A 118,708-nucleotide genomic window follows, 5' to 3' on the forward strand; every position below is an offset into this window, starting at 1 on the left:
GATTGTGGTGATAATTATCATTCAGAAGAGTGCTCCAAGCCAAAAAAATGTGTGCATTGCTATGGCCCTCATAGCAGTAACTCCAGGCAGTGTCCTGAATATATAAGGCAAAAACAAATAAAGGAGCGCATGAGCACTATGCGGGAGGATTACTTTACAGCTAGTAAGTACTTTCCGATTACTTATAAAAAAACTAAGTACGCTAGATTACAAACTTATGTCGATGTTACAAAATCTCACTTAGATTTCACAAACAAAGTAAGCTACCCAAACTTAAAAAACAACACACTAAGAAATTTAACCCCGACAGAGACAGGTAGTAAGTACAATATATCCACTACTAATAGCTTTAATAGCCTAAGAGAGATAGAGGAAATAGAAGAACATGAGGAAGGCCAGGATAACAGCTCATACATCAAAATAGGCAACTCCAGATCTAGAAAAATAAGTAACACAGGCGCTATTAAAAAAAATCCTATATCAGGTAAGCAGGGTGGTGTAGGTATAAATAAAAATCAAACAAATATGGCAACTAGTAAGGAACTCAGTTCCAAACTAATATTACAAGAAAAAATTAAATTGAAAGCAGCAATCAGTGAAAAAATTGCTGAAATTAGGAAGAAAATCTAAAGTTCAAATATTAAAACTAAAATACAGATAGATGAGGTATTACAATCATATTTAAATGAAGATGAGCCTAAAAAAATCCAGAGTATAGTTCCACCAGACAGACAGGGAAAACTCAACAGTACAACAGGTAATTTAAAAAAAACACACACATAGTACTTGAAGGAATATGGAAATAAATGAGTTAAACATTATTCAATTTAATGTGAGATCTCTAAAACCTAAATGGCCAGAGATCATACAACTTTTTAATACCAATAGAATACACATAGGTGTATTACAAGAAATATGGCTACAGAGTACAGACATTTTATTAGATAATAATTATAATATCGTTAGAACAGATAGGTCTGATGGCTATGGAGGAGTAGCTTTTATTATTCATAGAAATATCACCTTTAGCAAGAAAATAAGTTATAATACTGATAACATGCAACTATTAGCAATAACAATAAATAATTTTAGTGCCCCTATAACCATATACAATATTTATTGTACAAATAGGAAAGTACAAAAAAATTTTTGGCAAGACAACTTATTTTCTAAAAATATAGGCTTTTGCTTATTATGCGGAGATTGGAACGCACATCACCCCTACTGGGGTGCTGCCAAAGCAGACACGAGGGGTAATGATATTTTTAATGCTTACTCAAATTCTGAATTTATATTATTAAATAATAACCAGGGCACTACAGTTCCAACACTATACCATCAGTCATCTACTTTGGATTTAACTTTCACCACACCCAAATTACACTCTATATACTTAATTCTTGGGAGGTAAGTAATGATTGTTTAGGCAGTAATCATCTTCCAATACACATATCTTTTGATATTGTCAATTTAATTAAGAAGGAAGCCACTACTGTTAATTTTAATATAAGTAGTAGTAATGAAAGAAATTTTAAAAAAGCCAACTGGGGACAATATGCTACTTATATAGATAACTATCTCAAAAACTTAGAGATCCTAACAACAGAAAGTAAAATTGAGGAACTTTATAATACAATAAGCCTAGCAATAGATAAATCTGTTCCCAGACATAAGGAGCCGAGTGTAAATGCAAAAGGATTTAAACCCAAAATGTGGTGGAATGAAAACTGTTCAAGGGCGGTAGCCTACCGTAGATTGGCTTTCAAAAAATTTAAACAAAATATGACAGTGGAAAATTATCACACCTTTCAAATGGCTCAACTTAAAGCGAGAAATGAAATACAATTAGCAAAAACATATGGATGGGAGGATATTTGTAGTAAAATAGATGATAAGAAAAACACATCTTTTGCTTGGAGAATAATTAAAAAATTACACAATAATAATAGCCTAACTGAACAAAATGAAATACAAAACAACTATGAACTTTGTGAAAAATTTATAAAACACATTGTAGCTGATTATGTACCCCACTACAATGAATTGCATAGTCCAAATATCCCTTTGAAAAATAGCCCATTGGAAAAAAACTTTACAATAAATGAAATTAAGTTAGCCATTAAGTCTAAAACCAGAAATACATCTCCTGGAATGGATGGGGTAAGTTATACAATGATAAAGTATTTACCTGATAGTGCACTAGAACTTATGTTAAGTATTTTTAACGACATCTGGAATGGAATATCAAATATTCCTCAAGAATGGAAAAGAGTCAAAGTAATAGCCCTTCTTAAACCAACTAAAGATAAGCTACAAGAAACTTCATATAGGCCTATATCTTTAATTAGTTGTTTTGTTAAAATAATGAATACAATGATAAAAAATAGGCTAGAATGGATCTCTGAAAAATTAAGAGTGATCCCTCCAACCCAATATGGATTTAGGAGAAAACGAGGCTGTAATGATTACCTTGTAAATTTTATGTCTGATATTTTAACAGCTTTAACATATAATGAGACAACCATGTTAGCCTCATTTGATATCACTGGAGCATATGACAATGTATACATTCCTGAGCTATGCAATAAAATGATTAGACTTAATTTTCCCAGTAAATTTATAAGGTACCTACATAGCTGGCTAACTGACAGACAGGTAAATGTATCAAGTAATTATATATCTTTATCCAGGACTACAACAAGGGGCCTTCCGCAAGGTAGTGTGCTATCACCATTGTTATTCGCTATATATATTTCTCAAATTAATGTAAGTCTACCCAATGAAATAAAGTCCTTGCAGTATGCTGATGACATAGTCATATACTTTTCACACAAAAAAGGAGAATTGGTAAGTAAAAACTTACAGTGTGCACTAAACAAACTGATTACTGCATTTGATAGCCTACAATTATATTTTAATGAATCAAAATGCAACACTATATGTTTTTCAAGGAAAAGACAAGACAATATTGAACAAGTTACAATTAATGGTCACCTGGTTCCAATTAGAGATAACGTTAGGATCTTAGGGGTTATACTGGATCATAAATTAACCTTTAAACAACATATTATGGACCTGGTAAATAGAGGCTCTAAAGATCTTAATATTATTAAGTCTTATTATTTGTGGAACAAAGGGCTGCAACCCTAATTTCGCCATACAAGTATATAAAAGCCTAAAAAGATCAAAATTAGATTATTGTTGTGCATTGTTTGGTCATGTATCAAAAAGTAATTTGGGTAAACTAGATTTAATTCAAAATCAGGCACTCAGACTTGCCTTAGGCTCCTTTTGCTCCACACCAGTTATAGCCCTACAAGCTGAAGCCGCTGTGATGCCATTGGGAATCAGAAGAAGTATTCTTACAGATAACGTAGTATATAAGATACTATTAGAAAACAGTCATCCAGCATTTAGAAATATGTGTTACTTAAATATGTTAAGTCAAAATAATGATTATTGGCAAAAGAAAAAGTTACCCTTATTTATAAAGTCATTTAATAATGTAACTGAAATGATGCCTAACATCATGGAAACTGAAGGATTTAAAAATGACTGGGATTTTGAATTACCTTTATTTATGGAAGAAAATAGTATAAAAGGCGATACTAGATTAACAAATTTAGAAGTAAGTAAAAAGAATACGAGTAAAGAAACTCTAAAACAATTGTGGTTAGAAAAAATGTCACTATCATATTTAGGTTATGTTTATGTTTATACTGATGGATCCAAAACTGACGATGGTTGTGGCGCTGCCTTCCTGATTCCTCGGACCAATACCACTGCGTTGTATTCTCTTAGCAAATATATGTCTAGTTATAGTTCCGAATTAATAGCTATATATAAAGCAGTGCAATTTATCAATAAAACCCAATATGATAACGTAGTTATATGTACAGATTCTCAAGCTGCTGTTACAGCAATATCTAATTATAGCAAAGATAAGAGTAAAAACCAATTAATTATAAGCATAGTATATGAGTTGAAAGCCTTGAATAAAAATATAGTATTCGTATGGATTCCAGGACATGTCTCACTGGACTTTAATGAAAGAGTAGATAATTTAGCCAGGGATGCAATAACGACAGGTGTAAAAATTCCAGAAATTAATGTCCCTTTGGAGGACTTTAAAGTAGCAAGAAAAAGAAAGGGGATGGAACACTATCAGGTAATCTTTGAATTAACTCCAAAAGCTCACTGGTATAAAAATATTGTAAAAAAGGTAAGTTATGTCCCTTGGTTTAAAAATAGTAAACTATTAAGAAAGGAAATCGTCACAATATCTCGTTTGAGACTGGGCCATGCCAGAGTTAACAGTAAGTTGTTTGCAATAAAAAAATACTTTACTCCATTATGCTTAAACTGTTCTTTAGGTGTAGAAGAAACAATAAACCATGTAGTACTACAATGTCCACATTATGAATATGCTAGAAAAGAATGTTTTAAACTAATATCAGGTAAGTTCAAACATGTAAACTATGACATAAAGGATGTTCTTAAAACCAATGATTTGAATATATATAAGGAACTAGGAACATTTTTTGTTAAAATTAAAAAAGACATTTAAACATAAAAACAATCATCTCTTCCATTCTGTCACATAATTGTTACCCTACCTGGGAGTCTTAACAAAATAAAAAAAAAAAACCGAGGTCCAAATCTTTTCGGGTTAGGAAGCTGCCCTGATGGACCCCTGGCCATGAAGATTCCAAAAGAGCCCTGTCCTTTAAATTCAATCCTTTAATCATCACATTCCTCTTTTAAAACTAACAAATACACAACATTAATGTAAATCCCACTCCATTAACATTGAATAATTAACATATATTATGGAACTACGAGGCTGCATGTTTTTTACGAAGTTTTTTTACGAGTCTGGTTTGCATGTTGAGCAAACCAGAAGAAAAGAAAAAAAAAAAAAAAAATACTACTGACTGACGGATCTCAGAATTCATTACATGAGTCGCTTTGTCTACGGTCAGTCCGTCACTAAAATTGTCTCACTCTTGTTTTTTCTGCTACTGTTTTGGAACTCGTCTTTCAATCGCCAACAATTGATGTCAATTCTCACTTTAATTTTTGTACGGTAGTTTCCCTGTGAATATGATTTTGACACGAACTTTACTATTGGCAGTAAAAATTAAAAATAACTAGCCTATTGCTCAGGTTGTGCAATGTTTACATAGTTGGATATTAACGTTGCATAATATTGTAACTAATTTGGAAACTTAAATCGTGGTAAGTTTTTATTTGACTCATTTTCTGATAAATAGGTCTACATTATTTTATATAACATTTAAAAACTAATCAGTCTTCGGAAATTGAGTATACCCATTAGACTATTATATAAAGTGATGTCACTTTAAAAATTTTGATACTTTAGCCATTTTACCTTAGTTTAATTTAGAATTTGTAGGGGGTGGCTATATATATTTCAAAATAATTATTAAAGTGTTAAAATTTTTAGGTCATATCTCAATCAGTCCATCTATCTTGGAAACAGAAAGGAATTACGGTTTCTCTGTAGGGGTAAGATAATATACTAAGAGGGGTACGTATAAGAGGAGGGGATGACAGGGTTGTCAATAGTGATGGGATAACTGAACGGTTTTATACAACTGACTAACTAGCCAGTTGTTTCGATCTTTAATCGGTTATTTTAGTTGAATGAATAACCGATTAGGCTAATTTTAAAATTCAAACTAGATTGTTTGGTTCACTTAATTGTGTACACTTTACATTAATCAGATGAATTAGTGGTATTTATTTACAATACCGTGACCATGAAAAATGGACTTTTTTTCATGGGTTGGGCATTTATAGCCAAGTATTATTATCACAGGTACATATAAACTGGGGGGAAAGTATATCATTGTATTATATTGATGCCTTTCGGCCATTATTGCATTAAGGATGGAAAATAACCGACAAAATTTTGTCGAACAACACTTGGAGGGTTAAGGATCAGGGGCATCACGTGATCTGGGATTCGACTTTTGCAAGCTCGAGTTAATTTTTTTTCTAAAAGAGCAAGCAGTGCGCAGCACTGCGCAGCGGGCAGGCATCGTTGACTGGATTAACGTCATCATTTCAGTAAAATTGCCAGAGGTACTGTCAAAAACAGAGTTTTCAGAGGATTTCAAAAAATCGTAACTCCTTTGATTTTCGTTGCCGACGAATTTTTTCTTCACTATTGTTTTCAGGAAAAATTGTAGTTTTCAGGAAAAAAAAATTAACATACCTTTCCATGGTCACGATTTTGTAAATTGATACCTAAAATTCAAACTACCTTAATTGTGTACACTTTACATTAATCAGATGAATTAGTAAGTTATAAAGAAAATTGTAATATAAATATGTTGTGATTTAACTTGGGTAGGGTACGATAAGCGGACCCGGTTTTTTATATCGAAATTGGCAAATGATATTACTTAATCATAACTATCGATATAAACAATTGTTACTGATTAATTATTTTGAACAATTAACTTAATCTATATCAACAACTGTAAATACTAAAAAAATACATGTAATCGTATTATTTTATATATATATACTAGCTGTTTCCCGCGGCTTCGCACGCTTTTCGTAAGTTTTGCCCGCGTATGAGCATTTCTGGTTGAAGTAAATTATATTTCCAACCCCGATGTAGATTTTACCTTGATGTCACGATCAAGAAAATATGTCAAAAATGTATTGTACATGCATAATGTATTTTATTACAAAGTGGTCTACCACTCAACCTTTAAGTTCAACCAAAAATTTAGTTTAGACAATTATACATCATAACTTAGCGCCTTCAAATAGTGTTTCACTGTTTAATATACGTATCTATCTCGTAATTGCAGGTTATAATGTGCAGGCGCTTTGAAAACTTTGCTTCATTTTATTCGTTTATATTCACGACATAAGCGAATAATTCAGATAATAACTATCCTATCTTCTAAGTTAGACTAAATTACGGATACATGTGAAATTTGATTGAAATTGGTTCAGTCGTTTTGGAGTTTATTGGCAACATACATCGTGACTCAAGATTTTTATATATATAAGATATATATATATATATATATATATATACACGGTTACGTAAATGTAACAATAATAATTATTATTACACATACATGTAATAATATATAATTACATGTGTATAATTATACAAACTAGCTATTACACACGGCTTTGCATGCAATCTTTAGAACCGAAGTTCTTATATTACTTAGTAAAAGCAATTATTATGTAATATGATGGGAGTCCTATAAAAATTCTAAAACGTAGGCATACATCAGGTAGGTATTATTTAAGTTCATGGTAAATAATCAAAGTTTAACTTAATTATTATATCGTGTTTGGCACGTCTAGGAGCATTTCTGGTTCTAATTAATTATATACATAATGTCACAGCTGAATCTGCCTTGTCATTCCGATCAATAAAACACAAATCTCTGATCACACAAGTCTCGGAAACTTACTTTGGTCAAAAAGCGTATATTTCCAGTCATTATCATATATTTCAGGTCTAAGATATTTCTAGTACCGTAGTAGAGTTTGCCTTGTTGTTTTGACGAAGTAAAAATATATATACTTACGTAGGACCGAGATGCCTACTTCAGTTAAAAAGTGCCTACTTTAGACCGTTTACTTACACTTACCTACTATGTCACAGTTTAGCTTGCCATATTGCCTCGATCAAAATACTATATATATGTTCGATTATCTAGTTCTCAGAAATCTAATTTGGTCAAAATCGTGTTGACAGTTGACTTTGCCTTGTCCTGATGAAGAAAATACACACATAAGTAGGACTGAAAAGCCTATTACGACCTAGGGGGAAATCCTACCTGCTTCCTATGTACTTTCGGTATAAGGGGGAAATCCTTATTAAGGTTATGTAACATTCCAAAATAATCGTTATTAAAGTTTTGCCTTACACTTGTTTTTTGGACTGTAGCAAGGGAAAGAATGAATCGTTGAGGCATGTTAGTATTCATTTCTATGTTTTTCCATAAGCCATTGTTAAAATGTAATATTATAATGTCATGGAAGCCCACCAGTTTAAAGTAACTTATGTGAAAAAATTCATAACTTTGTTCATTAAGGTTAGTTTTATAACAGTATTTAATGCATTAGATGATTTTAATTCGTCACTGGAGCAATCTGGAGTAAAATTTATATATTAATGTTTTATTTACTATCTGCATTACACTACGGATCAATCACTGTTTACTCATTATTGATAAAATTTAAATGTAAACAGGTGTTTCAGAAAGTTTGTCGAACTATAGCTGTCAACAGCTATTTAGTGCCAGTTTAATTTGAATTATGAAACGTAAAAACTACAATTTTGTCTGAATTTCAAAATATTCCAGGTAACTTTTTTGATCTTTTTCTTCATATAAACTTTCCTCGGATTCCAATGGATATTTACAAAAAGAATTAACCGAATTGGTCCTGCCGTTATCTAAATTAGCGCTTACCAACACATTTCACCATTTATTTTTATTTATAAGATTCAATAATTATGACATAAACAATATAAATTGTGGCTCATTTATTTATAAGTTTTCCTATTTCATCGTTCTTGTTCTGGTTCATCTATTATTTATAAGTTTTCCTATATATTCATATTTTAATTTAAAACATGATTCTCATTTAGGACTATAGATAGTTTTATATCAATTGATAGTCTAGAATTCAAGATGGGAATATTAGGTATCGATGATTATATTCAATCACCGGGGTCCACTTATCGTACCCTACCTTTAAACATAAATAAAATTAGTAGGTAAGTCATAAATATAAAACTCATTATTTATATTAAAACACAATACAAGAGGTTAATTCATCGTTATTGAAATAAAATTACTTCTGACTTCAATTACAAACAATGTTTGGATTAGAAAAGAAAATATACACACAAAATGACAATTTAATTAATACTGGTATGTCGCATACACAGTGCACTAGGTTTGATTTTTTTACATTTTCTAAGGAACCTTACGAGAACAAAAACCCTAACGGAGAAATGAAAATTTAATCACTGTATTTACAGAGTAACAATGACTAGCTTAGTTAAAGCATATCAAATACACCAAGAAATTAAATTAAACTATTGTAACGAAATTGTTAGAAATGGTTTAAAATAAATGTTGAAAATTTAAAAACGAAATTCTGTAATCGTATTATTACTTATTTTCATTCATTTATTTTAATTTTAGTTATATAATTTTGAAATGTTATATTACCATATAATATCTAATAGGCTACAATATAATTACCATTAAAATGGTAATACTATAATTTATTTTAATTACGAATCACTACAGTTAACAGAAAGGTAATCGTTAAAGTACGAGATTGGCGTAGCTAAAATACTGATTAGAATAAATGACTAATTCAAGTATAGACTAAGTCTGCGCAATCAATTAAATGTAAAAAATGACCGACTAATTGATTAAATTAAAATAACCAAACTAACCAGTTATTTTCATTCAGTTATTCCCACCACTATTTGTCAACCGTCACATGATAGTTTCAGCAGAAAGATTAGTTCTCCAAACTGTATTTAAATTTAATTTAAGAGATTTCTGGTAATTTATTACCATTTTGGTCACAAGTTTCACCTCCTTGGAGAAGTTTATTCATTATTTCTCCTTTGTTATTTTGGTACTGTTAGCTATTGTGCAACTTCTTGGGCATATCAATGTTTATTTTTCCTGTTTATTTAGGTTTAGTTGTTTAGCATTTACGGATATAGTAATTATTTATTTCTTTTGTCGTGGTAGGTAGTAGATGGCGATTTTTGCATGTTTTATGTAAAAGTTAATGTCATGAGTGCACTTTATCATATACTACATGAATAGAAGAGACATTGTATTGTTTTATTTTACTTTGTACTTAATAACTGACTGGGAATTCAAATATTTAGTGTACTTCTAAGGTAGTGGTCATTTTCAGCCGCCGCCATGCTATGTAGAATAATATGGTTAGGTGAGTTTGCAAAATTGTTTAGCTAGTAAGCATTAGTTACCGAATTTTAGAGTTTTATATTTTATTTGTTGTTATTACCTTGAAGGATGTTTTTAGTTTGTTTACATCACCATTGGACGACACTGAAGGCAAAGAAAACTGCAAAAATATCTAACTTGCTAACTGTTACTGGTTCAAGTGAATCAAAAAAAGATGTACGCCCAAGATGTACGCCCAAGATGGAAATTGACGATGCGGTTTATGCTACATAACATTTTTCATGTAATTCAATTGTAAATATGTACTTAAAGGTTTTTGTTGCTAATAATATGCAGGCAACTTGGCTACAGTGTAATAAGCGGCTTATCGGACAATTAGATTATCGATTTTAAATATCAATACTATGAATACGACATTTGACATATAGATATTCATAAATAATCATTGCCACCTTTCTTTATTTAGACTAGTGACGTCATTACAGCTGGTGTTATTTCGATTATGTAGGAGAAGGCTAGTGACCACGACAAGAACAATGCCAATGAATATGCAGATATTGGCTCAAAATGTTTTTATTAACACTGAGCAATGTTCTAAATGGTTGCAAGATAATAACCTTGCTCCTTTAAATCTGAATTGTCCAGATTTTTATTGACGAGATGAAAACTAGAATTAAAAGTGGAAATCAAATTGTGTTTAGCTGCAAGAAAAGGAAGAACAAACACAACATATATAAAAGCGATCTTGAGAAGACTTGGTTTGAACATTCTGAATTTGGTATTATGAATATAATGAAAAATCGTGTACTATTTTAGTTCAAATGAAACAAACTGTTACTTCTTTTAATGAATGTACTTTTTACGGCATCAGTACCTGCAGAAATACCATTTGAGATTGGCTGAAGTAAGCATGAGTATTATGCTGCTCAAACGTCGATACATTTATTTTACATAAGTATAGCTTCACTATAATACGATTTTAAAAGCCTAAAACTTAGACTCAATTCGACATTATCACTCAAAATTAGTATAAAGTAGAATCGTGTTTGGAAATAAATTCAAAATTAAAATCATGTGTTTTGTTATTGACTAATGGTGGCAAGAACAGTGACGTACGTGTCTTCTTTGTTTCACAAGCAGTCATGTTTATCCTTGAAAATACATGAAGCAAGTAAATGTTGTATCGTTAATTAGTTAATTAAATTTTATATAATGTAAATTTCACAACCTAGTCAGCCAGTACAATTTAAGATTATTTTTTTTATTCAATGTTCCGGAACTAAATTATTAGCGGAGTAACTACCTAATTGGCACGCGTATGAATATTTTCTTCTAACCCTTTGTAGCAGCCCAACTACGTGACCGATTAGACCTCGCGCGCCTTGTCCGTAAGTAAAATTTATCTTTTCGTATTATTAAATTAGCCCTTTGATGCCAAACATATAAAATGAATGTAACGTAAAGTAAAGTTGTAAATAGTAAAGTAACTTACCCTTGAAGATCTTTTATTTGCTTGATTGAAATAGATACAAGTTGTGGCGTCGTCCTTCTGACGAGCACGTTGTTGTAATAAGTTTTTGTATCATTAAATGGCTAATACCGTTGCGAATTGGTTTTAGGCGAGCTCACGTATCTGACGTGTCTCACGTATATCACGTATCTCACGTATTATTTGAGGAGATGGCTACCACTTCCATAACTTGGACACCTCTTCTAGTAATCACCGACTAGAAATAACCATTCTTAGACTACAGCTTCAATGTCTCGTGCCAAGACGCCGACACCCGGGTTGTGAGTCTACACATTGCGAAGGGAAGTAAAATCTTAATGTTTTATAAAGTAAAACATCATAGGCATAATTCCATAGAACATTGGATATTTTAGGCCCACCTAGCAGATACACGTTTTTAGTTCTTGTACTCTAATTGGCAGCAACGTGGCAAGGCATACATTTAATTTAACAACTAAAAGTGGTGCTTGTAAGTTTCATAAATAAATTGAACTTATAAGTAAGCTTTGCAATTTGAGTATTTATTACTTCGACATCAGAAGTCACCACCCCCATGTGTTATCGTCATTCGGTACACATAATGATTGCGCCACTCTGCTTTCTCTAGGTTTGCTGTTAAGCCATGTTTGCTTAGTCTATTTACAATTTCTCTGACATGTATTAAATGCGAATTAAGGTCTTTACTGTACACTAAGATATCATCACAAAAATTTATCACATATTTAAATTTTATATTATTGTCTAGGACTTTGTCCAGATATGCGGACAATACAGCACTACCAACATGTAAACCAAAGGGGACTCTTTAAATTTATATTTACCAAATATAGTACTAAATGAGGTAAGATCTTGACTATCAGGTGATAATGGACATTGTAAAAAACTTTTTCTTAAATCTATTGCTGAAAAATATTTAGCTCCACTAAGATGTTGATAATAGTTATTTAAATCACCAATGGAAAAATCAATGTTCTGTAACTTTTTATTTAATTCTGTATAATTGACTACAAGTCTATCCTTTTTGGTTAAAAAGGCTGGACTGGAGTAGGCTGAAGTACTGGGTTCAATTATTCCTTGGTCCAACCAATCATGTATTATTGTTTTCATCTTATTTACAGTGGGAGGGCTCATAAAATAAGGTCTAATGTTTACAGGTGTGGGGTCATCTAGAATTAATTTAACTTCCAAATCTAGAGCCTCTCCTAATTTTGGAGTAAAAACATTTGGAAAATCCCTTATAAGGTTTTGTGTCTCAGCCTCAGCTCTAGTGCACCCTATTTTTACATCAATGTTGTTTAATTCATGTTCAAAAGGCTGTTGTCTGACAATAGTTACTTTCTCATTACAATTGAATTTAAAATAACACGAATCTCCATCAAGATCCAAAATTAGTTTACTATTAGTTATAAATGGGTTTCCTAATACAATGTCCCATTTTAAATTATCCAATACAATAAGTTTTACTTTCCAACAAAATTTAGAAATTTTTATCTTAGCATAACAGTAACCAAAACATTTTATTTCAGTGTTATTTGCAGCAAACATTCTATCATCTGACTTCATTAATTTAGAAACATTTTTATTCAACAATAGGCTATCATAAAATTCTTTACTAATTATATCTCTTGTAGCACCAGTGTCTAATAAGCAGTTTGTTTTTACATTTTTACCCACTATAGCTTCAATTAAAGGCATATTGTTACACTGTTTAACATTTAGTCTTAAATTAGGTTTTCTATAGTTTAATTCACTCCAATTTTTAATTAACTTAGCATAGACTCTCATAAAATAGTGTTTTTCTTTTCTTACTGCATTACTATTTATACAATTATTATTCTTAGACTTATGAAACCGGGGAGGGATATTTTTAGGTGTTGTGTGAAATACCACTCCCCTACCAACTAGTTTTTTGGCTTCCTAAAACAATTTTTTGCTAAGTGACCAGGCCTATTACAATTAAACATAACTTTGGGTTTTTTACAGTAGGCCAACTTTTTCTAGGTTCAACATGTGGTGGATACATGTTGTTAACATATGTCTTACTTAAATTGTTCCTTAAGTTATCATTAAAGGTTATGTTGTTACTAGCTATACACAATTTTTCTAAATCTATAAAACAAATGGGATTGTTTTCAAAAATTAACTTATTTCTATCTGTAGGCTTAATACCTCTTTTTATACAAGTTACCAAGTCCTGTTCACTTATGTTACACAATAAAACTTGACTGAGCGCTTTGATATCATAGATGTATTCATACAGTGGCTCATCAAACCTTTGTGGCCTATAAACTAAATTTAGTCTAAGTATTTCAATTAGGCCTACAGGGATAAAAGCACTAATTAATTCCCTATGTAGATAGTTGACATTTGGCATGACAGACTTACACTGTATTATTTTGGCTAAAAGTGGACCTTTTGCATAACAGGGTAACAATGCTAAAATTTCATTATCTGATAGGCTAGTTTCACATTTTAGTTTTAACAAAGTTTTCAAAAGGTTTATAAGCTCAGGTACTATTAAACCATTTGTTACTGTAAAATTTTGTAAATAATGTTCTACAGGGTTGTTTAACTTATTAAACATATTTAAAGTAGACATAGGTTGACTAATACAATCATTGTTTGCATTATAAATAGGCATTAAAGGCAAAGTGGGGGTACTGGCAGTATGCTGTGATATTGTTTGGGGTTGTACAGAAGTAGGGCCTATTTGTTCCATAGCCTCATCTTGTTCCAATGATCTATTTAAATTGGCTTCTAACACTTTAAGCTGTTCTAGGTTCACTTTAGGTAGCAAGTTTTTAGCTAACTGTTGTTCAACATTTAATAGCCTAAACTTTAAAGCTGATAAAGTTTCACTATGTACAGTAGTTAGTTCTAGCTGGTTGTCTAAAAATAAACGGTTTATTAAATGTTTACATTTTTCTTGAAATTTGGTGATTTCTAAAGGTGAACTATCACTGTTCAATTCACTGCACCCATGTTCTAATAAAATCACTTTTTCACTGAGAAGTTGTACTTCCTGATTGTGATCTATTTTTAATAGGCTACTTGCAGTAGGTAAAATATTGTCTCTCAAACACTGTCTTAAGGACTTTCTAAGTTCATTTACTGTACTGTCACTATTTAATTTAACACCTCTAGATATCAGTTCAAATACTAACTCATCTTTAGACAAATATTGTATTTTAATGGCAGGCATTGTGGCGTTTTCACTCAGTTTCACCCAGTTGATGGCAGAGTAGGCACATTAATAGATAAATGATTTGCCATTAGCATTTAAGGACTTAGAGAAATATCAACTTCAAGATAAAGGAACTCAGCAAATCATTCAATCTGTAAAAAGTAATAGTAATAATTTATGTTATTTTATAAAAAACAATTTACTTATGTACAAAAGGAATGTAAAAAGTAAGACTAAGATATTTTTGCCTGTACAGTTAATTGACTTAGTATATGAATTCTTTCACAGTTCTTTAATAGGAGGTCATTTAGGCATTGCTAGAATGCAAAGAAAAATTAACCAGTATTTTTATAGACCTGATTTAAACGAAATTATAAAGGCAAAAGTAAAAGAATGTAATGTTTGTAAAATGAGCAAAGTGCGCCAAAGAAAATATGAAGGCGAATTAGTGTCAATACCATTTAAGAACAATATGGATTGTTTATTCATAGATCTTTTGGGTCCCTTAGTGAGAACTAGAAACAGTAATGTATATTTACTTGTAGTTGTAGATACCGCTAGTAAATTTCTATGGCTCATCCCTTTGAGGGAATATAAGAGTGCTGAAATATGTAATAAATTAGACTTTTCTGTACCTAAAATAATAGTGTCAGACAATGCCGCATATTTTACATCACTGTATTTTAAAAAGTTCTTATTTAAGAATTTTATTGAACACCGTAGACTAGCGCCTTACAGGGCAAATGGAAATCAATCAGAAAGGCATATTAGAAATATATCAACATTATTACGTAGTTTCTATCACAACTGTCATAGTAATTGGGATAATGACCTAGGCTATATACGATTAAGTTTAAACACCGCCCACAATGAAAGCACAGGTTTTGCTACCTTTGATTTAATGTTTAATCATTGATGTAATAATGCTTTATCTCATTTATGGAAGCTAAATGATCTAATTGGTGAAAATTTATCCAAGGAAACTACAGGTATTGTAAACAATTTAAAGAGAGCTGTTGTGAATGTGAAAAGAAGCATAGCGCATAATAGTAATAGACAAAAGTACTCTGAGCAAAATGGAAAACATCCCTTTAAGTTGCATTCCTTAGTATGGATTAGAACCCACTATCTAAGCAATAAAGTAGAAAAGTTTTGTGCAAAATTAGCGCCAAAATATGTAGGAATTTATAGAATTTTATATTTTTTAAGCCCCGTAACTTGTATTGTACAACACACTGAAAATGTTTTGAATGTAAAAAAGGTTCATATTGTGGATTTAAAGTTAAATTAAGACATGTTCTGTATAAAAAAATGTTGTAGCATCCCTAGCGTAAGAAACCACTTGCTGCTAAATTTAAAAGATAAAATAAAATCCAGGAAGTTAATTGTTTGGTGAATCCTAAACGAATGTTTGAGTGGAAATAAAATATAGAAAACGAATTTGTAAATAGACTTTGTATAAAGAAATGAGACAGAGTTGATTCTGACTGTTTGTAATAAAGGAAACAAATATCAAAAAAATTGTGTCTGTCTTTTGTACGTATGTCGAAATACTGAAGTTTGAATTTTGTAGATATATTTCAAGTGTTATAATTCATGTAGATGTAAGATGTATATGATGTTGTATGTAAATATATATTAAGAGTAATGTAGTATTAATAAGAAATGTGAGACTTAGCTTCTCGTGAGGGGATGTTTCATTCCATCCGTATTCGATCAATATTGGTAACTTGTCCGCAAGTCTCAGGGTATTTAACGACAAAACACTATACATAAAACACTGGTATGAATGCAAAAAAAAAGAATGAATGCGGCACCTATCTAATAAAACACTACACTACACTTATTCACTATTTAATCGCCTTAAATGCCCTTTCTCGCAACGACCCGCAAATTCTAAAACACTGCAACATGCACTGCATGGAAATAGTTTGCCTAAATCAACTTTCTACTTTTGGTCCCCAAGCGAGCAGATAAAGAAATCAGATGCTGGGAGAACTGCATTGGTATGCGATCTAGCGGATTTCATAGGAAACTCTTGAAACCCCACGCTATCGTATTTTTATGGTTGAATTTGAATTTATGTAATGAATAAAAGGTTGAATTAAGTTTGTTATTTAGAATATGTTTAAAGTAAAGTAACTAACTAGGTTGTGAAATCAAGCAGGGGGGATATCTGTACCGTTAATTAGTTAATTAAATTTTATATAATGTAAATTTCACAACCTAGTCAGCCAGTACAATTTAAGATTTTTTTTTATCCAATGTTCCGGAACTAAATTATTGGCGGAGTAACTACCTAATTGGCACGCGTATGAATATTTTCTTCTAACCCTTTGTAGCAGCCCAACTACGTGACCGTTTAGACCTCGCGTGCCTTGTCCGTAAGTAAAATTTATCTTTTCGTATTATTAAATTAGCCCTTTGATGCCAAACATATAAAAATGAATGTAACGTAAAGTAAAGTTGTAAATAGTAAAGTAACTTACCCTTGAAGATCTTTTATTTGCTTGATTGAAATAGATACAAGTTGTGGCGTCGTCCTTCTGATGAGCACGTTGTTGTAATAAGTTTTTGTATCATTAAATGGCTAATACCGTTGCGAATTGGTTTTAGGCGAGCTCACGTATCTGACATGTCTCACGTATATCACGTATCTCACGTATTATTTGAGGAGATGGCTACCACTTCCATAACTTGGACACCTCTTCTAGTAATCACCGACTAGAAATAACCATTCTTAGACTACAGCTTCAATGTCTCGTGCCAAGACGCCGACACCCGGGTTGTGAGTCTACACATTGCGAAGGGAAGTAAAATCTTAATGTTTTATAAAGTAAAACATCATAGGCATAATTCCATAGAACATTGGATATTTTAGGCCCACCTAGCAGATACACGTTTTTAGTTCTTGTACTCTAATTGGCAGCAACGTGGCAAGGCATACATTTAATTTAACAACTAAAAGTGGTGCTTGTAAGTTTCATAAATAAATTGAACTTATAAGTAAGCTTTGCAATTTGAGTATTTATTACTTCGACATCAGAAGTCACCACCCCCATGTGTTATCGTCATTCGGTACACATAATGATTGCGCCACTCTGCTTTCTCTAGGTTTGCTGTTAAGCCATGTTTGCTTAGTCTATTTACAATTTCTCTGACATGTATTAAATGCGAATTAAGGTCTTTACTGTACACTAAGATATCATCACAAAAATTTATCACATATTTAAATTTTATATTATTGTCTAGGACTTTGTCCAGATATGCGGACAATACAGCACTACCAACATGTAAACCAAAGGGGACTCTTTAAATTTATATTTACCAAATATAGTACTAAATGAGGTAAGATCTTGACTATCAGGTGATAATGGACATTGTAAAAAACTTTTTCTTAAATCTATTGCTGAAAAATATTTAGCTCCACTAAGATGTTGATAATAGTTATTTAAATCACCAATGGAAAAATCAATGTTCTGTAACTTTTTATTTAATTCTGTATAATTGACTACAAGTCTATCCTTTTTGGTTAAAAAGGCTGGACTGGAGTAGGCTGAAGTACTGGGTTCAATTATTCCTTCCTTCCATTGCGAAGGGAAGTAAAATCTTAATGTTTTATAAAGTAAAACATCATAGGCATAATTCCATAGAACATTGGATATTTTAGGCCCACCTAGCAGATACACGTTTTTAGTTCTTGTACTCTAATTGGCAGCAACGTGACAAGGCATACATTTAATTTAACAACTAAAAGTGGTGCTTGTAAGTTTCATAAATAAATTGAACTTTTAAGTAAGCTTTGCAATTTGAGTATTTATTACTATGACCTCAGAAGTGACCACCCCCATGTGTTATCGTCATTCGGAACAATGTTATATTTTGTTGTAATTGTATATTGTGTTATAATTTGTAAATTATATTTATACATTAATTTCTAAGATTGAAAATTAGCAAAACCATATTGTTCTTTGAAATATCTATTACGTTATTTGTTCCAACACTCTGCTTTCAGTCTTGTTGGTCATGAATGTATTTGATTCAAATCATTCGATAATCATAATCCGATGGTGTTGGTGGCCGCTCATTATACTGCAGCCAACATTTTAGTTATTTAACATACATCTTTGTATTCCTAAATTTTTGTAGGTATCAGTGGGGCTAACGGCCGGAATAGCCAATCCAAATTTCAACATTATCAATTTAATTTATGAACAAACTCTCCAATAATTTTGAAATTTTATTTTTGTGAGGCCTTTCGTGTTCATTGGCACAAAAAAGGCCATCAAAGCAATATATAATAGAATTTATGATAATACAGTAAAATATTTATTTGTGATTTAAAAATATTAGTGTACTGTCTTTATTTTTTGTCTATTATATATTTCAGGAACAACAGTAGCAAATTCCTGGTGCACAGTCAAAATCATTAATGTGATGCTAGGAGAAAAAATAGTTTTATCACATCCCAACCTAGAATGTTTTAAAAAGCACACTTCTTATGCAGGAATAAAGTTTAATAGTCAAATTCCAAATTTTATTAAATATATACCTAGATGACAAGTAGTTTCAAAACACGTTAAAAGACTTTCTGACAGTGAATGCTCTTTACTCATTTAATGAATATTATGAGTTGACCAGCATTAAGGAACCTTAGATCACTTAGGTTATATTAGTTGTAAGGACTTGTATTACAGTGTGACACTACTCATTGTACAAAATGTATTAATTAAATAAAATGCCATGAATTGGCAGTGTAAAATATTGTACATGGAATTAAAATAATGGTTTTAAATTGTAGGCATATTCAAAATTATTTATTGAAATCTGATCTAAACTGATATTTATCAGTGGCTAGACTACTAACTGTCTACCTGATGCTGTACAATCCTCTACCCTATATTTTAAATAATTTCTCAAACAAGTCTTTGGCCTTTTAAGACGGGCAAAAGTATGCTGCAAATAAAGCCAAAGAATCTTGTTATTACAAAATTAAACGTCTTTTATTCTATAATATATTTGGATAACTGTAAGTTTTAAACATTGTAGTAATTGTAAAATGAGATATCTGCAATATAATAAAGATTAGAAAAAAGTGTATGTTAGGTGTTAAGTTTGACTCTCATAACACCTATCTGGATTTATGTATGCCAGCCATATTCAATTTAAAGTTTTAAAATCACAAGCTTTTACATTTTTGCAATATTTATACCTATTATGTGTCTCCATATATAGGAAAATAATGTTTTATAATCTTTTCTATAATATGATAGACTGATATAACAGAGTTTCAAAATTACTACATGGGCATTTGTCATCCGAATCAATGAATCCATCTCCAACTAGCCATGGGTTCTACTTTTTTATGGATTTTCTGAGACTATTAATTGTGAAAATACCATGCCCAAACTAGGATTCGAACCCAGGTTGCTGGGTGATGCTAACCACTCAGTTAGCAGGTAATGACCGCCATTGATATTTGATAGTGCTATAGGGATTGGGGATCAAATTGGAGTAGGCTTTGCCATCAAAAAAACTTGGCTAGAAGCTATGATAGACTATAAACCAATTAGTGACAGAATGTGTTACCTTAGGTTAAGAAGTAGATTTAACAATATATCCGTCATTAGTTTTTATGCCCCAACAGAACAAAGTGATGATGAAGATAAAGATATGTTCTATGCTCAACTAGAGGTAGTAACACTAGACATACCAAATTATGATACTAAAATTTTGATGGGAGATGTTAATGCAAAAATATGAAGAGAAGCGGTGTGGAAGAAGACGGCAGGATCGGAAAGTCTACATGAAAAATCCAATGACAACGGTGAACGGCTATTAAGCTTTGCAGATGCATTAAATTTTTCAATAGCCAGCACACGACTTCCCCGTAAAAACATACATAAGCAAACTTGGACCTCACCAGATGGACTGACAAAAAATCAGATTGACCATGTCTTGGTGGATGCAAGGCACGCTAGAGTTGTTACACAAGTTAGAACCTTAGAGGAGCAGAACTAGGATCAGATCACTATCTAGTCAAAACCAATATTAGTCAAAGAATAAAGATATAAAAGAGGGACAAAAATCAAGTGGAAGGAAAGATAATCTTTGAGAGACACAAAGTGGTAGAGTACCAAATAGAGGTGAGTAATAGGTTTGCTGCACTACAAACAAAAGAAGTAGAACCTGAATACAATGACCGGGAAGGACAAGTAGAAGAAGTAGAAGAAGTTTGGTCAAATTTCATAGTGGCTATAAAAGAAGCAGCAAAGAAAATCTTTACTCAGAAGAAAAATCCAAAGAAACCATGGTTTAAAGAAGAATGCAGATTGTTAGTGGAAGAAAGAAGGAACATAAAGAAGAAGATGCTGACAAATCCAACAATCGAAAACAAAGAAGAGTATCAGGAGATCAACAGATGTGTTAACCGTACATTAAGAACAGAAAAAAGAAAATATATAAATAACACCCTCCAGAAAGCGGAAGAAGACCTCACTAACAACAATACAAAAGATTTCTATAGAAGAATAAGATTCTTCCAAAAAGGTTTTAAACCAAAACCCCAGGGTGTTAAAGATGAAAGAGGAAGAATAATACATGAACCTAGAGAAGTACTCAAGGTCTGGGAAAACTATTTCAAAGATCTTTTAAATTCGGAAGAACGAGCAATATCAGAAACAGAAGAAGAGCAAGAGAAAGCGGAAACAGAAGAACAACAAGAAAGACCACCAGGTTATGACAAACAGATATCAGAACCTACATTAGAAGAAGTAAAGGATGTGCTAAAAAGCTTAAAACAGGGAAAAGCACCAGGAGATGATGCAATACCAATAGAGTTAATAAGACATGGAAGTGACTCACTTTTAGAATACCTCCACAAAATGATTATAAAAATATGGAGAACGCAATTAATCCCGAAAGAATGGAAAGAGGCAGTTATTGTACCTATTCACAAAAAAGGCGACAAACTGGACTGTAAAAACTATAGAGGTATATCTCTCCTCAACACAACCTACAAAATATTATCCAAGCTAATATTGAATAGACTCAAAGAGTATGCGGATAGAAACATTGAAGATCATCAAGCAGGATTCATGAAAGAAAGATCTACAATAGACCAGATATTTATAATAAGAGCTAGCTTCTAAATACTATGAATACAATAAGGATCTGTATATAATATTTATAGACTTTAAAAAAGCATATGATAGTATCTCTAGAGCTAGTCTATGGAACATTTTGAAAAGGTTTAGTATCCCAAATAAACTGATAAGTCTAGCAAGACTCTGTGTAAGCAGCTCCAAAGGAAAAGTACAGGTGGGAAAGGAGTACACAAACTTGTTTAATATAAATACAGGAGTGAGGCAAGGTGATGGAATATCACCAATTCTATTCAACTTTGCTCTGGAAGAAGCACTAAAAAAGATAAAGGGGATGCTAAATAGGGGATATGAAATTTTTACTACTGATTTTTATGAAGATTTGACTAATTTAGAAATTAAAAATTATTTTGATATGTCAGACTATCCGAAAGAACATAAATGTTTTTTTGAACACAACAAGAAAAAATTAGGTTGTTTTAAAGCCGAGTGCATGAGTGTTCCAATAGTTAAATTTCTAGGATTAAGAAGCAAATTGTACACGTATAGAACGATGAACGATAATTATTTAGAAAATTGTAAAAAAATGAATTTAAAAAAGCGAAAGGTGTAATTAAATCAGTAGTAAAAAACATATTAATTTCTATGACTACAAAAATTGTTTATTTATGTCTTGTAATTTAAGAAAAAAAATGAGAATATTTCAATCAAGAAAACATAATTTAAGAACAGTTACAATAAACAAAATAGCGTTAAATGGAAATGATGACAAAAGATTTATATCAGACGACTGTATTCACACATTAGCGTATGACCATAAATTACTAAAGATAAAAAATTGTTAACATTTGTTTTCTTGTCCATTACTGTATGTGTGTATATATATATATATATATATATATATATATATATATATATATATATTATTTATAATGTACTAACCTTATCATGTTATGTTTTTATTAAATAAATTATTTCTATGTAACCATTTATTATTGTTTTTTATTTGTATTCCTAATTGTAATCCAAGAATAAAATAACAACATCAATATTTATAAAAAAATTTCATTTATTTTTACATAATATATTTTACAATTCCTGATAATGGTGTGTATTGTACAATTGCATCATTTATAATTAAACAATAAACTGCAGTTCCAGTTGGAAAGTCTTCGTTCGCTTGCAATTCAATTCTTATATCCAATGCTCCAGTTTTTATTGTATCGACTTGCTTTGAACAATCAATAACAAAAAGTGGACATTTTTGTAAAAACTCATTTTTACTCAGACAAGGTTGGTTATCACTTCCTGCATAATATGAAGACTGGAATCTTGAACATACATCAGTGCGTTGCATCCATTGAAATTATCATAAGGATAATACTTGCTATTTAAATAAAGTTTTATATTTCCCAAATTACAAAAATCAAAATGTGATGAATTTTTATCATTTTTATCCTTTCTATTTGTTTGAAAGCCTATTATTACATATCGCGGCTTTTCCACCAAAGATGTAGTTTTAACAGTCCAAGTCTGAGCTTTAGAAACAGGAAGTGAGGGATATTCATGAATTTTCCATTTTCTAAACGCCATTGTTATTGGCGGATCAGAGTCAGTAATTTCTAGTAATGATAATCTTATATTATCATCAACACGAACATAAGGAACTTTCCAAACAATTTTATTTATTTGAAATGAACACGCATGAAGACTTGGTGTAGCTTGAACAATTGCATTCTTATCAGTTGAAGCGCGTATCAGCACTAATTCTTGTTTTACATTCAAAAGTATTTTTTTATAATCTGCAAAATCCAATAATAATTGGAGCGGTACACAAAATGAAAAATTAGTTTTATCTGCAAGAACGTCCATCGCAGGTAGATTCCAGCCTGCATTTTTAATCCAGTTTTCATCTCCCGGTTTCAGTGTAAGTATATTTTTCATAGTACTAGTTATACCAATATTCTTTACACGATCAATTTCCGTTCCACAAATTTCATATCTAATTTCATCAAATAAGAAAGCCATACAGTTATGAACTAGATTTGAAGTAGTATCATCTTTCGAATCAGCAGAGTTAATAATTTTCCCTTCAATCAGTAAAACACTTTTATTAGGAGATGTATATGCATCTTGTTGATGAACAGGAATACGAATTTCATCACTATTTTTAAAAGAATTAGATGTGTATGGATTGTGGGAATGCCATTCCCATTCTATAAGCGATTCATCAATTTCTATATTTTCTTTAACATTTAATATATTACTCATTTTTAATTCGTTTAAATTCCGGAATATTTTGTAGAAAAATTAACTTTTTTAATGTTAACGGTTTCAAAGTTCGAACATGACTAATATCTTTTTTTAATTTATTATTTCTTATACTAGAAACGCTAGTTGTAATACTATTATTATTTTCTCTAATCGGAAATACAATACCCATTATTTATTTCTGTTTTCTTCTTATATCAACTCTTAAATTAATTTCTTCGTTTCTAAAATTCACTAAGTTACCTTGTTGATCTTCTAATGTTATATAAAATTCATCTAATGTTGATTGTTTTGTAATTGGTAAATATTTAACAATATTTGGTTTTTCAACAATTTTATAACCGGGTGCTCTAGCAGGATAAAACTCATGAAGCACATGTCCTTCTATCCCGTTTCTATAAGATCCTTTAACAATATTACAAGTGATTCGAATGATATCCACTTTATTAATGGCGACCTGATTAGGTGACATATGCCATTTATTTGCTTCTAATTTTTGACTATTTGTAAATCCTATTAGATTCGCTATAGAATTTGGAACTGTAAAGTCTACCATTTGTGGTAGAAGATTTTTTTCTTCTAAATCTTTTGTAATATATTTCTTATTATCTTCTATCTCGTATGCACCAGTTGGTAAACGCAGTACGTCTGTACCAATCTTGATTTTATTATTTATATCTTCTTCAACAATTGGAATTGAATTATATGTCATTAAATCTAAAAATCCCATTTCCCACTCATCAGACGAACTCAAATCCAGAGGTGGAAAACGAGAACATTTTAAATTTGAATGTTTTCCAGTAACACAAATCATCTTCGTACAGCTAGAAAGTCTAAACACAAATGACCACAATTTACTGTGCCGGCTCGTTGTCTAGGAAAATAATTATATTTTATATTCACTTTGTTACCATCAACACTTTTTAAATATTTTTGAATTTCAATTGGTGGACGTAAATTCCCGAAACTATCGAAATATTCAACATTTAAACCTATTCTGTGAAAACATACCCAGTGTGTACCTTGTCCTGCATAACTGTCTAAATTTATAATTGCGGATTCTTTATTGCGTATTCTAATCGGTAATAAATCGCGCATAAATACCCCTCTGAAACGTGGTAATTTAAGTTTTTTTGCACATTTTAATATATCTTTATTCGTCAATGGTCTATTACCTAAGCGATCGGTTATTTTTGATGAGAACATTGTGATTTTTTTTGAATGACCAGAACCTTTATACGGTCTTAAATATAAACCTTTACCTTTTTTAACCGTTTTCTTTTTATTAACTTTCTTTTTTATTTTTTTCTTACATTTAGAGCAATTGTTCGACTGTTTCTTTTTTCCACCTCCTCCTCCAAGTTTGGTTTTGCTTTCATGATATTAGTAACTGTCCATGCGGCTGCTTTTTCACCTAAACTTGAATCAGATGCTCTAACTCTTTCCCAAGCGCCTTCAGCTAATATGCGATCCGCAATAGATCTCTGTTTATTATCACTATATTTTGCATACGCTATAGCGTGTTGACGACACAAAGAGTCAAGTTTATTAATTCCATTATAATAATCATTTTTTAAAGTTATAAATTCGTTTTTAGTAAAATTTTCGAATTCGTTTTTTAAATCTAGTGTTTATTTTTATTTCTCTATCTGTTTGCTCTATTTTTTCTCTAGTTGAGTTTAGTTCTTGTCTTATCACAAAATCGTTATTATTAATACTGGGACTAACATTAAAGATCCTCCTTTTTTAACCAGCGCAATGTAATAATTTTGTATATTAAAAATCGATTGCTCGCTATTTTTTATTTCATTTTTCAATTTAGTTTCAAGATGATTAATTAAAACGGTAACATTTCCCCGAAAATCAGTTTTTAATTCTTCAACTTTTTTATTTATTATTGTAAGACAATTTTGAATAGCATCGCTGAAAGTAATAATATTTATTGCATTATTAGGTTCTGCTGCATCACTTAGATTACAGATTCTCTTATTTAATACATCATAGTTTCCATCACCGTCGATATGGAATCCATCACCCTTAGTTCCTCTCAGACTACTAGAACTAATACCATTACCATTCGAAAAATGACCAAACTTATCAACACTCATAGCTACTATCAGATACAAAGGATGAAATAAAAATGAAAAATACAAGTATTGTAATCATTATTTATTAAAATAATTTATCTCTTAATTCATATAACTCTTCTAATATTGAATTTATTTCATTTGAATGTGCTGTATTCCCCGCTTTTTGAGAAGCCAGTAACATTCTCAACCTATCGACCAGTTCATTAGGATCATCATAGTAAATTACATCTGGTTTTAAATGAGATAATATTATTCCACTGTCTGACACTTCTTGGTGATTAATTTCATCTGTATAAGTGTTCATCATAGAGTTTTTTTTTAAGTATTGGAAAATTATTATCTTTGTTTGACTGTGATTTTTTTTTCTAAAGAAGAAAAATTAGATAGTACTATTCCACTACCTGAGGCTGCTTGTTGATTACCACTTTCATCGGTATTAGCGTTCTTCATAGATTTCGGTTTTCTTCTCTTTAATATTCGAGAAATAATATTTTTATACTTGAAGCCTCTATTTGATCTTACTTTTCCTGCACACGAATAATTAGATTTATGTACATTTTTTGAATTATAATTAAATAATAATTTTCTAAATCATCTTCAGAGTAAATATATGCATTAGGATTATTCATAAATATTAATTCACAAAGTCCTCATGTTCCTTCATATCGTATTCCATCAATAATTAAATCATCACCGTTGATATCTACAAGTTTATCACCGATTTTCCTAGAATCACCCTCAACATGTAACCCGTAATTATGATCAATATGTATACTGCCTGTTATTAATTTAGAAAAATAGTCTTTGGCTATTTTACCTGTGAAATCTTTTTCAGTATAATATTTAGCAAGTTGTTTTCCTTCAGGTGTTTTTAATAGTTCCTCGCCCGTAGGCCGGGTTTGATATATTTTTTCAAAAACATCTGATCTTGCTGGAGTAACAGCAGTTGTTGTTGTTGTTTCCATTTTTTCTTCCTCTTCATCCGTTCCAACTGTTTCCATATCACTGTTATTATCATTCGGAATTTGAATTACTCCTCTTTTAGATTTTGGAATGTCTAAAGTACCATCATCGTATTCATAATCACTTTCAAAATCATGTTTTGTTGGTAAATTAATTTTTTGTTTTCTTTTTAAACCCTGAGTAGGATCTACAACTCGGAATTTTAGAGGAACTGAATCGGATTCAATTTCGGTTTTAAATAATTTTAGTTTACGTACATTTATTCTATTGTTATTTTCTTCTTCTTCGTTTTCTTCTTGTTTTAACATTTTCTTTAACGGTTCCGACACGGGTTTCAGTTGTTTTTCCCACAATTCTTCTGTGTCAAACTGTTCTCGTTCAATCGATCTATGTTTATTTTTACATTTTTTTCTTAATTTATGTATTTCTTTAACCACATCGTCTTTTGTTTTGTTTCGAAACCAAGACTCATCAAATTTCTCCATGATGTTAACTCAACAAAATACTCACTATGAATGATAACATTTAAACTAGTTTTATATTTTAATTTAAAAATCTGAAATAAAAACATCAAAACCTAGTCGATAACGTCCATTATTTAAACTTCTATCCTTATCAATCACTACAAATTTATTTTTCCCACGATTCCATACTGTAATACACATTTCTTTAAACCGTTCAAAAGTCATATCCATGTTTACATGATCATTATATACATGGTGTAAATTTCTATCATCTTGTCTGAACAATATTATAAAGTTTGCATTATCTCGAACTAACTGTTTAGGTATAAAACTGTATGTTTGACATAAATAAAAAGTATCAATTTTACAATGACGTCCCATTGCAAAATAATTTTTTATATTTTTTTGACTCACATATTACATCATCAAAAATCATAATTGAATACGGTTTAATTTCACTAGGAAATGGAACCTCATCTTTATCGGAAAAAGAAAAATAACCAATTTCCTTTATATTTGCTAACACACATTCCAAAAATGTATATTTTTCTTAAAATAATGATTTAGAAAAAATATAAACATTGGAAAAGAATAAACCTTTTGGTGAGAATAGTAAATTTAAAACTAAACTAGTTTTACCGCAGTTAGAAGGGCCGCATACTATACATCTTATTGTGTCAGGTAACAAATCGCCATGCTTTTTGGTTTTATGCATATCAATTGACTTTCCGCTAACTAATCTATCCAAATTTATTATTGGTATTTGTACACTTTGTTTAGTAAATTTCATTTTAATAATTCTTTTTTATTAATCCAACTGTCGTGTGATTCATCGAATCCTAGCCAGCGTACTAAAACTTTATTACCTTTACGTCTTATTATCTTTTCTACTAAATAAATATCGTTAAATTTAGTTTTACTTAATTCTTGTTGATAAAATCCGCCTTGTACTATTTCTCCTCTATCAACTTCTAAAATGTAAGTAACAGGAAATGTAGATTGTACTTTCCATATTGTATAAATTTCATTGCTCCATTTTGGTAAATAACCTTTTGTAAAAATATGTTGAACTCTACTTATTCTAACACAATCACCAACCTTAAATGTTTGTTTTAAGTAAAATTATTTTCTTGCATTTATAATTCTAGTTAATATTTTTCTTTCATTTTTACTATTCACTTCAATCGGTCTCATTCCTATTGTACGATGAACTGTATTATTATATTGTTTTACCAAATTAGGTAAAATATTTAGCCAAGAGTAATTACCTTGCACAGTGAATGATATCCACATTTTATTTTTTTAATGTGCGATTCCAACGTTCTACGATACTTGCTTTTAAATCAGAGAAAGATTTATAATGATTAATATTATATTTATTGAATAAAGATTGAACATTCACATTAAACCATTCTTTTCCTGCATCAGTTTGAATATGCTTCATTGGAAATTTTGATAAAATTGGATCTAATGCTAGCGCAACATCAGTAGCGCTTTTTGATTTTAATGGAACAGCTATTGCAAATTTGGAAAAACAATTAATCATTGTCATTATATATTTATAACCTTTATTACATTTAGAATAAGGTATCATTTCAACTAAATCCGCTTGATATAAATCTTTTAATCCCTTCAATTCTACATATCGCCGAGGAAAATTTTTACGTGCTTGTCTGTGCAGTTCTTTTGCTATTTCCTCTTTTACACTCATAGCTGATATGAAAAAGTAAATAACACTAGTTTATATTTGTATGGTCTCTCAGTATTTATAAAGAATAAGTGCAGGGTAAATACAAAGAAAACATTTTTCAAAAACACACATATATTTATTTACTATACACAGTTTTCACCATAGTTACAAAAGTAACAGTCCTTTATTTTCGGTTGTGGACCATCATTTTTACAAATTCTTGGGAAAAATGCTCTTGACAACGTAGTGAGTTCAATATGTCCTTGTCATTTTTTCAAATAAACTGGTAACTTATCATAAATACAATCAATATTAATAATGTGATTTATTATATATTCTTTTGGTAGATATTCTAATTGATCTTTTGTCAAATTTGTGTAACCAATTATGGAACAAAGTTTAATTGCTGTATTTATTTTTTCAAAATTTTCTTTAACATATTTTGTATTCTTCCACCAATTTAAAATTGCATGTACATTTACATATGCGCAATTTGATGAATTATGATTAAATACACATGGCTTCAATATATCTACATTCATTTGTTTTCTTAAAATACATAAACTAGGACAATTTATATTTTCAAGATTAATTACTTCAACATTGAATTTGGATAGCAAATTTTTTATAAACTTTTCTTTTTCATGGCCTTTTACATAAATTTTACCTTGTATTTTTATATTTTTAAAAACGTCTTTCAATTCAGAATAATGTTTAATACCAGAACTCCATTGTAAACCGTGATGTTGTTTCTCTAACCAATTAACTTGTTTTTGTAAATGTGTAGGGAGTTTGTTAAAATTACACGGTGGTTGAAATAACTGTAGTTGATACACTTGTTCGTTCGTTGATATTAGAGCAAGCTCTTTTATGACAAAGTCGTTGATAATGTTTTTGAATTCTTAAAAATTCAGTATAAACTCCATCCTATAAAACAAAGAATTAAAATAATATATTTTAAGTACTATATTGGTAATTTAATCTCTTCCAAAATTCACCATCAATAGTATTAATTTGTTTTTTTAAATTCAGTCCATTTATCAAAATCCATATAAGCTAAATTATTTTTATTATCTTTATTTGCAATACAAATTTGAACTTGGGTTTGCCAACCACTAACAACTACTTTCATATCTCCTGTAACAATAAAAGTTTTACTGTAAGAATACTCCATTTTACCTGTTCAATTCAACAAGTAGAATGAATATGAACTAAATATTATCACTCAAGCACATTTAACCAATAACAATAGCAGTTCATTAAAACTAAAAAACCAACTACGTTTTGATTTTCTTTAAGTAACCATATTAAATCATTAAATTTTTGAAAAGATTTTTATATATTGATATATAACAATATTCACTGTGTTCTGAAAAATCTAAAATTATCGTAAAAATTAACTCTCAAAAAATCTATTGTAACACTTCGTAATATATTAATATCTAATAATTTAGAAACACTAAAGTTAGTATCACCTACAAATATTGCATAATTTGTAATACACCCATCCTCAACATAACAATTTCCTTTTTTATAAAAAATATGTAGCCATTTATATAAATGATTACCTACGTAAGCTACAAAATCTGAAGAAATTTGATGTGAATAAAATTGACCTAAATACAGTCTAGATGCATAAAAAGAAACTACATGCACAGAATCTTTATTTAAAGTTTTATTAAGAATAACATTACTTTTCCAAGAAAATATTGCATGCTTTTTTGAATACAGTGTTCTTTACAAAATAAATACAAAAAATAATCGTTTTATATAAATTACACATCTTCATATGAAAGATTAAGCAATATTTTAAATTTTAACTCAAGTGGAAGTGAAGAAATATAATGGTTTATTAAATCACTCATTACTATTCACAAGGTTGCCGACCTTGAGGCGGCATTAAATAAGTTTCACAACTCGTCTTTCAATAACACACATAAAAGTTTTCCACTCACGTTGCACTTGGCTTTTTCAAAGTTGATTTAAACACTTCTTCAAATTCAGCTATTCTTTTTCTAAAACGAACTCTGTCTCTTGCAATTTGTTCCCATTCGGATTTCCTATCTTCATACTCTTCTAATATAACACATAACATTCATATAACATTTACTAACCACAGGATTGGAAAATGATACTGTTCTATAGTCAAGTTAATCAGTTGTATCTTCATCATCAAAACTATTATGTCTCAATCTAAATTCAGTATCAATAACAGAAAAATATTTTTTTAAACTTTTTCCAATTATCAATATTTAATATGAAAGTTTGATTGTTTAATTCTAAAACAACTTTTGTTTAATTTAAATTTTCTCGCACAAAAACTTTAAAAACATTGGTAAGTTGAAATAGCCTTTCTTTAGGAAGTTCCCTATTTAATTACCTGTATTGACACACACACATACTAAATAATCACTATATGAGACGTTGTTCGTTACTAATGATTTCGTTCACAAATAACTCCGTTTTATACTAAAATTATGACGTCAATAAAAAAAGATTCTTATGAATCATGATTTATATTAATTTTAACCAATCATATCAATCCTATAATGTGCATTACGTGTACTTATATAATAACATATTTTTAATCACCTAATATCTCTGGCGGATGCAAAGTACACAATTATTAGTATGCTGATGCAAAAAACAACCTTGCACTGCGCGTGGCTTAATCACACTGGCATTTCCTAGTCATGTGCATTTACACTGCGCAATCACCTAAGTACTACATCGTTACGCTAACGTCACAGCTGTATGACGTAAATCATAAATAAACTACGTATAGTCATGTGTTGTCACAGTTGTATGACGATTCAAGTCTTATAACGAAATGTTCTTACAACTCAAGGTCAAGGTCATTGAGAGACCATGAAGGTCAAGTTCATCGGTTGACCTTGAAGTCCAAGGTCGTCATGGTCAACGACCGACCTTGCGGGGTGAATGACCTGAGTAGGTGGGAGGGAAAGGGGGAGGTTATTGACCTTGCATTCCTGAGTGATGACGTCTTGTGACCTTGAATTGGGTAGAACATACATTTCTTTACTACTTATTAATTTTTTTGTGAAAACACAGACAGACAGATGGGAAACTAAGCATCAGAGACCCATGTTCATATGGTAAAATGTGATTGCATTTACCTGAGCAATAACGTGGTATACCTTTTTCCAGAGAGATATGGGACACCATATATATATATATATATATATATATATATATATATATATATATATATATATATATATATATATATATATATATATATATATATATATACCGGGAGAGTCTAAAGAACTAAAAGGACACTTCTGAAGCCCACATACTTTTTTCATTATACTTAATACATTTAACGTTGAAGAAACAATTACGGTTTTCGGTCATTATTATTCAAAACTTCAACGGCACATTAACAGTCCAGATATTAGCCGTCGTCATGAACGTGTTGAATAGTATCAAAACTCAACTGAAGTAATAGTGCAAAGCACCTTCTATTATAAGTAGAACTATGACTGTAATATAGCAAGCCTTAAAAATACTTTAAGTAATATATAATACTGAATTTTTGACATATATAGGCCTACATAATACCGGGTGAGTCTAAAAGGACTTTACAACTTTGAAATTATATAGATATTTATTCACTTTACTTGCAGACTTGATATATGTGTCATTTTGTAGCAAATTACTTCAAGTTTTTTGTCATATTCTTATTTCGGTTCGATGTGACTTCCATTAGTGATACGGCAAACATCCCACCGGTAATCAATTTCTCGCCACACCCGTTCTAGCAAATCTGGTGTAACTTCAGCAACCGCAGCTGAGATTCTTCTTCTTACATCTTCAGGACTGGCTGGTAGAGGTGGAACATACACGTTATCTTTAATGAAACCGCATAGAAAAGAATCCATAGGAGTCAAATCGGGGGAACGAGGTGGCCATGCAATTGGTTCTGAACGCCCAATCCAGCGACCTGGAAAACGAACGTTTAGGAAATCCCTAACATCTGTTAGGTAGTAAGGTGGTGCTCCGTCTTGCTGGTAGTAGAAAGGAGCATCCTGTTGTTCATCTTCATCAATTTGAGGAATCAAAAAATTCTGCAACATATCAAGATAAATGATACCAGTGACAGTTTTCTCCATGAAGAAAAATGGCCCGTACACTTTAAATTTATTCATTGCACAAACCACATTCACTTTTGGACAGTCCCGAACTCGTTCAAGGGATTCTCTTTGGTTTTCGTTCCCCCAGATTTTGCAGTTAAGGGTGTTTACTTTACCACTGATATGAAAGGTACTCTCATCACTAAAGATTATTGAGTTCAGGAATGTCTCATCTTCCCCAATTCGATCCAACATTACAGCATAGAAGTTTCCACGAGCAGCTTTATCTAAATCAGTGATATGTTATACCATCGTAAGTCTGTATGGTTTTAAGTGCAAACGTCTCCGTAGCACTCGCCAAACTGTCTTTTGTGGAATTCCAATCTCCACAGCTGCACGCTGCGTTGATTTTTTAAGACTATGGTCAAAGATTTCCCTGACCTGTTCGACAGTATCATCACTAACCTGTGGGCGACCTGGCAATTTCTCATGACGGAACACAACAACCTGTCTCGACAAAATTCTTGTCCTAACTGTAAATAATAGAAGGCCTGCTTGGAGGGTCTCTTCCGTATTCCGTGCGAAATCTACGCAGAACACTTGTAGCAGAGTTTGTTTCATGAAACAATAACACACAGCGAGCACGCTCCGCACCAGTGAAGGTAACCATTTTAGTACAGACGAAGCTGGCGCTCGCAGTGGCGGAACTTGGTACTACAGCACTACGGAGTCAAACTTGAAGTAATTTGCTACAAAATGACACATATATACGAGGGGGTACCCAAAAAAACCGGAATTGTATTGCTGGCAGCCGGCAGCGTGTAGTACACATTCCTGCCGCTAGGCGTGTGTCGCGCAACCCATTGCGAGCTCAGTGACCCCAGTTCCGTTGTCCTAGTGCATTCTGTTCGTTCGTAGTGACTGTTTTCGCTAACCCTGTTTTGTTCTTGTTTCGTTTTTTGTCATGGCAAGTTTAAGTGAACAACGTGCAGCTGTGAAATTTTGTTTTTTACTTGGTAAAAATGCTGCAGAAACTATTTTAATGTTGAATACAGCTTACAAAGATGATGCTATGGGGAAAACTCAGGTCTACGAGTGGTTCGCTCGATTTAAAAATGGCGACATGTCGATTGAAGACAAACCTCGTTCTGGACGTCCATCAACCTCTCGAACGGACGAAAATGTTGAGAAAATTCGTGAACTTGTGCTCACCGACCGTCGACAGACAATTAATTGAGGAACTATCAGAGAGTAGTGGGTTAACTTGGAGCTCGGTTCAGCGAAAAGTTCGCCAGAAAAGACCCGATTTGTGGCAGACTGGAGACTGGTTCTTCCACCACGACAACGCACCGGCACACACAGCCATCTCAGTTAGGCAGTTTTTAGCCAAAAACGGCATGGTTCCGCTGCCCCACGCACCTTACTCGCCTGACCTCGCTCCATGCGACTTTTTTTTATTTTCACACGTGAAAAGAGGCTTGAAAGGTCAACGATTTGACAGCGTTGAAGAGGTTAAGAAAAAAACGAAGCTCGAGCTTGCAGCCATTTCTAAAGATGACTACGAAAAATGTTTTGATAAATGGAAATACCGTTGGGACAAGTGTATTAGTTGTAATGGAGATTATTTTGAAGGAGATAAGGTCGTATTGTAAAAAATTTGATAATATATAATTTTTATAAAATAATTCTAAATAAGTTTTTTTGGGTACCCCCTCGTAAACTCTGTAAGTAAAGTCAATAAATATCTATATAATTTCAAAGTTGTAAAGTCCTTTTAGACTCACCTATTTATAGAGTCTATATATTTAGACTCATATATATATATATATATATATATACATGTCGAAAATTCAGTATTATATATTACTGAAATTATTTTTAAACCTTGCTATATTACAGTCATAGTCCTACTTATAATAGAAGGTGCTTTGCACTATTATTTCAGTTGAGTTTTGATACTATTCAACACGTTCATGACGACGGCTAATACCTGGACTGTTAATGTGCCGTTGAAGTTTTGAATAATAATGACCAAAAACCATAATTGTTTCTTCAACGTTAAATGTATTAAGTATAATGAAAAAAGTATGTGGGCTTCAGAAGTGTTGCACAAAAAAATATTAAAATTTATTTTTTCAATGCTTATAAGTGTACTCCAAGGGGTACATAAAAAATTAATCGTCCTACAAAATTAAGAAATTGTGCACCAACAGTGTACATAGTAGTCTGGGGTATTTATATAAGCATAAGCTCATATTTCACAAAACACCGACACAGGCAAACAACAAAAACACTTATAAGAAAATGCTTGACGTGTACCCCATCGGATGTTCTACGCACTTTACGTAAGCCCGGCGTGTGCCCGATCAGGTACACTACAGCAGTTATGAAAATTTTTGTGAACATGTTAATATTTCCTTTATCGCCCATAAAATTGAATTTTGTTGAAGGATTTAATTTCATACAATGGATGGATGAGTAATGACAATGCTCTTATTAGTTTGTTTTGTTTCAGGCCCTGGAACAACATAATAACCTTTCTTATTGAAGCCAACACAGCTGTTATTTCATGAGTAAAATTCAGTTATATAATTTATTAACAAATAAAAAAGTGGTCTTGTTTATAATGAAACATGAAAATGGTCCCTGAAAAAGTACAGATCTCTTTGATGAAGAAAATGGAAACCTTACTAAATCAAGGTCAGGATGTAAACGCCCAAGATGAATACGGAAGAACACTTCTGGACAAAGCAGTTTGGAGGAGTTCAGAGCCTGCAGTTGATCTACTGCTGGAGAGGGGAGCAGACGTTAATATAGTAAACAACAGAAGAAGATCTCCTTTACATTTGGCTGTCTATAGAAACAATGCAACTATTTTTGAAAAATTATTTGAGAAAGGGGGCAATCTAAATCTACTAAATCATGAAGGGAAATCTCCTCTTGATTTAATAATTAAAAGAAGATGTTTAAAAATGATTGAAACTCTTATAGACAAAGGATTTTATTTGGAAAATGAAGTGCATGATTTTCCACCACTCCATCATTTTGTTTACATACATTTTGTATCGGGTGTGGAGTTATTGTTAAAGAAAGGAGCAGATTTGAACTACAAAGACAAACAAGGTAGAAGTCCTCTTCATATCGCCATTTGCAGACAGTACATTGATATTACACAAATGCTTCTCAACAAAGGTGCAATGGTGGATATCAGGAATAATGAAGGTGAGACACCTCTTCACTCTGCTATTAAAAGAGACTTTAAAGCTGGTGTTGAGTTATTACTTAGGCAAGGTGCTAACGTGAACTTAAAGTGTGACGAAACTACACCACTTCACCTGGCTGCTATAAATATGAATGAAGGTATATTTGATACATTGTTAAATCATGGTGCCAATATAAATGAGAGAGACGGGGAAGGTAATACAGTTTTACACACTGCAGTAAGAGTAAATTTTTTTTATGGTGTTAAAACAAGTTTAGCAAAATATGCCAAAGTAAATGAGAAAAACTGTGATGGCCAAACACCTCTTCATCTTGCTAAGTCAAAGAAGATATGTGAGATATTGCTGGATAATGGAGCTTTACTGGAGGTAAGAGACTGCAAATATGGGGCTACACCTTTCCTCAGAGCTGTCCAATGTGACATATGTACTGTTAACTTACTGTTGGAAAGAGGAGCAGAAGTTAATACGAAAAATTATAGAAGAGAGACTGCCCTTCATATGGTGGTGAATGATTTAGAAAAAGTAAAAACTATATTAGATCATGGTGGGAAAGTAAATATAAAAGACAATGAAGGAGACACTCCTCTCCATGTATTCATTTCTCAGCGGTTTTATTCTAAATGTATTGAGCTCCTACTTAAAAGGCAAGCAGGTGTAAACATAAAGAACAATGCAGGTCTTACTCCTCTACATATGGCAGTGTTGGGCCGAACATCATCTGTAATTGACTTGTTGTTAGATAATGGTGCCGACGTTTTCCTAAAAAATAAGGAAAACATGTCACCACTTCACCTTGCACTCTACAATTGTGGAGAAGAGTTTGGTTCAGAAGTAAGTGTTATGTTGGACATGGGAACTATGTTGAACTTTAAGGACAGAGACACAAACAGTCCTCTTCACTTTGCTGTTTCAAATGGGGATTATGATCTGGTCAAAGCATTGATAGATAATGGAGCTTGTTTGAACTCAAAAAACAGCAAATGTCACAGTCCTCTCCATATTGCTGTTTCAAGATCATTTCAACCAATAGTTCAACTACTGTTAGAGAAAGAAGCAAGTGTGAATGACAGGGATGTTGAAAACAGAACCCCCCTTCATTTGGCTGTCTTAGCAAACAATAAGACTTTGGTTGAAGCATTAATTAATAATGGGGCAGATGTAAATAATAAGGACAATCGAGGAAGTACCCCTCTCCATTATGCAATTTTAATGAAAAATGTTGAAGTAACAGAAATTCTTTTACTACATCGATCAAATGTAAACCTTAGAGATAAGTGGTACAGAACACCACTTCATTTAGCAATATTGTACAATTTTATTGCTGGAGTTGATCCTTTACTTACCTATGGAGCCAAAGTAAATTTGAGGGACAAGAGAAGAAACACATCTCTCCATTATGCAGCTAAGTGTGGATCAGAGTCATTGTCAAGAAAACTCTTAGAGAGAGGAGCTTTAGTTGATATTCAAGACTCAAAAGGAAGAACTCCTCTCCACGTGGTTATTCAATACTGTATGTGGACAGGAGATGACTGTGCTAAAGTATTGCTTGATTATGGGGCTACCATGGATATAAAAGATTATAGAGGGAAAACACCACTAGATTATGGGGAGAATTGTATTAATCTTCCAAATATTTTTTCAGAATTTATCATCAAAGCTGAATGTGCTAATTTAGAACTATATTTGAATAAAGAAGTTGTGTCAGACCTCCTAAAATCTTATGATAGACCACTTGATTCATTTCAAACCACGTGCTTAACAGAACTGAAGCACATGAAAACAAAGAAAATTGGTAGCAATAATCTCTATGATGTGTTTTCCCAATACAGGGATCCTAAATTTGTTATGAAACAATCCATGGAAGAAGCGATATATTCTTCTAATTTGGATTTAGAGTTTCCATTGTATGCTCAGCTTTTGAGAGTAACATTTGAGAGAGCAAAAGCTAGGCGTAAACTGTTAGATTTAGCAGTAGAAAATGTGAGTGCTAAAATTGATATAACATTGCCAAATGAGGTGAAAAGGCATATTATGTCTTATTTAAGTGACCGAGAATTGAAAACTTTATTGTACAAATAAGTGCATGTTAAAAATTCATATAACTACATGCTATTGTGGAAAAATGCTGAAAATTTTAAAATTCTTTGTATAGCAAGTAACTTTTGGACTACTTCTTAAAAATTAAACAGTGTCTTAACATATTAACAAGAATGGCACAACAACTGAAAAGTACAATGTACCTTTGAAATTCTACAGAATATGAGGTAAGCCAGTTTTGTGAAATGTTCAACTTTGTTAAAGGTGTTGATATTTAATTATATAAAGAAAAACATTTATTTATTTTTGATAGTAGTTGTTTTTACCATACTTATAACCAAGTCTAAGTTTAATCTGTTTGATAGCCATTGCCAATTTAAAACTGTCGTTTATGAGATTTGGTTAGAAAATAACCGGGCTAGTATTAGTGGAGCCATAGAACAAACGCACTAAAGCTGAATATCGTACGGCTAGTAACATGACTCACCCTCCCTCTCCTATTCGTGTTTCTTCTAGCTCCCGTACTTTTTCTGCCTTTGGCATTAGTTTAAATCACTTAACCTTTTGTCTCTAAATTGCCAAAACTTTTGAGTATCTATAAAACACTGTGTATGAATATTTGTGATGTTACAAGTGAAAGGTGACAACTGTTTATCACGAACACCAGTCTTTGAGTGACAAACTATTTAAAGATGGCCACAAAGACACAAGTAATGACACACATTTTGGCAGACCATCATCATCAAAAACTGTTGCTAACATTGAAAAGATCGGTAACCTTCTTTGACAAGATTCTCGATTAACTATCAGAGAGAGCTCTAAGCAAACAGGGATTATCAAAACGGAGAAAATCAGATGATTTGTGGAAAAATCAAGTCATCGATCCTCCACCAGGACAATGTCCCACCTAACAAATCTTTGTCAGTGAAGTCATTTTTGCCCAACACAACATTCCCATCTTAGATCATCCACCCGACTTGGCCCCCTGGGACTTTTTTGTTCCCCAAAATCAAGTGAGCTTTGATAGGAACAAGATTTGAGACTGTTAAGCCCATAAAAGAAAAAGTGACAGAAGTCATGAACAGAGTTATGGAAAATGATCTGCAGAATTGTTTAACACAGTGGAAAATTTACTTGGAGCTATGTAGAGATCATAGAGGGGAGTACATTGTAGGGGATAGTAAAAGTTGTAATTATCTGTAAGTAAAATTTGTTTTCAGCCTCAATTATTCTCTAGCCACACCTCATAGATATACAAATTATTCAATAGTTCTGAAAGCGTAAAGTAGTATACAGAGATAAATTTCAACTAAATTTGAACTTGGAATACTTACAACATTTTGTTATTTGATTTACTTTACTTTTATGTATAGTGCCAAACCCATTACATTTTTACAATACTAGTATATAAAATGTGAAAAACAATTACATTGCTGTCAGTTTTATAATGAAAAATAACATCATTCATAACATTGGCTTCCAGCAGTAGAATACATTGTGATAATTATGGTAGATTTGCTTATATGTGCATAAGAATAATTATGACAAAGTAGCTAAATACAACTTTCTGCCTTTACATATTAAAACAGCTTTACACACTCAAAGTTTTCTAAGTAGGCCTATTTAGTTTAGATGTTTGAGTTTTGTTTTCATATAAGTTCATTTTCAAAAGTTAATTATTGTTTTAGATGTAGTTTATTCTATTTTAAACTGTTTTAGATCAGTCTTTCTTTCAGAAAAATTAACTATGTACACTTAATAATACATATCTCTGAATCAAAGATTAATCTTAATTTTAAAGATTGATAAACTTTACCTACTCTATTTTTTCTATGTATTTTTTTTACAAAAGTTTAAATGTTTATGGAATAAGAATATTCCCTCTGGCTTTTATTTGGAAGAAAAGTAACTTTCACATGTGACTGTCATCTTCAAATGCACAAACTGTAGATAAGTTATTGCTCTAAAATTACAAACTTTGCAATTTAACCATAAATTAACCAATAGTTATAATAATGGAAATTACAGTATAATTTATTTTGTTTAATTCTCCTCATATATGTATAAAGAATATAATTTAGAAACAATGACTTTTTATAGACACCGGTTTTCGACAAGTAGTAGTCCAGTCAACGAATGGCCAAATACGGGTTCTAGAAGAAAAATCAATAAGCTGAAAAACTGACTATGGGACATGATTGGAGTCTTAGTAGTGTAACATACTAAAAGTTCTCAAGCCTATGGGTGGCAGAAGAGAGGAGAGGAGTTTCAAAGTTCCAATTTTGGTTGGCAGGACAATACACCTACACCTGTACAATAAGAACACCTCTTCATGTAGATTACACTATATTTTGTAGTCAGGAGTCTCTGTAATCAAAGCAATGTAGAGTTCATTTTGAACTTCTTCGTCATCGACATTTTTTTAGATCTCTTTAGATGAATATGACTCCATATTCTAGGAGTCAAGTATGAGACAGCTTTAGATTTCAGATGCTGCACTAAGAGGAAGATGGTCTGTAGCTTAACTCAACTTTCACATTGAATCAACTCTTCCCACCATAGCTACATTATGTAAAGAAAACTCATTGCTCCACTATACTTAGAGATTGTTTCTAAAACATTGTAGTGGACTCAGTTCTGCATCTGAAGAAACAGTGAATCCTTCTAGATTACACTAAATTTTGTAGTAAATGTGATGTTAAAACAATATAAAGAATTAATTTTGAGCTTCTTTTTCACTGACTTTTTTATCTCTTCAGACAAACATGACTCCAGATTCCAGCTGAGTCTTCTGTGACAGCATTACTAAGAGCAAGGTTGACTGGAGTTGAACTAGACATTCACATAATCTCTATATGCTCTGCACCGTAAAACTTCTGTTGCAGTTAACGTTTTAAAGATAAATCTACCTATTACTTGGGATCAAAACTAAGGTATTAAAACTGCTGGGTGCTGTGACTTTCACTGTGCCGAGAGGGACTCGCTCGAAGTCAGTTTTGTACTAATTCAGCCAACTAATTATACTCAAAACCACAGCATATCCAGACTCCTGAGGACTGGCAAAGCGGCTTCTTCCTCCGTCAATTTCTTCGGGAATTCTTCTTTCCGGACAGATGCTATTGGTTTCCTGAGAGACTGGAAGTGATGCGTGGTGCATGAGCTACGTAGTCTCTGTTTTACAATTAGTTCATATCTGTTAAAATACCTTGATATTGTTTTGTTTTATTGTATACTTATTATCTATTGTTGGTTTCATTCAGATCTACTAGTAATATTTGTGAAATTGGTGTTGTACCGTTGAAATAAATAAGGATGGAAGTTTACATCTAATCACAACATACACACTGTTGGACCCATTACTACTACAACCGTAGAACTCATGTTTCTAGTTTTGTCAATGTAAGTTAGCAGACGATAAGTTAGCAACTTTATAAGAAAAACTGGTACATGAGAGGTGGTAAAGTTATATTTGTATAAGATAACAATTTTAAACTAGTGGACTTAAGTAATATTTGTACAGATGCAGATATTGAAGATTGTGCAATACTACTAGTAGCGCTCAAGATGATAGTTATTTTATATATTGCACGCCAGATGTTGTTGAAGCAATTTTCTTGGATTCACTTGAGATTCTTTTAATCTACTTTAACCAACCCCAATGGTTTCCCTTTAATCTTATGTTTAGTGTTAGTTACATTAATTTAAAATTTGATATTACACAAGACTAAAACCAGTGATAATTTTATAAAATTGTTGAAACAATACAATTTGTATTGGCATAACAGAGCCAACCCGTGCTTATGCATGTTTAGATAATGTTTTTTTCTAATGCCAACAACGAAAACTGCCTTTCCTATGCTGAACCGTTCCATTGCTTTGACCATTCAACACTTGTTTTCGCCCAGTTTTTGAGAGCAGAGAGCCGAAAGAGACAGATGTGACAAAGACCGAGTTCTATTGAATCATTCAAAATTACTTTCCTGTTAGAAAAGTCAAAACTGTGTAAAACTATTAAAAATAAGCCCTAGTATATTGACAAGCGTGCTAATCTTAAGACTCAATGTACAACAAATCAGTAATCGCAGTATGATGTTTTAGATATCCACGAGGAGTGTTGCTGCCAACACCGGTAGAAGGTGTTGCAGGGAGGGAAGTCATTGAAACTGTGGAAGGGATCAGAACTAGGAAGCACTTCCGAAATTTGCCGAAAGGACCTGCAGTCAATAGCTTAAGGCTCGTAACAACAAACACATGCACCGGCGCAACATCTAGCTTAAAGATGGCTAGATCTGTAAGGACTTGTTACCACTGCTTCTTTTGATATTGATACTCAGTGTTACTGAGTACAAATACTGGTTACAAATACTTCTTTAGGTGCTAATTTACCGAATACCAGTTTCTGATAAGGAGACTCAGTATTTACATACTGCTAATATTTTAAATATTGTGTATTTAATTAGTAAACAATTTAGAAAGACTTTGGTGTAACTAAAATATTCTGAAGGACAAATACCTTTTTGTAAATCCTATATAAACAATATTAATTACTATGATCATGAATTTTTAAGTTATTTCAGATGTAGTTAATTGTAATACAATTTACTGCTTCTTTAAACACATTTATATGAGCACACTAGGCATATAATAATAATATTCTATTCTCTAAGTAATTTTAGTTTTCTTTGGTGTATTTTTGGTATGTTAACACAATTTTGTATCATAAAAGAACGGAAAACTCCTACTTGAAGTAAAATTTTAACAAATCGTTAAATTTTAGACAACTAAAGAGTTTAAACACAATATTTATCATACATTATTATTAAAAAATTTTGCATGTCATTTAAAAATATTTATAATGTCTATAATTTCATATTTTATATATGATCATATAAATTAAATTATGTAAACAAAATATTTGTAATAGTTCAAAAATGAGCTTGCAATATGGCAGATTCAAAAACCTTGTATCAAAATTCACTAGTGATAGAGCGCACTTTTAATTGCAATTGTAAAGTTTAAATGTACCATTGATGATGCTTCGTCCCTACAAAGGACGCATTAAAGAAGCCAAACTAGCTTATAATACTAGTTTAATAGAAAATTCAGGTAATACATACAAACTAGCCTTGTCAGTAATAAAATGGCTGAGTCGATCTCGAAGCAGTGACATTCCTATTGGTGTTGATAGCCTAAATGAATTTTTCATTGACTCTGTAGTAAAATTAGATCTAGTAACAATAAACCTAACATTCTGAATCATCAATATTTAATGAGTGCACTTACTTCTGTTAAACAAGATAGGTCACGGCTATTTCAAGTCGTACCTGAACCGGATGGGTAAGACCGGTTCACCGGATTGCATCTACTGCCCAACGACGTGGAACACACCTTCCGCTGTCCGTGATGGGAAAGGCCTCGCCTGGAGGCCACAAGAAAACTATTTTTTTTGGTGGACACTGTCTGTGAAAAGATTATAGAGGATGAGGGGAACTGGGATTGTTTGTCACAATTCGTCTGGGGCAACCTCCTGGAAAAGAAACCCGATCTGGACCGTGAAGTGGCCCAGATCCCTTGGCCGAGCGGCTGGAAAAGGAGAAAGCCCTATGGGCTTAAGCCAAATTTAGGCCTAGCCTGACGTAATGTGATAAACAATCCCAGGTTAGAATCCTAAAGAGTAGAGAAGGTTTTTTAGTGGGTAAACCCGTTTTTAGGGGAGTCCCACACTAAAGACTGGCCACCTGCGTGCGTAATTGCATGTTGGTGATATTATTGCAGCACCACTTTTCTTTATCATAAATACATGTTTGAGTCTAGGTATTTTTCCCAGTGATATTAAAATGTACAAAATCACTCCTACACACAAGAATGGAGACATGAGAAATTCGGGTAGTTATAGACCAGTCTCCTTGATCCCAACACTGTCAAAAGTCATAAAGAACATCATGTTTGATCAGGTAAGTTGTTATTTTGAAGCTTGCGGTTTCATTATCAACTCTCAGTTTGGTTTTAGAAAGTTGCAGTACCACTGACGCCATTGGTGCCTTAGTTGCCAACATTTTTGAAGACATGGGCTTTGCTTGGGTCACCTTGTGATATGTGGGGTACCTGAAGGCTCTGACTTTGGCCCTTATTTGTTTTTAATTTCAGTAAATTGTAGCATTGAAACTGATTCTTATGCTAACTACTCAAATTTTGTAATGCATGGTTTAGATATTAATGTATTGAAATTGAAAATTGAATTGTAAATAACACTTTTAAGTACTGTCTCAGACCTGTTTGCAGCCAACTGTTCCTTGTTAAATAATGAGAAGACTGAAAATAACATAAGGCTTTTAACACTATTTATTCATTTATTATTCTAGTCCCAAATGTTTGTCATATCACCCTTGATTACTACATTACATGTAATACTTATGCCCAGTCTCAGCTTGTGTATAGAGAGCATTATTATTGGACAATATACAACTATGTAGTATACAGGGTGATTCATGAAGTTCTCCCCCCACTTCTACAGCACATTGTACTAGTAAAAATAATGAAAAATGTTATATAAAACATAGGTCCGAAAACGCTTCGTTAGCGAGTTACAGCTAGCGAAAGATTTCGCCTGAATTCCTGGGTAAAGAGTAAAATAAAGCCATACTGAACTTTTGGAAAGGTTAATTAAGTAAGAAATATCGTGGATTTCTTATGTATTTTTACCTGATAAAGCTAATAAAAATTGGTTTCAGAACTGTACCTGTAGTAGTTTTGAGGGATTCAGGGTTAAATGCAAAAAATTGGGGCACGAAAACAATGTTTTTTTAAGTTTGATGTACAATAACTTTGTTAAATTGGTTATAAATACATAAAATCAACAAACATTAATTGTAGAGAATTTAATTCTGAGAAAATTGATATAATCAAAGTCTAAAATAAAACAGAAATAAGTATCAAAAAATCGATTTTATTCAATGTAATACATTACTAGTTTTAAGCAAAATTAATCAGGTTGGGCCAACCGTACGCACCTTTTTATAATAGATGTTCGAAAATGAGGCCATCATTATCAATACATTTGCAGCACGTTTGTGTATTGCTTTTGTTGCGTTTCTTAATTTTTCAGGACTTCCCTGTATCTGCACAGCCGAATCCATAATACGGGCAATTAATTCATCACGAGAATTCACTTTTGTCTTGTATACAATGTCTTTCATCCATCCCCAGATGCAATAATCCAATGGAGATAGATCTGGTGATCTTGGTGGCCAAGGGTGAGGCCCTCCACGACCAATCCAGTGTCCAGGAAATTGATGATTTAAGTAAGCAGAAACGGCACGTGAAAAGTGGGGAGGTGCTCCGTCCATGCTGGAAGTACAAATTTTGTCTGAGATGTAAAGGACATTCTCTAACAGCTGCGGCAACTCTTCTTGAAGGAAATGCAAATAGAACTCAGCATTTAGGCGTCCAGGTAATATGAAAGGTCCAATCAGCCGATTGTGCAAAAGGCCACACCAGACATTGACGCTAAATCGGTGTTGAAAGTTCTGTTCCACTACCTCATGTGGATTTTCTTCTGCCCATGAGTGTTCATTGTGCAAGTTATTGACACCATCCGAGTGATTTGTGCCTCATCCGTAAACAACATACGCTTGTAGAGTTGATTATTAATATTCAAAAAGTTGCAAAACTCCAAGCGAAGCGGACCATCCCCTAGCTGTAGATGTTGAACCTTTTGTTTATGAAACGGATAAAATTTGTTTCGATTAAGTGACCTCCACACCGTTAACTGCGAAACTCCTATCCGCCCTAAAAATGCGTCGTGTACTTACACCTGGACTGCGATGAACAGCATTAATAACAATATCATCATCAAGTTGGACAGCTCGTTCATAATTGGTTCTAGTACTTGGTAGTGATCCTGTTTCCCGAAGAGTACGAAAAGTTCCTGAAATTGTTTTGGTATCTGGAATCCTCTATTAGGGTAACGTAGTTCATATTCTTCTACAGCAGCTCTAGCATTACCATTACAGTAACCCAAAATAAAAACCCATATCAGCGTTATTCCTCTGATGTAAATAAGTAAGGCATTTTTCCGCTGAATAAATAATCGAATTATAACTCACAGAAAAATTGCATTTAATAACACGATTCACAGAACCCGATCTCCTTGCTGTAGCTTGCAAAACACCACTAATACACAGTTCTAACGTAACAGTACAGAATACCATTGTTGATAAGCTGTTATTCGTGCGTTACCAACTTAGAAATTAATAAAACAAAAAACTGCATTTCGATGATTAGTAAACAATAATGGGAAAATGTTTGCTTCATTTATTTTTCGAACATTTGATGTAAATTTTTATTAAAAAAAAAAAAAATACAACGTAATAAAACATGATATTTTTATTTACAAAACAAATTTATTTAACAGTTAATCTTGTTTTTCTCAATTTATCTCATCATTAAGGAACAAACATTTTGTTTTTGTTTTATTTTAACTAAATACCGTACGGTATTTCTTTACAGCTAGTAATATATTATACTGAATAAAATCGATTTTTTGGTACTTATTTCTGTTTTATTTTAGACTTTGATTATATCAATTTTCTTAGAATTAAATTCTCTACAATTAATGTTTGTTGATTTTATGTATTTATAACCAATTTAACAAAGTGTATTGTACATCAAACTTAAAAAAACATTGTTTCGTGCCCCAATTTTTTGCATTTAACCCTGAATCCCTCAAAAACTACTACAGGTACAGTTCTGAAACCTATTTTATTAGCTTTATCAGGTAAAAATACATAAGAATCCACGATATTTCTTACTTAATTAACCTTTGCAAAAGTTCAGTATGGCTTTATTTTACTTCTTTACCCGGGAATTCAGGCGAAATCTTTCGCTAGTTGTAACTCGCTATCGAAGCGTTTTCAGACCTATGTTTATATAAAATTTTTTCATTATTTTTTACTAGTACAATGTGCTGTAGAAGTGGGGGGGGAGAACTTCATGAATCACCCTGTATAAATTTTGTCAATGCATTTATTTATACGTTAAAATGACCAATAAATATCTTGTGTCTTTAAGTTGATGGTAAATCTGAATAAAATTAATTTTATAAAACCATAAATTATTGCTTTTTGTAAATGTATTTTGTGTATGTATCATTAGTTTCGGTCATGAATAATAATCACATTATATACTTCACTAAAGACTTCTGTGATAAAAACTAATATTTATTCTAAGCTTGTGTTGATTAATATTAGTGATGGTGATTTAAAAAGAAGACTGTGATATGAAGACTGAAGTAGAAATTAATTCAAATTCTTTTTGGTATTACTTGAGAAAATTTGAGTAGCATGACTCTGCACTAGTATTCTTTAATGCAATACATATTTTGGACATAACGCATTGGAAGTTAAGTGAAAACTATAAGATCTTTTTAATTACAAAATATTACTTTATTTTAACCTAATTAAATGTAAAACACCATGTTTTTACTTTTACAAGATAATTTATACAAATTATAATTAAATATTAATTTTGAGCTGAGCAGTGTTTTTATACAATATGTTATGTAAATACAGAGTATTTAACCGTGTAAGATTTTATATTAAATATTTGTTGTTGATAAGATCATTTATACAAATTATAATTATATGAATTTTGATCTGAGCTGTGTTTTTATGCAATATGTTATGTAAATACAGAGTATTTAACCGTGTAAGATTTTATATTAAATATTTGTTGTTGATAAGATAATTTATACAAATTATAATTATATGAATTTTGATCTGAGCTGTGTTTTTATGCAATATGTTATGTAAATACAGAGTATTTAACCGTGTAAGATTTTATATTAAATATTTTTTGTTAATGAGAATGTTTCATTTACCTGTTTTATCGCATATGGCTCTCTTATACTAGCCTATACCACTTTATGCTTACAGTTTACTTGTACTATTGACTGAGCAAAGCAAGTCCCTGTTTCAATTGTATGGTTTATCTTGTTTTGTCTTAACATTACAGCCAAACATGTAGGATAATTAACAAATATATATATATATATATATATATATATATATATATATATATATATATATATATATATATATATATATTGTGTGAGCGCGCGCACACACGTGTGTATTTCTTGTGTGCATGTGTATGTCACTGAACTCCTGTGAAACGGGTGGACCAATTTTAATGAAACTTTTTGTGTGTATTCAGGTGGATTCGAAAATGGTTTATATTTACAATTTGGTCCAATTTAAATTGTTTATTACATTATTTTTTTATTTATAAATTATTTTTGTTGATTTTGGAATGTTTTACATTGGATCCAGCAGACTGCGCTAGATAGAACACGTAATATAAAGTGTAATGCAGATTGCAAAGACGAAGTTATTATTCAATTTTTAATTTAGATTGCACCAATGATCAATAAACCATCTAATACAATGTAAATACTATTCATATGTTGTTCTAAAAAAGAACCTTAATGTACAAAGCTGTGAATTTAAATGTACACAACAACAAATCTAATCGAATATGGTTAGATCAAAAGTTAATTAAAATAGCCCAAAGAAGACTCGTTATGATCAAAGTTTATTTTCGTTGGTATAATTTTCTTGATCCCAGCACAAGGCAAACTTTAAAATGGTACTGTAAATATCTTAAGCAGAGTGAATTCAAACAGACAGAATTCGGTTCTTTGTAACCAATTTAGTGTATCAAGCTTATCTATATAAAGGAAGGTTCTGAATTATTTATCAATGCCAAGTAAAAACCATGAAAGATAGAGTTATGAAACTTGGTACTTACCTTCATATTGCGCCCTGGAGGCTCAGGAATAACTTTTCTCCAAGACCTCAGGGCTGGTGATAAAGATGTGAAAATTCTATTAGAAATGCATTGCAGCAAACAATTTTATTTATTAAAAGATTCTGTAAAAATGTAATCAACTGTTCTATTTAAAAATTATAATATTACAGCACAACCATATTTTTAATTAATGTAAGTAGCCTACCATTTTTAAATGAGGTGATATTTAGTCTTCAAAGCATGGAGTAAGCATAAAAATAATTTCACTTATTTCAATATTTTCTGTAATCACTTTTGGAGCACAGTGGTTATTCAGACAATGAAATTGATCAGTAGTGTAATGCAGGAATTAAAGATAAGGTTAATGTCTAGCTTATAGAAAAAAATGTCTAACTGTTTCTATAGATTTAAAGGCTTTAATGAAACTCAACTTGGATGTTTTTTGTTAGAAGTAAACTTTCGAACCTTTACAGGCTGTGTGTGCATTTTCTTGGCATCAAAACAAACAAGTGTGGCGTCAGAAATATCTTAGGCTAGATGTATATTACAATGGCCGAGAGTAGATGATTTATTACCGAATTAGTCTTCTCGGGCCTGTGTATATATATACAAAAGGTATATATACGTATAAGTAGATATGTATATGCCGGTCCTGGACCACTTTTAGAGCCGACCGAAAATCAATGTAAAGTCCGGTTCAATGTACCATAAAGGAAGCTGAGAAACAACACAGCAAATCTCAAATGAAAATTTAACCGAATCTACATCCGTTCGTTTCCAAAAGTAATCCAGGACCGGCATATATGTATATATATATCTACTCTAGTGAACCATAAATGAAAATCTGAGGAATCACGAATGAAAAATAACCGAATCTATTTATAGCTGTTTGCTTCTACTTTCTTAAGCAGTTGAGGGGGCTAGAATCAAAACTCGCCATGTCCAATTTTTTAGAAATTGAGTTAGGAGTGTGATCTTATTCTCTATGCATGCCTCTATTTCAAATGTGTAGATAGTTTGAATCAAAACTTGCCAAAACCTGTTTAAATATATAGTTAAATATCAGGGTTAGAAACATAACTGGTCTTGTCCAACACGCTGTTGGAATCAAAAACCGGCCTTGTCCACTTGGTAACAAAACTCGCCATGTCCCTTAGAAACAGATGGCTGATTAAGTTGACAGAATCATAACTGACCATTTTAAACATTACTACAATTTTCCTTTTCTTTCCCTTTTAATTTGGAACAGTTTCCTAGTTTTTAATTACTATGGAAACTGCATGGTGGAAATTGAAAAAAATACTAACAGCCCGGCAATAGCATTTTTATGTTGTTCTTTGGAAATGAGATGTATTTGTAGTAGGTTCTAAATCTGACCTATACACTGTTATTCATTTTAATTACCTTGCTAGGAGCATTATATTAGTTAAAAACTTCTAGGTGAAAGTTTTTAAACATTATAATGAATAATACAAAATTACGAGCTATTGAAGAGGTCAAAGCCTGTGATGATAGAGTTGTTATTTTCTTATATGATTACCAAAAAACTCTTGTCTTACTCAAGGTTCCTGACCAGGCAGCATACTATTCCCGCCCAGTTATATTATTACAACTTTACTATGTGTAAAGGATGATCAAAAGATCCTCAGTCAAAAGAAAATGTTTTTCTTTATGTTTGGAAAGAAAATGAAGCAGCTTAAGGCTCGAATGATATTGCATCCGCAAATTTATCACAGTCTTTGTCATACAGATTTTACAAACGATCGTGAAGAGGTAAGGCTGATATCAGATGGGTGTGGTGGCCAAAATAAGAACACTTCGGTGGTAGCAAATGTTATCCTATTGGCTTGCACATGATGCTCCAAATCATGTTAATAAAGTGCAGATTTTCCCAGTAGTCGGGCATTCATATATTCCTCCAGATCGTGTTTTTGGACGGATAGAGAAGGTGTTGAGGAAGAAAGATACGATCGTTCTTCCAGAGGATTATTTGCAAGTTTTTAAAGATCATAGGAACCACAATCGAACATGGTAAGGACAGTGACATTTTTGGATTTGAAGCTTAGCAAGGATGACGTGCTTAAGCGCACAAACAAATTGGCATTTTCCAATTTAATAAATAGAAAAGGATTTTTATTAAAAGATCAAGAAATGGTGGTGTCGTTGTTAGAGGCGAAGAGCATTATAGGAGGGATTTTGGTAAATACAAGGGTGTTTGTAAGAAAGGGAAGTCCATTAATTTTATGTCTAAAGTGTTTGTTTCTTCCAATGTCAAAGTAAAACCCGAAAAACTCAATGATGTGGATAATTTATTGAAAAAACATTTCAGTGAAGATTGGCAAAATGAACCTTCACTATTATAGTATAAACAAGTTTTGACATCAGCTGATCATGTTGTGAATAATAATAATGGCAATGATGAAGATTGGTGTGAACCACGAGAGTTTATTGAGGAAGCTACGGTATAGTTTCATTTTCAAGCCTAGTTAAGCCTTTTATTTAGCTTTTAAATAAATTTTATTACTTTTTTTAGCAAAACAACTAGTTTAGATTTTGTAACACTGTACAGTTTTTGTAACAATAAAAGTGTGTTTTTTTCTCAAACCTGTAAACATTTCATTATTATTACTAGCAATAAAACCAATTGTTTCTCTATTTCTCAGTAACAAAATTAGCCATGTCCTTGAAGATAAGAAAACAAAACTAGTTATGTCCCAACAGTTTGTAACAAAACTTGCCATGTCCAAATTATTGTATGCTATAAAGTCCTTGTATTCAACCTTTTAGGCTTGAAATGGATCTTATTAGACATTACTTTTTATCCTTTAACACATTAATTACCATAAAAACTATGTTGCAAAAGAGAAAATATCCCAAACAGTTTTTTTGGATTTCTGAACATTTACCCATAATGGACATGACGAGTTTTGATTCTAGCCCCCTCAGTTTTAATGTTAAATCTCCTTAGAATCAATGTAAAATCTATTGGAAATGTTGTCAAATCTGCTACGAATAAACTATAAATCTTCGAAATCTTTTTAAAAACTTATAAACGGAAATGATGGAATTTCCTAACAATCACTCGAGAAGTCGAGGGAATTGCCAACATCTTCATTGTTTGAAAAGGTTCATTATTTATCTTTTCTTGCTTTCGCCTTATACAAACTTAATCCAAAAGTTAGGCAAAATATAAATACATCAAAATTTCATCTTAACTGGTTCAAAAGGTATTTTTTTATAAAAACCACATATATACAGGTAGACGGAGAACTAAAGATTTTAGGACTTCCTTCAAATGAACTTTTTGCTTATGTTTATGTGTAGAACAAAATCCCGAAGTATTGGAACACTTTTGATGAACACTCTCTCTATATATATGACTGCTGTATAAGTAGATAATTAGAATTATAAATGTTCAAACCTGTAAACTTTTTGTATTGATTGTTTAGTTACTCTATGGTTGAAAAGCTTTGATTAGTTATTACTACTATTTAAAATGGAACTAACAACTTGAAAAGCGACTGAATATATTTTAATTTAGGTTCAATATTTGCACTTCTAACTAAAAAAACAACAAAAAATATTAACATCACAAAAATTACAGAAAACATTAAAAGTATTACAGTGCAAAACACAAAACAGTTTAAAACCAAAGTACTGATTTTTTAACCTAGCCTTTAAAGATCTGAACAATTTGATGTTGTGAAATGGGGAAAACTATACTGGTCATTGACAGCATAATGCTACAATTAAAAATGCTAATTTTAGTATTTCTAGTAAATCCGTTACACATACTATACCAGACCATACACCCAATGCAATACTCTCCAAACTTCAGCCAACTACTACTAAATAGGTAATAAAAACCATTAACTGCAGTCAAAGAATTGTGCAGAAATTAATGTTATCTCATCTAAGATATAAAGACTTGTGCTCAGGAGATCTGTATACCATTGACAGACAATAACAAATGCCTATCTCAAAGATTATTTCCCTCCAAATTAAAAATCTCAAATGTATAACAACTACACAAGACATGCAACAAAAGGGACAAAACTGCAGGCCAATATCAATTTTTCTATTTGAATCCAAAATTAATGAAAGATTAGTGCTATCTAGACTTCTAAGCCATCTACATCATAATTTTATAATTCCTAAAACTGAGCATGGATTTATTGCTGGGAAGACAACAACATTGACACTAATAGACTTGGTTGAGTATATTATTGGCAGTTTAAAATACTGGAAAACTGTGGGTAATTTCTTGATATCAAGGCTTTCGACTGCCTCGACCGTGGTCTGGCTGCGAGAAGGTTTGATGAGCTGTCTCGGGATGTCAGACATTTTTTGGGATCACAAACATTCTGAAGTGATGCTTCTTGATTTGTTTTAGAAGTTTAAAGAGCAGTGTGTGTGTGTGTGTGTGTGTGGAGTGATTGGTCCAAATTATAGCAAAATAAAAATGATTTGATTTGAGTGTTTCGGGGCTCTGAAGTTTGAGAAAAATCTGTTTTTATAACCACCATGATATAACTTGAATCTCTATACAACATTTCATGATATTTGATTGACTAGTTCTAACGATTTCTGTAACTTTTAACTAGTGTGGAGGAATCCTGAATTTGGTGTCCATGGCTTTCTTAATTAAATAAGTTACGTCACGATGTGATACGATAGACCTGTATAATTTTGAAACTAGGTACTAGTAATTTTGAAATTAGGTAAAAGTTTTGGAAGTAGGTACAATTTTAGTTACATATTTTAATGAGAATCAGATAGTTAGGCTTGGCATAAGCACAAACATCCCATCACAAAAATAAGTTGTATGATTGAATTTAATTCCTTAATAACAGTAAACGTAATCGGTTTATCTCCTAGCCTTCAAATATTTTATCATCTCTGTATCATCTAATTGTCTTGGTTCAATCGAAGAATTACGTATATCAGCTTTAGAATTTCAAATCGGTATAATACCTCATATCTGTAAAAGAAAATGGATCCGCTGCCCATTCGCTACCAAAAATTGCATTTTGTATCTGGTACATTGCTTGCGATTCCAATTGCAACTGTCTTAGGTATGTTTATTTCCTCAAATTATCAGAAACCAAATTAGATTAGTTGTGTTAGCCTACGGTCCCTCTGTTTTTGGTTTCTTCAGCTATTGTAAATATGCCATTCCACAATATCGTGCTGGATACAAGATAGCGGTTAGTCTAAATAATGTATAATAGAACACGTAAGTAATTATTCTACCCAGATAAACCCTAGATAAGAGTAATTCAACATGTTCAAGCTTTATCAAGAGACCTGTTGGAGGAGGATTAACTTATAACCCTATAAGCATTCAAATGTTTACAATCATAACTGACTTTGAGTCATGTGTGCTAACAATATCATCATCAGCTAACAATATGTTTACTAAACTTTACTAAAATCTTTTCATTGTTGCTTGTAATTTATCTTCTTTATTCCATTCAACTATACATTACTATATTCTCTTGAATACATTGAATAATAAATAATATATTGAAACATTCTATTATTTTCAAAAGAAGTATAACTCTAATAAATGTTATAGTCCTATATTTTTTATTTCTACCAAATATTTAATTACATACTTTTTAAACTAAAATCTAGTGTACCTAAAACTACATCTCAGTCCAAAACGACAGATACAACGTAAACATATCTGTTGCAAGCAACTCAACCCAAATCCACAACTGTCCAGATGGTTTCACGTAAACCAAATCAAATAAATGTAAGTAATAAAGAGAAAAACCTCTCGCTCCTAATGGAGGAAATGCAACATTTAAAAGATTAAGTTAGATTTAAATGCCAAACGAAACCCTGAAAACCCGTACTGGTTAAGAAATGTAAACATTAATTTGTCCTTTATTCAAACAGCTGTCTCTCAGATAAGTCAATTCTACATGTCTTTGGATATTCTGAATATATTTTTCAAATTCTGTTAGTATGAATGTTTATATAGTTCAGTTCCATTTCATCTTCCACTCAGCGCAGCGGCTGAAGTCGTCTAACACTGTGACAGACTTGACTCCTGGAATCGGAATCAATGGATGTCTGAAAAGATCCAAAAGAGACGGTGACGATGAAGCCCAAAACGAATTCTTTACATCGTTTCGACATTAGATACCCATGAACTACCTAGAATGTTAAGTTCAGCTCCATTTTACTAACCAAGCACTGCGTAGTTAAACATTTGATAAAAATAATAGTTGATATGATAAATTCGTGTGTGTGTGTGTATATATTTATATAGTGACAGATACTCAAGTATTAAGATAATTTCATAACTAAAGATTAAATAACCAGATAATTAAGAGCTGATAATATGATAAAAATTGGAACTTATTACAAAATAACTACATTTCGTACTTTGATGTAGAAGCGTCACTTATCACGATTGCATTTTAATGTGTCTTATAGAAATTTGTAACATTCAATTTTGTTCCAACTAAACTGTCTGAGTGAGTAAGATAAGATGTAAAAATCTTCCTGAGTCTGTTTCTATTCTAAGATTAAAAAACAACTTTGATTTCCTTTTCTTTTCATTTTATTTTATTTTATAACAATTCAATTAAGCAATAAGTGGTCTTCAACTTAAATCTGCTCAGGCCGGGCCCAACATGTTATAGGGTCTGGCAGGCGATGTCCTTGTGGCAGAATATGACACAAAAACCCGTAGAAACAATTTAAGATCATGATTATAGTACTGACACAAACACTGAAATAAATCAAAACAAACGAAAACGAGATACAGGTCATATACACCTTAATGAAAATGACAAGAAATATTATCATAATCCACCTGAAATAAAAATTAAATGTTTAATTAATTAAGAGATTTGTATAGGTAAAATAATTAATTAGGACTCATTACTCTGGCATTCATTACATTGATCGGATTGGTAAAAATCTACCAGTTAAATATAAAACATTTGAGGCAATAACCTAGTCGACTCCCAATATCTGTCAAAATCTAATGTGTTTGTACCCTCTGTAACAATTTACTCTAAAGGTGCAGTATTTGTAGAACGTGAAGTATCTGATGAAGAAATTCTTGCAGATACTGAAAGTACAAGTAGAATAATTCAAGCTCAAAGAATTAAAAGGCGAGTGAATAATGTACTCACACCCACACAACTTGTAAAACTTACCTTTGGACTCCGCTAGGCTACCTGAATATGCGTTAAAATTAATTATGTTCGAATCAAGTGTATACATTCGTAATACCTGTAAAACAATGCTTTCGTGTCATCCGAAATTTGCATTGTCCCGTATCAGCTGTTTCGAAATTCTACTGTATGTTTGACCAAGATAGAAAACATCGATATTGTTGTAACAGCCCAAAGTGAAATAAACGCGTATGTTGTCATGCTTTACAAACACTATATTGTAAAGCATGAGCTCGAGAGATAACGAGACGATGAGTTCAGACTAGAGTGCGTTGGTTTCGGCTCCGCTTGTTCGCCTTGTTTTAAGTGGTTTATCTTTAGCGGATGATTGTGTAACTTGGCATAGTGTTAGATATACATGTTGTTACGTTAGTGTTAAAGTTTCATGAAGTTTTATGTAAGGAGAGTGTAGTTTTTTGCAAGTGTTCAGTTGCACTTTCAAGTTTTTTGCAGCAGCGACGGGCGGAGTTGGGCAGTTCAAGGTCAATCGGTCTGTCTTATCGCCGAGCAAAGGGCATCATGCCTCCCCCGGAAAAACCCTCAACAGTTAAGACTAGATCAATGAGTGACAGTGACATTTTGAGTTCATTGAGTAGTCAACTGGAAAGCATTGGTAAGGAAATGCGTGAATTTCGTGAGGAATCAAAATCCATGGGAAAGTCGATCGATTCTACACATGACAAGATAGACGAAGTAAAGGTTTTAATTAATGCCCAACGAGAAGATATTGACAAATGCCTCGAGGTGATCTATAATCTCAAGGTGAAGAATTCACAGCTACAACGTGAGCTAGAGCAAGTTAAGAAGGAGCTCTGCGATGTGCAACAATCTTCGCGTAGAAACACGGTTGACATATAAGGTGTGCTCGATTTAGAAATTTATTTAAGAGATTTAAAAATCCAGTTCATTTAAAGAAGTTTCGGCAGTGTAGACTCAAGCGTATGGTTAAACAGTCTTATGATAATTGTGTACGTAAATCAGAAGAATCACTGTTGAGCGATCCTAAAAAGTTTTGGAGTTTCATTAATTCAAAAAAATTTCCAAAATAAATTCTGTGGGTCAGCGGTTTGTCTGGGAAAATGAAAAGTTTGATAATGGTTTGAGCGCAGCGACTGGGTTTGCACGATATTCCAGTTCGGTTTACGACCGCGGGGAGTTCTTGGATCCAGGCATGATTAATAAATCTCCTGTAATGAATGAAGTTAATAATTTTAATTTACGTTCCATTTCTGTTAGTGAGATTTCTGCCGCGATTCGAAAACTTCCGTCTAAGTGTTCATACGGGCCTGATTTGATTCCCAATTACATTATCAAAGGTTGTTCAAAATTTGTTGAGAAACCGCTCTGTCATATTTTTAACCTGTGTTTAGTTAACAAGTGTTTTCCGGATTGTTGAAAGAACACTAAAATAACTCCAATATTAAAGAAGGGTAACCGATTTGAAATCCCCAATTATAGACCTGCAGCTATTTTATGTACTCCAGCTAAAGTGTTTGAACTAATAATTTTTGATCATGTATCCTTTCATATGAAACAATATATCATCATTCGTCAGTATGGTTTTATGCCTTTGCGTTCTATAAGTACAAATCTGGTGAATTTAGTTAATTTTATTTCTTCAGCTTTGGACTCAAGTCGTATCAAGTCGATGTTGTTTATACGGACAAGTCAAAAGCGTTCGATAAGGTTGACCATTTTATTCTTTTAAAGAAAATGAATTACTATGGATTTTCAGCTGAGATAATATAATTTTTTATCTCTTACCTTAAAAATAGACGGCAGTTTGTTTCCTTCCAGGGATACAAGTCCGATTCCTTCCTAGTCCCCTCTAGAGTTCCTCAGGGCAGTAATTTAGGTCCTCTTTGTTTTAATATATTTATTAATAATCTTACCTACATTCTAAGAAGTAATTTTCTATTGTATGCGGATGACTTAACAATTTTTTCATTATTAAAACTACCATCTGATTGCGCAATTATACAATACGACTTGGATTCACTTAATCAGTGGTGTAACCGCAATAAACTGATGTTGAACGTATCTAAGTGTTCGACTATGTCATTCTATAGAATGTTACATCCAGTTTTATTTCCATATAATATCGATGGCACAGTTTTAGAAAGAGTTGGAAGATTCAGAGATTTGGGAGTTAATATGGCATCAGAATTGCAGTTTAATGAGCATATTGTCAATACGGTCAGTAGGTCCCTCAGCACACTTGGATTTTTATAACTCGAACTTGCAGTTTGTGTCAATATCAAAATACTTTTCTAACTCTTTACAAGTCATTAGTTAGATCAAAACTTGAGTTTGCAAGTATTGTCTGGTCTCCACATTCAGCTTTGTATATTGAAATGATTGAAAGAGTTCAGAAACGTTTTTTTAAGAACTTTGTATTTTAAGGTATTTGGATTCCGTATTTATCCTATTTACTCAGTCAGATACGTAGATCTCTTAGTGATGTTTTAGTTCCATCGTTTGGATGTAAGGAGAAGGTCGCAAGCCTTGTTTTTCATAAGGGGATTCTGGATTCAAACTTACCATTTTTTTAGTTTTTGATGAAAGAAGACTTAGTATTTTTTAACATTGATTGGGTTCAGAAACCCCAACATTAAGTACTATTTTATAACTTTTTATTCAGCAAAATGTAACACTTTTTTAATATTGATATAACTTGACTAATATTTGACCTAACACCTTCAAATTTGTGTCATTTTGTAGCTATGAGTACTATCTTAATTTTTGGGTATTTTTTGATGATACCATGCATATATTATTTTTTAACCAGGTTGAAAAATTGTTTAAAAAAATTTTTATCAGCACACATTATAAAACAATTTTTATTTTAAAATCTACTAATGCTAGACACTTAATTATACCGAAAAAGTTGCTTTATATTATCAAGAACATGTAAAATTTCAGCTTGATATCTTGATTATTACCTGAGTTATTCAAATATATTCTTTACAAAACGCTGTAAAATGTGATTTTTGGAAAATTACATTTAAAGTTTTGTTAGTTTTTTTAAAGAAACAAACTGAAGAAAATAAACATAAACTAACCTATATAAATTTAATTCAATAAACAATAATTTTCTACCATTAGCACTAACAACAATACTTTCTTACCATAGGCCTACTTTATACTGAAAATAATGTTTCATTTACATAAGAAACCATGTTTTTTTGCTTAGAGTGGAAAGTAACATTATTTTAGAACAAAAAAACAAACACATAAATTACATGCCTCAAAACTCTCCAGCTCCATACATCTGTCCTTCTTTTTCTTGAATCCTCTCCTCTTCTGAACTTGCTTTAATTTTTTCCTGTAGGCGATGTTTTTTCTTTTTTTCTGGCCGATGATAGTCGAATACGGGATTTGTCCAACCTTTTGGCAATCAAAGAACTAAACTTTCTTAATTTGATGTCAAATGTTTCTTGATAATTGGAACACATTTTTAGGTATCCTGTATTATAGAAACTAATGGCCTCAAATAGGCCTATTTCAAGTTTTATTTTTGAGGCGTACACGTTCTTCGAACATGTAGACCATATGCCATTATGCAATGCCTCATTAGTATTTTGAGTTCTACCTGGCAGATATCTGGTCAGTCGGGCTTCTGAGGATAGTCATATATAATGGTACCATTTTAGCTGCTGTTGCTTCTGATAATGGGGGTTTGATTCAATCTTTGTGCGATTCAGGTGATCGATTTTCAGCAATGGCTCGCTGAAAAAACACCAGGATTCCTTTCCCTGAGGACAGTTGTGATGCTGTGGATTTTTATCAGTGGACTTGCAATGGCTTAGTGTAGAAAATATTCCCTGCTTCATCTTTGATATATCACCAGAATTTTTTGAATATTGTTTCTGTAATATGCCGTGAGCTTCTTTATTACAGGTTCCGACAGATTGCCATGAGTACGACCACCTAACGGGGTTTTTGTCCCGATGTTACTTTTGACTAAGTTACTTAGCCCAGTACCTAGTCTCTTTGCCACAAGATTTATACACTTTACTTTGTCTATTTTTACATCACCGTACACCCTTTTTTCATTCAAGGTAACCAATGTTTTGGCGTCGCCATCTGATACGAGGGTGGTATAGCGAAAACCAAAGGATTCTGACCGAAAAAGAGTCGATGCGCAGCCTCCACCTCCATGCCTGGCGAAGATCCGACATAGTTTTGGTTACATGTTGGTTTATTTACTTCGTACCAGTTTTGAAAAGTGTCAGGGCAATATTTAGTTTTTCGCTTCATTTCTCGCAAAACTTAGGGAGTACTTCAAGGTCTACGACAAGTCCCGTAAGTACCTGTATACAACAACCAATACTGTACTTGGAGGTAAATCCCCTTTTTTGCCAAGTACCATCATAACTGACAGTTATGTCTATGATGTTACTTGGGTTGTCAATTTCTCCATAATATTTCTTGACTTCATTTCTAGCGCTGATAAGCGATTGGTTCACTTTTTGCTTAAAAGACTGGTGTAAGACTTTTATGAGAATAAAAAGTCTTGAAGTTCATGGGCTTCATATTGATGGTCATGCAAAAGATATCTAAGGCCCTGTGACCCTTCCCCATTGATGTAAAAGCTTTTACTACTCTACGAGTTATATCGGAACACTTTTTGGGGGGATTCATTATTGGTTAGCGTAGAAGAAGTCGGAAGCGTAGGCCTACTTGCAACACCGCAAGTAGAACATGTCATTTGTATGGGATTTCCAAAAACTGACTTGCTATCTACATGGATGACTTCCAGAGTTTCACAATAACAATTGTTACATGGAAAAGATGCCAGATATTCTGTTAATATTTTCAAATCTATAAATCCATACTGGGGTCCATCATCACTAATCTCAATGTTTTCCTTGTACCTAGTATAAAGAGCAAATCCAGTAGGCTTATTACTAACCTCATTATCACTTGATGAAGAAGCTGGAATGCTATAATCTAAAGCACTATGAGGATTAGCCTTGAGATAAAACCACTAGTTGAAGCTACACTTTCAACACTAGGCCTAGAACTGCCTTCACCTGTCATTAGTTTACCATCACCACTGTGTTTTTCACTTCTCCACCTATTTTCCTCTTCCTATTTTCTATAAATTTCTCTTCTTCATATTTAGTTCTTGTTTCTTTACCCTACCCATTTTTCAAAGTAAAAGTAAAGAACAATATACTGCAATAAAATCTTGAGTGTAACTAGGAACAACTGTCAATCAAAACAATGACATTATAGTACAGTTTTCTTTCTTTCTGATCTATGACAGCTGACAGAGAATCAATACAAACTTCAAAGGCATGTAAAATAAACAATGTATATTATTAGCCATATTATAATGTGTGCACAGATAATAATATTAGAGGATTTTTCAGTGGGAATTCATGTCTGGGCAACAAATAGCTAACTTTGTTGCCGATGGCGCCTGTGTAGTGCCTAATGAAAATTGAATTTTCCTTTAGGAAATAAGGTCCAAAAACACTAAAACCTAATGTTTTCTTGTAGAGAAATGTCCAGGGAGCAAAAATAAATTTTTTAAAATGTAATAATTTGACATTTGTTGCCAAATGTGTGTCCAGAATCCCCTTAAGCGTGTCATGTCTGGGTCCGCGGACGACCCCGAGCTGCTGGCGGGTGTACAGTGGCACGTACCGAGACGAGGAGGCCGAGCAAGTAGGCAGTAGCATACGTGGAGTATGCTAGAACGGTAGGGCACGCCACTTCGCCAATGTTGGCAGCATTTAATTTGCTAAACAATGTTGTCGATAGTTTAGATTATATCTTTAAAAACTATGAATTTTAAGAAAAAAGGTTTTAATATTATTTCGCAAACCTAATAAAATATGTAGTAATGATTTTTTATTTTTTAGCTCTAGTATATTTAAAATAAAATATAGTGGTATATTTATATACGAGTATATTGTTATTATAAAATTAAGTACTATATTGTAATATATGTATATTTTATTATGAAAAAAGTAATAAGTTTATGTTAATTTTATCATTATTATTTTTAGTTTGACAGACTCTTTTACATAGAGATTAAATTTCTTTTAAAAGTCGTTGTTCTTTCAACGTAATATAAGAATTTTATTTAATTGTCGTTTTACCGGGGAGGTAAACCTTAGCGTAGGGTTCCCTTATAATTGGGCTTCATGCCTGTAAGGGCTACCTTTTGCGAGAATATACAGATTTATAGTACATATTTTAGTATTAATTATTGTATATTTATGAATTGTTTTAACCATATATTTTCATTTGAAAGAAAATGTTTGTACATTCCTGCAATAAAGAGAGTTTTCTATTCTATTCTATGTCGTCAAAAACCATGATAATATGGTTTGGCTTCGTTGAGACTTACAACGGCGGTATTGTCATCTGAAGGGGGTAATATCTCTATCAGAAACTGGTATTTGGGTTGATAAAGTGATTTAGAAAAAAACTAACATGTTCTCGTAAGCAAGGCCATTAGGATCAAACAAAAAACTAAATAAAACAATTTGTTTTCCGGAATTAGAAAGCCTTGCAAAAATGCAGCGTATAGAGTTTGGTAGCAGAGGTCCATGCTTGCATTTGTCTCCTTTCGAGGTCACCGCCTCCACATTCATTTGGGGGTAGAGTCAGTAGCGGCTAGGAGATTTTTATTTCACATTCGGAGTTGGAATCTGAGAGTTGATACTCTATGGGGAAAACGGCATAGAATATCATTTCATTGATGAATTCATTTGGAGTTTGGGTGGGGGAATCCAGGTTGCATAGGATTATATGACTGTAAAAGATATTGATTAAAACTTGAACAGTTGAAATAACTGATAACATTGGTTGTTGTATTAATTAAATCTGTATTCAAATTTTTACTATCGTACCTTATATAAACATATGTTTGTGTATAATAGTTAAAAAAAAATTAAAACCCTGTTTTGGTTCTGAAGGGTTAAGCAATACCAGACACTTTTTATTGTTCAGAACAAGCAAGTTCCTCAGTTTTTGTTACAGTTAACATTCCTCTTTTTGTAAAATAAATACTTGGACAATGCCATCAAATACCTCTCCACATACTGAAGATATCTTTACTTTTTCTATCTAAGAATTCTTTCTCTTATCTTAACTGTAAATGAGGTGTTTAAGCATTTGCAACAACTTGTGCATGTTTGCATAATGTGTTCCATATTACATACAATTGGTTAGCTTATCTTATTATTCAATTTCAATAAGGAGCATCAACGTTTATTGAATAAGTATGTTATATAAAGCTTGCAACGTCAAACAGATTTTTGTACAAGAGACAAATTCTCTACACATTACCAAGCCTTCAGTTCTGAGACTGTTCCTAATTATATGTATTCTCAAATTACTTTGAGCTATTTACAAACTTTCCTGAGCATTTCGCTACCTGGCTTTCAATCATCTTATACAAAATTAAGATTCCCATTAAGGCATACTATAATAACAACTGAGTACTGCTTTGTGCAGCCTCGAAGCGCAGGGCTCAGTGATTCTGGGGCCGGCTATAACGAATCATAGCACAGTAACAATATGTTTGACTGTAATGTAGGACAAAACAAGTCAAACTATAGAGCCTTGCATTGCTCAGTCAATAGTTCAAGTAACCTTAAGTATAAAATTATATAGTAATAAAAAACAGGGAAATGAAACGATCTTATCGATACAAAATATTTAATATGAAACGTTAAATACTCTGTACTAACAAAACTTCTTCTATACAAACACTGCTTATCTAAACATACAAATTAAATTTTAATTTATAAACATTATTTTAAATAGTAAACACACGGTGTTTTACATTTAAATTAGTTATTAACAAAGTAGTACTTTGTAGTTTAAAAATATATTACGGATTTAATTAAACTTCCAATACGGTATATAAAAATATGTACGGTGGTGCATTCAAAGAATACCAGCGTAGTGTCATGGTACTCAAATTTTCTCAAACGAAACCTAAAGGAATCATTTCTACTTCAGTTTTCATATCGCAGCCTTCTTTCTAAACAACCACGAATACATTTTAATTAATGAAATATTAGAATAAATAAATAAACACCATAATGATTCGTGGAATAGACAGACAAATATTACCACTACTTAGTCAAATTGTTCATGTCCTAAACTAAGAATATATATTCCCGTTATTGTAACTCTGCTAGTTAGTTTAGTGTTCTCTAGAGTAATAATGCATGTTCAGTTTTACATTTAAAGATAACAGTCGTTGTGAAATCCATCTTTCTTCCAACTAAGCCAGAACGGATATTTGGATTTCAAACACTTTCCAACTTTTGTAAAAAAGTCTAGTCTATGGCAGGAACAAAGTACGTGAAGATGTATCAATATTTTATATTAAAAGTTATGACTAACTCCTTTTCATTTTAGAGATATATATATTTCAAAGTGTAGTTACTTTCTACAGAAGTAAACTGTTCTTAAATAATTAGAAATAAAATAAATTACATCTGATAGTTTAGTTTATTCACTAACATTTTTGAGTATGAATACGTGTTTCTAACATATGAAAGAAAGTTACATTTAAATATTGTTTTATCTATCCTTAAAATTATTATTATTATCCAGGTATAATCTTATCTGTCATAATAATTACTAAACTTTATTCCACTGTTTGAAGCAAATGTTATCAATGTTATTTTTCAGTATAAAATTAACGGTAATGTACTTGTATCATTAATATGTTATACACTGGTATTCTAAAATGTAATGGTTTTCGTACTATACAGGTAGATAACAACAAAAAGTAAATCAAGAAACAAAAATGTATGTATTCTTATTTAAAATGAACATTATCTCTGCTTACTAAATTAATGCTTTCACAGCTGTAAGTTACTTGCTGTAGAACTAATTGTGACATTTTGTAGCATGTTTATACAATAAGATGCAGTTATTTGAAATGTTAACAAACACTCATTACTTACTGCATACACTTATTTGTACAATAAAGTTTTCAATTCTCGGTCACTTAAATAACACATAATATGCCTTTTCACCTCATTTGGCAATGTTATATCAATTGTAGCACTCATTTTTTCTACCGCTAAATCTAACAGTTTATGCCTAACTTTTGCTCTCTGAAATGTTGCTCTCAAAAATGAGGCATATAATGGAAACTCTACATCCAAAGTGGGAGAATAAATCGCTTCTACCATGGATTGTTTCATAGAAAATTTAGGATCCCTGTATTTGGAAAACACATCATAGAGATTATTGCTACCAATTTTCTTTTTTTTCATGTATTTCAATTCAGTTAAGCAAGTGTTTTGAAAATGAACTAGTTCACCATAAGATTTGAGGTCTGACACAACTTTACTATTCAAATTTAGTTCTAAATTAGCACAGCAAGTTTTTATGATTGTTTCTAAAAACAAAACTGGCAGATCTACAGATTCCTCTCTATATTCTACTGGTGTTTTCCCTTTATAATCTTTTATATCATCCATGGTAGCCCCATAATCCAGCAACACTCGAACACAGTTACCTTCAGTGAACCGTAGACGATTTATAGCCACGTGGAGGGGCGTTTGTCCTTTTGAGTTTTGAATATCAACTACAGCTCCTCTCTCCAAAAGCTTTCTGGATAATGACTCTGATTTATTTTGAGCAGCATAATGGAGAGGTGTGTTCCTTTTCTTGTCACTCAAATTTACTTTAGCTCCTGAGGCAAGTAAAGGATCAACTACAGCATCAAACTCGTACAAGACTGCTAAATGAAGTGGTGTTCTATAACACTTATCTCTAAGGTTTACAATTGATTTATGGATTAAAAGAATGCTTACTTCAAAGTTTGTACATAAAATTGCATAATGGAGAGGGGTACTCCCTCGATTGTCTTTATTATTTACATCTGCTCCTTTATCAATTAATGCTTCAACCAAAGTCTTATTGTTTGCTAAGACAGCCAAATGAAGGGGGGTTCTGTTTTCAGCATCCCTGTCATTCACATTTGATTCTTTCTCTAACAGTAGTTGAACTATTGGTTCAAATGATCTTGAAACAGCAATATGCAGAGGACTTTGACATTTGCTGTTTTTTGAGTTCACACAAGCTCCATTATCTATCAATGCTTTGACCAGATCATAATCCCCATTTGAAACAGCAAAGTGAAGAGGACTGTTTGTGTCTCTGTCCCTAAAGTTCAACATAGTTCCCTTGTCCAACATAACACTTATTACTGGCCTTACCGCTTTTCTGTACAGTGCAAGTTGAAGTGGTGACATGTTTTCCTTATTTTTTAGGAAAACGTCGGCACCATTATCTAACAACAACTCAATTACAGATGTTCGGTTGTTCAAAACTGCTAAATGTAGAGGAGTAAGACCTGCATTGTTCTTTATGTTTACACCTGCTTGCCTTTTAAGTAGGAGCTCAATACATTCAGAATAAAACCCACGAGAAATGAGTACATGGAGAGGAGTATTTCCTTCATTGTCTTTTATATTTACTTCCCCACCATAATCTAATATAGTGTTTAATGTTTCCAAATCATCCTCTACGTGATGAAAGGCAGTCCTTCCTCTATTATCTCTCACATTTACTTCTGCTCCTCTTTCCAACAGAATGTTAACAGTACATAAGTCATACCGGACTGCCATAAGGAAAGGTGTAAACCCAAAAAAGTCTCTTGCCTCCAGTAAAGCTCCACTATCCAGCAATATCTCACATATCTCCTTTGAATAAGCAAGATGAAGAGGTGTTTGGCCGCCATAGTTTTTCTCATTTACTTTGGCACCTCTTTTTAAACTTGTTTTAACACCATAAATAAAATCCACTTGTGCTGCAGTGTGTAAAACTGTATTATCTTCCCAGTCTCTCTCATTTATATTGGCACCATGATTTAACAATGCATCAAATATACCTTCATTTATATTTGTAGCAGCCAGGTGAAGTGGTGTAGTTTCGTTACACTTTAAGTTCACGTTAGCACCTTGCCTAAGCAATAACTCAACACCAGCTTTAAAGTAGTTTTTAATAGCACAGTGAAGAGGTGTCTCATCACCATTATCCCTGATATCCACCACTGCACCTTTGTTGAGAAGTATTTGTGTAATATCAATGTACTGTCTGCAAATGGCGATATGAAGAGGACTTTTACCTCGTTTGTCTTTGCAGTTCAAATATGCTCCTTTCTTTAACAATACCTCCACTCCCGATACATAATGTATGTAAACAAAATAATGAAGGAGTGGGAAATCATGCACTTCATTTTCAAAAACAAATTCTTTGTCAATAAGAGTTTCAATCATTTTTAAACATCTTCTTTTAATTATTAATTCAAGAGGAGATTTCAACTTATTTACTAGATTTAGATTGCCCCCTTTATCAAATAATTTTCCAAAAATAGTTGCATTGTTTCTATAGACAGCCAAATGTAAAGGAGACCTTCCTCTGTTGTTACAGATATTAACATCTGCTCCCCTCTCCAGCAGTAGATCAACTGCAGGCTCTGAACCCCTCCAAACTGCTTTGTCCAGAAGTGTTCTGCCGTATTCATCTTGGGCATTTATATCTTGACCTTGATTTAATAATGCCTCCATTTCCTCCATCAAGGAGATCTGAATTCTTTCAGGAACCATTTTCATATTAAAATATCAACTAGACCACTTTTGTATCTATTGATATTTTCCTTTTACTATTTTTAACTGTGTGTAGTGTACTTAATTATAAGACTGAATTAAATTATTTATAAAGGTACAGTTGTGCTGAATTGGCTCCAGTGAGACGGGTTACTATGTTTTCTTAAGGCCTGAAACAAATCGGAAGTAAGAAGAATTTTGCATTATAATTTTATTCAGAGTATGAAATGAAATCCAACATAGGTAATTTAATACTAAGCACATATACATAATTAAATTATGATCACATTTAAATCAAGGAAGTTTTGATCTGATCATAAACATAGATTATTTTATACAATATGTAAAACATAGTTATTTTTTTTAACATGAAAGAAGTTATGAAGAAGAAAAATTATTTAATTCTTCGGATAGTTAAGTAAATATTCAAAACTCAACTCAAACAATAGTGCTAAGCAACTTCTGCCATAACTCGAACTATGACTCTGTAATGTAGTAAGGTTTAAAAATATTGTAATTAATATATCACATTGAATGTTCTATTGTGTTGTAATCAATATAATATCATAATATAAACCTTACAAATACACATATTCCTGTTTGTCACTCCAGTAGACTATGTTGCAAAAGTGTACATTTTAATAAGTAGTTCTAAATAAAATTATGTATCCATTATTTAATTTCAATAAATGAATGTTAACTTCAATATATAATAGTTTTAAATGATTGATAATTATTGATGTTTTGACTTAATTGACGATTCCACAACATAAATGTCAAATTCAAATTCAAACAATGCTAAAAGTCTGGTGTCAATATCAATATATACTGGTTGAAAATGGACATGATCGTTTTATAAAGTATTTCATTAGCTGCAAGAGAGTCCTTTGCTGGTATTTAGAATTATAATGATAATAGTTCAGTGCAGTGCCTTACCAATTTAGTTCATACGGAAAGATTCTTTGTATTGGTTTTAGCTTAATTTATTATATTATTAACAGGTTCAATCATTATAAAAGTCAACTGAGTACAAATATAAGTTATACAGCCACAGTTAAAATGTTCCATCTGCAGTAAAAACGTTTTCTCTAATCTCTTTTTGTTATCTAAGATACCAACTTTATTCAAATATTGTACACCCACGCATCACATCACATATTCCAAAGCAGGGGAAAACCAATGGAATTTTAATGGATGGTATACTCTTTATTTTTTGATAATATAACTTGAAGACATATAATTCTAAAGAAAAACTACAAATCGTATCTCAGCACGACAAGCTGGAAGAGCAGAAAGATAATATCCAACCTCTACTCCAAGATTTGTAAAGCTTCAGGCAAGCATCTTTGTTGATAAAATACAAACAACGCTGTTTAAATGTTCAAAGAAAAATTTCATCAGTTGTCCCCAATCCCTATAGCATTATCAAATATAAATTACAGTCATTACCTGGTAGCTGAGTGGTTAGCATCACCTAGGAATCTGGATTTTAATCCTAATGTGGCCATGACAATTTCACAAACAAGTCTGTGGTTATTAAACTTTCAATTGAATAGGACTGGCATAGATAGGAAATCATCCAAATAGGCTTTCTGGGAGTCAAAAGTTACATTGGTAAAGTTATCATATTGCATTATTGTAGATATTTCATTTTACCATTACCACCATATTTCACTTTAAAAGTTATCCAAATATATTAAAATATGAAAGTTGTTTTATTTTGTAATAAAAAGAGAGGAGTTTGAGTTACAGAATGAGGTAGACAGGAGTCTATTCTACTTGTAAGTGTCAGTTTAGGTAAAATACAAATTTTTGAAATAGGCCTATAATTTAGAAAAACAATTTTTAATTTAATGCTCAATATTTTATACTAGCAGTTCTTGGCAAATAAGCTCACATTTTGTTTAATTCGAACAGAATACAATTTAACTAACGTGAAAATAAATTATAAAATTTTCAAAGGTCGACAAACACTTTCATACTGCGAGCAAATTTGCATTGTATAACCATCCTTTCAAAAAATGAATTCCCTAAGAAATCAATATTCAGCCTATTAAATCTGTGTTTGATAATTGTTTAATATGGATGTGCCATGATTTTCTATTTATTATTTAATATTTTCCCCTTCCATCTCAACCCCAACCAAAAACTAATGCGACAGATGACTAATTTCTTTTCAGAAGAAAATTTTTATTGATTTCAGGAAAAAACTAAGTTCTAGACTATTATTTACACCATCTTTACCTACTGTATATGGCATACTTATCATTTAAAACATCAACACCAGATATTGGAACATTAAAACCAATATTTTAATATTATTGCAAAAGACTTAAAATTTACATATTATTATTTACATTTATTTATGCTTCACGAATATTTTCTGAATTAATAGTGATTTATTATGCTTCTTTTTATTCACTGAAAACTCTTGTACGATTTTCACGGTAAAGTAAACAGCTCACTTGTTATGTTAATTAATCTGAATTAGAATTTTTAGCATTTACCCTAGCTATGATAGGATAATATCATAGAATTGATTATGCCTAACCATATTACATAATTCTACAATTTTTGAGGTACCTAATAAAATGATTAAAAATTAATTACCAAATTATGATTAATTGATAAAAAAACTTTAAATTTGTTTAGCTAAGCTAAAATGTTAACACGAGATTTCAAGGTGTTGTAGTTTTCCAAACAGTGCATAACATCACAGTAGCTATTGCCATCTAGCAGCTGTGTTACAGCAGAAGAGCACCTATCTCAGGTAGTATGACTATGTTGCGCAATATATTTTTCAGTTCCAAAAACATTGATTTTTAAAATATTTTCATCTCAGACTTTTAATTATTGAAACAATCTGGTAATTTTTTGTCGCCAAACACCTACAAGTAGACCCTTTTTTATTTTTTAAGGCAAAAGACTCCTAGGTTTTTATTGCTCGAGATAGTGGATACAAGTCTTGCTCAAATAATATTGCAGTGTCATATTTACAGGGATACTCAACTCTATTAGTGAATATTACAACTGCATAACAATAACTGAAAAGAAATGTTGCTTTAAATTAATTAAATAATATAAAATTTATCCATAACGCACAATGGGCCATTTTTAAGACCTTGAGCCGAAGAAAGCAATGAGAATAACACCTTCTACCACTCATAAGGTATTTTCACTTCATTGGCAATGATCTTCAGAAACATTGAGAGAGAGCTCAGTTCAACCAATAGAGATAATTTAAAAAAATAAAAGTATTTCCAGGCTGCTTGTATTTACGTTATATTTGTACAGTTGTTTTGTTTTTTATATTTACTTTACTATCCAAAGAATTGAATAATTTTCCTTCTACATAAGTTCTACATCTATTCACACTGATGTGGGGCTTTCTTTCTGAAAACCTGGCATGGGGCTCAAGAATCCCATGCCTTACCATTATCCTAAACCGGCACAGGGCTCAAATCATATAAAGCCCTATGCTTTATATGATTTGTACGGTGAGTTTAACCCAGCTGTATGTCCAACAGACATCAAATGTACAACATTTTAGAATAGCTTTTATTGCTCTTTTTGTACGTCTTTTGCCACATAAAGTGCAAAACACATACAGTACATTATAAAAAATATGAAAAAAGTTGTACACTAATCAAAGTGTGATGATGAACGTAGCAGAGATAAATTTTGTGATGCCTTGATTTGTGATAGCTTAACCCTATGCCAAAAGGTTGTTTGATGTCTGAAGGAGATGGAAAACCTTTACCTTTCACTAAATGTAGCTTCAAAACTATTAGAAGTGAATACAAAGATATAATTATGTTACATGACTAAAATAGTAACATATTTGTTACTAATAAAAAACTTCCAGTACATATTTACAATCAAACTGTATGAAAAAACTTGTGCATCATAAACAGAAGGTATTTTAAAAAGATTTTAAAATCAACAAAACCATTCCATTACTAAAAATGAACTTCAATAAATCCGATCCCCATTTTTTCAAAACCAATATTCATAACTCCTATGATCTCAAATATTTGAGAATAATGTTCTTAATTATTCACTTGAGACCTTCCGTCAAAGGAACAAAGTTCTCTCTCCGTATCAGTTTGGTTTCTGGCCCAATTTCAATACTTTGTCTGCCATAGCTTGCACCTTGAAACAAATTATGTCCTCCCTGGATTCTAGTGAATAAACACTTGGTTTATTTTGTGACTTAAGGAAGGCTTTGATGTAGTTGATCACTATCCAACCAATAAAGCTTGAACAATGTGGTATCAGGGGAATAACCCTAGACTGGTTTGAAGATTATTTGATTGGCCGTGTTCAGTTTGTTGAAGTCCACAACAATGGCAACAAAATTACTATTCAGAATTTTCAGTAGTGGAGACAGGTGTACCTCCCGGCTCAGTGCCAGAGCCACTTATGTTTCTACTCTATATCAACGATAAATGCTGTTTTTTTTTATCTAATTATATTTACACTGCTAAAAAATATGATATTAATTGCTTATTGACCAACTGTATTTTAGACTAACACAAAAAACTGTTCATATTTCTATTGTGTCAATAAAGAAATTTCGAGATTCCAACAAAAACTACATTTTTACCTTTGGTGTACTTCTTTACTCTGATTCACTTCTAGCTAGTGATGTAAAATTCCTGAGAATTTAAAATCGAGGAAAGATTCCCAGGGAATATTACCAGCAATATTAAGTTATGGTTGTTAATTTTATGATTTGTTAAACTTAAGTTTGTTTTACACTATTCCTTGGTTTGCTAAAAGTTTAACTAACTCAATTTGTATACATTACTTTAAATTTTTTTTATTTTTATCGACACCGAAATGCGTTTTTAATTTATTGAAATTGTCTTACTGAACAAAACAATATAAGGCTTTAGAATATTAAAATTACCAATAATGAAATTTAGAACATAAAAAGTGGAACTACTTTTCTTGCAAGATAGTAGAAAGTTAAAGGCTACGTAAATTTACAATATTTGTATTGGTTTTTCCAGTTGCGTTTTCTATAAAGCAGTTATGGCCAGAGGCATCCTTGATCAGACCATTTAGAATTTGATTTATTACTGACAGGTAATATCTCAAGGGCTGTATGTTGCCATAAGCATAGGGTAGCACTATGCTGCTGCAGCCCACGTTGATGGTCGAAGGCTTTTGTATCAGGCTGATAAGAATTTTTTTATTCTTAGAAGATCTAAATTAACAATCTTCTATTCCCCTGATTTTAACTGCATTGTTATTTTACATATCCAAAGATGGTGTATCAGCTGATGTCAGCAGCAACCAATACAAAATTGACTTACGATCATAGCAAGATCATGTGATGCCTGTAGAAAGATGAAATATTAGGCAGGGTGCACACTGAAGAAACCTGTTTCAGGAAACCGTTTTCATGAAATTGGTTTCAAGAAAACCATTTAATTTAAATATGCACACAGCAGAAACGGGTTTCCATCAGTTTCATTTTATACCCACTTAAACAGCAGAAATCAATCTCCCCACTCTGCAACCAATGTTCTGAAAGACAGAAAAATCATAATGCTCCTGCATTTGCAAGATCTTCCAAAAGTGGAAGTACTACAAGGATGGTTTTCGACAGCTTCTGCTAACTTTCCCCTGGAAAGAAATTTTTTGCCATACTAAAACAGCAAATTCTTTTCGATATATTAGGTTAGAGATGTGTCATTAAAAACGTTACATCATTTTAATGAATATAAGTATCAATGGTATTGGTACCGAAAATCTAAAAAATAAGTATCGACACTATAGTATTACTTTTATACTGTGGAAAGCACTTTTAATACTTTATTTAAGTCATACATGGTAGTAAAATCACTTGAAACATGAAACTAAAGCCATTATGAAATCTGTTTTTTGGGTTGCGTGTAAACCAGTTTCAAGAAAATCAATGAAACTACAGTTTCATGAAACGCAGTGTGCACAGCCCTGTGTTAATCTAACCTATCTGTTGCAAGCAACTAAAGTTTCTCGTTTCATGAAACCGGTTTCTTCGGTGTGCACCCTGCTTACTCTACACGAGAAGAGTAGTTCCACTTTTAAATTTCTATAACTTTGTTATTTTGTCATTTCCATCTAATGAAACCTTATACTGTTTTGTTCAAGAGGACGATAGCAATAGGGTAATTATGTGAAACTTGTATTTTGCCACACCGATCGTCAAGTTTACAATTACATTTTGCAGTATTTGTAGATAGTTAACAATATCGAGGATTCAATACTTTGAATATTGTTGATCTTCAATAATTATGGTTCGCTTGTGTTGGTGGCTGCTTATTATACTGCAGCCGAATTGGCTGAGCGTTAGCAAATATTTTTAACTTTAATCTATGGTTAACTATGATGGAAATATAAATAACATACAAATAAATTTCCTATAAAACGGACTAAAATTATATTACATTTGAACTTAAAATATGTAGATTATAAAGTAAATAGAAAAATAATAAAATGAGTCAATGTTAAAATTAGGTGATAAGATTTGAAAAGAATTTAATTTCTAGAGACAAAATTAAATTCTATGATGGTTTATGTCCAAACCTTAAATTTGGCTGGACAGCATTTCAGTACATCAATTAGAAAGATGAAAATTTCTTTGTCTATCAGGAGGAGGAGTGGGGTTGGAGTGTAAAAATTTCTTTGATAATTATTCACTTAAGCCACATCACACTTTTTGCCAAAATTTTAACTTATAATAATAAGAAAATAAATTTATAGAATACTAGTACAATAGATATAAAAGGTAATAACAGAAATTACTACGGAAACGCCCCTGGCTATGATGTTTGAACTTTTAGGTTAGAAATTTTAGAATACTCTTGAATAGTTTACAAATCTTGAATAGTCCAACAATCTAGGGGACAGGAAGAATCAGGGTTTCTAGGTAGAGGGGATAACAAGTTAAATTTGAGCTCAGATCATGTGAGAAAGGCTAAACCAAAATGCCTCTGGCCAATGGCCAATAATGCAGGCTTCGGTGGTGCCTACCCTGCATTGCTGGAAAATAAAGAAAAACATACTCGAGTAATACCTAAATTCGAGTTCAGATCACATTTGTACCCCTTCTCGCTAATAGGCTAAACCGAAATGCCCCTCACCATCAGTATATGTTAACCATGAAATAATTAAAATAAAATCAAATAAAAATAACAAATATAACCAAAGGAAAGAAAGAAAAACTTATATAAACAAAAACGGTAGAGTACGATAGGCGGATCCGGTTTTTTATATCGAAGAATGTAATCATCGATACCTAATATTTACATCTCAAATCTTAGACTATCAATTGATATAAAAGTATCTATAGTCCTCAATAACAATCATATGTTTTAAATTAAAATATGAATTTAATATTTACAGTGGTCAAACAAGACGACCATATTTGTTCCTCGGAAAGTTACAGTTGTTTCTTTCCCACAAATCTTATCACAAGTATTATCATCTTTCAAAGCAATGTCGTTTAGTTTTCTAAAATTGACTGTCATTTTTAATAATTAAATGTTACTTATAGGCCCTATATAATTGAAATATTACATTACGAGTATTATTTGAAAGTGTTTACAGCTGTTGATGTATATTATTAAAGTTGACTGTTCAAAATAATTAATCAGTTTCGATTGATTGTATCGATGGTTGTGATTAAGTAATATCGTTTGCCAATTTCGATATAAAATACCGGGTCCGCTTATCGAACCCTACCCAACAAAAATAATAAAGAAGTCAAAATGGTTGCATTTCACTTTAGCCACTTTAAACTATTTCCTAGCTAAGGCAAAACTCCATTCTCATTGATCCATTGTTGTGCTTCTGTTCTTAATCAGCCGGTAGCTATAAGATTAAAGGCCGGAGCGGCAAATCACGAATTTGACGTTATCAACGTATTTTGCTCACCCTCCTGAACAAAAAATATATAGTATTAGAGGGTGCAAATGACAAATAACATGATTTTAGGGGATATATTCATAAGTAGTTAAGTTTCTAATGTTTTAATGTTCAGTTTGTGTGTTGTGTCTGGATAATCTGTTTACTTGAATATTATCTACAGCCGGGACTGATAGCAGCCTGATAACGTATCTGTTATCTGAGTTCTCCGGGGCATGAGTCAGTGCTTCCCAAGATATATTCAGTAGATGAATCAACCATCCACTAGTTCGACCAACCCTAGTGAATTGTGTGTGTTGGAGTGTTTAGTAGGGCACGTAAAGAGTTTATGTTTTAACCGAAACGAAATTATTTCCTTTTTAATTGAACATGGAATTTTTAATAATATGAGTGTATTTGTTTGTCGTGCGGTCGCGTGTTGTTTTTAAACCGGGAGACTTTGTTGTTTCGTTGCGATAGGAAAATTAGAAAAAGTACGTTAGTAAAAGAAAGTTTTAAATGTCGCAATTTTAAAAATTCTACTTTTTTGTTGCTGCTGCTCAGCTATATCCGCCAACACACTAATGGTAAGTGTTCTCTGTTAATATCCATCTATATATTTATGTTAGAGTTTTTCATGATTTATTAAGTTGTTTTCACTTTACAAAATTGCCTTGATGGCCGGAGGCACTCGTCTCATTTCGATAACAAGTAATTAATTTGTAGTTCGAAATTAAGAAAAACATTGTTAATTTGGATCAAAATACTGCTCATTTCAGTATTATTTTTCATTTACGTTTGCAAAGATAGCGGCGCAACCGATGACGTCATCATGAGGTTGAATCATGGTCACAAAAGGTCACGTGACGCTCGACGTGGATGTAAAACATGGAAATATTACTCCGCGCGTGAATAGTTGTTTAATTTTTTATGTTCTAGAACTTCGTTATTTCTCATTTCCACCCCATCAAACCTTATACTTTTTTTGTTCTATAGGACGATTCCAATAAGTTAACCCTCCAACTGGCAGTCATTTTTTCCTGTAGTGGCAGCAGCATGTTTTTCGAGCCTCGTGCAAGGGTTTTTTTAAAAATTTATTAAAAATATAAATTAAAAGTAATATATATAGAAGTATATATTTTTGTGTTCAGAATTAAACATATAATAATATTAGTATTTAAATTTGGCCTTAAAAAAATTTTGACTAAAAATTTTTTTCCATGAAATTCAAAATTTACATTTTTTTTTTTTTAATTTGGGGGGGGACCATACCTAGCAAACCAAGTTATAGTAAGAAAACTATAAAAGTGAGATATCCATTTTATGTCAAATTTATTCTAGTTTCAGAAACACATAAGCATTTTACAAATTTATGAAACTATAATAACACTATATAACAAAAAGCAGCGATGCGCATAAATTGTGAAAATAGGGTGTATATGTAAGAGTTTGCTAATAAAAGTTTTACTAATACAGTTTTACTTCAATACATGTTTATATTGCATATTTTATTACTCAGAATGAAGTAAACTATACAGCAGTAGTAAAATAAATTCCATAACTTTTTTTTTGAAGAGTCGAAAAAAGTTTCATTTTGTCATTACTCAAAACTTTTGCGAAAAATTTTCGAAAAATGTATTTATTCTAAAATATATTTATTTGCACTACTGCAATATTTAACAATTCACCACACACTAAACACAACACTAAAAACACAAATAAACCTACTAAAACTTACTAATAAACACGACTCGTCACATCAACAACTCAGACGGCATCGACAACATGGCGGTCACATCTTTTACGTTCCAAACTACGAACTTGGTACATTGCAACTACAATACAATGAGGAATAAAACTATAGTATTCCTTAGGCTTTTTTTTTTCCGAATCCAATGGTGCATGAATCGAATCGATACGTTGCCGGAATATACTATAATGATTGATTATGCAAGGGAATGTTTGTTCATCAAAATTTTGATGAACAACAATTATAATAGGGTTGTGTTCATCAAAATTTTGATGAACAACAGTTGGAGGGTTAATAACACAAAACTAGTATTTTTCCGCTCCGGCCGTTAATATGATAATTACCATTTAGGCTTTCCAAGCTTTTATATCTATTTTACTAATATCCTACACATTTATTTTCTTATTGTAAGTTTAAATTTGGAGAAATAGTGTGAAGTGGCTAAAGTAAATAGTTATCATTTCTTTTCTGTATGATATATGTTTGTCCATCTCAACACAGGGCATCTCAATAATTAAATTAAAATAGATTAGAAATGTTACAAGCACACTCAAAGATAGGTGGTATGACATAGCCTACTCCCATTTTTCATAAAATAATTTAGACTTAACTATCCTTTAACAGAGCATGAGTTAAAACGAAATCCTACCACAATTCGAGTTTGCAAATTGGTTACAATATTCTCTCAACGTTGAAATCCAACTATGTTACCATTGCAATACAGTAACACGAGCAATATTTGTAATTTTCACGGCCAATAGTCAAGTTCGTATCAAAATCACACTCACAACTATTAGACAGGTCCAAATACACAGTTACTTTCGATGCACAAACTAACCTTAACTAAAACAATGCACTACGCACTACAATACCACATCAGAGTGTAATTTTTTTTTTCTTTTAAGGCTATTACTTTGTCATTTAGCCCCGTTGTTCACTGTGTTTTGACGATTAAATTTTCTTCTGTGGTTGAAGGTCATTGTTTTGTATTTTTACATCTGAAACTGTTACATTTGGATATTAGTTACATAAATGTATGTTCATGTTAGAGTATAATGTTAGTAATAAGTGGGATGTAGGGAAGTTAAAGGTACTGTATAGTCTGGGCACCGCCAGGTGTATCCTTCCTTCCAGCTTTGCTAGTTGCTTCCTTGTTTTTTGTGAGCATACTTGCAGTCACGAATTGCATCGCTTTTGATTTCATCACCCAGAAAATAATAAGTAAAGAAAATATAATAAAATCAACGGAAAGTCGAGAAGAAAGAACAAAGCGAGTGTAAATACAAAACAAAACACACGGATAATCTCACATTGTTTGCGTTTGCCTTTACTTCATTCAATAAGAAACTAAAGTTCTAATTATTTACTAACAGTTAAATTCACATTTAGAATACATTATAACATTTGCTTCAGTATTTGTCGGCAAGATTTGTAGAAAAATTAGTAAGACATCACTAAGACTCACAACACACAACGTGAAACACTTCAAAGCAAACTGACAGTACTGACGATCAGCCGCGGCGCGTACGATCAGCTGTCTAGACTCGCTTGTAGTACGACGATAAATATACGTATTTCATTACTAAAACGTGACCCAGGGATCTCAAAACCAACAAATACGAACTTAGAAAACCAATGAACATAATAAAAATGTTTTAATCCAAAAATAAGATGACTGTGCTAAATAATACAATTAAATAACACGACCCGAGCGATACTCGGGCGCCGGGGTAGCAGGCGCTGCCGACGCGGCCCGACCTATACTCGGGCTCAGGGTACAAAGTGTTTTTTGTACATTTTTGCTATGCCGTGTTGAGGTATATAGAAGGCAATGCCCACGCCTCTAGTAATCTTTGATGCATCCGTAAATAAAGGGTGATTTTTTTATTGGTGTGGTTTTTAAGTTGGCACCACAATTAAATTTGAATAAAACAGCCCATCTTTGTTTATTATCTTATGTCATTTCGATATTTTATGGTCTAGTGCGTATTATTGTATAGTAACCATGAACAGACTTACAAAAGAAGAGCGTTTGCGAATAGTGCAAATTTATTTTGAAAACCGCAGTTCAGTTCGGGCAACTTACCGAGCTCTTCGTCCGATTTACGGACCTCATAATCGTCCATCAGAGTCAGCTATTCGAGCTTTGGTTAATCGTTTTCGTAATACCCACACTCTTGTTGACAAGCATCGGCAGAGACGCCGCACAGTAAGGACCGAAGAGGCTGTTGATGCTGTTGCTCATAGTGTTGAAGAGGATCCAAGTGTGTCGACTCGTCATCGTGCGCAGCAATTAGCGATATGCTACTCAACTCTATGGAATATTTTACGGAAGGATCTACGCCTATATCCATACAAGATTCAGTTGGTGCAAGAACTGAAACGATTAGACTATCGCAAGCGTCTTGATTTCGTTGAATGGGCTCAACATAAGATAACACGTGACCCAGCTTTCGCAGGCAAGATTTTTTCAGTGATGAGGCTCATTTCTGGTTATGCGGCTTTGTCAACAAACAGAATTGTCGGATTTGGAGTGATGAAAACCCAAAAGAATTTGTTGGTATGCCCCTTCATCCACAAAAACTTACCGTTTGGTGCGCCATTTGGGCAGGAGGTGTTATTGGCCCTTATTTTTTTTAAAGACAATGCTGGCCAGACTGTTACGGTAAATGGTCAACGCTATCGGGCAATGTGACTTTTGCTTTCCTCAGCTAAACGAACTTGAAGTGGATTTAGAAAATGTCTGGTTCCAACAAGACGGCGCGACGTGCCACACGGCAAACGACACAATTGGCCTCTTGGCAGAAACATTTGGTGAACGTATCATCTCATTTAGAGGTAGTGTCAACTGGCCCCCACGGTCGTGTGATATCACGCCAACAGACTACTTTCTATGGGGATATGTTAAGTCTCAAGTATACGCTGACAAGCCACAAATTTTAAATGACTTGGAAGCTAACATTCGTCGAGTTATTGGCGGAATTCAACCACAGCTGCTGGAAAGAGTATTCGAAAATTGGACTTCTCGATTGGGCTTTCTACGCGAACAAAATGGAGCCCATATGCCAGAAATCATGTTTAAACGTTAATGTCATGACACTGTAGTTCAAATAAATGCATGTTTATGTCAATGCATGTTGTTTTTCATTTTTTTTAGTTTTAAAAACCGCACTAATAAAAAATCACCCTTTATTTGTAAACGATGGCCAAATTTTAGGTTAACACGTTCACGACGACGTGACCCACCGGTTTTTATACTGATTTTATACAGTCAAAGAATTGGCCGTTTAATGTTAACCACGTCCACCAGGAAGATTGTGGGAACATGTAGGTATATCAGGAACACGTTTACTAACACAGTGATATTATAGGATTTAAAAATATAAACACTAGTATTTTTCATGTTGCCTATATGGACAACGGTTTATTATAAAATGCAGCATGTGTAATATCAGAACATGGATTTAAAAAACGTTATTAACTTTGAAAAACATAGTAAGATATATAACTATATGGCAAACAATGCAAGAGTGAGTAATGTTTTTACAATTTACTTGTGCTTAGAGTTAAAACATAAGATACACATAGAAGGAGAATTAGGACAATCATTGCAAAATGTAGTGACTTTTCTTGCTTTCTTCCTCGCCTCACTAGTTCCAAGTCTGTCGGCCAGTTCACTATAATACGGCAGACATCTTTTGCGAGAAGTCCGGGCAGGTCCTTCCCGCTGAGATAGTTTGTGGGTCAACAAAGGCCGCCTTCTTACTTCTCCATCTGGTGCACGCAGAGCCGGTGTTTGTATTCTGTTGGTCACTGGGCTAGCAATCATTTTACTTATAAGTGCTAACCGGAAGCCTAACATGTCCATATGGTCCTTTTTAGGTTTACCGTGGTTGTATACTACAAGTGAATTAACCACGCATGTGCCAAGAAGAAGCTCAAATGCTACTTTCATGTACCACCGAATGGTTTTTCTGAGAGGGGTATAATACGACGACAGCTGGTCAGAAACATCAACTCCCTTTTTGGCTCCATTGTATGCCAGCACTGCCGACGGCTTTAAAATAGGTTGTCCTTTGCTATTTTTTCTACCAGTGTCTTTTAAAATCCCTTGGTCTTCTGCACGGGTAGAAATCATGAGGACACGCCTTTTATCTTTCCAGAGTATAACTTTGACTCCCCTTTCGTTTTGAAGAGCAGATACTTCGCCTCTTTTGATTTTTTTCTTGACGAGCTCTTTTGGATTATTGACCCTGTCTGCACGAAGGGTGCCACATAAGTATGTTCTTTTGTGGAGAAGAAATTCTGCGAGAGGAACAGAATTATAGAAGTTGTCGGCAAATATAGTGCGACCCTGAAGCAACAAATCAGAAGCTAACAGAAGTATTATTTTCTGGGCATGTCCTTCATTCCCTGTAATATCATTTGTACCTGCATAAATTTTACAATTGTACGTGTATGCTTCACCAGAACACAACTTGTACACTTTGATTCCATACTTGTGTGTCTTGTTGGGGTTGTATTGCCTAAAATGAAGGCGCCCACGCCAAGGCACCATTGTTTCGTCGATGACAATGTTTTCTCCTGGTTTCATAACTGATTGAAAATTTTTGTTCAGCATATCAACAATTTTCTTAATTTTGGCAAGCCTTGGCTCTATTTCTGCTACTTCCTCATTGTTAGAAAAATGGAGGCATTTGAGAATTGCCTCAAAACGGTCCCTTTTCATGGTTTTTTTAATTACTTCATTTTCAAAAAGTTTATTCTTGGACCAATACAGTCTGAGTTGTGGAAGAGGGCATATTCCCATTATCAAAATGATTCCAAAAAACTTCATAATTTCTATCTCGTCACAGTCTAACCAGTTTCTCATTAGAGATCGTCTTCTTACCTCATGACTTGATAAGTAATTACGAGCGTTCCTGTTGGTTTCAGTTACTATTAACTGTAAAACCTCATCAGTAAAAAACTGCCTGTAAACTGTCATGGGATCGCTTCTATCAAAGTCATACATCAAACCCTCTTCTCCAGTGAAAGGGAAATCCCTCTCAGTTAATGTACAGTCACTCCAGTTATCACTACCAGTAGCTTCATCAACTGCAGGAGATGTAGTACGTGATGGTTCAGGTCGGTTATCATTAGCCTGACCATAGTTTTGAATACTGGCACCTAAACTATTTACAGTGTTTACACAATTACTTACAGAGGACAATAGTGCAGTTGTATTTATCGTTTCATCTTCGTCCTCCGTAACTTCATCTTCTGATTCACTATTCACAGAATCCGATGGAACATACACACTTCCAGAGTATTGAAGTTCACTAAGTTCTGAAATGTCAGAGAACAACGCGTCTTCTATATCACAGTCATCCATTTTTACCAGTCACTTTGCACCTACAATGTTCACAAACGAAAATAAATGTAAACGATGTGAGACCACGAAGTACAACTGGTGTAAGTGAGATTAGAACAAATAAATTACATTGTAAACAAATGGAGCAAAACGATTGGAACAAATGGAGCAAAACGATTGGCTCACGTGTTATTTGGCGCCAAGCAGTCTGGCTGAGCACGAAACGGAGCGCGGAACACGTGGGCTATGAGAACAGCTGAAATACAGCGTGACCCACCGGTGGGTCACGACGCGCCTTTGTAATACAGTATTTAGAATACGCGTCGTGACCCACCGGTGGGTCACGCAAAAAAATTTTGAAAATCATATGTTTGCAATAATATTTTTAGTTTTCGATTACCCATGGCCTTTTATATAGTCATAACAGGCCTCTTTGTGCGAAAATCTCAATTTCGTCCACAGGTCATACTATACCTAAAATGGCGTCGTCATATTAGAAACTGCAGTAAATATTGGTCGTCGTGAACGTGTTAATTTTTTCCTGTAGGTGATGTTTTTTTCTTTTTTTCTGGCCGATGATAGTCGAATACGGGATTTGTCCAACCTTTTGGTAATCAAAGAACTAAACTTTCTTAATTTGATGTCAAATGTTTCTTGATAATTGGAACACATTTTTAGGTATCCTGTATTATAGAAACTAATGGCCTCAAATAGGCCTATATCAAGTTTTAATTTTGAGGCGTACACGTTCTTCGAACATGTAGACCATATGCCATTATGCAATGCCTCATTAGCATTTTGAGTTCTACCTGGCAGATATCTGGTCAGTCGGGCTTCTGAGGATAGTCATATATAATGGTACCATTTTAGCTGCTGTTGCTTCTGATAATGGGGGTTTGATTCGATCTTTGTGCGATTCAGGTGATCGACTTTCAGCAATGGCTCGCTGAAAAAACACCAGGATTCCTTTCCCTGAGGACAGTTGTGATGCTGTGGATTTTTATCAGTGGACTTGCAATGGCTTAGTGTAGCAAATATTCCCTGCTTCATCTTTGATATATCACCAGAATTTTTTTGAATATTGTTTCTGTAATATGCCGTGAGCTTCTTTATTACAGGTTCCGACAGATTGCCATGAGTACGACCACCTAACGGGGTTTTTGTCCCGATGTTACTTTTGACCAAGTTACTTAGCCCAGTACCTAGTCTCTTTGCCACATGATTTATACACTTTACCTTGTTTATTTTTACATCACCGTACACCCTTTTTTCATTCAAGGTAACCAATGTTTTGGCGTCGCCATCTGATACGAGGGTAGTATAGCGAAAACCAAAGGATTCTGACCGAAAAAGAGTCGATGCGCAGCCTCCACCTCCATGCCTGGCGAAGATCCGACATAGTTTTGGTTACATGTTGGTTTATGTACTCGTACCAGTTTTGAAAAGTGTCAGGGCAATATTTAGTTTTTCGCTTCATTTCTCGCAAAACTTAGGGAGTACTTCAAGGTCTACGACAAGTCCCGTAAGTACCTGTATACAACAACCAATACTGTACTTGGAGGTAAATCCCCTTTTTTGCCAAGTACCATCATAACTGACAGTTACGTCTATGATGTTACTTGGGTTGTCAATTTCTCCATAATATTTCTTTACTTCATTTCTAGCGCTGATAAGCGACTGGTTCACTTTTTGCCTAAAAGACTGGTGTAAGACTTTTATGAGAATAAAAAGTCTTGAAGTTCATGGGCTTCATATTGATGGTCATGCAAAAGATATCTAAGGCCCTGTGACCCTTCCCCATTGACGTGAAAGCTTTTACTACTCTACGAGTCATATCGAGCACTTTTTTGGGGGATTCATTATTGGTTAGCGTAGAAGAAGTCGGAAGCGTACGCCTACTTGCAACACCGCAAGTAGAACATGTCATTTGTATGGGATTTCCAAAAACTGACTTGCTATCTACATGGATGACTTCCAGAGTGTCACAATAACAATTGTTACATGGAAAAGATGCCAGATATTCTGTCAATATTTTCAAATCTATAAATCCATACTGGGGTCCATCATCACTAATCTCAATGTTTTCCTTGTAGCTAGTATAAAGAGCAAATCCAGTAGGCTTATTACTAACCTCATTATCACTTGATGAAGACGCTGGAATGCTATAATCTAGAGCACTATGAGGATTAGGCCTTGAGATAAAACCACTAGTTGAAGCTACACTCTCAACACTAGGCCTAGAACTGCCTTCACCTGTCATTAGTTCACCATCACCACTGTGTTTTTCACTTCTCCGCCTATTTTCCTCTTCCTATTTTCTCTTCTTCATATTTAGTTCTTGTTCCTTTACCCTACCCATTTTTCAAAAAAAAAAATAAATAAATAAAGAACAATATACTGCAATAAAATCTTGAGTGTAACTAGGAACAACTGTCAATCAAAACAATAACATCATAGTACAGTTTTCTTTCTTTCTGATCTATGACAGCTGACAGAGAATCAATACAAACTTCAAAGGCATGTAAAATAAACAATGTATATTATTAGCCATATTATAATGTGTGCACAGATAATAATATTAGAGCATTTTTCAGTGGGAATTCAACTCTGGGCAACAAATAGCTAACTTTGTTGCCGATGGTGCCCGTGTAGTGCCTAATGAAAATTTAATTTTTCTTTAGGAAATAAGGTCCAAAAACACTAAAACCTAATGTTTTCTTGTAGAGAAATGTCCAGGGAGCAAAAATAAATTTTTTTAAATGTAATAATTTGACATTTGTGGCCAAATGTGTGTCCAGAATCCCCTTAAGCGTGTCATGTCTGGGTCCGTGGACAACCCCGAGCTGCTGGCGGGTGTACAGTGGCACGTGCCGAGACGAGGAGGCCGAGCAAGTAAGCAGTAGCATACGTGGAGTATGCTAGAACGGTAGGGCACGCCACTTCGCCAATGTTGGCAGCATTTAATTTGCTAAACAATGTTGTCGATAGTTTAGATATATCTTTAAAAACTATGGATTTTAAGAAAGAAAATGTTTTAATATTATTTAGCAAACCTTATTTAAAGTAAAATATAGGATAGGGGTCTAAATTTATATACGAGTATATTGTTATTATAAAATTTAGTACTATATTGTAATATATGTATATTTTATTATGAAAAAAGTAATAAGTTTATGTCAATTTTATCATTATTATTTTTAGTCTGACAGACTCTTTTACATAGAGATTAAATTTCTTTTAAAAGTTGTTCTTTCACTGTAATATAAGAATTTTATTTAATTGTCGTTTTACCGGGGAGGTAAACCTTAGCATAGGGTTCCCTTATAATTGGGCTTCATGCCTGTAAGGGCTACCTTTTGCGAGAATTTACAGATTTATAGTACATATTTTAGTTGAAATTATTGTATATTTATGAATGGTTTTAAACATATATTATTTGTTTCATTTCATTTGAAAGAAAATTTTTGTACATTCCTGCAATAAAGAGAGTTTTCTATTCTATTCTATATCGTCAAAAACCATGATAATATGGTTTGGCTTCCAACTTACAACGGTGGTATTGTCATCTGAAGGGGAGTAATATCTCTATCAGAAACTGGTATTTGGGTTGATAAAGTGATTTAGAAAAAAAACGAACATGTTCTCGTAAGCAAGGCCATTAGGATCAAACAAAAAACTAAATAAAACAATTTGTTTTTCCGGAATTAGAAGGCCTTGGAAAAATACAGCGTATAGAGTTTGGTAGCAGAGGTCCATGCTTGCATTTGTCTCCTTTCGAGGTCACCTCATCCGCCTCCACATTTTTTTGGGGGTAGAGTCAGTAGCGGCTAGATTTTGATTTCACATTCGGAGTTGGAATCTGAGAGTAGATACTCTATGGGGAAAGCGGCATAGAAGAGGAAGATGAATTGATTTGGAGGTTAGGTGGGGGAATCCAAGTTGCAAAATAATTAGGATTATATCACTGTAAAAGATATTGTTTAAAATTTGAACAACAGTTGAAGTAACTGATAACATTGGTTGTTGTATTAATTAAATATGTATTCAAATTTTTACTATAGTACCTTATATAAACATGTTTGTGTATAAAAGTAGTAAAAAAAAATTAAAACCCTGTTTTGGTTATGAAGGGTTAAGCAATACCAGACACTTTTTATTGTTCAGAACAAGCAAGTTCCTCAGTTTTTGTTACAGTTAACATTCCTCTTTTTGTAAAATAAATACTTGGACGATGCCATGCCATCAAATACCTCTCCACGTACTGAAGATATCTTTACTTTTTCTATCTAAGAATTCTTTCTCTTATCTTAACTGTAAATTAGGTGTTTAAGCACTTGCAACAAATTGTGCATGTTTGCACAATGTATTCCATATTACATACAATTGGTTAGCTTATCTTATTATTCAATTTCGATAAGGAGCATCAACGTTTATTGATTAAGTATGTTATATAAAGCTTGCAACGTCAATCAGATTTTTGTACAAGAGGCAAATTCTCTACACATTACCAAGCCTTCAGTTCTGAGACTGTTCCTAATTATATGTATTCTCAAATTACTTTGAGCTATTTACAAACTTTCCTGAGCATTTCGCTACCTGGCTTTCAATCATCTTATACAAAATTAAGATTCCCATTAAGGCATACTATAATAACAACTGAGTACTGCTTTGTGCAGCCTCGAAGCGCAGGGCTCAGTGATTCTGAGGCCGGCTATAACGAATCATAGCACAGTAACAATATGTTTGACTGTAACGTAGGACAAAACAAGTCAAACTATAGAGCCTTGCATTGCTCAGTCAATAGTTCAAGTAAACTTAAGTATAAAATTATATAGTACGTAATAAAAAACAGGGAAATAAAACGATCTTATCGATACAAAATATTTAATATGAAACGTTAAATACTCTGTATTAACAAAACGTCTTCTATACAAACACTGCTTATCTAAACATACAAATTAAATTTTTATTTATAAACATTATTTTAAATAGTAAACACACGGTGTTTTACATTTAAATTAATTATTAACAAAGTAGTACTTTGTAGTTTAAAAATATATTACGGATTTAATTAAACTTCCAATACGGTATATAAAAATATGTACGGTGGTGTATTCAAAGAATACCAGCGTAGTGTCATGGTACTCAAATGAAACCTAAAGGAATCATTTCTACTTCAGTTTTCATATCGCAGCCTTCTTTCTAAACAACCACGAATACATTTTAATTAATGAAATCTTAGAATAAATAAATAAACACCATAATGATACGTGGAATAGACAAACAAATATTACCACTACTTAGTCAAATTGTTCATGTCCTAAACTAAGAATATATATTCCAGTTATTGTAACTCTGCTAGTTAGTTTAGGGTTTAGTTTTTCGATCTTAGAGTAATAATGCATGTTGAGTTTAACATTTCAAGATAACAGTCGTTGTGAAATCCATCTTTCTTCCAACTAAGCCAGAACGGATATTTTGATTTCAAACACTTTCCAACTTTTGTAAAAAAAAGTATAGTCTATGACAGGAACAAAGTACGTGAAGATGTATCAATATTTTATATTAAAAGTTATGACTAACTCCTTTTGATTTTAGAGATATATTTATATATACTTCAAAGTGTAGTTACTTTCTACAGAAGTAAACTGTTCTTAAATAATTAGAAATAAAATAAATTACATCTGATAACTACAATTACATCACTAACATTTTTGAGTATGAATACATGTTTCTAACATATAAAAGAAAGTTACATTTAGTTATTTTTTTATCTATGCTTAAAATTATTATTATGCAGGTATAATCTTATCTGTCATAATAATTACACTTTATTACACTGTTTGAAGCAAATGTTATCAATGTTATTTTTCAGTATAAAATTAACGGTAATGTACTTGTATCATTAATATGTTATACAGTGGTATTCTAAAATGTAATGGTTTTCGTACTATACAGGTAGATAACAACAAAAGTAAATCAAGAAACAAAAAAGTATGTATTCTTATTTAAAATGAACATTATCTCTGCTTACTAAATTAATGCTTTCACAGCTGTTAGTTACTTGCTGTAGAACTAATTGTGATATTTTGTAGCATTTTTATACAATAAGATGCAGTTATTTGAAATGTGAACACGCACACGTTACTTAGTGCATAAACTTATTTGGTCAATAAACCTTTTCAATTCTCGGTCACTTAAATAACACATAATATGCCTTTTCACCTCATTTGGCAATGTTATATCAATTGTAGCACTCATTTTTTCTACTGCTACATCTAACAGTTTATGCCTAACTTTTGCTCTCTGAAATGTTGCTCTCAAAAATGAGGCATATAATGGAAACTCTACATCCAAAGTGGGAGAATAAATCGCTTCTACCATGGATTGTTTCATAGAAAATTTAGGATCCCTGTATTTGGAAAACACATCATAGAGATTATTGCTGCCAATTTTCTTTTTTTTCATGTATTTCAATTCAGTTAAGCAAGTGTTTTGAAAAGGAATAGGTTCACCATAAAATTTGAGGTCTGACACAACTTTACTATTCAAATTTAGTTCTAAATTAGCACAGCAAGTTTTTATGACCGTTTCTAAAAACAAAAAAAGCAGATAAACAGATTCCTCTCTATATTCTACTGGTGTTTTCCCTTTATAATCTTTTATATCATCCATGGTAGCCCCGTAATCCAGCAACACTCGAACACAGTTACCTCCAGTGAACCATAGACGATTTATAGCCACGTGGAGGGGCGTTTGTCCTTTTGAGTTTTGAATATCAACTATAGCTCCTCTCTCCAAAAGCTTTCTGGATAATGACTCTGATTTATTTCGAGCAGCATAATGGAGAGGTGTGTTCCTTTTACTATCCCACAAATTTACTTTAGCACCAGAGGCAAATAAAGAATCAACTATAGCATTAAACTTGTGCAAGATTGCTAAATGAAGTGGTGTTCTGAGACAGTTATCTCCAAGGTTTACATTTGATTTACTGAGTAAAAGAATAACTGTTACTTCAACATTTGTTCATTAAAATTGCATAATGGAGAGGGGTACTTCCTCGATTGTCTTTATTATTTACATCTGCCCCTTTATCAATTAATGCTTCAACCAAAGTCTTATTGTTTGCTAAGACAGCCAAATGAAGGGGGGTTCTTTTTTCAGCATCCCTGTCATTCACACTTGCTTCTTTCTCTAACAGTAGTTGAACTATTGGTTGAAATGATCTTGAAACAGCAATATAGAGAGGACTTTGACATTTGCTGTTTTTTGAGTTTACACAAGCTCCATTATCTATCAATTCTTTGACCAGATCATAATCCCCATTTGAAACAGCAAAGTGAAGAGGACTGTTTGTGTCTCTGTCCCTAAAGTTCAACATAGTTCCCTTGTCTAACATAACACTTATTACTGGCCTTACCTCTTTTCTGTACAGTGCAAGTTGAAATGGTGACTTAGTTCGCTTATTTTTTAGGAAAACGTCGGCACCATTATCTAACAACAACTCAATTACAGATGTTTGGTCCTTCAATACTGCTAAATGTAGAGGAGTAAAGCCTGCATTGTTCTTTATGTTTACATCTGCTTGCCTTTCAAGCAGGAGCTCAATAAATTCAGAATTAAGTTGAAGATCAATAAATATGTGAAGAGGAGTATTTCCTTCATTGTCTTTTATATTTACTTCCCCACCATAATCTAATATAGTTTTTAATGTTTCCAAATCATTCCCTACATAATGAAAGGCAGTCCTTCCTCTATTATCTCTCACATTTACTTCTGCTCCTCTTTGCAACAGAATGTTAACAGTACGAAAGTTATACTGGACTGCCATAAGGAAAGGTGTAGCCCCTGACATGCAGTCTCTTTCCTCAAGTAAAGCTCCACTATCCAGCAATATCTCACATATCTCCTTTGAATAAGCAAGATGAAGAGGTGTTTCGCCATCACAGTTTTATCTCATTTACTTTGACATCTTTTGTTAAACTTGTTTTAACACCATAAATAAAATTCACTCTTACTGCAGTGTGTAAAAGTGTATCATCTTCCCCGTCTCTCTCATTTATATTGGCACCATGATTTAACAATGTATCAAATATACCTTCATTCATATTTATAGCAGCCAGTTGAAGTGGTGTAGTTTCGTTACACTTTAAGTTCACGTTAGCACCTTGCCTAAGTAATAACTCAACACCAGCTTTAAAGTCTCTTTTAATAGCAGAGTGAAGAGGTGTCTCATCACCTTTCCAATTCTTGATATCCACCACTGCACCTTTGTTGAGAAGAATTTGTGTAATATCAATGTACTGTCTGCAAATGGCGATATGAAGAGGACTTTTACCTCGTTTGTCTTTGCAGTTCAAATATGCTCCTTTCTTTAACAATAACTCCACACCCGATACAAAATGTATGTAAACAAAATAATGAAGGAGTGGGAAATCATACACTTCATTTTTAAAATCAAATTCTTTGTCAATAAGAGTTTCAATCATTTTTAAACATCTTCTTTTAATTATTAAATCAAAAGGAGATTTCTCTTCACGACTAAATAGATTTAGATTGCCCCCTTTATCAAATAATTTTTCAAAAATAGTTGCATTGTTTCTATAAACAGCCAAATGTAAAGGAGACCTTCTTCTGTTGTTTAATATATTAACATCTGCTCCCCTCTCCAGCAGTAGATCAACTGCAGGCTCTGAACTCCTCCAAACTGCTTTGTCCAGAAGTGTTCGGCCATATTCATCTTGGGCATTTATATCTTGACCTTGATTTAATAATGCCTCCATTTCCTTCATCAAAGAGATCTGAATTCTTTCAGGAACCATTTTCATATTAAATTATCAACTAGATCACTTTTGTATCTATTAATATTTTCCTTTTACTATTTTTAACCGTGTGTAGTGTACTTAATTATAAGACTGAATTAAATTATTTATAAAGGTACAGTTGTGCTGAATTGGTTCCAGTGAGACCGGTTACTATGTTTTCTTAAGGCCTGAAACAAAGCGGAAGTAAGAAGAATTTTGCATTATAATTTTATTCAGAGTATGAAATGAAATCCAACATAGGTAATTTAATACTAAGCACATATACATAATTAAATTGTGATCACATTTAAATCGAGGAAGTTTTGATCTGATCATAAACATAGATTATTTTATACAATATGTAAAACATAGTTATTTTTTTAACATGAAAGAACTTATGAAGAAGAAAAATTATTTAATTCTTCGGATAGTTAAGTAAATATTAAAAACTTAAAAACTCAACTCAAACAATAGTGCTAAGCAACTTCTGCTATAACTCGAACTATGACACTGTAATGTAGTAAGGTTTAAAAATATTGTAATTAATATATCACATTGAATGTTCTATTGTATTTTAATCAATATAATATCATAATATAAACCTTACAAATACACATATTCCTGTTTGTCACTCCAGTAGACTATGTTGTAAAAGTGTACATTTTAATAAGTAGTTCTAAATAAAATTATGTATCCATTATTTAACTTCAATAAATGAATGTTAAATTCAATATATAATAGTTTTAAATTATTTGTAATTGATGTTTTGACTTAATTAACGATTATTACAACATAAATGTCAAATTCAAATTCAAACAATGCTAAAAGTCTGGTGTCAATATCAATATATACTGGTTGAAAATGGACATGATCGTTTTATAAAGTATTTCATTAGCTGCAAGAGAGTCCTTTGTTGGTATTTAGAATTATAATGATAATAGTTCAGTGCAGTGCCTTACCAATTTTGTTCATACGGAAAGATTCTTTGTATTGGTTTTAGCTTAATTTATTATATTATTAACAGGTTCAATCATTATACAAGTCAACTGAGTACAAATATAAGTTATACAGCCACAGTTAAAATGTTCCATCTGCAGTAAAAAAGTTTTCTCTAATCTCTTTTTGTTATCTAAGATACCAACTTTATTCAAATATTGTACACCCACTCATCACATCACATATTCCAAAGCAGGGGAAAACCAATGGGATTTTAATGGATGGTATACTCTTTATTTTTTGATAATATAACTTGAAGACATATAATTCTAAAGAAAAACTACAAATCGTATCTCAGCACGACAAGCTGGAAGAGCAGAAACATAATATCCAACCTCTACTCCAAGATTTGTAAAGCTTCAGGCAAGCATCTTTGTTGATAAAACACAAACAACGCTGTTTAAATGTTCAAAGAAAAATTTCATCAGTTGTCCCCAATCCCTATAGCATTATCAAATATAAATTACAGTCATTACCTGGTAGCTGAGTGGTTAGCATCACCTAGGAATCTGGATTTTAATCCTAATGTGGCCATGACATTTTCACAAACAAGTCTGTGGTTATTAAACTTTTAATTGAATAGGACTGGCATACATAGGAAATCATCCAAATAGGCTTTCTGGGTGTCAAATGTTACATTGGTAAAGTTATCATATTGCATTATTGTAGATATTTCATTTTACCATTACCACCATATTTCACTTTAAAAGTTATCCAAATATATTAAAATATGAAAGTTGTTTTATTTTGTAATAAAAAGAGAGGAGTTTGAGTTACAGAATGAGGTAGACAGGAGTCTATTCTACTTGTAAGTGTCAGTTTAGATAAAATACAAATTTTTGAAATAGGCCTATAATTTAGAAAAACAATTTTTAATTTAATGCTCAATATTTTATACTAGCAGTTCTTGGCAAATAAGCTCACATTTTGTTTAATTCGAACAGAATACAATTTAATTAACGTGAAAATAAATTATAAAATTTTCAAAGGTCGACAAACACTTTCATACTGCGAGCAAATTTGCATTGTATAAACCATCCTTTCAAAAAATGAATTCCCTAAGAAATCAATATTCAGCCTATTAAATCTGTGTTTGATAATTGTTTAATATGGATGTGCCATGATTTTCTATTTATTATTTAATATTTTCCCCTTCCATCTCAACCCCAACCAAAAACTAATGCGACAGATGATGACTAATTTCTTTTCAGAAGAAATTTTTTATTGATTTCAGGAAAAAACTAAGTTCTAGACTATTATATACACCATCTTTACCTACTGTATATGGCATACTTATCATTTAAAACATCAACACCAGATATTGGAACATTAAAACCAATATTTTAATATTATTGCAAAAGACTTAAAATTTACATATTATTATTTACATTTATTTATGCTTCACGAATATTTCCTGAATTAATAGTGATTTATTATGCTTCTTTTTATTCACTGAAAATCTTGTACGATTTTTACGGTAAAGTAAATAGCTCACTTTTTATGTTAATCAATCTGAATTAGAATTTTTAGCATTTACCCTAGCTATGATATGATAATATCATAGAATTGATTATACCTAACCATATTACATAATTCGACAATTTTTGAGGTACCTAAAAAAATTATTAAAAATTAATTACCAAATTATGATTAATTGATAAAAAAACTTTAAATTTGTTTAGCTAAGCTAAAATGTTAACACGAGATTTCAAGGTGTTGTAGTGTTCCAAACAGTGCATAAAATCACAGTAGCTATTGCCATCTGGTGGCTGTGTTACAGCAGAAGAGCACCTATCTCAGGTAGTATGACTATGTTGCGCAATATATTTTTCAGTTCCAAAAACATTGATTTTTAAAATATTTTCATCTCAGACTTTTTATTATTGAAACAATCTAGTAATTTCTTGTCGCCAAACACCCACAAGTAGACCCTTTTTTATTTTTTAAGGCAAAAGACTCCTAGGTTTTTATTGCTCGAGATAGTGGATACAAGTCTTACTCAAATAATATTGCAGTGTCATAATTACAGGGATACTCAACTCTATTAGTGAATATTACAACTGCATAACAATAACTGAAAAGAAATGTTGCTTTAAATTAATGAAATAATATAAAATTTATCCATAACGCACAATGGGCCATTTTTAAGACCTTGAGCCGAAGAAAGCAATGAGAATAACACCTTCTACCACTCATAAGGTATTTTCACTTCATTGGCAATGATCTTCAGAAACAGTGAGAGAGAGCTCAGTTCAACCAATAGAGATAATTTAAAAAAATAAAAGTATTTCCAGGCTGCTTGTATTTACGTTATATTTGTACAGTTGTTTTGTTGTTTATATTTACTTTACTATCCAAAGAATTGAATAATTTTCCTTCTACATAAGTTCTACATCTATTCACACTGATGTGGGGCTTTCTTTCTGAAAACCTGGCATGGGGCTCAAGAATCCCATGCCTTACCATTATCCTAAACCGGCACAGGGCTCTTAAGCCCTATGCTTTATATGATTTGTACGGTGAGTTTAACCCAGCTGTATGTCCAATAGACATCAAATGTACAACATTTTAGAATAGCTTTTATTGCTCTTTTTGTACGTTTTTTGCCACATAAAGTGCAAAACACATACAGTACATTATAAAAAATATGAAAAAAGTTGTACACTAATCAAAGTGTGATGATGAACGTGGCAGAGATAAATTTTGTGATGCCTTGATTTGTGATAGCTTAACCCTATGCCAAAAGGTTGTTTGATGTCTGAAGGAGATGGAAAACCTTTACCTTTCACTAAATGTAGCTTCAAAACTATTAGAAGTGAATACAAAGATATAATTATGTTACATGACTAAAATAGTAACATATTTGTTACTAATAAAAAACTTCCAGTACATATTTACAATCAAACTGTATGAAAAAACTTGTGCATCATAAACAGAAGGTATTTTAAAAAGATTTTAAAATCAACAAAACCATTCCATTACTAAAAATGAACTTCAATAAATCCGATCCCCATTTTTTCAAAACCAATATTCATAACTCCTATGATCTCAAATATTTGAGAATAATGTTCTTAATTATTCACTTGAGACCTTCCATCAAAGGAACAAAGTTCTCTCTCCGTATCAGTTTGGTTTCTGGCCCAATTTCAATACTTTGTCTGCCATAGCTTGCACCTTGAAACAAATCCTGTCCTCCCTGGATTCTAGTGAATAAACACTTGGTTTATTTTGTGACTTAAGGAAGGCTTTGATGTAGTTGATCACTATCCAACCAATAAAGCTTGAACAATATGGTATCAGGGGAATAACCCTAGACTGGTTTGAAGATTATTTGATTGGCTGTGTTCAGTTTGTTGAAGTCCACAAAAATGGCAACAAAATAACTATTCAGAATTTTCAGTAGTGGAGACAGGTGTACCTACCGGCTCAGTGCCGGAGCCACTCATGTTTCTACTCTATATCAACGATAAATGCTGGTTTTTTTTATCTAATTATATTTACACTGCTAGAAATATAATATTAATTGCTTATTGACCAACTGTATTATAGACTAACACAAAAAACTGTTCATATTTCTATTGTGTCAATAAAGAAATTTCGAGATTCCAACAAAAACTACATTTTTACCTTTGGTGTACTTCTTTACTCTGATTCACTTCTATCTAGTGATGTAAAATTCCTGAGAATTTAAAATCGAGGAAAGATTCCCAGGGAATATTACCAGCAATATTAAGTTATGGTTGTTAATTTTATGATTTGTTAAACTTAAGTTCGTTTTACACTATTCCTTGGTTTGCTAAAAGTGGTTAATTTGTATACATTACTTTAAAATTTTTTTATTTTTATCGACACCGAAATGCGTTTTTAATTTATTGAAATTGTCTTACTGAACAAAACAATATAAGGCTTTAGAGTATTAAAATTACCAATAATGAAATTTAGAACATAAAAAGTGGAACTACTTTTCTTGCAAGATAGTAGAAAGTTAAAGGCTACGTAAATTTACAATATTTGTATTGGTTTTTCCAGTTGCGATTTCTATAAAGCAGTTATGGCCAGAGGCATCCTTGATCAGACCATTTAGAATTTGATTTATTACTGACAGGTAATATCTCAAGGGCTGTATGTTGCCATAAGCATAGGGTAGCACTATGCTGCTGCAGCCCACGTTGATGGTCGAAGGCTTTTGTGTCAGGCTGATAAGAATTTTTTTATTCTTAGAAGATCTAAATTAACAATCTTCTATTCCCCTGATTTTAACTGCATTGTTATTTTACATATCCAAAGATGGTGTATCAGCTGATGTCAGCAGCAACCAATACAAAATTGACTTACGATCATAGCAAGATCATGTGATGCCTGTAGAAAGATGAAATATTACTCTACACGAGAAGAGTAGTTCCACTTTTAAATTTCTATAACTTTGTTATTTTGTCATTTCCATCTAATGAAACCTTATACTGTTTTGTTCAAGAGGACGATAGCAATAGGGTAATTATGTGAAACTTGTATTTTGCCACACCGATCGTCAAGTTTACAATTACATTTTGGTTTTTAGATAGTTAACAATATCGAGGATTCAATACTTTGAATATTGTTGATCTTCAATAATTATGGTTCGCTTGTGTTGGTGGCTGCTTATTATACTGCAGCCGAATTGGCTGAGCGTTAGCAAATATTTTTAACTTTGGTTAACTATGATGGAAATATAAATAACATACAAATAAATTTGCTATAAAATGGACTAAAATTATATTACATTTGAACTTAAAATATGTAGATTATAAAGTAAATAGAAAAATAATAAAGTGAGTCAATGTTAAAATTAGGTGATAAGATTTGAAAAGAATTTAATTTCTAGAGACAAAATTAAATTCTATGATGGTTTATGTCCAAACCTTAAATTTGGCTGGACAGCATTTCAGTAGCCTACATCAATTAGAAAGATGAAAATTTCTTTGTCTATCAGGAGGAGGAGTGGGGTTGGAGTGTAAAAATTTCTTTGATAATTATTCACTTAAGCTACATCACACTTTTTGCCAAAATTTTAACTTGTAATAATAAGAAAATAAATTTATAGAATACTAGTACAATAGATATAAAAGGTAATAACAGAAATTACTACGGAAACGCCCCTGGCTATGATGTTTGAACTTTTAGGTTAGAAATTTTAGAATACTCTTGAATAGTTTACAAATCTTGAATAGTCCAACAATCTAGGGGACAGGAAGAATCAGGGTTTCTAGGTAGAGGGGATAACAAGTTAAATTTGAGCTCAGATCATGTGAGAAAGGCTAAACCAAAATGCCTCTGGCCAATGGCCAATAATGCAGGCTTCGGTGGTGCCTACCCTGCATTGCTGGAAAATAAAGAAAAACATACTCGAGTAATACCTAAATTCGAGTTCAGATCACATTTGTACCCCTTCTCGCTAATAGGCTAAACCGAAATGCCCCTCACCATCAGTATATGTTAACCATGAAATAATTAAAATAAAATCAAATAAAAATAACAAATATAACCAAAGGAAAGAAAGAAAAACTTATATAAACAAAAACGGTAGAGTACGATAGGCGGATCCGGTTTTTTATATCGAAGAATGTAATCATCGATACCTAATATTTACATCTCAAATCTTAGACTATCAATTGATATAAAAGTATCTATAGTCCTCAATAACAATCATATGTTTTAAATTAAAATATGAATTTAATATTTACAGTGGTCAAACAAGACGACCATATTTGTTCCTCGGAAAGTTACAGTTGTTTCTTTCCCACAAATCTTATCACAAGTATTATCATCTTTCAAAGCAATGTCGTTTAGTTTTCTAAAATTGACTGTCATTTTTAATAATTAAATGTTACTTATAGGCCCTATACAATTGAAATATTACATTACGAGTATTATTTGAAAGTGTTTATACTGTTGATGTATATTATTTAAGTTGACTGTTCAAAATAATTAATCAGTTTCGATTGATGTATCGATGGTTGTGATTAAGTAATATCGTTTGCCAATTTCGATATAAAATACCGGGTCCGCTTATCGTACCCTACCCAACAAAAATAATAAAGAAGTCAAAATGGTTGCATTTCACTTTAGTCACTTTACACTATTTTCTAGCTAAGGCAAAACTCCATTCTTAATTGAACATGGAATTTTTAATAATGAATGTATTTGTTCGTTGTGCGGTCACGTGTTGTTTTAAACCGGGAGACTTTGTTGTTTCGTTGCGATAGGAAAATTAGAAAAAGTACGTTAGTAAAAGAAAGTTTTAAATGTCGCAATTTTAAAAATTCTACTTTTTTGTTGCTGCTGCTCAGCTATATCCGCCAACACACTAATGGTAAGTGTTCTCTGTTAATATCCATCTATATATTTATGTTAGAGTTTTTCATGATTTATTAAGTTTTTTTCACTTTACAAAATTGCCTTGATGGCCGGAGGCACTCGTCTCATTTCGATAACAAGTAATTAATTTGTAGCTCGAAATTAAGAAAAACATTGTTAATTTGGATCAAAATACTGCTCATTTCAGTATTATTTTTCATTTACGTTTGCACAGATAGCGGCGCAACCGATGACGTCATCATGAGGTTGAATCATGGTCACAAAAGGTCACGTGACGCTCGACGTGGATGTAGAACATGGAAATATTACTCCGCACGTGAATAGTTGCTTAATTTTTTATGTTCTAGAACTTCGTTATTTCTTATTTCCACCCCATCAAACCTTATACTTTTTTTGTTCTATAGGACGATTCCAATAAGTTAATAACATAAAACTCGTATTTTTCCGCTCCGGCCGTTAATATGATAATTACCATTTAGGCTTTCCAAGCTTTTATATCTATTTTACTAATATCCTACAGATTTACTTTCTTATTGTAAGTTTAAATTTTGAGAAATAGTGTGAAGTGGCTAAAGTAAATAGTTATCATTTCTTTTCTCTATGATATATGTTTGTCCATCTCAACACAGGGCATCTCAATAATTAAATTAAAATAGATTAGAAATGTTACAAGCATACTCAAAGATAGGTGGTATGACATAGCCTACTCCCATTTTTCATAAAATAATTTGGTATTTATTTACAATAGCGTGACCATGAAAAATGGACTTTTTTTCATGGGTTGGGCATTTATAGCCAAGTATTATTATCACAGGTGCATAAAACTGGGGGGAAAGTATATTATTGTATTATATTGATGCCTTTCGGGCATTATTACGTTAAGGATGGAAAATAACCGACAAAACTTTGTCGAACAACACTTAAGGATCAGGGGCATCTCGTGATCTGGGATTCGACTTTTGCAAGCTCGAGTTAATTTTTTTCTAAAAGAGCAAGCAGTGCGCAGCACTGCACAGCGGGCAGGCATCGTTGACACGATTAACGTACTAGTCAGCATCATTTCAGTAAAATTGCCAGAGGTACTGTCAAAAACAGAGTTTTCAGAGGATTTCAAAAAATCGTAACTCCTTTGATTTTCGTTGCTGACGAATTTTTTCTTCACTATTGTTTTCAGGAAAAATTGTAGTTTTCAGGAAAAAAAATGAACATACCTTTCCATGGTCACGTTATTGTAAATTGATACCAATAATTTAGACTTAACTATCCTTTAACAGAGCATGAGTTAAAACGAAATCCTACCACAATTCGAGTTTGCAAATTGGTTACAATATTCTCTCAACGTTGAAATCCAACTATGTTACCATTGCAATACAGTAACACGAGCAATATTATTGTAATTTTCACGGCCAATAGTCAAGTTCGTATCAAAATCACACTCACAACTATTACACAGGTCCAAATACACAGTTACTTTCGATGCACAAACTAACCTTAACTAAAACGATGCACTACAATACCACATCAGCAGAGTGTAAACTTTTTTTTTTTTTTCTTTAAAGGCTATGACTTTGTCATTTAGCCCCGTTGTTCACTGTGTTTTTACGATTAAATTTTCTTCTGTGGTTGAAGGTCATTCTTTTGTATTTTTTACATCTGAAACTGTTACATTTGGATATTAGTTACATAAATGTATGTTCATGTTAGAGTATAATGTTAGTAAAAAGTGGGATGTAGGGAAGTTAAAGGTATGATAGAGGTTAAAAGGAGTCTTCTCGTCATGGGTCTATATGAAATTTCTAACCCGAAAGGGGACGACCACGGATGAAGAGTCCCGGTGACTAGATATACATAAATGTTCTTGTGTTTTATAAATGTTCAAAAAGTCGCATAATTTTCTGTAAATGTCTACGTTGTTAGTTTGCAAAATGTCTTTGACTGGATGTGTTTTATCTTGAAATGTATGATTTTGTTTAACTCTGCTATAGCATGTTCATATTGGGGACAATCTATGATGATGTGATCTAATGTTTCCTCAGTTACCATGTTGCATTTAAGGCACAGGGGTGTAAAATATTTCTTTATTTCGTATAATTTACTGTTGATGTTAGCATGTCCAAATCTCATTCTATTAATATTTACTATGTCATTTCTTTTCCATTTAATGTGTTTAAACTATGGGTTGGCCTTAGAGATGTATAAAATGTTTTTGTACCAAATGGCTTTGTTTGTTGATACTACTGAAGTTGATTATTTACTTTTTCTTTGTAATATCTCTTTCTGAGATTTTTAAAATCTTCATGGGGAATAAATGATTATTTCAGCACTATTCCTTCTATAACTGGCCTTTCTGATAATCTATAGACATGTTCATTATGGCTTATGCCACTATGACCTGGAACCCACATGATGTTTATATTTTTGCCTTCTGATAGTACAGCTTTGCAAATGTCAAGTATTAATCCGTCTGTTCTGTTGCCCCCGTTCACCGCGTCTATTGCTCGAACAGATGATAGTGAGTCAGTGTCTATTTCATTAATAAATTGTAATGCTTTATAAATTGCAAGCATTTCTGCGTTGTACGAGGAAAATGTGCTGTTAATTTTGTACATTTTTGCTATGCCGTGTTGAGGTATATAGAAGGCAATGCCCACGCCTCTAGTAGTCTTTGATGCATCCGTAAATATTTGTAAACGATGGTCAAATTTTAGGTTAAGCATTTCATTGACCATTTGTCTCAGATAGGTTATGTTTGTTTTCTTTTTACTTTGATTATAATTTTCTAAGGTTGAGATACATTTAACTATGTTATCTGTCATAAACAAGGACAAGTCAAAATCCCAATATGTTGTGTTGCTGTCCATAAAGTGTATGTTAGGGTTATCTTGTTCTATATTGTTGTAAGAATTTATATACAGTGGCTAGAAACACGAAATTTGGCACGCATGTAGCTTTTGCCTTTAAACTCCTCGGAACAGGCTGAAAATCGAAAATTTTTAAAACACTTAAAACACATTATTTGTTAAACACTCAAAAAATTATAAATATTAGAAATTTAATACAATAAAATACAAAAATATAATACATTTATTATCTTAACACAGACACAACACTCTTCAAAAAAGAACCACGAGTTTTTAACCCCCGTTATAATAATCCCCTCCCGGGAAATTCCTGGTGTGGCCAGATAATCTCCTGCGTAAATTAAAATCCCTCCATCAAGTTGTCCTGACAGACTTTGCTGTCTTAGATGAAGACTCTACAGGTATTGAAACAGCTTGTACTAAACCTCTGTGGCACTCAATACACAGAGTATAACACACTTCCTGCTATGCTAGAAACTTGAAATAGCACAATTCTTGCTTGTACTTGTAATTACTAGAAATGCCTAAACGCTGCCAAATTATTCATGCAAATCACTCTAAAACATATTCAGAAGAGCTGACCCAAGTCTTCTCTACAGCTCTGTACAAAGCAAACCAGAGGACTTAGCTCAAATCCAACGGGAGTATCGTTTAAGAGAATTACACTTACTACATAAATGGTCTAGTCACTTTTTATCCTATCTTTAATTGTGAAGACACAAAACGCTCTCAAATTCAAAACTTTGAACAAATTACGGAGTATTTCATTTCCAAATTCAACCTATTGCTAATTTCTTTGTCAAAATTCTACTTAGGGGTCTGAGGGCATAGCCCCCTACCAAGTCGAAGACAAGTTTTATTTTACAATATTCCAAACTTGTATTACATAATACTATAGTATACTACTATAGTACTATAGTCCATTTGTACTCTTTAGCTGATGTGGTTGGTGCAGCCCGCTTTAGAAAATAACAGAGAAATCTGTTTTGGGCTAAAAGTGGTTTATTAATATTAAACAAAATTTACAGCTAGAGGTCTTCCATTTTATCATCAAACAGATACTCTATTTCTTTCTTTATAAGACCGTAGATAATCCCAAAAGTAAACATTTTTGGGTTGGTTTACCCAACTCATATAACTCCAAGAAAGACAGCATGTATTTGTGTTTTGCCTAACTTTTGAAGTAATTTGTAGCATGTATTAAGATTGGATTAAGTTGATTAAGCTTGTATAAGGCGAAAGCAAGTGTATTTTCGTGTTAAAATCTAATACGCAATAATAAAGTTCCATAATGACCGTCGCCAGTTATATTAAGTCGCAGTCTCAGATTGTGAATTACTCATATGTAATTAATTAACCTAAGTAATTAACGAGTAATTAATTAAAATAGCTTTAGAATAATTGACGAAGAATTTTGTACTTAACACCCATTTTCTCCGCGATATCATGAGATTTTTTAAAAGTAATTCATCAGAAACAGTTCCATTTTTTCGATAATTCTTGACAACATTAAGGCTTTCACCAATATCAAATCCATATTTTTACTTTATAGATGTTCACACGGGTTTCAAAATCACAGAGTACGTTGCAATCATGACTAAACCTACAATGAGTATTGGTTTAATAATTGCACAGTGCAATTGATTGACAAGAAATCTTTTGAACATAAAACATGAATGGGATAGCCTTAACACTTTGATGGAGAATCTACTAGAAAAGAATGGGAACTACTACTTGTACTCAAGGTAGGCTTTTCTCAGAACTTAAATCTAGAAAATTAAAAATCAATATTGTTATTATACTGTTATTTCTTTATTCTAACTAATATTACAGTAAAAAAAGAGAAGGCAGGTAAAAAGTAGGTATATTATTATATAACAAAATATCCTGTTCAAGATCTTTTTTCAAACTTCATTTGACTCTATTTCAAATGTTAGTTAAATCAAAGTTCACGTATTAACCTTTCAGAGATCTACAAAACTTAGAGTCATATAAAAAAGATTGCAGTCTCTGGGTATGACTGATTAAAAAAAGAAAAGAAATTTAAGTTGGTTGGTGAAATGATAGACAAACAGAAGAGAGACAGAGAGCAGGACAGTTTGGAGAAAATGAAAGGTTGCCCTTGGATAGAAGAAAAAAGATGAAGAGATGTTAATAAACACTCCACCCAACAGTGACACTAAAGGCAGTTTAGTACTTACTGAGAGAGATTCTTGTCAAAAACAAGTTGGAAGAAAATAGTTTGGAAAGACAGAGCAAAATCATACAGAGAACTAAAACAACAAATAAAGGGAAACAAAAAACTAAAAGCCAAACTAGAAAAGTGCAAAAAAACGCTTTCAGAGAGAGCGATTGAAAACCACAAATTTAACATCACCTTCATATAACAAAAAGGTTCACCATGAAAAGGTATCTCTGTGTAAAAAAAACTTTTTTCCGCAAACAATATGTCGTTGAAAAGCAGTAGAAATCGTCAGTGAAAAGTACGATAGCAAAAATTAAATAGCCAAATAATGGCTAGCGTTATCGGTTCGAAAGTATTAAGGAAACACAGAGTGCAGAAAGAGTTCAACCATATTGTTTGTATCAGGAGAACAAAATAATGTTGGAAGGAAAGATATAGTTTAATCATAAAAGTCAAGGAAGCTCTGGCGTTTTTAAAATTTAATTTGAATGATCAAGTGTCCAAAATGTTGCCAGACGATTACAAGTAAGAATGCAACGAGTGTTACTTGACACGTTAGCAAATCTTCATTTACAGGTTAAAGAACAAACTAAAATGAATGTGTTTTACACTACGTTCACCAGATGTCGCCCATTTTGGGTTTAGAAGCCGAAGCAAAAGGACAAGGAAACCTGTGCTTGCTTAAAACATGAAAATATGGAGTTACTTGTGAGAGCTTTTTGCAAGGAAAAATCAATAGTTTATAGAACTGCTCATAAATTGCTCAAATCCATAGTATACTAAACAGCAAATGAAAATTGCTTGTTTGGAAGAAGTAAACAATGGTTTTCAATTAAGTTTATATCGATAAAGATGCACAAGAAGTGATTAAACTAAGTTAATGGAAAAAAACGTTACAGAGATGAAAATGATTAAAGGAAAAGAGAAAACAATTAAGTGATTTGTCAATGGCGAAGTAATCGATATGTTTCGATATGGATGGAAGTTTACATCTAATATAAAACATACACACTCTTGGACCCATATCTAATCTACTTTAACCAACCTCAATGGTTTCCCTTTAATCTTATGTTTGGTATTAGTAACATTAATTTCAAATTTGATATTACACAAGACTAAAACCAATGATAATTTTATAAAATTGTTGAAACAATACAATTGGTATTGTTTGGCATAACAAAGCCAACCCGTGCTTATGCATGTTTATATAATGTTTTTTTCTAATGCCAACAAAGAAGACTGCTTTTTCTATGCTGAACCGTTCCATTACTTTGACCATTCAACACTTGTTTTCGCCCAGTTGTTGAGAGCAGAGAGCCGAAAGAGACAGATGTGACAAAGAGTACAGAAAGAGACAGATGTGACAAAGACCGACTTCTATTAAATCTTTCAAAATTACTTTCCTGTTATAAAAGTCAAAACTGTGTGAAAGTAGTAAAAATAAGCCCTGGTTTATTGACAAGCTTACTAATCTTAAGACTCAATGTACAACAAATTAGAAATCACAGTATTATGTTTTAGAAATCCACAAGGAGTGTTGCTGCCAATATCCGTAGATGCCGTTGCAGGGAGGGAAGTCATTGAAGCTGTGGACGGGATCAGAACTACCAAGCACTTCCGAAATTTGCCAAAAGAACCTGCAGTCGACGGCTTAAGGCTCGTACCAACAAACACATGCACCCGGGCCACATCTAGCTGACAGATGGCCTAGATCAGTAAGGACTTGTAACCGCTGCTACTTTTGATACCGATTCTCAGTGTTACTGAGTAAAAATACTTGTTTAGGTACTAATTTACCGAATACCAGTTTCTGATAAGTAGACTCAGTATTTACATACTGCTAATATTTTAAATATTGTGTATTTAACTAGTAAACAGTTTAGAAAGACTTTAGTGTAACGAAAATATTCCAAAGGACAAATACCTTTTTGTAAATCCTATATAAACAATATTAATTACTATATTCATGAATGTTTAAGTTATTTCAGATGTAGTTAATTGTAATACAATTTACTACTTGTTTAAATACATTTATATGAACACACTAGGCATATAAGGTTATAATAATAATATTCCATTCTCTAAGTAATTTTAGTTTTCATTGGTGTATTTTTGGTATGTTAACAAAATTTTGTATCTTGAAAGAACGGAAATAAACTCTTACTTGAAGTAAAATTTTAACAAATTGATAAATTTTACACAACTAAAGAGTTTTAACACAATATTTATTATACAGGGTGGTTATAAATTATTGTACACATTTTAAGATTGAATAAATAAATAACCAATCAACTTAAAAACATGGGAATTGTTTTATTAAATAGCAAATTTAAAACAGTTTTATTACCAATGAAGGACAAAAAGATTACTGTTACTCATACTTTTACAAGGAAACTAAACTAATTTTAAATTTAAAACAGTTTTATATACTGACTGAAAATTAATAATTGTACACATTACAATAAATTATAAAAAGTATTTATAAAAAGAAAGTAAAATGTCACTTAAACTGTGGGTGTACGGTAAGGTATGATTCTTCTTAATGAATTGTGTTGTGACATAGTCAGCTGGTCGACAATGGATCTTTTCACACCAGCTGTTAATTACAGTTGACTAAACAAACACTAAACTAAACTCAGTATCAAAATGGCTAGTGTGCAAGAAAAAGCAAGGTGTGTTCTTTGGTTTCATGAAAGCAGATCTGTAATAACTGTTCAAAGAAGGTTTCGTTTAGAGTATGGCCGCAATCCTCCGTGTAACAATTCTATAAAACGCTGGTATAGGCAGTTTGAACAGACGGGAAGTGTCCAACATAGAAAAGGTGCTGGTAGACCTCCAGTTTCTGAAGCTATTGTTGATACATGGGCTTTGCTTGGGTGACCTTGTGATATATTATGTGGGGTACCTGAAGGCTCTGACTTTGGCCCTTATTTGTTTTTAATTTCAGTAAACGACTTGCCTTGTAGTATTGAAACTGATTCTTATGCTAAAGACTCAACTTGTTTAATGCATGGTTTAGATATTAATATATTAAATTGAAAAGTGAATAACCCCTTTAATTACTGTCTCAGACCTGTTTGCAGTCAACTGTTCCTTGTTAAATAATAAGAAGACTGAAAATAACATTAGACTTTTAACATTATTAATTCATTTATTATTCTAGTTTGATCACTATATTACTTGTAATACTTACGCCCAGTCTCAGCTTGTGTATAGAGAGCATTCATTATTATTGGACAATATACAACCATGTAGTATATAAGTTTGTCAATGCATTTATTTATACGTTAAAATGACCAATAAATATCTTGTGTCTTTAAGTTGATGGTAAATCTGAATAAAATTAATTTTATAAAAACCATAAATTATTGGTTTTTGTAAATGTATTTTGTGTATGTATCATTAGTTTAGGTCATGATTAATAATCACATCATATAGATCACTTAAGACTTCTGTGATAAAAACTAATATTTATTCTAAGCTTGTGTTGATTAATATTAATGATGGTGATTTATAAAGAAGGCTGTGATATGAAGACTGAAGTAGAAATGAATTTAAATTCTCTTTGGTATTGCTTGAGAAAATTTGAGTAGCATGACTCTGCACTAGTATTCTTTAATGCAATACATATTTTGGATATAACGTATTGGAAGTTAAGTTAAATCTATAACACCTTTTCAATTAAAAATTATTACTTTATTTTAACCTAATTAAATGTAAAACACCATGTTTTTACTTTTACAAGATAATTTATACAAATTATAATTAAATATGAATTTTGAGCTGAGCAGTGTTTTTATACAATATGTTATGTAAATACAGAGTATTTAACCGTGTAAGATTTTATATTAAATATTTTTTGTTGATGAGAATGTTTCATTTTCCTGTTTTATCACATATGGCTCTCTTATACTATACCACTTTATATTTATAGTTTACTTGTACTAGCAAAGCAAGGCCCTGTTTCAATTCTATAGATTAGCTTGTTTTGTCTTACAGTACAGCCAAACATGTAGGATAGTTAACAAATATATGTATATACATATAGTGTGTGTGCGCGCACACGTGTGTATTTCTTGTGTGCATGTGTATGTCACTGAACTCCTGTGAAACGGGTGGACCAATTTTAATGAAACTTTTTGTGTGTATTCAGGTGGATTCTAAAATGGTTTATATTTACAATTTGGTCCAATTTAAATTGTTTATTAGATTATTTTTTTATTTATAAATTATTTTTGTTGATTTTGGAATGTTTTACATTGGATCCAGCAGACTGCGATAGATAGAACACGTAATATAAAGTGTAATCTAGATTGCAAAGACGAAGTTATTATTCAATTTTTAATTTAGATTGCACCAATGATTAATAAACCAGCTAATACAATGTAAATACTATTCATATGTTGTTCTAAAAAGAACCTTAATGTACAAAGCTGTGAATTTAAATGTACACAACAACAAATCTAATCGAATATGGTTAGATCAAAAGTTAATTAAAATAGCCTAAAGAAGACTCGTTATGATCAAAGTTTATTTTCGTTGGTATAATTTTCTTGATCCCAGCACAAGGCAAACTCTAAAATGGTACTGTAAATATCTTAGGCAGAGTGAATTCAAACAGACGGAATTCGGTTCTTTGTAACCAATTTAGTGTATCAAGCTTATCTATATAAAGGAAGGTTCTGAATTACTTATCAATGCCTAGTAAAAACCATGAAAGATAGAGTTATGAAATTTGGTACTTACCTTCATATTGCGCCCTGGAGGCTCAGGAATAACTTTTCTCCAAGACCTCAGGGCTGGTGATAAAGATGTGAAAATTCTATTAGAAATGCATTGCAGCAAAAAATTTTATTTATCAAAAGAACCTGTCAAAATGTAATCAACTGTTCTATTTAAAAATTATAATATTACAGCACAACCATATTTTTAATTAATGTAAGTAGCCTACCATTTTAAATGAGGTGATATTTGTAGTCTTCAAAGCATGGAGTAAGCATAAAAATAATTTCACTTATTTCAATATTTTCTGTAATCACTTTTGGAGCACAGTGGTTATTCAGACAATGAAATTGATCAGTAGTGTAATACAGGAATTAAAGATAAGGTTAATGTCTAACTTTTTCTATAGATTTAAAGGCTTTAATGAAACTCAACTTGGATGTTTTTTGTTAGAAGTAAACTTTCGAACCTTTATAGGCTGTCCGTGCAATTTCTTGGCATCAAAACAAACTAAGCTGTGGCGTCAGAAATATTTTAGACTAGATGTATATTACAATGGCCGAAAGTAGATGATTTATTACCGAATTAGTCTTCTCGGGCCTGTGTATATATACAAAAGGTATATATATATAAGTAGATATGTATATGCCGGTCCTGGACCACTTTTAGAGCCGACCGAAAATCAATGTAAAGTCCGGTTCAATGTACCATAAAGGAAGCTGAGAAACAACACAGCAAATCTCAAATGAAAATTTAACCGAATCTACATCCGTTCGTTTCCAAAAGTAATCCAGGACGGCATTTATATATATATATATATATATATATATATATATATATATATATATATATATATATATATATATATATATATCTACTCTAGTGAACCATAAATGAATCTGAGGAATCACGAATGAAAAATAACCGAATCTATAGCTGTTTGCTTCTACTTTCTTAAGCAGTTTTAATGTTAAATCTCCTTAGAATCAATGTAAAATCTATTGGAAATGTTGTCAAATCTGCTACGAATAAACTATAAATCTTCGAAATCTTTTTAAAAACTTATAAACGGAAATGATGGAATTTCCTAACAATCACTCGAGAAGTCGAGGGAATTGCCAACATCTTCATTGTTTGAAAAGGTTCATTATTTATCTTTTCTTGCTTTCGCCTTATACAAACTTAATCAACTTAATCCAAAAGTTAGGCAAAACACAAATACATCAAAATTTCATCTTAACTGGTTCAAAAGGTATTTTTGTTATAAAAACCGTTGCAAATGGAATCGCAAGCAATGTACCAGATACAAAATGCAATTTTTGGTAGCGAATGGGCAGCGGATCCATTTTCTTTTACAGATATGAGGTATTATACCGATTTGAAATTCTAAAGCTGATATACGTAATTCTTCGATTGAACCAAGACAATTAGATGATACAGAGATGATAAAATATTTGAAGGCTAGGAGATAAACCGATTACGTTTAATGTTATTAAGGAATTAAATTCAATCATACAACTTATTTTTGTGATGGGATGTTTGTGCTTATGCCAAGCATAACTATCTGATTCTCATTAAAATATGTAACTAAAATTGTACCTACTTCCAAAACTTTTACCTAATTTCAAAATTACTAGTACCTAGTTTCAAAATTATACAGGTCTATCTTATCACATTGTGACGTAACTTATTTAATTAAGAAAGCCATTGACACCAAATTCAGGATTCCTCCACACTAGTTAAAAGTTACAGAAATCGTTAGAGCTAGTCAATCAAATATCATGAAATGTTGTATAGAGATTCAAGTTATATCATGGTGGTTATAAAAACAGATTTTTCTCGAACTTCAGAGCCCCGAAACACTGCTCTTTAAACTTCTAAAACAAATCAAGAAGCATCACTTCGGAATGTTTGTGATCCCAAAAAATGTCTGACATCCCGAGGCAGGTCATCAAACTTTCTCGTAGCCAGACCATGGTCAAGGCAGTCGAAAGCCTTGATATCAAGAAATTACCCACAGTTTTCCAGTATTTTAAACTGCCAATAATATACTCAACCAAGTCTATTAGTGCCAATGTTGTTGTCTTCCCAGCAATAAATCCATGCTCAGTTTTAGGAATTATAAAATTATGATGTAGATGACTAGAAGTCTAGATAACATTACTCTTTCAATAACTTTGGATTTAAATAGAAAAATTGATATTGGCCTGCAGTTTTGTCCCTTTTGTTGCATGTCTTGTGTAGTTGTTATACATTTGAGATTTTTAATTTGGAAGGACTCTAATATATATATATATATATATATATATATATATATATATATATATATATATATAATATATATATATATAGAGAGAGAGAGAGAGAGAGAGAGAGAGAGAGAGAGAGAGAGAGAGAGAGAGAGAGAGAAAGAGAGTAACAGATACTCAAGTATTAGGATAATTTCATAACTAAAGATTAAATAACCAGATACTTAAGAGCTGATAATAAGATAAAAATTGGAACTTATAACAAAATAACTTCGTACTTTGATGTAGAAGCCTCACTTATCATGATTGCATTTTAATGTGTCTTATAGAAATTTGTAATATTCAATTTTGTTCCAACTAAACTGTCTTCGTGGGTAAGATAAGATGTAAAAATCTTCCTCAGTCTTTCTATTCTAAGATTAAAAAATAAGTTTTATGTCCTTTTAGTTTCATTTTATTTTATAACAATTCAATTAAGCAATAAGTAGGGGATCTGCTCAGGCCGGGCCCAACATGTTATAGGGTCTGGCAGGCGATGTCCTTGTGGCAGAATATGACACAAAAACCCGTAGAAACAATTTTAGATCATGATTATAGTACTGACACAAACACTGAAATAAATCAAAACAAACGAAAACGAGATACAGGTCACATACACCTTAATGAAAATGACAAGAAATATCATCACAATCCACCTGAAATAAAAATTAAATGTTTAATTAATTAAGAGATTTGTATAGGAAAAATAATTAATTAGGACTCATTACTCTGGCATTCATTACATTGATCGGATTGGTAAAAATCTACCGGTTAAATATAAAACATATTATGATGCAATAATATAGTCGTCTCCTAATATCTGTCAAAATCTAATGTGTTTGTACCCTCTGTAACAATTTACTCTAAAGGTGCAGTATTTGTAGAACGTGAAGTATCTGATGAAGAAATTCTTGCAGATACTGAAAGTACAAGTAGAATAATTCAAGCTCAAAGAATTAAAAGGCGAGTGAATAATGTACTCACAACCACACAACTTGTAAAACTTACCTTTGGACTCCGCTAGGCTACCTGAATATGCGTTAAAATTAATTATGTTCGAATCAAGTGTATACGCGTACATTCGTAATACATGTAAAACAATGCTTTCGTGTCATCCGAAATTTGCATTGTCCCGTATCAGCTGTTTCGAAATTCTACTGTATGTTTGAACAAGATAGAAAACATCGATATTGTTGTAACGGCCCAAAGTGAAATAAACGCGGATGTTGTCATGCTTTACAAACACTATATTGTAAAGCATGAGTTCGAGAGATAACGAGACGATGAGTTCAGACTAGACTGCGTTGGTTTCGGCTCCGCTTGTTCGCCTTGTTTTAAGTGGTTTATCTTTAGCGGATGATTGTGTAACTTGGCATAGTGTTAGATATAAATGTTGTTACGTTAGTTTTAAAGTTTCATGAAGTTTTGTGTAAGGAGAGTGTAGTTTTTTGCAAGTGTTCAGTTGCACTTTCAAGTTTTTTGCAGCAGCGACGGGCGGAGTTGGGCAGTTCAAGGTCAATCGGTCTGTCTTATCGCCGAGCAAAGGGCATCATGCCTCCCCCGGAAAAACCCTCAACAGTTAAGACTAGATCAATGAGTGACAGTGACATTTTGAGTTCATTGAGTAGTCAACTGGAAAGCCTTGGTAAGGAAATGCGTGAATTTCGTGAGGAATCAAAATCCATGGGAAAGTCGATCGATTCTACACATGACAAGATAGACGAAGTAAAGGTTTTAATTAACGCCCAACAAGAAGATATTGAAAAATGCCTTGACGTGATCGATAATCTCAAGGTGGAGAATTCTCAGCTACAATGTGAGCTAGAGCAAGTTAAGAAGGAGCTCTGCGATGTGCAACAATCTTCGCGTAGAAACACGGTTGACATACAAGGTGTGCTCAATTTAGAAATTTATTTAAGAGATTTTAAAATCCAGTTCATTTAAAGAAGTTTCGGCAGTGTAGATCAACACTCAAGCGTATGGTTAAACAGTCTTATGATAATTATGTACGTAAATTATAAGAATTACTTTTGAGTGATCCTAAAAAGTTTTGGAGTTTCATTAATTCAAAAAAATTTCCAAAATAAATTCTGTGGGTCAGCGGTTTGTCTGGGAAAATGAAACGTTTGATGATGGTTTGAGCGCAGCGACTGGGTTTGCTCGATATTCCAGTTTGGTGTACGACCGCGGGGAGTTCTTGGATCCAGGCATGATTAATAAATCTCCTGTAATGAATGAAGTTAATAATTTTAATTTACGTTCCATTTCTGTTAGCGAAGTTTCTGCCGCGATTCGAAAACTTCCGTCTAAGCGTTCATACGGGCCTGATTTGATTCCCAATTACATTATCAAAGGTTGTTCAGAATTTGTTGAGAAACCACTCTTGTCATATTTTTAACCTGTGTTTAGCTAACAAGTGTTTTCCGGATTGTTGGAAGAACACTAAAATAACTCCAATATTAAAGAAGGGTAACCGATTTGAAATCCCCAATTATAGACCTGTATTTATTTTATGTACTCCAGCTAAAGTATTTGAACTAATACTTTTTGATCATGTATCCTTTCATATGAAACAATATATCAGCAGTCGTCAGCATGGGCTTATGCCTTCGCGTTATATATCAGAATTGCAGTTTAATGAGCATATTGTCAATACGGTCAGTAGGTCCCTCAGCACACTTGGATTTTTATAACTCGAACTTGCAGTTTGTGTCAATATCAACATACTTTTCTAACTCTTTACAAGTCATTAGTTAGATCAAAACTTGAGTTTGCAAGTATTGTCTGGTCTCCACATTCAGCTTTGTATATTGAAATGATTGAAAGAGTTCAGAAACGTTTTTTTAAGAACTTTGTATTTTAAGGTATTTGGATTCCGTATTTATCCTATTTACTCAGTCAGATACGTAGATCTCTTAGTGATGTTTTAGTTCCATCGTTTGGATGTAAGGAGAAGGTCGCAAGCCTTGTTTTTCAAAAGGGAATTCTGGATTCAAACTTACCATTTTTTTAGTTTTTGATGAAAGAAGACTTAGTATTTTTTTAACATTGATTGGGTTCAGAAACCCCAATATTAAGTACTATTTTATAACTTTTTATTCAGCAAAATGTAACACTTTTTTAATATTGATATAACTTGGCTAATATTTGACCTAACACCTTCAAATTTGTGTCATTTTGTAGCTATGAGTACTATCTTAATTTTTGGGTATTTTTTGATGATACCATGCATATATTATTTTTTAACCAGGTTGAAAAATTGTTTAAAAAAATTTTTATCAGCACACATTATAAAACAATTTTTATTTTAAAATCTACTAATGCTAGACACTTAATTATACCGAAAAAGTTGCTTTATATTATCAAGAACATGTAAAATTTCAGCTTGATATCTTGATTATTACCTGAGTTATTCAAATGTATTCTTTACAAAACGCTGTAAAATGTGATTTTTGGAAAATTACATTTAAAGTTTTGTTAGTTTTTTTAAAGAAACAAACTGAAGAAAATAAACATAAACTAACCTATATAAATTTAATTCAATAAACAATAATTTTCTACCATTAGCACTAACAACAATACTTTCTTACCATAGGCCTACTTTATACTGAAAATAATGTTTCATTTAAGCTTACATAAGAAACCATGTTTTTTTTGCTTAGAGTGGAAAGTAACATTATTTTAGAACAAAAAAACAAACACATAAATTACATGCCTCAAAACTCTCCAGCTCCATACATCTGTCCTTCTTTTTCTTGAATCCTCTCCTCTTCTGAACTTGCTTTAATTTTTTTCCTGTAGGTGATGTTTTTTTTCTTTTTTTCTGGCCGATGATAGTCGAATACGGGATTTGTCCAACCTTTTGGTAATCAAAGAACTAAACTTTCTTAATTTGATGTCAAATGTTTCTTGATAATTGGAACACATTTTTAGGTATCCTGTATTATAGAAACTAATGGCCTCAAATAGGCCTATTTCAAGTTTTATTTTTGAGGCGTACACGTTCTTCGAACATGTAGACCATATGCCATTATGCAATGCCTCATTAGCATTTTGAGTTCTACCTGGCAGATATCTGGTCAGTCGGGCTTCTGAGGATAGTCATATATAATGGTACCATTTTAGCTGCTGTTGCTTCTGATAATGGGGGTTTGATTCGATCTTTGTGCGATTCAGGTGATCGATTTTCAGCAATGGCTCGCTGAAAAAACACCAGGATTCCTTTCCCTGAGGACAGTTGTGATGCTGTGGATTTTTATCAGTGGACTTGCAATGGCTTAGTGTAGCAAATATTCCCTGCTTCATCTTTGATATATCACCAGCATTTTTTTGAATATTGTTTCTGTAATATGCCGTGAGCTTCTTTATTACAGGTTCCGACAGATTGCCATGAGTACGACCACCCAACGGGGTTTTTGTCCCGATGTTACTTTTGACTAAGTTACTTAGGCCAGTACCTAGTCTCTTTGCCACATGATTTATACACTTTACCTTGTTTATTTTTACATCACCGTACACCCTTTTTTCATTCAAGGTAACCAATGTTTTGGCGTCGCCATCTGATACGAGGGTGGTATAGCGAAAACCAAAGGATTCTGACCGAAAAAGAGTCGATGCGCAGCCTCCACCTCCATGCCTGGCGAAGATCCGACATAGTTTTGGTTACATGTTGGTTTATGTACTTCGTACCAGTTTTGAAAAGTGTCAGGGCAATATTTAGTTTTTCGCTTCATTTCTCGCAAAACTTAGGGAGTACTTCAAGGTCTACGACAAGTCCCGTAAGTACCTGTATACAACAACCAATACTGTACTTGGAGGTAAATCCCCTTTTTTGCCAAGTACCATCATCATAACTGGCAGTTATGTCTATGATGTTACTTGGGTTATCAATTTCTCCATAATATTTCTTTATTTCATTTCTAGCGCTGATAAACGACTGGTTCACTTTTTGCCTAAAAGACTGGTGTAAGACTTTTATGAGAATAAAAAGTCTTGAAGTTCATGGGCTTCATATTGATGGTCATGCAAAAGATATCTAAGGCCCTGTGACCCTTCCCCATTGATGTAAAAGCTTTTACTACTCTACGAGTTATATCGAACACTTTTTTGGGGAATTCATTATTGGTTAGCGTAGAAGAAGTCGGAAGCTTACGCCTACTTGCAACACCGCATGTAGAACATGTCATTTGTATGGGATTTCCAAAAACTGACTTGCTATCTACATAAATGACTTCCAGAGTTTCACAATAACAATTGTTACATTGAAAAGATGCCAGATATTCTGTCAATATTTTCAAATCTATAAATCCATACTGGGGTCCATCATCACTAATCTCAATGTTTTCCTTGTAGCTAGTATAAAGAGCAAATCCAGTAGGCTTATTACTAACCTCATTATCACTTGATGAAGACGCTGGAATGCTATAATCTAGAGCACTATGAGGATTAGGCCTTGAGATAAAACCACTAGTTGAAGCTACACTTTCAAAACTAGGCCTAGAACTGCCTTCACCTGTCATTAGTTCACCATCACCACTGTGTTTTTCACTTCTCCACCTATTTTCCTCTTCCTATTTTCTCTAAATTTCTCTTCATCATATTTAGTTCTTGTTTCTTTACCCTACCCATTTTTTCAAATAAAAATAAAGAACAATATACTGCAATAAAATCTTGAGTGTAACTAGGAACAACTGTCAATCAAAACAATAACATTATAGTACAGTTTTCTTTCTTTCTGATCTATGACAGCTGACAGAGAATCAATACACACTTCAAAGGCATGTAAAATAAACAATGTATATTAGTAGCCATACTATGTGTGCATAGATAATAATATTAGAGGATTTTTCAGTGGGAATTCATCTCTGGGCAACAAATAGCTAACTTTGTTGCCGATGGCGCCCGTGTAGTGCCTAATGAAAATTTAATTTTTCTTTAGGAAATAAGGTCCAAAAACACTAAAACCTAATGTTTTCTTGTATAGAAATGTCCAGGGAGCAAAAATAAATTTTAAAACAATGTAATAATTTGACATTTGTTGCCAAATGTGTGTCCAGAATCCCCTTAAGCGTGTCATGTCTGGGTCCATGGACGACCCCGAGCTGCTGGCGGGTGTACAGTGGCACGTCCCGAGACGAGGAGGCCGAGCAAGTAGGCAGTAGCATACGTGGAGTATGCTAGAACGGTAGGGCACGCCACTTCGCCAATGTTGGCAGCATTTAATTTGCTAAACAATGTTGTCGATAGTTTAGATATATCTTTAAAAACTATGGATTTTAAGAAAGAAAATGTTTTAATATTATTTAGCAAACCTTATTTAAAGTAAAATATAGGATAGGGGTCTATATTTATATACGAGTATATTGTTATTATAAAATTAAGTACTATATTGTAATATATGTATATTTTATTATGAAAAAAGTAATAAGTTTATGTTAATTTTCATTATTATTTTTAGTTTGACAGACTCTTTTACATAGAGATTAATTTTTTTTAAGTCGTTGTTCTTTCAACGTAATATAAGAATTTTATTTAATTGTCGTTTTATCGGGGAGGTAAACCTTAGCGTAGGGTTCCCTTATAATTGGGCTTTATGCCTGTAAGGGCTACCTTTTGCGAGAATTTACAGATTTATAGTACATATTTTGGTATTAATTATTGTATATTTATGAATTGTTTTAACCATATATTATTTGTTTCATTTCATTTGAAAGAAAATGTTTGTACATTCCTGCAATAAAGAGTTTTCTATTCTATTCTATGTCGTCAAAAACCATGATAATATGGTTTGGCTTCCAACTTACAACGGTGGTATTGTCATCTGAAGGGGAGTAATATCTCTATCAGAAACTGGTATTTGGGTTGATAAAGTGATTTAGAAAAAAAACGAACATGTTCTCGTAAGCAAGGCCATTAGGATCAAACAAAAAACTAAATAAAACAATTTGTTTTTCCGGAATTAGAAGGCCTTGCAAAAATACAGCGTATAGAGTTTGGTAGCAGAGGTCCATGCTTGCATTTGTCTCCTTTCGAGGTCACCGCCTCCACATTCTTTTGGGGGTAGAGTCAGTAGCGGCTAGGAGATTTTTATTTCACATTCGGAGTTTGAATCTGAGAGTAGATACTCTATGGGGAAAACGGCATAGAAGAGGAAGATGAATTGATTTGGAGGTTGGGTGGGGGAATCCAAGTTGCAAAATAATTAGGATTATATCACTGTAAAAGATATTGTTTAAAATTTGAACAACAGTTGAAGTAACTGATAACATTGGTTGTTGTATTAATTAAATATGTATT

The 118,708-nt window shown here is 32.4% G+C and overlaps 2 protein-coding genes across 3 annotated transcripts; one reads left to right on the forward strand and one right to left on the reverse strand.

The window, feature by feature from the left end:
* Positions 1 to 4,951: 4,951 nt before the first annotated feature.
* LOC124363149 (serine/threonine-protein phosphatase 6 regulatory ankyrin repeat subunit C-like) lies at positions 4,952 to 106,348 on the forward strand. Of its 2 annotated transcripts, none has more exons than XM_046818290.1 (3): positions 4,952 to 5,238; positions 35,856 to 38,828; positions 105,924 to 106,348. In XM_046818290.1, the coding sequence occupies exon 2, from the start codon at positions 35,974 to 35,976 to the stop codon at positions 38,641 to 38,643; it is 2,670 nt and encodes an 889-aa protein (XP_046674246.1). In that variant the 5' UTR covers positions 4,952 to 5,238; positions 35,856 to 35,973; the 3' UTR covers positions 38,644 to 38,828; positions 105,924 to 106,348. The 2 variants fall into 2 exon arrangements, with proteins under 2 accessions (XP_046674246.1, XP_046674245.1); XM_046818289.1 differs by lacking the exon at positions 105,924 to 106,348 and adding an exon at positions 42,700 to 43,556.
* Positions 64,270 to 101,151, reverse strand: LOC124363712. Its single transcript, XM_046818975.1, is given in 7 exon segments — positions 64,270 to 68,211; positions 81,432 to 82,262; positions 82,869 to 83,023; positions 89,351 to 90,213; positions 90,215 to 91,154; positions 91,156 to 92,194; positions 100,656 to 101,151. Coding segments are annotated over 6 exon segments (6,312 nt in total). The 5' UTR covers positions 92,025 to 92,194; positions 100,656 to 101,151; the 3' UTR covers positions 64,270 to 65,557.
* Positions 106,349 to 118,708: the final 12,360 nt, after the last annotated feature.

This window comes from Homalodisca vitripennis, chromosome 5 (assembly GCF_021130785.1).
Source record: "Homalodisca vitripennis isolate AUS2020 chromosome 5, UT_GWSS_2.1, whole genome shotgun sequence".
Taxonomy (NCBI): Eukaryota; Metazoa; Arthropoda; class Insecta; order Hemiptera; family Cicadellidae; genus Homalodisca; species Homalodisca vitripennis.

Coding starts and splice junctions, on each gene's coding strand:
- LOC124363149 (XM_046818290.1), top strand. CDS start 35,974: ATGAAAATGGTCCCTGAAAAAGTACAGATCTCTTTGATGAAGAAAATG.